The 136,698-nt window shown below is 32.0% G+C and overlaps 4 protein-coding genes, 1 long non-coding RNA gene and 1 pseudogene across 8 annotated transcripts; 3 read left to right on the plus strand and 3 right to left on the minus strand.

Annotated features, from left to right (window-relative positions):
• Positions 1–15,719: 15,719 nt before the first annotated feature.
• On the minus strand, positions 15,720–17,990 carry LOC126738785 (uncharacterized). The gene is made up of 3 exons (XR_007661446.1): positions 17,776–17,990; positions 17,154–17,225; positions 15,720–16,687 (listed from the first exon to the last, which is right to left on the minus strand). It is a non-coding gene; the product is annotated as an uncharacterized LOC126738785 (long non-coding RNA).
• An 8,193-nt stretch (positions 17,991–26,183) lies between these two features.
• LOC126738184 (arrestin domain-containing protein 3-like) lies at positions 26,184–54,730 on the minus strand. Of its 3 annotated transcripts, none has more exons than XM_050443403.1 (9): positions 54,574–54,730; positions 44,776–44,896; positions 44,557–44,709; positions 44,289–44,494; positions 28,099–28,281; positions 27,859–28,050; positions 27,506–27,794; positions 26,467–26,502; positions 26,184–26,398 (listed from the first exon to the last, which is right to left on the minus strand). In XM_050443403.1, the coding sequence occupies exons 2-9, from the start codon at positions 44,876–44,878 to the stop codon at positions 26,364–26,366; spliced, it is 1,197 nt and encodes a 398-aa protein (XP_050299360.1). In that variant the 5' UTR covers positions 44,879–44,896; positions 54,574–54,730; the 3' UTR covers positions 26,184–26,363. The 3 variants fall into 3 exon arrangements, with proteins under 3 accessions (XP_050299360.1, XP_050299353.1, XP_050299364.1); XM_050443396.1 differs by having other exon boundaries at positions 54,570–54,730; XM_050443407.1 differs by lacking the exon at positions 54,574–54,730 and adding an exon at positions 44,977–45,080.
• On the plus strand, positions 31,307–34,637 carry LOC126738177 (uncharacterized). The gene is made up of 8 exons (XM_050443383.1): positions 31,307–31,449; positions 31,504–31,865; positions 31,932–32,033; positions 32,094–32,414; positions 32,865–33,426; positions 33,495–33,635; positions 33,701–34,247; positions 34,305–34,637. Exons 1-8 carry the CDS (start codon positions 31,436–31,438, stop codon positions 34,476–34,478), a joined length of 2,223 nt encoding a protein of 740 aa, XP_050299340.1. The 5' UTR covers positions 31,307–31,435; the 3' UTR covers positions 34,479–34,637.
• Positions 54,731–66,740: 12,010 nt separating the features above from the next.
• On the plus strand, positions 66,741–78,044 carry LOC126742731 (odorant receptor 49b-like). The gene is made up of 6 exons (XM_050449517.1): positions 66,741–67,013; positions 71,886–72,376; positions 72,468–72,567; positions 77,285–77,386; positions 77,441–77,596; positions 77,653–78,044. Exons 1-6 carry the CDS (start codon positions 66,741–66,743, stop codon positions 77,707–77,709), a joined length of 1,179 nt encoding a protein of 392 aa, XP_050305474.1. The 3' UTR covers positions 77,710–78,044.
• On the plus strand, positions 73,442–77,501 carry LOC126742248 (uncharacterized; annotated as a pseudogene).
• A 5,329-nt stretch (positions 78,045–83,373) lies between the features above and the next one.
• On the minus strand, positions 83,374–127,365 carry LOC126738870 (lysophosphatidylcholine acyltransferase). Of its 2 annotated transcripts, none has more exons than XM_050444344.1 (10): positions 127,115–127,365; positions 113,247–113,392; positions 92,098–92,309; positions 91,736–92,003; positions 90,005–90,142; positions 89,748–89,873; positions 89,539–89,692; positions 89,387–89,485; positions 89,192–89,333; positions 83,374–84,183 (listed from the first exon to the last, which is right to left on the minus strand). In XM_050444344.1, exons 1-10 carry the CDS (start codon positions 127,226–127,228, stop codon positions 84,065–84,067), a joined length of 1,518 nt encoding a protein of 505 aa, XP_050300301.1. In that variant the 5' UTR covers positions 127,229–127,365; the 3' UTR covers positions 83,374–84,064. The 2 variants fall into 2 exon arrangements, with proteins under 2 accessions (XP_050300301.1, XP_050300293.1); XM_050444336.1 differs by lacking the exon at positions 92,098–92,309 and adding an exon at positions 112,054–112,271 and having other exon boundaries at positions 127,115–127,364.
• Positions 127,366–136,698: the final 9,333 nt, after the last annotated feature.

The raw sequence follows: 136,698 nt of genomic DNA on the forward strand, positions 1-136,698 counted from the left end.
GATATCGAACTTCGAAGTTTGGGTTTTTCATTTTTCGGGTATACCCCCCCGTTTGGATTTTTTTCAGAAAAATTTTTTTTTTCGAATTCGAACTAACTATACCAGCGAATTGTTCTCATCAAGTAGATTACGAAAATACCGGGTTATAAGGTAATCCGAGCAGAACTAAGAAATCGAGTATTTTTTCGACCTCGTTTTTGAGGCCAAAAATGGGCATCAAAAATGCCATATCTCGGCTATCGTAAAAACTACGACCTTGCGGATGGTCTCTTTGGATTCAAAACGACGAAACTAAGACAAAACCGTTGAAATTTTTCCGATAGCTCCCATAGAAGCCGAGATATCGGCCTTCAAAGTTTGGGTTTTTTCATTTTTCGGGTATAACCCCCCGTTTGGATTTTTTTCAGAAAAAATTTTTTTTGTCGAATTGGAACTAACTATACCACCGGATTGTTCTCATCAAGGAGATTACGAAAATACCGGGTTATAAGGGAATCCGAGCAGAACTAAGAAATCGAGTATTTTTTTGACCTCGTTTTTGAGGCCAAAAATGGGCATCAAAAATTCCATATCTCGGCTATCGTAAAAGCTACGACCTTGCGGATGGTCTCTTTGGATTCAAAACGACGAAACTAAGACAAAACCGTTGAAATTTTTCCGATAGCTCCCATAGAAGCCGAGATATCGGCCTTCAAAGTTTGGGTTTTTTCATTTTTCGGGTGTAACCCCCCGTTTGGATTTTTTTCAGAAAATTTTTTTTTTTCGAATTGGAACTACCTATACCAGCGGATTGTTCTCATCAAGGAGATTACGAAAGTACCGGGTTATAAGGAAATCCGAGCAGAACTAAGAAATCGAGTATTTTTTTGACCTCGTTTTTGAGGCCAAAAATGGGCATCAAAAATGCCATATCTCGGCTATCGTAAAAGCTACGACCTTGCGGATGGTCTCTTTGGATTCAAAACGACGAAACTAAGACAAAACCGTTAAAATTTTTCCGATAGCTTCCATAGAAGCCGAGATATCGGCCTTCAAAGTTTGGGTTTTTTCATTTTTCGGGTATAACCCCCCGTTTGGATTTTTTTCAGAAAAAATTTTTTTTTTCGAATTGGAACTAACTATACCAGCGGATTGTTCTCATCAAGGAGATTACGAAAATACCGGGTTATAAGGAAATTCGAGCAGAACTAAGAACTCGAGTATTTTTTCGACCTCGTTTTTGAGGCCAAAAATGGGCATCAAAAATGCCATATCTCGGCTATCGTAAAAGCTACGACCTTGCGGATGGTCTCTTTGGATTCAAAACGACTAAACTAAGACAAAACCGTTGAAATTTTTTCGATAGCTCCCATAGAAGCCGAGATATCGGCCTTCAAAGTTTGGGTTTTTTCATTTTTCGGGTATAACCCCCCGTTTGGATTTTTTTCAGAAAATTTTTTTTTTTTCGAATTGGAACTAACTATACCAGCGGATTGTTCTCATCAAGGAGATTACGAAAATACCGGGTTATAAGGGAATCCGAGCAGAACTAAGAAATCGAGTATTTTTTTGACCTCGTTTTTGAGGCCAAAAATGGGCATCAAAAATTCCATATCTCGGCTATCGTAAAAGCTACGACCTTGCGGATGGTCTCTTTGGATTCAAAACGACGAAACTAAGACAAAACCGTTGAAATTTTTCCGATAGCTCCCATAGAAGCCGAGATATCGGCCTTCAAAGTTTGGGTTTTTTCATTTTTCGGGTGTAACCCCCCGTTTGGATTTTTTTCAGAAAATTTTTTTTTTTTTCGAATTGGAACTACCTATACCAGCGGATTGTTCTCATCAAGGAGATTACGAAAGTACCGGGTTATAAGGAAATCCGAGCAGAACTAAGAAATCGAGTATTTTTTTGACCTCGTTTTTGAGGCCAAAAATGGGCATCAAAAATGCCATATCTCGGCTATCGTAAAAGCTACGACCTTGCGGATGGTCTCTTTGGATTCAAAACGACGAAACTAAGACAAAACCGTTAAAATTTTTCCGATAGCTTCCATAGAAGCCGAGATATCGGCCTTCAAAATTTGGGTTTTTTCATTTTTCGGGTATAACCCCCCGTTTGGATTTTTTTCAGAAAAATTTTTTTTTTTCGAATTGGAACTAACTATACCAGCGGATTGTTCTCATCAAGGAGATTACGAAAATACCGGGTTATAAGGAAATCCGAGCAGAACTAAGAAATCGAGTATTTTTTTGACCTCGTTTTTGAGGCCAAAAATGGGCATCAAAAATGCCATATCTCGGCTAAGTATTTTTTCGACCTCGTTTTTGAGGCCAAAAATGGGCATCTAAAATGCCATATCTCGGCTATCGTAAAAACTACGACCTTGCGGATGGTCTCTTTGGATTCAAAACGACGAAACTAAGACAAAACCGTTGAAATTTTCCCGATAGCTCCCATAGAAGCCGAGATATCGAACTTCGAAGTTTGGGTTTTTCATTTTTCGGGTATACCCCCCCGTTTGGATTTTTTTCAGAAAAATTTTTTTTTTCGAATTCGAACTAACTATACCAGCGGATTGTTCTCATCAAGTAGATTACGAAAATACCGGGTTATAAGGGAATCCGAGCAGAACTAAGAAATCGAATATTTTTTCGACCTCGTTTTTGACGCCAAAAATGGGCATCAAAAATGCCATATCTCGGCTATCGTAAAAGCTACGACCTTGCGGATGGTCTCTTTGGATTCAAAACGACGAAGCTAAGACAAAACCGTTAACATTTTTCCGATAGCTCCCATAGAAGCCGAGATATCGGCCTTCAAAGTTTGGGTTTTTTCATTTTTCGGGTATAACCCCCCGTTTGGATTTTTTTCAGAAAAATTTTTTTTTGTCGAATTGGAACTAACTATACCAGCGGATTGTTCTCATCAAGTAGATTACGAAAATACCAAGTTATAAGGGAATCCGAGCAGAACTAAGAAATCGAATATTTTTTCGACCTCGTTTTTGACGCCAAAAATGGGCATCAAAAATGCCATATCTCGGCTATCGTAAAAGCTACGACCTTGCGGATGGTCTCTTTGGATTCAAAACGACGAAGCTAAGACAAAACCGTTAAAATTTTTCCGATAGCTCCCATAGAAGCCGAGATATCGGCCTTCAAAGTTTGGGTTTTTTCATTTTTCGGGTATAACCCCCCGTTTGGATTTTTTTCAGAAAAATTTTTTTTTGTCGAATTGGAACTAACTATACCAGCGGATTGTTCTCATCAAGTAGATTACGAAAATACCGGGTTATAAGGGAATCCGAGCAGAACTAAGAAATCGAATATTTTTTCGACCTCGTTTTTGACGCCAAAAATGGGCATCAAAAATGCCATATCTCGGCTATCGTAAAAGCTACGACCTTGCGGATGGTCTCTTTGGATTCAAAACGACGAAACTAAGACAAAACCGTTGAAATTTTTCCGATAGCTCCCATAGAAGCCGAGATATCGGCCTTCAAAGTTTGGGTTTTTTCATTTTTCGGGTATAACCCCCCGTTTGGATTTTTTTGAGAAAAATTTTTTTTTGTCGAATTGGAACTAACTATACCAGCGGATTGTTCTCATCAAGTAGATTACGAAAATACCGGGTTATAAGGGAATCCGAGCAGAACTAAGAAATCGAATATTTTTTCGACCTCGTTTTTGACGCCAAAAATGGGCATCAAAAATGCCATATCTCGGCTATCGTAAAAGCTACGACCTTGCGGATGGTCTCTTTGGATTCAAAACGACGAAGCTAAGACAAAACCGTTAAAATTTTTCCGATAGCTCCCATAGAAGCCGAGATATCGGCCTTCAAAGTTTGGGTTTTTTCATTTTTCGGGTATAACCCCCCGTTTGGATTTTTTTCAGAAAAATTTTTTTTTGTCGAATTGGAACTAACTATACCAGCGGATTGTTCTCATCAAGTAGATTACGAAAATACCGGGTTATAAGGGAATCCGAGTAGAACTAAGAAATCCATATCTCGGCTAAGTATTTTTTCGACCTCGTTTTTGAGGCCAAAAATGGGCATCTAAAATGCCATATCTCGGCTATCGTAAAAACTACGACCTTGCGGATGGTCTCTTTGGATTCAAAACGACGAAACTAAGACAAAACCGTTGAAATTTTCCCGATAGCTCCCATAGAAGCCGAGATATCGAACTTCGAAGTTTGGGTTTTTCATTTTTCGGGTATACCCCCCCGTTTGGATTTTTTTCAGAAAAATTTTTTTTTTTCGAATTCGAACTAACTATACCAGCGGATTGTTCTCATCAAGTAGATTACGAAAATACCGGGTTATAAGGGAATCCGAGCAGAACTAAGAACTCGAGTATTTTTTCGACCTCGTTTTTGAGGCCAAAAATGGGCATCAAAAATGCCATATCTCGGCTAAGTATTTTTTCGACCTCGTTTTTGAGGCCAAAAATGGGCATCTAAAATGCCATATCTCGGCTATCGTAAAAACTACGACCTTGCAGATGGTCTCTTTGGATTCAAAACGACGAAACTAAGACAAAACCGTTGAAATTTTTCCGATAGCTCCCATAGAAGCCGAGATATCGGCCTTCAAAGTTTGGGTTTTTTCATTTTTCGGGTATAACCCCCCGTTTGGATTTTTTTCAGAAAATTTTTTTTTTGTCGAATTGGAACTAACTATACCAGCGGATTGTTCTCATCAAGTAGATTACGAAAATACCGGGTTATAAGGGAATCCGAGCAGAACTAAGAAATCGAGTATTTTTTCGACCTCGTTTTTGAGGCCAAAAATGGGCATCAAAAATTCCATATCTCGGCTATCGTAAAAGCTACGACCTTGCGGATGGTCTCTTTGGATTCAAAACGACGAAACTAAGACAAAACCGTTGAAATTTTTCCGATAGCTCCCATAGAAGCCGAGATATCGGCCTTCAAAGTTTGGGTTTTTTCATTTTTCGGGTGTAACCCCCCGTTTGGATTTTTTTCAGAAAATTTTTTTTTTTCGAATTGGAACTACCTATACCAGCGGATTGTTCTCATCAAGGAGATTACGAAAGTACCGGGTTATAAGGAAATCCGAGCAGAACTAAGAAATCGAGTATTTTTTTGACCTCGTTTTTGAGGCCAAAAATGGGCATCAAAAATGCCATATCTCGGCTATCGTAAAAGCTACGACCTTGCGGATGGTCTCTTTGGATTCAAAACGACGAAACTAAGACAAAACCGTTAAAATTTTTCCGATAGCTTCCATAGAAGCCGAGATATCGGCCTTCAAAGTTTGGGTTTTTTCATTTTTCGGGTATAACCCCCCGTTTGGATTTTTTTCAGAAAAAATTTTTTTTTTCGAATTGGAACTAACTATACCAGCGGATTGTTCTCATCAAGGAGATTACGAAAATACCGGGTTATAAGGAAATTCGAGCAGAACTAAGAACTCGAGTATTTTTTCGACCTCGTTTTTGAGGCCAAAAATGGGCATCAAAAATGCCATATCTCGGCTATCGTAAAAGCTACGACCTTGCGGATGGTCTCTTTGGATTCAAAACGACTAAACTAAGACAAAACCGTTGAAATTTTTTCGATAGCTCCCATAGAAGCCGAGATATCGGCCTTCAAAGTTTGGGTTTTTTCATTTTTCGGGTATAACCCCCCGTTTGGATTTTTTTCAGAAAATTTTTTTTTTTTCGAATTGGAACTAACTATACCAGCGGATTGTTCTCATCAAGGAGATTACGAAAATACCGGGTTATAAGGGAATCCGAGCAGAACTAAGAAATCGAGTATTTTTTTGACCTCGTTTTTGAGGCCAAAAATGGGCATCAAAAATTCCATATCTCGGCTATCGTAAAAGCTACGACCTTGCGGATGGTCTCTTTGGATTCAAAACGACGAAACTAAGACAAAACCGTTGAAATTTTTCCGATAGCTCCCATAGAAGCCGAGATATCGTCCTTCAAAGTTTGGGTTTTTTCATTTTTCGGGTGTAACCCCCCGTTTGGATTTTTTTCAGAAAATTTTTTTTTTTTTCGAATTGGAACTACCTATACCAGCGGATTGTTCTCATCAAGGAGATTACGAAAGTACCGGGTTATAAGGAAATCCGAGCAGAACTAAGAAATCGAGTATTTTTTTGACCTCGTTTTTGAGGCCAAAAATGGGCATCAAAAATGCCATATCTCGGCTATCGTAAAAGGTACGACCTTGCGGATGGTCTCTTTGGATTCAAAACGACGAAACTAAGACAAAACCGTTAAAATTTTTCCGATAGCTTCCATAGAAGCCGAGATATCGGCCTTCAAAATTTGGGTTTTTTCATTTTTCGGGTATAACCCCCCGTTTGGATTTTTTTCAGAAAAATTTTTTTTTTTCGAATTGGAACTAACTATACCAGCGGATTGTTCTCATCAAGGAGATTACGAAAATACCGGGTTATAAGGAAATCCGAGCAGAACTAAGAAATCGAGTATTTTTTTGACCTCGTTTTTGAGGCCAAAAATGGGCATCAAAAATGCCATATCTCGGCTAAGTATTTTTTCGACCTCGTTTTTGAGGCCAAAAATGGGCATCTAAAATGCCATATCTCGGCTATCGTAAAAACTACGACCTTGCGGATGGTCTCTTTGGATTCAAAACGACGAAACTAAGACAAAACCGTTGAAATTTTCCCGATAGCTCCCATAGAAGCCGAGATATCGAACTTCGAAGTTTGGGTTTTTCATTTTTCGGGTATACCCCCCCGTTTGGATTTTTTTCAGAAAAATTTTTTTTTTCGAATTCGAACTAACTATACCAGCGGATTGTTCTCATCAAGTAGATTACGAAAATACCGGGTTATAAGGGAATCCGAGCAGAACTAAGAAATCGAATATTTTTTCGACCTCGTTTTTGACGCCAAAAATGGGCATCAAAAATGCCATATCTCGGCTATCGTAAAAGCTACGACCTTGCGGATGGTCTCTTTGGATTCAAAACGACGAAGCTAAGACAAAACCGTTAACATTTTTCCGATAGCTCCCATAGAAGCCGAGATATCGGCCTTCAAAGTTTGGGTTTTTTCATTTTTCGGGTATAACCCCCCGTTTGGATTTTTTTCAGAAAAATTTTTTTTTGTCGAATTGGAACTAACTATACCAGCGGATTGTTCTCATCAAGTAGATTACGAAAATACCAAGTTATAAGGGAATCCGAGCAGAACTAAGAAATCGAATATTTTTTCGACCTCGTTTTTGACGCCAAAAATGGGCATCAAAAATGCCATATCTCGGCTATCGTAAAAGCTACGACCTTGCGGATGGTCTCTTTGGATTCAAAACGACGAAGCTAAGACAAAACCGTTAAAATTTTTCCGATAGCTCCCATAGAAGCCGAGATATCGGCCTTCAAAGTTTGGGTTTTTTCATTTTTCGGGTATAACCCCCCGTTTGGATTTTTTTCAGAAAAATTTTTTTTTGTCGAATTGGAACTAACTATACCAGCGGATTGTTCTCATCAAGTAGATTACGAAAATACCGGGTTATAAGGGAATCCGAGCAGAACTAAGAAATCGAATATTTTTTCGACCTCGTTTTTGACGCCAAAAATGGGCATCAAAAATGCCATATCTCGGCTATCGTAAAAGCTACGACCTTGCGGATGGTCTCTTTGGATTCAAAACGACGAAACTAAGACAAAACCGTTGAAATTTTTCCGATAGCTCCCATAGAAGCCGAGATATCGGCCTTCAAAGTTTGGGTTTTTTCATTTTTCGGGTATAACCCCCCGTTTGGATTTTTTTGAGAAAAATTTTTTTTTGTCGAATTGGAACTAACTATACCAGCGGATTGTTCTCATCAAGTAGATTACGAAAATACCGGGTTATAAGGGAATCCGAGCAGAACTAAGAAATCGAATATTTTTTCGACCTCGTTTTTGACGCCAAAAATGGGCATCAAAAATGCCATATCTCGGCTATCGTAAAAGCTACGACCTTGCGGATGGTCTCTTTGGATTCAAAACGACGAAGCTAAGACAAAACCGTTAAAATTTTTCCGATAGCTCCCATAGAAGCCGAGATATCGGCCTTCAAAGTTTGGGTTTTTTCATTTTTCGGGTATAACCCCCCGTTTGGATTTTTTTCAGAAAAATTTTTTTTTGTCGAATTGGAACTAACTATACCAGCGGATTGTTCTCATCAAGTAGATTACGAAAATACCGGGTTATAAGGGAATCCGAGTAGAACTAAGAAATCCATATCTCGGCTAAGTATTTTTTCGACCTCGTTTTTGAGGCCAAAAATGGGCATCTAAAATGCCATATCTCGGCTATCGTAAAAACTACGACCTTGCGGATGGTCTCTTTGGATTCAAAACGACGAAACTAAGACAAAACCGTTGAAATTTTCCCGATAGCTCCCATAGAAGCCGAGATATCGAACTTCGAAGTTTGGGTTTTTCATTTTTCGGGTATACCCCCCCGTTTGGATTTTTTTCAGAAAAATTTTTTTTTTTCGAATTCGAACTAACTATACCAGCGGATTGTTCTCATCAAGTAGATTACGAAAATACCGGGTTATAAGGGAATCCGAGCAGAACTAAGAACTCGAGTATTTTTTCGACCTCGTTTTTGAGGCCAAAAATGGGCATCAAAAATGCCATATCTCGGCTAAGTATTTTTTCGACCTCGTTTTTGAGGCCAAAAATGGGCATCTAAAATGCCATATCTCGGCTATCGTAAAAACTACGACCTTGCAGATGGTCTCTTTGGATTCAAAACGACGAAACTAAGACAAAACCGTTGAAATTTTTCCGATAGCTCCCATAGAAGCCGAGATATCGGCCTTCAAAGTTTGGGTTTTTTCATTTTTCGGGTATAACCCCCCGTTTGGATTTTTTTCAGAAAATTTTTTTTTTGTCGAATTGGAACTAACTATACCAGCGGATTGTTCTCATCAAGTAGATTACGAAAATACCGGGTTATAAGGGAATCCGAGCAGAACTAAGAAATCGAGTATTTTTTCGACCTCGTTTTTGAGGCCAAAAATGGGCATCTAAAATGCCATATCTCGGCTATCGTAAAAGCTACGACCTTGCGGATGGTCTCTTTGGATTCAAAACGACGAAACTAAGACAAAACCGTTAAAATTTTTCCGATAGCTCCCATAGAAGCCGAGATATCGGCCTTCAAAATTTCGGTTTTTTCATTTTTCGGGTATACCCCCCCGTTTGGATTTTTGTCAGAAAATTTTTTTTTTTCGAATTCGAACTAAACTATACCAGCGGATTGTTCTCATCAAGTAGATCACGAAAATACCGGGTTATAAGGGAATCTGAGCAGAACTAAGAAATCGAGTATTTTTTTGACCTCGTTTTTGAGGTCAAAAATGGGCATCAAAAATGCCATATCTCGGCTATCGTAAAAGGTACGACCTTGCGGATGGTCCCGTTGGATTCAGAACGACGAAACTAAGACAAAACCGTTAAAATTTTCCCAATAGCTCCCATAGAGGCCGAGATATCGGCCTTCAAAATTTGGGTTTTTTCATTTTTCGGGTATACCCCCCCGTTTGGATTTTTTTCAGAAAAATTTTTTTTTTTCGAATTTGAACTAACTATACCAGCGGATTGTGCTCATCAAGTAGATTACGAAAATACCGGGTTATAAGGGAATCCGAGCAGAACTAAGAAATCGAGTATTTTTTCGACCTCGTTTTTGAGGCCAAAAATGGGCATCAAAAATGCCATATCTTGGCTATCGTAAAAACTACGACCTTGCGGATGGTCTCTTTGGATTCAAAACGACGAAACTAAGACAAAACCGTTGAAATTTTCCCGATAGCTCCCATAGAAGCCGATATATCGGCCTTCAAAGTTTGGGTTTTTTCATTTTTCGGGTATACCCCCCCGTTTGGATTTTTTTCAGAAAAATTTTTTTTTTCGAATTTGAACTAACTATACCAGCCGATTGTTCTCATCAAGTAGATTACGAAAATACCGGGTTATAAGGGAATCCGAGCAGAACTAAGAAATCGAGTATTTTTTGGACCTCGTTTTTGAGGCCAAAAATTGGCATCCAAAACACATCTCGGCTATCGTAAAAGCTGCGATTCAGAATGACGAAACTAAGACAACATCGTTGGTTTTTCACCTAAAACCTAAGTGATTTAAACCCTTGATTTTAGTAATTTTGCTATTATTATTGATACTTTTTATTGGCCATTAGGTAATTCTTGGCTTTATGGGTAAAACGTATAAATAAAAAAAAGATAGGGTAAATTTTGAGCGGTTTTATATTGCAAAAAAAACTATTTTATTCGGTGAGGAACATTCAAAATTTTTTGCTTTTTATTTTTTTACATAAAAAATAAGAATAACATAATAGAATAGTTTAACCAATCGAATAATGTTTTATTAGGCATAGGTATGTGTCTACTAATAAACAAATAGACGCCAGTGGATAAACAATAATATTAAAGTCTAATTAACCATTCTGGGGGATTTAATCTTTAATAATGAAACCAAGGTTATGAAATTGTTTGGTGCCCTCATTATGACGTGTTGTAATCCTTCAGAGTCATGAAATTCTACATCTGTTTTTACAATTTTGGTATACTCTTTTCCACACCACCCTTGAGGTAGAGTTCACGGCGCGTTTTTTTTTAGGTGAATTTTTTTTTAGAAATTACTTTATTTTTTATTTTTGTAGCTACTAGTTCTTGATGCTTATATTTATTGTAATAAATGTTAAATGTGGCCATTGATCTGATAATAACTTGCTTGAGTTCGCGGCTTGGAATAATGAGTGATGCCCTTTCTTGCCCAGTGAAGCTCTTATTAAGGAGAAATAATTGTAAAGGCTCTGACAAATTTATATTAGTCTGGAAATTAAGTTTGCATTTTGAACACTTAAATTGTTCTATAACACGTCTTACTAAATATCCAGCATAATAATGATTTGCAGATTGTTCTAAACTAATTTTTGATGTTACAGTTTCTTCTATTTTGGCAACCTCCATTGATTCATTGGACATATCATCATTGGAATTATCCTCATCCATGTGTATGTTAGTCTCGTTAGGGTTAGAGGTGTCAATATTGGTGTTTTTAGACAAATTTGTGGTTCTTGTCAACTCCGTCAATAAAAGGTCTGTGCCTGTGTCTTCTTCGCAATTGGATAAAGTAGAGGGTGCTAATAAACCTGTTATACTTTTGATTCTAAAAAATAATCTAAAAGATTTAGCAGTTAGGTTTAAATTCCACCGTCCCCGTTGTCTAGCCATGGAAAATAAATTTTCTAAAAAGTCTTGATTTAGCCTATTCGTGAGTATAAACTGGATCTTATCCCGCTTTTCGCTATTAAAAAGTTGTTCAATTGCATTAATAGTCTGTACCATACCATCGAAACATGGAGGCCTTGTTTCAAAAATGCTGGACTTACCCTTTTTACGGCCCAATTTAGATAAAGAACCAAAAACAGATTTCCCTTGTTGTAAAATAAGGTTTACATATGTGCTATGCTTATTTAGGGTGCAACTGTAAGGATTCTTTGTAAAAGGGCGCTTGCTCTTCAATGCGTCAAATAAATTGTTCATTAACTCTACAAACTCCGCTGTTCTAGCAGTCAGGGAACATTTGTCAATTTCGTACGTTTTTCTAATTATGTTAAAAGCTATGCTTTTTTGTGATGGCAATTTAAAAGTCCCTGATAGCAAATTATTTCTTACGCTTTTAAAAAGATGTGGGGCATCAAACAAAGCAAACATTTTAGAATCATTAAAATGGAAATAGGGTTGTTCTTTCGTAACCTTCAATAATTTATATGCTGCCCTGTTCGGAGTACCTTGGTTACAGACTAACGCTTTTGGTATAAATCCTATTTCAGTTATGTTTTAAGAATATACAAAATTAAACGCTGTAGATTTTTGCCAGTTGTCGCTGAATGAGAGAAAATGTAGGCCAGGGGATACTTCCAAGATGAATATATACCTCGAATTGAAAAAACTAAAACAGGTGAAGCCTCTTTTGGCTGACGTCCCAAAGGACTTAAGTCTTCGAAACCTTCAACAACGTCAAGTTTGTTATTATATTCGAGGCATTTTTTAATTGACATTTTATCAAAAGCCACCAGACATTTTTTTTCTTTTCTATCCATGCAATCGCATTTTTTATATTGTCATCAACACCAGTCTTGAATGTATTTTGTCCAATCCATTTTTGAATGGTTGACGTAGATGGTAATATGACGCCTTTTTTTCTCAAAAATTTCTAACAAGATGGCGATTTATAGTACAGAGATATTGCCAACTGTTTTTCGGATTGAGAATATAGAGTGCGTCGTTTACCTCTTATTTGCATAACTACAAATGTTTTGGCAGTAACAGATAAAAATGATAAAAAAGGTAAAAAACTAAAAACTGTGAATTTTGACTGGCGTACTTTTTCTTGTGAACGTCTCAATTTTCGCCGCATATTATAAATTTCTCTCTTTTGACATGATATATTTTAAGCTTCAAGGTAATGGGAGAAGTTTTACTAGATGGAAGGTCGATATTTTCATCTATAAAATCAGATTCCGCATGTTCAAATATCGCATAAATAAAGCACGGAGTAGCGCAAGGACTATTTGATGTTATTGTCGGTCCATCATAATTCCTTGCGTTAGCATAAGTCTTTTTAGGAGTCAAAACGTGTAAAGTGACATCATTATTTAATTAAGACTTATAATGGACAGGGACCGCATTATCTTTTAACCTATGTTTTTTTAAAGTTTTAAAGTGATGGTCAGTAAAATGATTTGCGCAAATATGCTTGTTTTTTAACAAGTCTTCGGTTAGACCGACTAGTTGTGAATTTCCTAAAAAAAAATAGATCTAAACAAAGCAAGAAGTATGATCTTTCAAATAAAACTGCAAATAAAAAGTTTCTCTACATTACTTCAGATATTTTTTAACTGTTAGCAAAATTGATAAAATAAAGTATGTACCTACATATCGTTGCATTTAGAAGAATACCAGGTTACTTCATTTCTAAAATTCTTAAGAGTCATCACATAAAAAAAAAGTTCAAAATTTAAGTACCATAATATTTTTACAGGCTATTTTCGACACTTACTGCCACTTGTAACACGTAACACCTTCAGTAAAAGCTCGTCAAAAAAGAAAATTGTTGGTGTATCTTTTTTTGACATCTGCCAAGTACGTCAGAATTTTGTTTCAAATTTATTTAATTTTTTTTGAAAGAAAGAGTTTGATGTTTAGTTAATCAATTTATATTAGTTTTCTCTCTGACTAAACTTTTATTTAAAATTATTTGTAATAAACCACTTTAATTATTAAAAGGAAGGCAACCCTAAAATAAAGTTACCAATCAACCAAAAACTATGTTTTAAAAATATTAAAAATTATAAAAAATGCTTGTTTAAGGAGCAGTTTAATTAACCATTAGTTACATGGTACAGATTTATTTTTTATATTTACTTATCTGATTAATTTTTTTTTGGACCAACTTGTATAAAAAAAATTGTAAGATAAAATTTGTACCTAACCTATAATAAGAATAAAATACAAGGCTGTCCAATTTAAATATTTTTTTCTTTTTTTTTAATTTTTTACAATACTTTGTATATATCTAAAATTATGTGTAATAAAGACTATAAAAGAAATATGTCACCCCCTACATCTTTTACCTTTACATTTTTTTTACACGGTGACCAAAAATACGAATATTTCAAAAGCTGAAGATTTTTTAAAAAATCGTTAAGACACGTCAAATTAGTTATTGAAGAGTAGGGTCAATGAGCCAGTGGTCGGACAATTTTGAGAAAACTAAATTTAAATCATGAATAAAAAAATATTGATAGGTTTGATAGAACCAAAGTCTTTTGACATGAATAATTTGGTTATTTGGGATAAAGTTAAATATATCAGTTTTGTCCATAAATTTACTTAGTATTTTTGGTATTTACTTAAGTAAAAAAATGCTGTTTTGTTAGTAGTCGGACAGTCTTTGCCAATGGTCGGCCGGGTAGTTGCCACTAGTCGGACACCTTCTTATTGGCTGATTCTTTACAGTCCCGTATTATCAAAGGTTTACTAGAATTTAAGTGCAAATTTAATGTTGCAGTTTTAAAACCTACCTATTTTTGTTTGTTTTATTAATACAAAATTTAAATCATGGGTAATTATATAAAAGGCTGGCTATTAAATAAAATAAAAATATTTTATTGGGGTAAAAAAACAAAAATTTTCTCCACGTAGTATCAATCAAAACAACAAATAAAAAAAACTTGAGCAAAAAAAGCATTATAGGTATTCTTTGGTAACTAGTGTCTAAAATCAAGAAACTAAAAACTAAGTACTTTACTAACGTACGTGTTTTAGTCATCATCACACAGTGTACAGACAAAATCCAAGTTAGAGACTTCATCATAGGAGAGTCCTGACAACTTTGTGCACTCCTTCTTTTTCGCATTCTCTTTCTCCTCTTTGTCCTTTAATTTTCCTTCATAATACTCTCTCCAGGCTCCAGAAGAAATTGCGGAGGGTATTTTCTCCCGTTGACGTTTCTTATTTGTTTTGCTAATAGGTTGTGGATATGCAAGATGTTTTTCAAATGAAGAGCTGCTCCAGCTAGCCGAATTAGCCACTACAACTGAATTTAAAGTTTCATCTTTTTCAAAGGTGTGCAGTTTTCCTCTTTGTCATCCTGATTATTTTTTTTCTCCTCTGGACATTTGTCATTTATTGTGGATGAAGTGATTTTTTTTATACTGTTTTCTCAACCTGCGTTGTTTCGCTTAATAAGTTCTCCAGAACATTTTGCACGCACTTTTTATAATTTACTGTGTCTGGATTAAAATGGTACAAACCACATGCCTTAAAGCCCTGTTTCATATTATTTGACATATTAGGATTCTGAAGGGTTTTTTCAAATATGGGACAAAACTCAGTCTTTGTAACCACACGATTCTCATTTTCAGCCTGCCATTTTCTTACCTCTTCCCGCCAATAATCCTTTAAAGGCTTAAAAACCGCGACGTCCGCAGGCTGTAGTAAGTGCGTTGCATTTGGCGGCAAAGCATACAATATTATTCCATTTTCATGGCAAAATCTACTAAGTTCCACAGACATATGGGATTTATGCCCGTCTACTAAAAATAATACCGGTCTCTGAATCCCTTCGTTCTCTAACCATTTATTTAGGTCGTTAGCCACATACTCGAAAAATACCTCCGACCTCATCCACCCGCTATCTAATTTGCCGAGGACCCAATGAGGAGGCATACCGTTTACTATACTTTTTGGTGGTTTTACATATGGAAATATGAAAACATCTTGTCGGACTTGCATTGTCTTATTTATTTATTGTAACACGACGTTTCGGTTGGTAAGTATCTCCAACCGTTATCAAGTGTAAACTGTTACACAACTGTTACACCAGTTTACACTTGATAACGGTTGGAAACGTCGTGTTACAATAAATAAATAAGACAATGCAAGTCCGACAAGATGTTTTCACTGTACCATTGTCTACCACCTTCAAAAACAGATTGGATAACCGGTACGGACCCGGAACCAGCAACCTATTTAGAGGCTTTGAGAAAACCAAGATAAAGATGACCCAGGAGGAGGAACACATCAGCTTCCTGCGAGAGACAAGAGACGCCAATGTCATTCCTACTGGTCTACGTCTCAAAACCGCTATACCAGGTAGAAGATCAGAACGTATTCTTGAACGTGCTAGTATGGAGCTGCTGCGATCTCAACTTAGCTACCACCGTTGGAAGAAAGCAAAAATAGAAATCGAATGCATTCAGCGATTCGAAGAAACCAAAGAAGTTACATTGGAGGAAGACTATCAACCAATCTTTGACAAAATAGACTTCACTTGCCAAAAACTAAGAGACAGTTTACCCTTGATAACGGTTGGAGATACTTACCAACCGAAACGTCGTGTTACAACAAATAAATAAGACAATGCAAGTCCGACAAGATGTTTTCACTGTACCATTGTCTACCACCTTCAAAAACAGATATGGAAATATGACGAGTGGGGGACAAAGTCTACCATCGGCCGTAAAAGTAATTAATACCGTTAAATTTTCCTTGTTGCTTCCGGTTTTAACAATATTGAGATCACGTCCTCTTACGCCCAATACTTTCCCACTCTTTGGACACAGGCAGAACCCACTTTCATCGCCGTTCAGCATCCGACTTGGATCTTCCAAAATGTCTGCAGCGTTAGACTTAATTAAAAAAGATTTTAGATCTTGAAACCAAGATCTAATGTATTCTTCAGTTATTTGTGCTCTGTATTTTTCTAGGGATTCTGCATTTTTTAAAGCTAAACGCGAATGTCGCTTCATAAAGCCGGAGAACCAACTTTGTCCGGGTCGACCATTAGTGAACACTGTTTTTAATTTTTCTTCTTTTACAATTTTCTGAACTGTATCTAGTAATACTTGCTTCTTTATCAGAAAACCGCAACTGGCTAAGTTTTCAATCCATTCAACTAATTTTTCTTCAATTTCTTTTTTCAAAACTGGATCCGGCCCCATCGTTTTGCAAAGGTCGACAACTTTTCCTTTAATGCGGTCCTGGACCGTTGACTTGGGGACCCCGTACTGTCTACATGTTTCGCGCAATTTTCCCCCGTTTCTAACTGCATTGACCGCTTGTACTAGTGCGTCTTCATCGTATTGATGAAATTTTCCCTTTGGTTTCATGTCTGAAAACCAAAGAAAAACATAAAAAAAACGGCTTAAAGTCTTCAAAGAGACGTCGAAAAAAGAATAGTGTCCGACTTTTGAAACATATTAAATTTGATACTGACCAGTGGTCGGACAGATTTAATTCTCATTAATTCGCGTCTGTATTTTGTTTTTGCTGTCCGATCACTGAATACTATCTAAAACTTTTCCTTACAATATATATTAGAAATACAAGGAGCTTATTTATGTAGCAGTAAGCGAGAAAAAGACAAAAACAAAAAAGCTTCACTTTCCAGTGGTTGGAAACGCGTCCGACTACCGGAGTTATAACAAAATTATATATGAGTTTACCGGACACCTAAAATTAACCTTAAAATATTTAAAAAATGCGTTTTTCGTCATACATATGGCATATTTAGCCCATTTTTTATATACATGAAGCTAAAGAACCTCATAAGTTAGTTATTAAGTTTTTAAACCTACCTTAAAACTGCCTTATTTTTATCTTTCACGCACAAAAACTGGGGAGCACAAACTGGTGGTCACTTTAGCGCGCTTTAAATAAAATAATAAAATAATTAAAAAAATAATAATAATTCCTAATGATAAAAAATAAATTATATAGGAGATTAACCCTAAATAAAATATCTACAAAAAGCAACCATTTTTTTTTCACTAACCAGTAACCAACTACAATAACATTTGACTTATTGGGTCATTTGGACCAGGCGTAAACACTTTTTTTAATTAGTAAAAACCTTTTTTTTGAGAAAAAAATGTAAACGGCAATATAAAGACATACCTATGTATATTATAAGGGCCTTTCAAATAAAGTATGGCCTGATAAATTATATATATTAGTTCCAAATCAAGTAGTGTCCCCCCCCTCCAACCATTTACTTTAACACAGATTTAACCAGAGAATTCTCTGGTTAAATCTGTGACCATAATTATTGAACAGGTCCCTGGATTGCCTAATTAACATTTTCTAACCTCAAAAACAAATTACCATCAGTTAAAAAATTATCAATATTAGCCAATTTATAAAAGCAAAAAACGAAAACAAAAATCTGGGAAACTAATAAGTTTGTTTTGATGAACTTACCACAGTTAAAAACCCAATCGTGACAAATATTTGGTCTTTTAATGGGAAACTTAAACATTTTCAAACTGCATTTCCGCCTAAGATTGTTGCAATTTAAATAATAACATTTAACGCCACCCGTAAAACGCGTAAGACTAGACATTTTTGTTTTGTTTCTAAAATTAACAAGAATTAAAAAAGTAAACTACTCCCCTTAGGCCAATGTTTACGAAAAAAATTGCGGGCTTTATCACATGACAATATTATTATATGCAAGTCATGCCAAAAACAAAATAATCACACAAGACCGGTGAGCCGTCAAGCCGTAGCCGATCGAGAGTTCTAGCCGTGATACTGGTTTCGTGGCGTCAAAATTGAAGCCGAGATTTGGTGGCGCACGCCGTACAGTGGAACGACTAAGTGGAGATACCGCGGGACCTAATATTTTACATTTTACAAGATAATATATTTTTTTTATTATTACGTATTTTTAGGTATATGATAAATGTTTTAAATATTTTTTATTATTTATTTTATTGGAAAAATATACATAAACGGTGTTTCAAATTCGTCTACCCTCAAAATACGAAAATGGATAATTTACCCCAAAGTTGCACATTACTTACTTGTAAAAGAATATGTCATATAAAAAAATATATATTATATTTTATGTGGTTTTGAAGATTATTAAAAAAAAAACAAATTTTCAAAAACTTATTCTTGACACTTTTCCGGGTTATCTTGGTTGCTATGGGAAAGTTTTTGCATTGCTGTATTACTTTTTCGTAAAAATGTTAATGCCGAAAACAAAATTAGGTAGGTACCTACGCCAAATTTTTGTTGCTTATTTAAAAAATCGAAAATTTGAATGATTCCGAAGATAATCAAAAAAAAAAACAAAACAAAAAATTTAAAATCCATTTTAATTTTTTTTGAGCTTAAACAGGAATGCAGCAAAATGTAGGCATTATTCTAAATAAAATTAAGATTGTCAAATGTAAGTTAAAAATAAAATTGTTAATTAACCCACCTGATTTAAATACCGAATTTTTATTCTTTTTAAAACTCAAAGCGAGTATCAAAATAGTTTGGTAGTTTAAAATTTTAAATGCATAATCTTACTATAAACTACAATAATAACTGCAGTAAAATATTATTTCGAATCAACGCAAAATACGTGCCCCAGCGCGGAATTTTTGCCATCGCGATGCGGTCGTCGCCTCGCATGATTTCGGCTTCTGTTGTGAGGTATCGATGGAAGCGGGGATGAGTGTCCAGGCTAGAACTATCGATCGGCTACGGTCAAGCCCGCCCAACTCAATATGATCATAGAATAACCAGACAAATCAAGATCGACACGCTAGAAAAGAAATTTGGCACCTCAGCAGCTCGCATCGCGAGCGAAATTCCTTGGCCGCCCAACTACCGTCCCAGCTGATCGAGTTGGGTGTCCAAATAGGTGCCATTTACAATGCATTGAAGTATTTTTCTATTTGTCTGGGTATTCTATGGTATTTTTAAAAAATATATCAAATTATACGTGGCTGCAAAATTTTTAAATATATGATTAATATGTGATTTTTTTATATTAATTATAAAATCTATCTTACTCAAAAAGTTTTTGAATAAATGTGTTCAGTTTTCTTAAATTTTACAATAATTTTAATAAAGTAGTTCATTCTTCAGTCTATTTCAAATTTTCATTAAACTTTAAACTTTAACTCAATTTTGCTTGGCTCACTGTGTAGAAACAGTTAGTCAAAGTATTTCTATTCAAATGCATCCAAAGAATGTTTTGAGGCCTTATAAGAAGGTGCGCGTCCAACATACTGGGCCCGTTCGTTGAAACCCATTATCAGAAGAAGTAAATTCGCTAAACCGCATCGCTCACGCATCTAGTAGTTCTAGTACCACCCGATACAATCCCGTGTTTATGGGATAAACCGCATTTCGTACTGAAAAAAAGCTGGCCAGCTAACGCGAGTGAAAAACTGTAATCGAGAGAAAACCAGGTAAGGTCTCACAACCATTAATTGTCAAAAAACAATAAATACAGTCCACTTTTCTCAACAGTGAGCTTTCGATACAGTACTTTCTTAATAAAAATAAAAATCAAATAGACATTTTGGTCACTTCGACCCGATTACCATTTTTTTATTATTATATCTTTCTTAAATCGCAGTTATTTGTTGATCACAAATTATTTAAATAAAGTTCTGTAGCCTTCATTGTTACGGGTCGTTTAACGCTCAGGTTTTGCTGGAATTTGAACAAAATAGTTAAAAAACATAAATTGATAAAAACATAAACACCGCAAATATTTTTACCTGTTGAACATTTCTTGGTACTTGATGCATGGTCGTATTTTGATTTATATTTACAGGGTGACTCAAACATAAATTAATACTTAATTAATACTTAATATTAATACTACGAATTCACTATCGTCACTTTATTAAAGAGTAACGAGTGGTCATTTCTCTATATATTTCTTACTTGTAGTTACTTTAGTTTCTAAAGAATTTTTGTGCATTTGGTATTTTTTTATATACAGTCTAAACTATTTAAAATGCTTGATAAATTAAAAAAGGCCAAACTTCTTAGACAGAGTGAAGCGAACCGACTCTCGGACTTGCTTGATATCTCTAAAAGTGCAAAAAATGATAACTCTAATCATCTAGTTTTTAAGCTGCGTTATGGGTCTTTAGAGTCCATTAAATTAGAATTTTTTAAACAGCACAATATTGTGATTGGTTGCAGTTTAGATGATGAGGAATTTATTATACAGGATCACCTTAGAAGTTCATTTGAACGAGATTTTTGGTGCATTAAATCAACATATTTGGACTTATTCGGTGAGCAACTTGGCTCTGAACCTTCCTCCTCGTCTTCAGTTTCTCGTAATCAATCTCATGTAACTTAACCAAAAATTGAAATTCCCATCTTTTCCGGGAACCTCACACAATTTGCAACTTTTAAAGATATGTTTGATGCGCTGATACATAACAATGCCAGTTTGAGTAATATAGAGAAATTTAATTATCTTTTGAGTTTTTTGCGTGGCCAACCGTTTTTCCCTGTAGACTCTTGGGATTTCATTCTAGTTCAGATGTTACTTAAACGCATTCATGTTTCTGTGGCTACTAAATTTGAACTTCAGTACGATCTAAGTGTTACCCCTTCCTTTGCTCAACTCACTACTTATTTGCATAAGCACTGTGCGGCTCTTGATAATGTTTGTTCCACGCAAGTTCATGGAAAGGAGAAAAAACTTGCGAAGAGAGAGGAGCATTTTCCAATTCAAAAAGTTTCCCTTTTCAGCCATGATCAATCCAAATCAAGTCTTTGTAGTCGTTGCAAATCAAATCATAATATTTATCGATGTCCCAGCTTTCTAGCAAAAGGTCCACATGAGAGATATCAACTCGCAAAATCTGTAACAATGTGCATAAATTGCTTAAGCATAAATACTCATTCTGTTAAGGACTGTAAATCTACTCACACTTGTCATAAATGTAAACAGAAGCATCACACTTTGTTGCATTTCGAAAGAAACACTGGCTCTGGTAACAGCAATCATATTATCTCCACTCCCCCACTCTACTGCTTCTCCTATAGATAATGATGCGCAGTCATACTTGCCCGCTGATCTTTCAAATTCTTCGCCTTCAGTCGCAAGTAGTATTAATGATAATGCTTCAATTAATGTTTTACTATCCACAGCTCTGGTGGATACGTTAGACGGATCTGGAAACTTTCAAAAAGTTCGAATATTATTGGATTCGGGTTCTCAACTTCATTTTATTTCGCAAGATTGTGTTAGACGCCTTGGGCTTTCTCCTTATAATATGCCTTGCTCCGTTCAGGGTGTGGGAGAAACCCATGTACCTAATTGTTCAAAAAGTATTTTCACAAAAATTCGCCCTTGTAACAAACTTACCCCTATTGTTGATTTGGAAGCAGCAGTTCTTCCAAAAATTTGTGGTAGTTTACCTAAATCCCCTTTGCCTAAAGGAACATGGCCTCACTTGCGCAATGCTGTGCTGGCTGACCCTACTTATAACATCCCCGGTCCTATTGACATGCTAATAGGTGCTTCTTTGTTGCCTTATATTTTGGAGGAGGGTCGTCTTAATGGTCGGCTCAATGAGCGTGTCGCTATTAACACCATCTTCGGCATTATTTTGATGGATAAAGTGTCGTCAGGGTTTTTGCCTCATGCTTCACAGTCTCTCGTTTGCGTTAATACGTTTATTAATGATACAATGCAAAAGTTTTGGGAAGTTGAGGAGGTACCTCACGTCAAGACTTTATCTCCAGAGGATCCAAAATGCGAGGAAATCTTTGCTAATTCTACCTATCGCAAGAAAAATGGGAGATTCGTAGTTTCCTTGCCATTTCAAAGCCAGGACCCTGAGTTTACTAGCAGTAGAAAATTAGCTGTGCGAAACTTTTTATCGTTAGAGCGCAGACTCGAAAGGAATCCGAAGCTCTACTGTGATTATTCTGCCTTTATGCAGGAATACCTTACTCAAAATCACATGGAATTACTACCTTTAGGGGACATACCACAACGGTCATTTTATATTCCACATCATTGTGTGTTAAAAGATTCCAGTTCCACCACTAAACTTCGCGTAGTATTTAACGCTTCAGCAAAATCTCCCGGGGACATGTCGCTTAATGAGTGTCTTCTCCCTGAACCCAAATTACAAACTGATATTTTCGAGTTACTTCTTGGCTTCAGAATTCATCGTTTTATTTTCACAGCCGATGTTCGTCAAATGTTTAGGCAAATTTTAATAAACCCCGCACACGCCGATTATCAAAGAATCGTGTGGCGCTTCTCCAAAGATCAACCTATCGCTGATTATCGCCTTCTTACAGTTACTTATGGGCTAACTTGTGCACCTTATTTTGCCATTAGGTCGTTATTAGCTTTAGCAGAAGAGGAAAAGATTAATTTTCCTGAAGCTTCCCAAATTATTTTGAGGTCATCTTATGTTGACGACGTCAACGGTGGCTCAGAAACCATTGAGGGAGCGAAAAATCTTTAAAGGGATTTGATGTCTCTTCTGCAGCAAGGTGGTTTTGAACTTCGAAAATGGTGTAGTAATGATCCTCGTTTGTTAGCTGATTTTCAACCATCTTTTCTTTATAATGAAAGTCTTTCACTTAATTTCGATTCAGATAGCCCCTTGAAAGTTTTAGGTCTTTAGTGGAATCATTCTCTTGATGTTTTATAGTTTTCAGTTAGTTCAATTGATAAAGGATGCACAAAACGAATACTTTTGTCTAATTTAGCAAAGATTTTTGATCCTTTGGGATTAATTTCTCCCTTAACTTTTCTTGTTAAGCACTTAATTCAGCGGTTATGGTACTTACAGCTAGGTTGAGATGAAACGCCTCCAAACGAGATCGTTTTTTTGTTGGAATAAATATTATTCGGAGATATCTTCTATATCGGAATGTAAAATTCCTCGTTGTTTGTTCCCTCTCAGTTATAAGACCATAGAAATTCACGGGTTTTGCGATAGCTCCGCAAAGGGCTATTGCGCTGTAATTTACCTATGCTGTTTAACTCCTGATGGAGAAGTAGCCACTCACTTTGTATGTGCTAAGTCAAAAGTTGCACCGCTAAAAACTCTTTCGATTCCACGCTTAGAACTATGCGCAGCCGTGCTTTTGTCTCGTTTGCTGTCACATGTTTTCTAAAATGTATACCTCATCTTTCGCAATGCATAAGATTTTCGCCTGGAGTGACTCAACAATTGCTCTTTTGTGGATCACAGCGTCTCCACATCGTTGGAGTACTTTTCTTAGTAATAGGGTTTCCTTTATCCAAGAAAGGTTACCCGTTTCTTATTGGTATCATGTCTCCTCTAAAAACAATCCTGCGGATTTAGGTTCTAGAGGCTTGTTTCCGGTAGAGTTAAAAAATAGTTCGCTTTGGTGGGCAGGTCCGAGTTTTTTACTTAATTCAAACCGCAACTGGATCCCTTTTGTAAATGTTTCTTTAAATGTCGCTTCTTTCCCTGAAGAAAATAAAACCTGTTTATTGGTTCCAACTTCAGATGATTTTTTTGAAAGCCTCCTTTTGAAGTTTTCATCATTTGATAAATTAACGCGCATTGCAAACAGTCATTGAGTTTTGATCACAATTATCCTGCCCTTTTACCTGGTACTCACGAGTTTACAAAACTTGTAGTAACTTATTTTCATTTAAAATATTTTCATGCAGGTGTCCAAAGCGTTCAGTTTCTTATCATGCAACAATTCTGGATAGTATCTTCCAAATGGGTCATTCGTCAAATTATTTCAAAATGTGTACGCTGCTTTAGGTGTAAACCCCAGTCTATTCAGCCCCCAATGGATGATTTGCCTGCTGTGCGCGTCTCCCAAGTAAAGCCTTTTCTTCACACCGGAGTGGACTACGCCGGGCCTTTTAATGTAAGGATGTCACGCTACTGTGGCAGTCGCACCACTAAGGCTTACTTGTGTCTATTCGTTTGCTTTGCCACCAAGGCTTTACATCTTAAATTGGTCTCTAACCTCTCTACCGAGGCCTTTTTAGCTGCTTTACGTTAGGTTTATCGCTCGCCGTGGCCGTTGTCAGCACTTATATAGCGATTGCGGTACCAATTTTACTGGTGCGTCTAAACAATTGAATGGTTTTATGGTTAATTCTGCCTCGATTGAGGGCATATCATGGCACTTCAATCCACCTTCCGCTCCTCATGTTGGAGGGCTGTGGGAGGCGGGGGTAAAATCTGTTAAAATCCATTTATATCGCGTGATTGGTAATCAGTGTTTAACTTATGAAGAATTAAACACAGTTTTAATTCAAATTGAAGCCTTTTTGAATTCACGTCCTCTTACACCCTTTAGTAACGATCCAAACGACCTGACCGCCTTGACACCAGGGCATTTTTTAGTACTGGAGCCTCTGACTGCTCTCCCCGAAACTGATGTGACCTCGTTACCTGTAAATCGTTTAGATCGCTGGCAGATGCTCCAAAAAATGCATCAAGATTTCTGGCGCCGTTGGTCTAGTGAGTATTTGCACACGCTACATCAACGTGCCAAATGGCATAAGCCTATTGTTAACCTCTCTCCTGGAACTCTAGTGCTAATTCGCAATGACTTAGCACCGCCCCTGCAGTGGCAAATGGGTCGAGTTAGGGAGGTACATCCGGGTTCGGATGGAGTAGTCAGAGTCGCTACTGTTCAAACCAGTAATGGCACCTTAAAGCGACCTGTAGTCAAGCTATGTCCTTTGCCGCTTTTAAGCCACTGAAAAATGCAATGCATTTTTGGTGGGCGGTCTGTTCAGTTTTCTTAAATTTTACAATAATTTTAATCAAGTAGTTCATTCTTCATTCTATTTCAAATTTTCATTAAACTTTAAACTTTAACTCAATTTCGCTTGGCTCACTGTGTAGAAACAATTAGTCAAAGTATTTCTATTCAAATGCATCCAAATAATGTTTTGAGGCCTTATAAAAAGGTGCGCGTCCAACATACTGGGCCAGTTCGTTGAAACCCATTATCAGAAGAAGTAAATTCGCTAAACCGCATCGCTCACGCATCTAGTAGTTCTAGTACTACCCGATACAATCCCGTGTTTATGGGATAAACATAAACACGCATTTCGTACTGAGAAAAAGCTGGCCAGCTAACGCGAGTGAAAAACTGTAATCGAGAGAAAACCAGGTTAGGTCTCACAACCATTAATTGTCAAAAAACAATAAATACAGTCCACTTTTCTCAACAGTGAGCTTTCGATACAGTACTTTCTTAATAAAAATAAAAAATCAAATAGACAAAATGTTTAAAAGTCTATTTACTACTTAATATTATCCTAAACGTACTTACTCGAAAATCGTTTAGAATATTTTTAACGATTTATGTAGAAACTCATTTACAAAATTGAAGTATACATTATAATGTTATCGATGATTTTTTTTTTTAAATGGTTGTAATTTCTTATTTCCGAAGAGCATATCGACAAAATTTAAAAGATTTTAAAATTGTGTCGTTGAGTGTAAGTTTTTTATAGTTCATTTCTATAATCAGTTTTTCAAAATAATTAATTTTATTCAATGTATTTTTAATGGTATAAAATTGTTGCAATGTTTTTTTTTGTTTTTAATGTATTTTTTAGAGCCCTGAGGATCTCTTAGACCTCAAAACATCGACAAAATATATAATTGATCATCTGAAGTAGTTTTTTTGACCTATATGCAATAAACGCAAACATTAAGCAAACTACATTTCAAGTCATAAGTCTTGGCACACAGTTTTCTGCAACTTTTTTTGTGCTATAAATTTAGCCATTGTAAGTTCTAAAATTATCTTCCGCTATAAATATTTATTTTGCACTTATACTATAATTGAAAACTGACCTTGGCAATTATAAGGCATCAATATAAAAGCGAAAACAATTAGCATCTATATTAAAAGATAGACGAAACCGCTTATATAAAAATATATAAAAAATATCCGTGCGAAACAACTAAGCTAGTATCACCATTTATAAATATAAAGATACAAAATTCTGTATAACAGAGGCATCTTAGAAGGCCAACAAGTTTTGACATTAAAATATTTTAATTCCCGACAGCTTGGTTATAGCTGGGAGGCGCTGTAAAAGAGAAATACATAATTTAGTTAATAATTGGTATAAAATATCTTATCAATTAGCGTACTCACGTAATTCATTACTCAGTAGTTGGGCATATTCTGGACCTAAAACAAAAGAAAATTTATTTAAAAATTTATATTTGTCTGCAATTAATCCTTCATTTCCTTACATATTTTTTTAGTTACCGTTTTGACAAAAAAAAGAAACAAACGTGTTTAGTCTCACGGGTTTACTATGTTCTTAAGAACGTTATTCGCAATTTTGCCGAATCCTTTAGGAATCCGACTTTTAGACAGTAATAATTTGCTATTTTGTATGTCTTTTATGGCTCAAAACCTTGCAACTAATCGTAATCATATCCTAGTTTCATAATGTGTTTTAATTAACGAATCAGTTGACGAATAATGTCTCTTTAGCATTTATCCAACGTGACTGAATATGATTAGAAATTCTGACTTCACTAAGAAACGATGGAAATACTATATAAAATTAAGTTAAAACCAACTTTGGGAAAATCAACGTAATTTTCCGTTAAACAACCAACGTTAATTTGTTTTCATATTACTAGTTTTAAGTCGTTGACAATAATTTATTTTCTATTATCTGAGCCACATAGTCTGGACGTTTTTGTACTGGATATTTAGCATCTACCAATGTGTGTTTAGTTTTACCGATAATTATAAAATTTAATTAACATTTTTGAGGTAGGTTTTAACATGTGTATTAAGATTTTGTAATAACTTGTTAATTAATTAGAAACCTTATTTAATTTTTTTACATAAATTGGGATATAATAATATGCCATAAATAATAATGAATTATATTTTAATAAGTGTAAAATTAATTAAATAGTTGTGTATAATATTTAATATACATTTCATAATATTTAATTTCATTTTCTCATATAGCGCAAGGTAACCTGAAAACCAAAGAAAGAGAAAAGAAATCGTGATTCTATTCGTGATTTATTTATTTTTTCTTCCTTTCTTTTGTTATAGATTTCTGGTTCCCCAAAAAAAGCAATAAGCAGAAATCCGTATCGGCGAGTACCACCTCTACTTATTTTTTAATAGTACCTAATAATTAAGTAGTATGTGATTTTCTTACCTGAGGGCGCACTAGGTTCTCGGTTGCAGGGTGCTAAAGGTCCAGGCTGCTCTGGTGGATAGGCAGAGTCAGAGTAAGAAGGTAAACCGTATCCCTCCGCTGGCATAGGCATACCTATAACAGGTGCATTGACCATAGGCATGGGCATTGGAGGATAATCTGTCGCATTATTTATTGCATCATTTTCAAACGTTCTTTGAGGCGCGTCCGCTGGATGTAAAACATTGGTGATGCCCACCTCTGTTACTATTTCCAAGTCTTTGTGACAACCTGAGACAACGGCTTTTAACTAGGAAATTACACAAAAAAGTATGTTGACGAAAGGCGGTATAATTTGCTAAATATATTCTTACTTTTAACTCATAATAAACTTCAAACAACCTGCTTACTGAGAAATTAGGAACATCGACATTATCAGGAATGGTTACTATAAGAAAGCAAGTTTTATCTCCATGTGCTCCTACCCCAGATGTTTGTGTTTTATATATTGTATCACTTATCTCTTTGGAGTTCTGAGATGGACTTGTTGTTATAAATTTTATTTTCTAAAACAAAACTTCAATAAACAGTTACGTTCTAAATCGTTTAATTACTTGTTTTATCTTTAAAGAGATTTCTTCAATATTTTTATTTGACATGTTAGAACAGGATACTCTAATGCTTTTAGCTTTTCCTTGGGTAAATACTCTGTTATCAAACTCCAATTGAACTTCTATAGAACCTCCGCTGCAGCACCAACAACATATAGTATTTTCATCGGATAATGTTAGTGGACTCTAAAAAAAAAAAACAAGACGGTGTACTAATGCAAGTAATCTCAAAAATTATTTCCATAAATTACTTCTCTCTTACTTTACATAGTTATCAATTAACATTATTATTATTAAACAAATTTATACAAAGCAAATCTCGGAATGATTTTAATACATACAAACAATTTAGAAATGTTACTACGAGTGTAATAAGAGCTGAAAAAGAGGCATATTTAAATTTGAAATTTGCAAATTGTAATAATAAAAAACATTGGTGTGAATTAAAAAATATTGATCTTTCTAAAAAATCGAATGCTCAGTACCCTCTGCACTTACAAGACGTCGAAAAACTTAAGTGCTTTTCGCCAGCATAAATAATGGGAATAATAAAACTGATGATGAATTTGTCAATTTTTTTAAACAACTCAGAATTTGTCCTAATGAATTTGAATTTAATTTGATTAGCCAGGACGTGGCTGCTAAAGTTCTACAAAATATAAAAAGCAAAGCATTTGGTGTGGATAATTTAAATATATCTATTGTTTTGCTCTGTTTTCTCACGATAATTAATCCGCTTACCCACATTATAAATGTCTGCTTGGAAAAAAATATTTTCCTAAATTATGGAAGCAGGCTAACGTCATTCCTTTGCCCAAAATAAAAAACCTCACCGAATTTAATCATCTTCGTTCTGTAAGTATTTTTCCTGTTCTTCAAAAGTTATGGAACAACAAATTCTGAATTACTTAAATTTTAATAATTTGATACCAGAATATCAGTCTGGTTTTCGTAAAGTTTACAGCTGTGCTACTGCACGAACTCAGGTAACTGACGATATTTTGTATGATTGTATGCTCTGGATAATAACCCAGTTACCGTGTTGGTTCTTTTAGATTTTTCCAAGGCTTTTGATTTGGTAAATCACAACATTCTTTTAGCATTACTACATTATTTAGGCTTTTGCGAGTCGGCCGTTTCTTTAATATGTTCTTATCTGTCTGACCGGAAATAAAGGGTAACATTAAATGGCAAAAGCCCTGGATGTCATTATTGGCGTTCCCCAAGGTAGTATTCTTGGCCCATTGCTCTATACATTTTATCCATCACAGATTACAAAAATAATAAAATATTATAAACACCACAACTACGCTGATGATACTCAAATTTATTTTTCGTTTAAACACACTGATTGCTCAAGCCAATCAAAAAATTAATACTGATCTAAGCAACTTACTGACGGAAATTCAAAAGGTATATTTAAAAATTAACTTTGCTAAATCAAATTATTCTTTTCTGTAGCGATAGCCACATAGCTGTCCTTTTGAGTAATTTAAAAATTCAACTTAATAACGATGAAATTATTTTTAAAAACAGTGCCAAGATCCTGGTCTGGTAATCAATCATAAATTAACATTTAAAGAGCATATTACGCTCAAATTAAAAACTGGATATTCTGCTTTAAGATCTATTTTTCCCGGAGACACTTTTTAAGTGCCAACATTAAAAAAATGCTTTGCGATTCCCTTGTATTATCACCAACAAACCTCTGCGACACCATCTGTGGGTCCGGTCTTCATTATTATAATTCCTATAGAATACAGAAACTCCAAAATTCTTGCCTTAGGCTTATATTTGGCATCACAAGAAGAGAGCATGTATCTCATAAGCTGAAGGACGCAGCATGGTTAAATATGACGCATGCTGTATTTTATTTGTTTTTTTTTATAAGGTGTTTAAATGGGAAAATCCACCATATCTAGTTAGAAAGGTGAACTATCAAACAGATGTCGTACACAATTTAAATATAAGAAGAAAAAATTTATTAACTGTTTCCTCTCACAACAAAGAAATTTTTAAAAAGTAATTTTCGTATGTAATAGGTCACCTTGTAAATAATTTAAAATATTAGACTTTTCGATGTCCGAGAACGCATTTAAAGCAAAATTTAAGCAGCATTTGTTTAACGCTCCTTCTCAACTAAATAAAAATAACTATGAATATTATTATTAGTGCAAAGTATTAGTGCGAATTAATATAATAAAATTAAAAAAAGGTTTTTTTTAATATTATATACGAAGATGAAATTTAAAGCTGTTATTATAGTTTAACCTTCCCCTCTACTCTTTCTATCCCATTCCTTTTTTTAGGTATATGTTCCTATTTATTTTTTTTGCATACAATTTTTAAATTTTAAGGCGTCAACAGAATTTGGGGGAACTTCTTGAAAGTCACCCCTAAAAGTCTGAATATAATGGCCTATTGGTCACTCACTTCCATTATTACTATGTATGTAAAAAATTATATTGTTAAGGGTCACGAATAATATTCTTATTTTTCTTATTTACATTGAAATAACATAGTGCTGTTCACTGTCTGTGTACCTTTTTTTGTACTTTTTTTTTGGTTTTTGAGTGACCAATAAACGTTTTTATTATTATTATTATTATTATTATAATTATCAGAGCTCTAGTTAATATTTAAGTAATACTACTGGTAAATACTAGTAAATAATAGATGATTAGTTTTATTTAATTTAAGTTATTTGTTTAATGGTGCGACACTGTATAAAAGCTAAATTTAATTTATCATTCCTGCGTTACTCAATCCTTTATTGCATAATGCGAGAAACAAGGAAACGAGACAATATGTACTCTACTTTTGCGTCACGTGACCGGGCAGGCCAATCAAAGCTCTCCGCTTTAACCTGCGCGATCGCGACGAGTCGACGGGAGAATCGAAGAGAAAGCATACGTTAAAATACAAATATGCCCAGCCAATCAGAGAAATTGAGAGTGGAGCAGCCCTCTTGATCCTTTCGTGAAAGTTCGTACGTCAAATTTCGTTGCGATTAGCTACGGAAATTGAAAATCAACGGATTGGTTCTGTTTAACTTAACCTATATTGCAGATTTTATTTGCTTTGCTTGCTTCCTAATAATTGATTTAATTATCAACAATTATATCAACTTTGCGACTATTTGAGTGAAAATTCATAGTGTATAGTGTTGAGTGTTTACTCCATTATCTATAAAATCCATATTTGTGCTGGTTTTGGGCTCAAAAACAAACAATTTAGTGTTTGAGTTTCATTACCTTTCAATAAACTTGCCAGTGTTTCTTAGTGCATAATTTCCTTGCACCAATATTTGCACTTATCTGTTGCTGTCTGTTAGACAATTATGGCATCACTAAGGTAAGATACATATAATTTTTTTAGTTCTAATTTGAATAATTATTTATTTTGCAGTCAACAAAATGCAATCTGTGAAGTTTGTGATAAGGAATTTTCAAGCACATCTACCAGAAACAGGCATTGGAAAAAGTTTCACCCTGAATTTGTTGGGAAGGAACAAATAAAACACATTATATGTCCAATGTGTACTAATGATATCCAGACATTTTCATATTTTAACTGTTTAAACAAACATTTGCTTGATATTCACCATATAACTGTCAAAGAATCAATTTTAAATTTTAGGAATTTTGAAGATTTCACATCTTGGAGGGCACAAGATAATAGGGAAGTAGATTATGCTTGTCAGACCCGAAACAAGTTTAAGAATGGGGAAGAACACATATTTTACCATTGCAACAGGAGCGATATCAGAGGTTGTACAAAGTCTTAGTTATCATTATCAAACATACATAAGTATGTTTTGTTGTGTTTACTTTTAGGATTTAATAGCGCGTGCAAAGTGAGAAGTGAGAAGTCTGGGGGAAGCATTCGCATTCAAGGAACATGTCCCTCAAGGATTTTAGTAAAAGTTTTAACAAGCGGTAGTAATCTTTTATTATATTTTATATAGGTAGTTACATTCATTCATAATCATTCATCAGTTGCTGTGAAATTTGTGGAAACTCATGTAGGACATGCAGATGAGTTAAGATCAAAACGGTTGTCCAAGGCTAAAGAAAATATTGTAGTTGGGCCATTGACTGCAGGAGTGACAAATGAAAGGATAATTCAAGATGCTAGGAAAATTCAGAACAACACAATAGAAAGACTAAACCTACTAACAAGAGGAGACCTTGCATATTTGTTAAGGAAGTATAATATTGACAAAAAAAGAGATGCTGATGATATGGTAGCGACAGCTTTAAAAATTAATGAATGGAATAGCCAAGGAAAAAATTATGCGTTTTTATTTAAAAGAATAGGTATGTACATAAATGAATATACACTAATAAAAAATAAGCATGTTTTAAGAGTAAGTAAATATATCGTCCCCTTTACCACATACCGACGTAAGTGTAAAAAAGCCAAAAAAATTAAGTTAAGCCTTTATGTTATATAACTTTAGTGTACTTTTCATATGACAAACAGGCGTATCTCTATTTCTTGTACTTTTTTCGTAATAAATATCCAAGTTTTGTGACTATCAATGTCATATTATGTGCTTATGATTTACAAGAATATATAAGAAAACGACGTATCTGATATTTATAGGCAATTTAAAGAACAAAACAATGGCATGAACAATAAAAGATTCACGTTATTGATGTTGCATTTTTTAAATGAAATTTTATGTAATAAATATACAAGTATCTAGTTAACTTGTTCTATCTTTAATCGATCATCCTGTATGTACATTGAGCTTTCATTTTTAGGCGATAGTTATCCGGGATTGAATAATCATGATTTTGCTGTGGGATACATTAATGGAATAATGGAAAAAAAATTAAAGGACTTTAAAAGGATTATTTGCATAGATGGGACACACGGAACAAATAGAAGAAATCTAGATCTAACAATAATTCTCGTTAAGGATGAAAATAATATGGGCTTCCCAGTCGCATTTTTACTTTCAAACAGGTTAGACCAAGTAATCCAAGAAATCTTTTTTAGGGCTCTTCAACTAAGGCTGGGCGAGACTCTTCAGACCGACTATATAATGAGTGATGATGATCCCAAATATTATAATGCATGGATCAAGGTGATGAATTTAGCAGAAAAACCTAGAAGACTTCTTTGTTCATGGCACATTATCAAGAATTGGAACATCAAAGGAAGATCAAAATTGAAGAAGGCAGAAAACAGAATACATATGAAGAAGGAAATGAGGAACATTTTAAAGGAGACCAATGTTGCCACTTTTATGGTGTTAAAAGAAAACTATTTCAAGCATTTGGAAGAGGAGGGTGAACACGATTTCTTGAGATACTTGCAGACGTAAGTTAGCAGTATAAAAATACTGCCAACAAAAATTATGACTAAATAGTAATATTATTTGTTTGCAGCTTCTATTTTCAAACTGAAGAAAGGATGATGATGTGGGCCCATTGCCACAGAATAAATGTTGGTATAAATACAAATATGGCTATAGAAAGTTTAAACAAAGTACTAAAATACAATAAAATGGGAGGTCGACGCAATCTTAGGTATAAATAATTTGCTTAATTCAAAAAATTGAGATTGAAATTAAATACCAAACTTGTAAATGTAGAGTTGAAAAGTTGCTGGATTTGTTGGATGAACTTGTGGATGAGAGGATGTGGAAGAGGATAATTAATAGTGAAAGACCAAACTCAAATAGCTATCAGCATAAAATTGTAATAGAAGCCCATAAGAAAGCCGAAAAAATGAATGGTAAGGTAGAATTTTTAGAATTTGGAAAATTTAAAGTACAAAGTGTTTCGGTAAGTGGTAAGTTCTATGTTGTGTCTTGTCATGAACTATGTGATGAGCAATGTCGCACTGGATACTGTAAGACCTGTAAAATATGTTTTCATAAATACAGATGTGAGTGTCCAGAAAATTCTGTCAAAACAGTACTTTGTAAACATATACATGCTGTAGCCATTTTTGAGCAGAGGAGCGAGTTTGTTGTAGGGCCCCCAACTGTGAGTGAAGAGGAAGAGGATAATGTTTTGTATGTTAATCAACCCACAACTAGCCAAATCAATTATCAGGAGGATGTAAACCATTTTATTCAGGAGAGTTCAAGAATGAAAATCAATAGTTCTGCAATGGACTTTGAAGAAAATCGAGAAGTAGTTTGAGTAAAATATAAGTTACATTTTTATTACATCGTTTATACTTATTTTAAGATTGCATTGCAAGAAATTTGTAGCTATGGTAGAAGTTTAGATAAAAATGCATTTGCCAGATTTATGGCTGTAATCAACAAATTTAAAAATAAAGAGGTGGAGGAAGAAAATTCTCAGGGCATTGAAAAGAAAAGAAAAATTGAAAAACAAATGTACTATGCAAATAAAAAATAAGCTAGATTTCTTTGTGTATTTAATGGCTAGATAATATTTGAATTGTAGCTATTTTTTATGTTTGTATAGCTGTGAAGTTAACAAAAATAGGATGTGGTATTTTATATAGTATTTTGTGTTATAATCAGTATAATATAACTAAGTATATTTTTTGTAAGGTTTTGGTGTAGGTTTCAAATTGTAAAAACAAATTTTAAGACGTCATAATGGTTTAAATAACGGTGTTGGTTTCTGTATAACTATTTTTATATCTTTTATTTTAAGACTAAAATATTAGCTTATTTTGTATGTTAATATTCAACTAATCATTTTCTATTACATTTTGTTTGCTATGTTTTTAATATTTTTTAGGGTGCAGAAAAACTAATTGGATTAACTTGAAATTGACATGGAACGAGGAAGATCCTCTGTGAGTATATATTTATTAATAAAAATGTATACAGAGCAGTAATTTTTTTTTCATGTTACTACAAAAAAAAACTATTGAATGGAAGTTTGAATGGTTTGGGCTGTATATACATGACCAGCAGAGATGACAAATAAGCTAAAGAAGTGCGAGTCTACATACTATATACCAGATTAATACATTTAGCTTCTTTGTATTTAATTTTGAGGTTGTTCATATTAAAAATGCCATAAATTATTATATTTAAATAACAAATAAATTTATAGTTTTTTATTATTTGAAATAAACAAAGTTAAAATATAATTTCTACGTTTTTTTTTGTTTTCTGTTCTTATACTTTGATTTTTTAGTCATATTTACCCTTTATCCAGCTTTTCCAACCATATATATACTTTATATCAACCACTAAAGTGTAATGTATAGAATATGTATAGTGGTAGTGGACAATTTAAAATAATTAAAATAATATACTTTCAAATAACTATTGACAATTATTATATTACTAAGGTGCATATTAGAATTATGACATAGAGCTATGTAAAAATGCGAACTTTAAAATGTTCACCATATATTGTTAATAAATTTAATTGCCATTTATTTTTATTTTCCAACTTTCTTATTTATCCACTCATCCACCTATTAACCAATTAATTTATCAGCTCTACAAACCAATTCAATTTCGTATCACCACATTTTTAATATTTAACTAACAATTATAATTAAATAATTCATACATTGCGCTTACACGTATCGCTATACAAAATGATTAACAAATTTCGTCAATAAAAGAGATAATTTGCTATAAAAACCAAATTTGGCAAGTATTTATAAAATATTTTAAAAATAATAATTGATCACACCCTGTAAATATTTAAAAAAATCAATAATCCATTTACTAATAAAATATATATAAATAAAATATAGCTAAAATATCTTCTTATTAAATGTTTTTAATGCATATTGCACTTTTCTTCATCTAAAACATATACGCATCATAAAAACCTAATTAAATATAAATATGAATAGAAAAACTCTACACACATTGAAAATTTCCTATTTTGAATTTGGCGGTTCGCATACTACGCCCTCGCGGATGCCGAAGCGCTCTCATTGGCTAGGCATATTTGTATTTTAACGTATGCTCGTCGAGAAGAGGCTGTGAAGCAGTATTTTTTAGTTCGTTCAGTTTAAGAATATAACAAACAGTCAAACATGTAACTCAAACCATTAAAGGCAAACTGTAAAACTGAGTAGCCTTTTTTATTAAACCGATATTGGGAATATCTTACCAGCCAGGGGCAACACAAGAATCCCGAAAAATACATTGGTCCTTCGTAGACGGATATAACCAAGAAATAACGCCGGCATCCGCCATGTAAACCAGTGATCCAGTTGCAAACGGGAAACATGGCCGCCGTGAAAACCCGAAAATGCGAAGCATTGCATTGTGAAATATGTTGTAATAATTCATACAATTGAAGCTGACGAATTCAGAGCCAGGAAAAATAAGGTTAGTTCATTTTCCATCATCCCACTTATCATTAATGCAATATTCATGCCATTTGAACCACCTCTTTTAATTTATACATATTTGTTTTATTTTTATCCACTATTTAATAACAAATCTACCGAGTGAGGTATGTTACTAGTTTAGTGTTTAGGTATGTGTTATGTTATTTAATTCAAACAATATAAAGCATAGCTGCCTATAACCCGCCTTAGACAGGCCTTTAGTCTATCCAATTAACTGATTTACGCACTTAATTTAATACTTATATTTTTCTTCTTTGGTTTACTAGCCTTTACCTTTCTGATTAACCTCATTAAGCCTACCATAAATAATAAAAATGACAAACAAAAAGCAAAGAAGTAATGTCGATCTAAATGACTCATCCCAGGAGGGGTCTAAAGCTCAGGTAGAAGAATATAATATTCTTGTAGCTCAACGCGATGCACTAACAAATGAAATACGTAGATTTCAATCATTTTTAGAGAATAAATGTATAGATTTAGACAATCCTCGAGACAACCCTATATTAAAAATAGATTTGAGCACCCGTTTAACTAATATTGAGCCCATTCTTAGTGAATTTAAAATTATTCAGCTAAAAATTGAGCAATTGTGCTTGGCTAATGATTTCGAAGAATCAGATAGCCAAGAGCAAGAGCGTACTGAATTTGAAAATTTATTTTATGAAACTGTATCCAATGCCAAAGCAACTCTAGAAAGAATTGATAAACTTATTAATGCAAGTGTGCAGCCAGACTTAAGCTCAATCCCACATTTTCCCACCTTTCAATCAATATATCCATATGGTCCTCGTTTGCCCCCTATACCCCTACCTAAATTTAATGACTCTTAAGAACATGGACCAACTTTAAGGACACATTTCTCTCTTTAATAGATAAAAGTACACAAATTAACAATGTGGAAAAATTTTATTATTTACAATCTACCCTGCAGGTAGAGGCAGCTCAAATCATTAGCTCATTGGTAGCTACCAAGCATAGTTATGCTACAGCATGGTCTTTATTGCAAGAGAGATATGAAAATAAAAAGGCAATCATACATTCCCACATTAAAAGCATTTTTGAATTGCCTGTTATCAAAGACGAATCCCACATTCAGCTACGAAAATTCTTAGACCTATTTTAAACCCACTTTAAATCTTTACAAAACCTCGGGGAACCAGTAAAACAATGGTGCACGCCTGTTATATATCTGTCGAACTCAAAACTAGATTTTTCAACCCGAAAGGAATGGGAAACTTTCACTAAAGATATTGAAATGCCAACAATCCAGGATTTTTTAACATTCTTATCTCAGCGATGTTGCTTTTTAGAATCTTTGGATTTTAAACTAAATAATAAAAAGTTTCCTAGTAAGTTTGAAAAATCCTATGAACGTAAAACTTTAATAACCCAAAATGCTCTACGCTCATGTCCTAATGTAGTGTGTCCCATGTGTAAAGATACACATTTTATCTATTCATGCAGAAAGTTTTTAGAGTTGTCTGTATCAAGTAGGTTTTTTGAGGCAAGGAAAGCAAATCTATGCACAAACTGCTTGCGTCCAGGCCATAGACATGGAGAATGTCATTCAACAAACTGTTGTAGAAGATGTCAAGCGAGGCATCATACCCTATTATATAGAGAATCTAATCAGGATTCTAATTACGATTCTAATATCCACTCAACTGGTAAACCTCATCAATCCCAATCAAGATATATGCAACCTAACCTTTTACAGCCTAAACGAGAAACAAACTCAAATTATACAAGTACTCTCAATTCTGGACAGCCTATGATGCAAGGCAATAACGCCAATCATCAATCTCATGTAACTGCATCGAAGCATGCACCCTTTAGTCCTGGTAGCCAACAACAAAATACAATCAATCATAGTCTTATGTGTGAAACCCCAAATGCACCCCTCTCCCATAATTCGGGGTATTCAGATTTACCCAGTACAAGCCAAACAACCCAAAACCTGTGGTGTGCTAGCCAAAATCCCAACTCATTTGTTCTTCTTTCTACAGCATCCTTATGTATTTATGACAAAAACCACAAATCCATTATTTGCAAAGCCATTTTGGATAATGGTAGCCAATCAAACTTTATTAGTGAAAAATTATTCAAGCTATTAAATATACCATACCAATCTGTGAATATGTCAGTCTCTGGCATAGGCCCTGACGTCACAAACCTCACTAAACGAGTCCAGTTACAAATAAAGTCCATGATCAATAATTTTTCAGCTAAAATCCCAGCCTTGGTGATTAATAAAATCACAGAGCTTACACCTCAAATTCCCATTGATATTTCTAGCATAAAACTACCCGCTGACATCATTATTGCTGATTCAAGCTTTCACACCCCTTCGAAGGTTGATCTTCTGATAGGAGCTTGTTTATTTTATAATATACTTTGCTCTAGGCAAATAAAAACTGGCAATGGCAATCCCATTCTACAGGAGACCCAGCTTGGATGGGTAGTAAGCGGACCACTTTCTTTACTGGCAAATGTTTCCTATGCATCATCGTATAAAACCCATAGCCAATCATTGTTTTGCAACAATGACCTCCAAGGCTGTCTTGAAAAATTTTGGTTGACAGAAGAAACCACTCAGCAAGTACCCCAAGTCCTCTCTAAAGAAGAGCTCGAATGTGATGATCATTTTCAAGAAACCACTCATCAGGACTTAACAGGCCGCTTCATAGTGCAACTACCTACTAAACCCAATGTTTTTAATCTAGTCACCTGCAGCCTGCTTTAAAGGGATTCTATTCTCTGGAGCAGAAATTTGACAAGCACCCAGAAATTAAAAAATTATACATAGATTATATTAAAAAATATATCTCTTTGGGCCACATGTCTGAAATACATCCTAATCAATCAATTGATTTCAAGTATCCATGCTATTATCTTCCCCACCACTGTGTTGAAAAGGTTGATAGCACCACAACCCGTTTAAGAGTAGTCTTTGATGCCTCTTGCGTCTCAAGCACGGGCCTATCCCTGAACGACACCCTTAAAATAGGTCCTAATATTCAAAACGATTTGTTCTCCATCATTGTGAAATTCCGTAAACACAATTATGTTCTTATCGGTGACATCGCCAAGATGTATCGCCAGATTTTACTAGAGCCATGTCAACGCAACCTTCAGCGTATAATATGGCGGGACAACCCCAACGAAAATATTCGACATTTTACCTTAAATACTGTTACTTATGGTATGGCAAGTTCCTCCTATTTAGCTACTCGCTGTCTCAAGGAAATTTCTGATCGTTCTAAAAACAACTACCCCCATGAAAGTCAAGTGTTACGTACGGACTGCTACGTTGACGATATCGCGTCAGGAACTGATACCAAAGAAGAGCTTATCGTCCTTGGAAAGAATCTTGTTGCTCTTCTTAAGAAATTTGGATTCGACTTAAGAAAGTTTTGCTCAAATGACCCCAAAGTGTTATCAGAGTTAAACCCAGATGCATCTAATGACACACATTTTATTCTGAATGGTGAGCATAGTACAAAAACCCTTGGGATATCCTGGAATCCCAGACAAGATTTATTTATATACACTTCAACCATAAACTCCAATTCTAAACCAGTAACAAACAGAACCATTATTTCCTTAATTTCTCAAATCTTTGACCCGTTGGGCCTCTAAGGTCCCATGATAGTTCAAATAAAGCTGCTCTTACAAAAGCTATGGCTTCTCAAGGTCGATTGGGACGATCCTGTTCCCACAGATATTTTTCGAACTTGGAAAAATGTTACTTATCATCTATTTTTAGTAGACTACTTTCGAATTCCTCGACAAGTAACCATCAAAAATGCAATTTTCTTAGAGCTCCATGGATTTTGTGACTCCTCAATAAATGCCTTTGGAGCATATCTATGTACGTTCAATCGACCCGCTTGGCAACATTGCAGTCAACCTCTTATGTGCTAAAAGTCGAGTAGCTCCCCTAAAGGCTGCAACCTTGCCCCATCTCGAGCTTTGCGGAGCTCTAGTTTTATCACGATTGATGAAGAAGGCTCTAAATGCCCTAGATTGCAGCCCAGACAAAATAAATTTTTATGCCGACTCTACCATAGTTCTCTGTTGGATTTCTTTGGAACCTCGCCAGTTAAAAACTTATGTGTGCAATCAAGTTTCTGAGATCCAGCAACTTACCAATATAAACAGTTGGCACCACATATCTTCAACAGAAAATCCAGCAGACATAATATCTAGGGGCACCAATCCTCAAGATCTGAAATCTTGTTCCTTATGGTGGCATGGACCTTCATTTCTTTCGAAGCCTACAGAATTTTGGCCAAAGAATACCAATATTTTGAATTTTAAACGTAAACCACCCGATCCTGGCATCCTAGAATTGAACCCAAAGTCCATAATCCTTACTTCAGCTCATATAGAAAGAAATTCTTTGTTTGACAAATTTTCAGACTACAACAAGCTAGTCAACGTAACCGCCTATTGCCTTAGATTTGTTCAGAATATAAAATCACCCAAGACCATTCGTCAAATTAGACATTTAACGCCCACAGAGCGTCAGAATGCATTAAATACTCTAGTCTTTATGGCCCAAGTTGAATGTTTTTCTGACGACATTCGAAACCTTAAAGTTAAGGGAAATGTAAAACCTCAAAGTAAACTAAAATCCTTGAACCCATTTATAGATAGTCAAGGTATTCTGCGTGTCGTTGGACGATTAAAAAATTCTTCCCTCGATTACCAAACCAAACATCCTATGTTGTAACCACAATATCACTCTTTGACCCGTTTACTCATGAGCATAAAAGAAACTTTCACCCAGGAGTACAATCAACACTATCGTTTGTCAGGCAATCCTTTTGGCCTCTTCATGGAAAATCAGGCGTAAAATCTATTCTTCAAAAATGCGTAGTTTGCTATAAAGTAAATCCCAAGCTCTTAGCTACCCTCATGGGAGACTTACCTGAACACGGAGTTACCCCTTCTAAACCATTCCTCCACACCGGCGTAGATTATGGTGGATTTTTTCTTATGAAGGAACCGAAGTTAAGAAACCGCAGATTTATAAAAGCCTACTTATGCGTCTTTGTCTGTCTAGCTACCAAGGCTGTACACTTAGAGGTAGTCAGCGATCTAACCTCTCAAGGATTTATAGCTATGCTTAAACGGTTTGTGTCAAGACGAGGGTTGTGTAAACATTTGTACTCTGACAATGGAACGAATTTCGTTGGAGCACGGAGTGAATTACAAGAAATATTCAAATTTTATGATACTTCTGAGCTTCAGGCTTATTTTAAAAACAATATGATTAATTTTCACTTTAACCCTGCTAGATCACCACATTTTGGGGGTTTATGGGAGGGTGTAGTGAAATCATTCAAACACCATTTGCGGCGTATTTCATCTGAGGATAAGCGTTTAACCTATGAAGAGTTTTATACCTTTGTGGTTCAGGTAGAGGCAATATTGAATTCCCGTCCTATTCTGCCTCTCCGCAACGATCCTTTAGACCTTGAATCCTTAACTCCCGGGCATTTCCTTGTTGGACATGCGCTCAATATGGTTCCCGATGCTGACTTCAAGGAGACCCCAATGAATCGGCTTACCAGATATCAAATGCTCCAGTCTATGGTTCAACATTTCTGGCGGAGATGGTCAGAGCAGTACCTCCACACCCTCCTTGAGAGACACAAGTGGCGCTTCAAAAGTGAAAGTCCCAACCTTCTTGGCGCATTGGTTTTGCTCAAGGATGACAGCAACCCTCTTCCAAGTGGACCGCTGCTCGAATCACTGATGTTCACCCCGGAAAGGATGAAGTGGTGCGTGTGGTGAGGATTTCGAATGGAAACATTTTAAAACGAAGTATCGTTAAGGTATGGCCTCTTCCAATTTCCGATTAAAACCTTTGTCAGTGTTAGCTTAGTTTTCTTCTAACTGAACTTGTGAATCAAATAACTTTAAGTTTATATTTTAGTTTAATTTGTTAAATTTAACTTATACTTATTAATTTTTTTAATTACTTAATTTTAGAGCTTTAGCTTGTTGAAAGGTACTCCGGGTACTTTCAAGGGTCGCGGTATGATTAGTTTTATTTAATTTAAGTTATTTGTTTAATGGTGCGACACTGTATAAAAGCTAAATTTAATGTATCATTCTTGCGTTACTCGATCCTTTATTGCATAATGCGAGAAACAAGGAAACGAGACAATATGTACTCTACTTTTGCGTCACGTGACCGGGCAGGCCAATCGAAGCTCTCCGCTTTAACCTGCGCGATCGCGACGAGTCGACGGGAGAATCGAAGAGAAGAGGCTGTGAAGCAGTATTTTTTAGTTCGTTCAGTTTAAGAATATAACAAACAGTCAAACATGTAACTCAAACCATTAAAGGCAAACTGTAAAATTGAGTAGCCTTTTTTATTAAACCGATATTGGGAATATCTTAGCCCAGCCAGGGGCAACACAAGAATACCGAAAAATACAATAGATACGAGCCTTAGTTACAGTAACTACATGCAAATGAATATCGACCCAGCCTAAAAAAAATTATTGTCTAAAAACTCTATATCATACATTTTTATTTATAAAAACCATAAGACATTTAAATCTGCTGATATTGCGTCATTGTTAAGTTATTTAAAGATTTTAGATACCAGCAGTAGCAAAACAAAAGTTTTTTGGATTTGTCTGATACAGTGATTAAAATTAGGCCATTGATGACACCAATATTTTTATAAAAATTGTCATTTAAGCATTCAGAATATTTAAACATGTGTTTTCTGTGAGTCAGTTGAATTTGAAATTAATACATTTGTTAATTTAAAAGTTAGTTTTCATGGAGTTATATTTCAACTGCTTAAAAGTAATACAAATTCTTGCGAACTTTAAAAGTACTAAAATATTGCTACCTGGTAGAAATTAATTTACTATCTATTAATTCTGTTTATCTACACTGCTTTAAATAGGAGAAATAAAATTCGAAAAATCTGGAAGAAAACTAGGACCCTTCACGTCTGTAAGTATAGTAAATAATTTTTTTTAGTGATGACATATCTACCAAATTGGACCAGAGAACGTCCTTGGACGATCCAATATGTTTTTTTTGACCATTGATCGACCAATAACTATCGTTAATTCTTCCTTGATTTTTTATGTATTTTCTGCTGATCACTAGTCAACGTTGATTTTTGTTTATCTTATGTGCCAGGTAAGGAACTGAAGTACAGATCCCAAGGAACAATACAACAAGACATTTTAGGTGTTTAGTTTCCCTAATTAAGAAGACTTAACAGTAGTGCACTTGCAACCTACAGACCAATCAAAATCATAATTCTCAGCTCCTCAAGAAAGTTTTGCGAACTGCTTAAGAGGAATAAACATATACAGCATCTGAATTTGCAGTTATATGTGATCCACTACTTTTGTGTTTTCTCGGAATTATATAACAACTGCCTGGAAGTAATATAACTTGCTTCAATGTTACGCCTGGAATCACTATAATAAATATAACCATAATTTCAAATATGATAAAAAAATTACTTTAAATACCTTGGAAAAATTAAAATATTAATACTGGGTGGAAATTAATAATCGTATTAAAGTCTTTAAAAAACTGGAGATTGTTTTAATGCTCTGGGAAAAATGTAACTTAAAAAAGACCTGTGAAAAATTCCTTTCGTATGGCTAAAAATACTGCTAAACTGTTTATTTTGAATACATCCGTCAGTAGAGCTATGCCATTGTTTGTTATTTTTTTCCTAATTCTTTTCCTTTACTTTAATTTTAATTCCTTTAATTTTATTGTTTAATAACTATAACAATATTATTCTCTCTTCCCTAACCCAAGATTAGATCGTAAAGATTTTATTCACTAGATAGAGATATCAAAAAAAATATACTTACCAATAAAATTTGTGAAATATCATGAAATCTAATGAGAGAAATTACATTCACAATTTTCTTATCTTCTATATCAAATTTAAATGCTCGATCAACTATAAGCTTGAATGAATAAGTAATATCGCCATTTTTTCTATGAAAACTGCTAGGAAAACCATGTGGGATATAAAAACTAAATGGAAACACGTGTTCCCCACTGGGAAGTTCACCTAAAAATTCAATAAAAGTTTATAAAAGTTTATGACTATATGAGCTGATATTAAGAATTTACCCTGCTCCAGTAAGTTTATTTCTTGAAACAAAATTATATTGTCTCCAGTAAATTTGACAGGTCGAAATTCAGTTTTGCCACTTAAGCTATTATAACGAGCTTTAGTCTTACTATATTGTGTATGCTCTTTACATTTAAAACGAAGCTTAATTTCTAAAAAAAAAAACATTTAAGAAAATAGTTAAATACGCCTATCAAATAAAAAAGATAAGCACTTACTTCTAAATTGTTTTGGTGATCTAAACTGGCATACGGCTTGGCCCTCTATCATTTCTCCAGTAACGTAGGTAGCCTTATTAAACCGAATACTTACGGAAGACATTTTTCAGAACTTTGGAACCTTTAATAGAAAATTAAACAAAAATTAGCAATATAAATTTTGTTGTTTATTTTAGTAGAAGGCAAATAATTACTACGTACTTCTAACTTCTTACTCATTTAAATTTTTAGCATACTGATGACTATCTATATTGTCGACAGAAAAAAACAGATATATGTTTTTTTTTTTCTTTTTAATTTATCCCAGTCCCACTACTTTTAACCAAAAGGTTTAAAATTTAAATTTCTCTAGCTTATTATACCCGTTTATTATCTTGTAAACACAGCAAATTGGATTTATTATTTTAATTTACCGGAATTATTATTAGTCTAATTATTTTAATTAAGTAGGACATTATCATAAATTAAACAATTTATTTACATTCTAAAAATATGCTTAATATACTAAAAGGCCAATTAGTTCTCAAGTGTAGATAACGGTTCAGCTCATTAATAAATTTATTTGTTTAGGACTTGGAAACCGTACCGTTTTAGAAATAAGTCAGAATTTCTTAAATGGCCTGGTCACTGGATCTGGACAGGCTTATCCAACCACCGCACAGTGTTGCACCCAATGGACAAAAGTCCTAAATGCAAATATCGCGTTTTATACTTTCAAATACCTAAAATTCTCAAAAAATATCTCTTTTATCCAAAACTAACCAAAAATGTAGCCGACCATTGCTTGTTTACATTTTTTTCAATTCTTAAATTAAAATAAATGCTCTCGTCAGTGTTAAATTGCAGCTCAATACGCTAAGACTAAGAAAAATGTTGTAAGGTTAGTAGGTGAAAAATTGTAATAGCTAATAATGGACGGTATTAATAAAGGTACGTAGTTTAATCTATTCTAAATATTTTATAAGTTGCGTTTGTTTTTCTTAACTTATTTGGCCAAAAATAAAAAGATATGCAAACATTTTAATAAAAAAAGATTGTTTGAGCTTTGCAAAAAAAGTTATCGTATGTTATTCAAGATTTTTGGCTCATAAGTACTTGACCTATTACCCTTCATATCCTGGCATATGTTATCTGCAACGGACTAAGAAATATATTTTTTTAGCTGTCTCTTACGAGATATCAAGGACCCCTTTATTTGAAGAATGGTGTGCTTGCGAAAAACATGAAAGGATAGAAAAAAAGGACAAATTTATTAAAAATAAGATCATGCCTACCTATTGATATAGCCGAAAGCGCAGAAGACAAATTAAAAGAAAACAGTGTTTGTTTTTGTCGCCAAGTTAATAAAATGGTGGCATGACTGCTCCCGCTCACGAAAAAAATTTGAACGAGACCATGCAGTCTGGCTTAATGGCAATATAACTATTAGTTTCAATAAACGCCCTATATCTGATCAAGAGGAACCCTTTAGTTCAATGAGAAGACCCAAAAAGTCATTCGCAGAATTGTGTCAAAAGTTACTCCCAAGAAGAATTATGTTTTGCCTCCCAAAGAGCGACACGGTTTTTAGCTAGCGAGCAGGTTACAGCCAACTCTAAATGCTTAACAACCAAAAAAGCCATAGCATTATACTACGACCTTGATTTGACTGTCAGAAAGTACGGCATTTTACGATCCGTTGTAAACGCAATACATCCCGTCTTTTTCCCCAGCTATCGATCCCTACTTGCAACAAAAAATAAATATCTACCAGTTAACATTCTCGTGACAGAGATATCCGCTGAAGTTCAACTTCAGGAACTTTTGGAAAAACGGCAGTCAGTATATTAAACATTTCAAATTTAACTGAACGTAAAACTACTGACTTAAAACTTATTTGTAAATGGGGTTTCGACGGTAGTTCAGGGCATAGTCAATACAAGCAAAGATTTACATCCTCTCCTGATGCCACTGATGAGTATATATATTTTTAATAGCTATGGTTCACTTAACACTTATCGATAGTAGTAATAATATTATCTGGTTTAATTCTAAAACTTCCTCAACATTTTACTGTCGACCCATAAAATTTTCATTTATTACGGAGAGTGCTGGTATTATCCGCCAAGAGGAAAAAACACGTGGTTGAATCAATTAACTCTCCTAAATCATATGAAACTTTGGTGGGGGAGGCAAATTTTAAAATATCATTTAAGATGCTTTTTACAATGTTTGATGGTAGCGTCGCTAATATCTTACCTCAAACAAATTCATCTGCGAAATGCATCATTTGCGGAGCCACTCCGAAAGAAATGAACCTTAACTCAGTTTTTACAAAATCTCCAAAAGTTGAAAACTACCGTTTTGGTATTTCAACTTTGCACTGCTGGATTATATTTTTTGAGTTTTTGCTACATATAGCTTATCGATTGCCAATCAAATCCTGGCCAGTAAAAGGAGAGGAAAATAAAAAAATTGTCGAAAACACAAAATAAATCTATTCAAGAAAACTTTAAAAGTAAGCTGGGTCTTATTGTTGATAAGCCAAAGCCGGGATATGGTTCCACAAATGATGCTAATACGGCAAGAACATTTTTTCAGAATCCTCTGTTAAGTGCCGAAATAACGGGAATTAGTGAAGATCTAATAATTAAATTCCATATGATTATAAGAGTACTAGTTTCGGGATTTAAAATAAATATTGCAAAATTTAAAGCTTTACTTAATGAAACTCACTCACTTTATTTAAAACTATACAATTGGTACTATATGCCTACTTCGGTTCACAAACTTTTAGTGCATGGCTGCGATATAATCGATTTTTTTGATTTACCTATTGGACAACTATCGAAGGATGCCTTAGAAGTTAGACATAAGGATATCAGAAAAACTCGATTACATAACAGCCGGAAAACTTCTAGAACCGACACCAATAAAGACATATTAAGACATCTTTTAATGTTTTCTGACCTCGAGCTAGCATCTCTAAGGCAAATGAAGTCAATTAAAAAAAGGTCTGATTATTCAGATATCAAAGAATTTGTCCTCATTAACGAGTGTCTAAACGATTCTGGATTGTCCGATAAATAATTTCAAAATGGTAACTTTGAGCGACTTCAATGTAGAACACCTTTTTTTCCTACAAAAGATGGAACACCCATTTTTCTTTATTTAAAACCTAAGACTATCGAGGCAAAAGTGACCTAATAAATTACGAAAAGTGACACAGATATTTTACGTCAGTGGGTATAGTTAATAATGAATTTTAAAATATTTATTTAATTATGTGACATATATTTATTAAAAGCTAGATATGGTGTTTTAGGTCAAAATAAATATAGTTATAATTTGATTCGCCATTTATTACATTTTTTACGGATAAAATAGTTAAACTAAAACGAATAATTTAAAAATATATTATAATATATATGAGAAACAACTGCACACATCTTGGATGATATGTTCAATCTAATATTTAATTCCATGCTTCTGTAAGTTTTTTCTAAAAGTTCTGTACAACTTTTTATAACTCGCAGAGGCTTTCTATTAAAATTTTATTCGCACTTTGTGATGGCCACTTGAAAAACTTTTATTTTTTCACATGGTAACTGCTCTAAAAAGTAAAAGTTATCGGTATAGTTTCAATATAGCTCCAAGAATGTCTCTGCACCTAAAAAAATCAATCCGTCTACGTATAGGATGTAATGATCCCACACCATGCCGAAAAACATGTCCATAGTCCATACCATCACAGATCGTCCACCCTGTTATACAGTTATGTTTATGTACTTTTTATTTAAGTTCTGATCCTTAAGATAGCGTACATGCCTAATTCTCTGCTAAACGTTATCTTTTTACTAGTTGTTAGTTCCTTGGTAGTTCAAGTGATGAATCCATTGCAAATTTAAGGCGTGTTTTATAATGCCGTATATTGTTTTTTTAAAGGTCAGTGGACTCGTAGACCTTGTTCAGCTAACCGACATCTTATTGTTCTGTCTTATCGGCATATGCGATGGTATCATTTCGTCAAGCATCCGCAGAATTTTCATTGAAGATATGAATGAATCGCTTTGGCACAAATAACAATTTTTTTATCCAAGCGTATCTAGGGGCTCTCGAAACATTTATTTGGAAGCATATAGGGTTTTTTAATGCACTAAATTTTCTTAATATGTGACCTTCACGAATCTCCTCTTTATAATAATTACTGTATCCATTGCGTAGACCTGCTTTTTCTTTCGCCATATAGAAAATACTAATATCAAAGTTTACAAAATATACTATATAATATGTTTTATAAACTTTGCTTATATAAAAAAATATAATAAAAAAAGGCGTGCTAACGAACAACACGTAGGTAGTCTTCGTCGCTCTACAATTTTTGTAAAAAGTTAAGTTTAAAGTGAGTTTTTAGTACCAGATGTTGTGATCTAAGGGTAGCGGAAGGGCCTTTTTTTATATTTTGCTTCCTGTCTATTTACCTGCCGCCATCATGGTTCTTTCATCCAGTGACATTCGAGAGATCAAGTCTGTTATTATAGGAGTTTTTACCGATAAATTTCTAGAAGAAATAGCCGGTAAGGTTGCAAACATGGTCGAAAAAAAGTTTGAAGAGCAAATTCTTCTTCATACAAAGGAAATTGCTTCAGCAAAAACGGAAATCTCCGCCCTACAGAAAGAAGTAACTAGACTATTTAATGACAAAATGAATGCGAACATTCCAAATTCTGCCATAAAAAAATGCTATGAGATCGCACCAAAATTGCAAAGCAATAAGCCCCGAGAGTACTAGTGCAGTTTGCATCTGAAGCAGCCCGGGCATCAGTTCTCAAACAGCGAAAATTGTTGAAATCTACGGGTATCCAACCAAAAGAGGACCTAACAAAAGATCGATTGCGATTATTCGAAAATGCGGTTAAAGTGTTTTCTTACAGGAGTGCTTGGGTTTTGCATGGTAGTGTATATGTGAAGTGTAAGGATAATATAGTGCATCGAATTTCCACACAGCAAGATCTAGATGACATTGTTAAAACTCAAAACTAAAGGGTACTGTAAACTCCTTAAATATTGTTTTTTTTTGGATTGTTAATACATATTTTTTAGTTATTAAACTTAAGAGCATAGAAAAACTCGGATTTAAGAGTAATAGGTATATTACTTTTATTTATATGCTATTTTTTGTTTTGATTTTGCATTAGAAGATTTACATTTTTGTTATTTTTAAGGAATTTACTTGTGTAAAATGAAAATTGAACACCTGAATATTAGATCAGTGTTTACTAACTTTAATGATTTTAGAATTTTATTCGAGGCTCAAAACTTTCATATTTTTTTTCTCACCGAAACATGGTTATCTGAAAACGATAAATCTGATGCTTTTCAAATTCAGGGTTACAAGTTTATACGGTGTTTATACGGTTTCTTTTGATTCTAACCTAAGTAATGAACTTGAATATTTGTTTTTAAAGGTTACCTTAAAGTCGCTTAGTTTGCCAGTTGGGGCTATGTATAGACCTCATGATCAAAATATAAATAGTTTTATATCAGATTGTGATAATGTTTTTTCCTACTTATGTCCCATTTTTGATCAGGTCATATGTTTGGGAGATTTTAACTCAGATTTTTTTGACCTTGGCAATCCCATTGCTTCCTGTTTGCAGTCTTATAACTTGAGTCAAGTAATTAGTGAGCCAACTAGGACTACGCAATATACTAGCAGACTTCTGGATCCTATATTTTTAACCTGTCCTGATCGGGTAATTTCATCTGGTATCCTAGATACAAACCATATTTCGGATCATAGCCTGACGTACTGTATTTTAAATATATCTATAACAAAAGTAAAACCTAGAATAATAAATATAAGAGACTATAAAAATTTTAACTTTGATAATTTTGAACAGGATTTAGAAGGGAAGGATTGGCATAGCTTTTTAAGGGAAAATGATGTTGATAGAAAGCTTAATATTTTGAACCAGCATATTCTCTCTACTTTAGATAAGATAAAGTCCTATGACCTACCTAAGGAATTATCTAATCCGCAAGAAATTAACAATTATTTTTGCAGTTTTTTGCAAACAGTGTCACCTGACTGTGAAAATCAAATTAAATTTTTTTAATAGCAATTTTTATAATTTAAATAATTGTTTAAAAATAGAATTTGCTACAATTAAGCAGATAAGTCATATTATTAATATGGAATTACACTCTAATGCATATGGTGTAGATGGCATATCGGCAAGAATGCTAAAATATTGTAGCCCATTTGTTGATAAATATATTACTCACCTCATAAACTACTATCTAGAAAAGCAATATTTTCCTCGTCTTTGGCGTACTGCAATCGGTAGACCTATTCCAAAGACATCCAACCCTAAGGACTTTTCCGACCTTAGAATAGTCAGTATTTTGCCAACGTTTTCAAAAGTTTTTGAAAAATTTGTTTATAAAGAAATATACCAATATATATGTGAAAAAAATATAATTCCAAACTATCAGTGTGGGTTTAGAAAAAACTATTCAACGGCGACTGCCTTAGCTACAGTAATCAGTGATATAATTGAGGCCTATGATAAAGGTGATAACGTCATTTTAGCTCTTTTAGACTTTTCAAAAGCGTTTGACACCATTGATCATAAATTATTAATAGCTAAATTAAAATATTACGGCTTTCATTATTCGCTGATTAATTTAATATCTTCCTACTTAAAAGACAGGTTTCAGTGTGTCTCGTGCAATGATAGGGTGTCTGATTCTATCTCCATTTTATCTGGTGTTCCTCAGGGTAGCGTGTTGGGTCCTTTACTGTTTTTGGTATATACTTCTAGTATTTTGCAGTCAATAAAACATTGTAAACGCCAAGCCTATGCTGACGATACACAACTTTATTTTAATTTTAATTCTGCTGATGTTTTATTGGCAAATACATTAATTAATAAAGATCTAAAAATTGTAAGTGAACTCTCAGCACAACATAATTTAAAATTGAGTGCCTCAAAATCTTTATTACTAATATTTGGCCCTAAAACGAGAATTGATTTTATTAGAGAGCATTTAGGTGTAAATATTAATGGTGTAGTAATTCCTGTTGCTAAAACTGCAAGGAATTTGGGTATGTGGATGGACACTGATATAAGATTTAAAATGCATGTTTCTAAGATTACACAAAAGGTCTACCTTTCGTTAAAACTTTTATATTTCAGCAGACATATCTTAAGCCAACAACTTCGAAAGAATCTATGTGAATCACTAGTGTTGTCAAATTTTAATTACTGCGATTTTATATATGGACCATGGATATCAACACAAAGTATTGAATCCAGAAAGTTCAAAATACTTGCGCTAGACTTATATTTGGCTTAAGAAAGTATGATCGTATTAGTGCTAAAATTGAGGAGTTGGGATGGTTAAGGATGGAAGATCGTAGAGCTCTTCATGTGGGTAACTTTCTTCACAAATTAATGACATACGCCAATGCTTTTTATCCATTAAAAGATAAATTTGTTTTAAGAACTTTCGTACATTCACGAGTCCTACGTATTTCAAGTTCATTTACTATTCCTCGTCATCGGACGGCCTTATTTAAACGAAGCTTTGTATATAACAGTATTAAATTATATAATAGGATTCCTGACAGGTTAAGATCTTTAACATATACCAAGTTTAAAAAAGCGTTTAAAGTTTTTATTATAAACCAGGAATTATGAAAGGTGAGTGCATCAGTTATTAAATTATTATTCTGTTAAATTTTTTATGTGTTACAATGATTATTATTATTGTTTAAAAATGATAATATTATCTTTTGTCTAAAACTTTTTTTTAAAATTATTTTGGGTACTTTTAGGTCATTACTTTAATTTTGCTAGCGAAACACAATGTTTTTTTGTTTTATCTCTTTTAAGTGTAAATCTTAATTTTCTTTTGTTAATAGTGTATTAGTAAATAAGCCATCTGTGTTGCTTCAGTGGTTAAGTATGAATAGCTGCTGCAGCTAGACTTCGCCACTGCTTGCACCTATACCATTAAAATATTAAATTAATGTTTTATACTACTTAGTTATATATTTTGTGGTATCTAATAAAAGACGATTTATTATTATTATTATTATTATTATTATTATTATTATTATATGCTCTATAAAATTAGTATTAGCAATTAATGTTTTTTAGGGATACTTTTATTATTAGGGAAACTGATTTTTTTTAGAAAATTGTTGGTAGGCTAATTCTCTTTAAAAATGTGAAAAAAAAGTATTTATGCGAAGTTAAATGACACGAAGAAGAAAATGCAATTTTAAAATTTCAGATGGCAGCTGCGTCCTTTGGGGGTCATTTTTAAAATTTGAAAATATTTTCCAACGATTCTGCATGACTGATTTACCCAAGACTTTGTCCTTGATAGATGCAATACTAGTCAGATGTTAAATTCTGTACTCAGCAAGGGACTTATTGAATTTAATAAGTTGCCAACTGAAATCAAAATCTGTGATAATATTAGCCAGTTAAGAAGGCTATTGAGAAAATTTATCAGTGTGAATGTCTTATTTTATTTTTATACATGTTAACATTTTATTCTTAGTTTTAGTTGTTTCATTTTATTTATACATTTTTCTTAGAACATTGAAAGGCCTTTCAATGTTCTAAGACATTTTTAAACAGTAATTTTTAGTTATTTTTAAGTTTTATTTATACATACTTTCTTTTACCATTTTATCCTTATTACCCTTGTTTGTGAAGTTGTTGTTTCGTATTTATATTTATTTCATTTTAGTTTTACAATTCTACTCGTACTTTGATTTATTTTAGTAATTTATTTTAGACTCGTGTTTTATTTATACTTTTTCTGTAAGTTTTATTTGTACATACTAAACATACTTTGTTTTATCATTCGTTTTACCTTTATTTATGTAATTGTAGTTTGTATGTGTATTTATTTTATTTTAGGCTTAAATTTTATTTATAAATTTTCTGTATGTGAGACTTCTTATGTTTTTTGTATATGTATGCCATTTTGTACAAGCACACACTTTTTTTCTCAATTTATTTGCATTTTTTTAATTTTTATTGATTTATATTTTTAAGTTTTTTTTTTATTTTTATTATATTATCTATATATTATGTATTACCTTTTGTAGCTCAAGCTAAATAAATACATTATTATTATAATTTTCTTTACGTCTAAATCATCCGACGAACGGATCCCGAAATATGGCAAGGAACAGACTTATAGGGTCACTCGGTACGTATAGGAAATCATGTATTTAGTCGTTGATAGTTAATATCAGTTGTTAATAAATAAATAAATAAAATAACTAATTTAATATACCAGAATATACATATAAAAATACCTATGTCCTCTATATTTTTAAAAATAAAGTAGGATCGATTTTTTATTAAACAGAATCATCAATCAAGTTAAAAGAATAAACTAAAAAATACAACTACAAAGAATAAGATAAATACTAGACATTTAAAATATGACAACTGTCGAAAAAAGTTTATAAAGTGTTTTACAAATTCCATCCAAATATGCTTTTAAAATTATGTGGTAAGTTATATAGAAGCAATCAAACTTCAGTAAGCCGTTTTGTCAAGTTACATAATCCTATATATCAGTTGGAAGTAATCACAAAAAATATATATAGCTTATTTAAATTTAATTATGCGTTTAATATATTAAAAATAATTCCTCCATAAATTAAACTTTTAATATTCTTCTATTTATAAAAATAAGTTGTCTCGATAATGTGTCGCAAATATCAGCTCTCCGAGTATTTTATTTTCTATAACCTATTCCATTTTGAAATGTTTACTTACCTACCTAAAGCATGACGTCAGTAAGTACGTTCACTAATTATCGACATAATATAAAACTAAGTACACTTATGAGATAGAAATCACAGTTATTGAGGTAGATCTGGGATGTACGCAAAAACGCCACTATCATAACGACCTTTAAATTCCAACTAAAATTGACCACTCCTTGATAACCTTGTTGACTGTCGTATCATTGGTTGAAAAAAAACTCTGCTTTCTGCTTTATTCGTTTCGTAATATTACGTGATCCTTTTCATTCAGTTCAGTTGGGCAAAATAACCAGCAGGAGTCATGCTATTTATATTATAAGTTACTTATTCAATATAGTTAAGTTTTCTAAATTATGAGTAGTAACTAAAGATCGCTATCATACTTGTAAGGGATGTTTATTAATGTGGGTGGCTCTTTTATTCTTTTATAATAATAATAGAAAAGTTAAGGAAGTAGCTTTAAGGTAATAAGGTTAAGAGGGACCATTCCAAAGGTTTGGCAAGAAAAAATTAAAATCCAGAAAAAATTTTTATAATAATGCGCAGGGTGAAGTTAAACTACTACTTTAAATAAAATCTGGTGCACTAAAAACGTGAAAATATAATTACAGTGGACGGATATAACAAACCCGTTTAAAGTGAACATTCGGTTATAGTAAACGCCTATTCAAATACCCAAAAAAACTACCATAAGAACAATGTAATTTTTTTCCGTTTATAGCGAACCCGGTTATAATGAACTCTCGGGTAAAGTGAACTAAATTTTATCAAGACCAAGAAAAATATTTCGCTTATAGTGAACTTTTCGGGGAATCCCACGGTAATTCCCCGAGAATTAAATTTAGCACGATCGCCGTTGTTTTGTTTTGTTTTCAGTGGCATTTCACTTCACGCGTTACTTAGAACTTCTACTGTGAGTTATTTATACGAGTCTTTTGCTGTTTTGTGCTGGGTGCTAAGTCTTGGATAGTCAAAATGGAGAAGTAAAAGCGTAAAGAATTTCAAAATTTCATTCAAAAAATGAAAAGTGGTGTTAAACAGAGTGATATTTGTCGTGAATTAAATTTGCCAAAATCAACCGTTTGCATAGTTTGGAGAAAGAGGGAAGAGATTTTATCAGCATATGGTAAAGTTAATGCAAAGTGTAAAAGACTTAGAAAATCGGCTCATGAAGGGGTTGATAGAGGACTTTTACAGTGGTTTACACAACAAAAAAAGGAAAACGTTCCATTAAGTGGTCCTACTCTTCAAGAAAAAGCTAGTGAAATGGGTAGTAAAATTGAAGGAAAAACTTTTGAATGTTCTAGAAGCTGGATTAAACGTTTTAAGAAGAGACACTGTATTACCGGAGGGAAAATTATTGGTGAGTCTGCATCAGTTGACATGGATGTTGTTAATAACTGGTTTACTACTGCTTGGCCCGATCTTCGTAAGAATTACAGCAGTAATGACATTTTTTAAGCTGACGAGACCGGACTTTTCTATAAACTAACCCTAGATAAAACTTTAAAATTTGTTGGAGAAACCTGTGCTGGCGGAAAACTTTCTAAAGTTAGAATAACAGTGCTAGTGCAATGTAGAAAGTTGCTTGTTATCGGTAAATCCGCCAATCCTAGATGTTTTAAAAACGCAATGTTGCCAGTTAAATACAGAGCAAACAGTAAGGCATCTAATTTGTTTACTGAAGAGTTGCTCCAGTGACATGCAGAGTTACAGAAGAACAAGAGGAAAATATTACTTTTAGTCGATAATTGTCCAGCACATCCCGAAGTTCTTCTAAATCAAATTAAATTGGTCTTTATGCCTCCTAATACCAGTTCAAAGCTGCAGCCTATGGATCAAGGAGTAATTCATTCATTGAAGAGTCATTACAGAAAAATAATGATAATAAAAATGTTACAGGCAATTGATAATGGACAAGATTTTTCAGTGAGTCTTTTAGATGCTGTATACTTCATACATCTAGCTTGGCAGGAAGTAAGTCCAAAAACCATTGCAAACTGTTTTAAGCATGCAGGATTTTTTGAGGTGGAAGATGAATTTCATTCAGACGATGACTTGCCCCTAAATGAATGGTTAAAAAAACATAGTAATCAAGAAAATACTGACATTCAAAGATCCGTTGAAGAGGAAATGAGAAAAAGGATAAATGACTTTGACTTGCAAAAATTCATTTCTATTGATGACCATGTTATTTCAACCGAATCTATAACAGAGGAGCAGATTATCCAGTCAGTTTCAAAAGGTACTATAAAACTAACTTTAGGATAAAACTAACCTTTTGTCTTTTATTTTTCTAGCAGTAAATGTAAAAGTCGGAAGTGATGATGACGAAAACGATCAGGAACCTAATAAGGATGTTGAAATAAATATTCCATCAATTAGAGAAATGACGGAAATACGCACTTTTTGGCAATCACGTGAAGTTCCAGAAGAAGTCTGGAATAGTTTTTCTACCCTAGAGGGATATATAAGTAATATAAGTTTTTCAAACAGACTTATAGGTACAAACCAAGATTTCTCAGTACATATACTAAGTAGTTACAGATACGTAGATTAGGACTTAGTAGCTATGTACATATTGTATGTGTTATAAAAACTGTATGTGCTGTTTATCCTTATAATAAAAGCCAGTTATAATCTCTATTTTATTTAATGATTAAAATACACATACATACATATTCTAAAATAAACGCCATGCTGTTTTTCTTTTAAAGTGAACTTCGGCTATAGTAAACCTATTTTGATGTATTTTTCAAGTTCATTATATTCGGAGTTGACTGTATTTTAATTATCAGGACACATTATGAGACTTTCTAAAAATTCTAACCTCTTTAAAAATTAACAATTAATTTAATTTTGCGCCCCCACGTTTTTATATTTAATTGTTAAATGTTTCAGAGGTCATATCTCAAAAATATTTCTAACTATACTTTCAATTTTTTGGTTCTTAGTTTTTCACTTAACTAGAATTACCACTACTCTTCTACTATAACATTAAATTCAGGATAAAAAGACCTTTTAAACGAGATATCACTTGATCTCTTAATTTAATTAAAGAATTGCATTTTTTAAACCCAATTCGAATAATATGCAGTATTCGTAAATCGCCAAGCTTGTCTATTAACGTGAAAACTTGGCAAGCTGTAAGAATTGGTCCAGACTCGCATATTTTGTTTGATTTAACTCGTAAGGTTCATGGGGAGTAAATTAAAACAATGACGTTCGCTAATCAGTTCTTTTACACAAGAAAACGGAAGATAAATTAGACGTGTTTTAAAGTGGTAGAAAGAAAATATTCGAACCGATAAAATGTTTTATATTTTTTGTTATTGTGTTTGGTGGGAAAATTAAATTAAGGGTGAAATTGTAAGTATTATCTTATATAAAAAAAATAATATTTATAATTGGACTAATTCCAATAAAGTAATAAAATCCAAAATTAGTTTTATTACAATAGTTAGATCCTACGCAAAATTCGAGAATAATCTCTTAAGATTTAATGGCTTTTGGGATATTTTAATTTTCATTATTTTAAATAATAAAGCTTTTAACTATTAAAAGTTAAATAAAATATTATACAACTTTTGTTATGCCAAGTCATTGCCTTTAATAATTCAAGTTAAAATAATAAATGTATGCAGGAAAAAAATGCAAATGTAATTTTTAAATAATTTTTTTTATATCTTTAAGGATATTAAATGATATTAGATATAAAAAAATGAGGTAATTAGACTTTTACGTGATAATTACCGGCGTAGCTGGTAGTGCCAAAACTGTCAAAATATTTTATTTGTGTATCATCCAAGTTAAAGGGACGTCTAAAAAACGGAAATTTTTTTGGAAAATTTTTACATAGAATGTTGAGTTTTGAACATTTTATTGATAAAAAACTGAGGAAGTAAAAAAATGCAAAATTTTACACCCGGCTTAACTAAGTATACTCTATTTGCGACTAGCCATCACGTTGACCATTATATATGCTATTAATTTAATTTTAAAGCCTTAAGTAACCAAATTCTGTAACTTAGAAGGATTCACATCACTTCGTCGTGTCATTATAGGTAAGGATTTGTTGTGGGACACATGGGACTATGTGGTTTGCCCACATGTGGAGTTGGGATCGCAAAAAGGGATTGGAACCTTGGGTTGGCGCTAAATAGTGGGTTAGGTAGTCGTTTGAGCCCTATTTAGGGACTGGGATAATAGTTAGGAAAAGAGGAATTATCGGCACAAACCGTGTTTGTGTCTATGTATACACAATTAGAGGTGTGCTTGTATATGCGTGTGTACATACAAAAAAAAACGATTAAAACACGAATTTTTTTTTAATTTTTTACATAAATGTGGTCATATTATTAATAAAAAAGTGAGGATTGTTGGAAAAAAATACAAAACTTTGGAAATTATGAAGATTTTTTTCATACTTTAAATGTGTAATTATTGCCGGCTTACATAAGGTTTTTTAGCTCTTGATTTTACTTAAAAAATATATATATTGAGGTAATTTTGAAGCTTTTTGGGAGCTAAAATTGTAAATTTATAGCATTTTTTGTACTGCTATAATGAGATATTTTGTAATTTACTCACCCGAAAAATAAAACAGACCTTATTGAGAAAAATGGAAATCGCTTCAGTATGTCCCCAGGAGTATTTTTTGGTTTTGTCTGGGACACTTTTTAATTGGATGGGTTGGCGTCGACTAAATGTTAGGTAATAAAAGCATAATATAGTTTGTTTTTACATCATTTTGTGAACAAAAACACATTTATAAAGTTTTAAAAAATATGCATTATTTATTTAAATTATTCGATATTTTATGTAATTTATTATATTTTTAAGTATGTATAATTTATGTATATTAAGTATAATTTTGAAGAAAAAACATAATTTAAGATATTTAATTATTAATAGGTAAATAATAACGATAAGGTTTAATGTAAATTACCTTATTAACTTATAGTCAAAACAATAAATATTTTTTATTAGTAAAACTATTATTTATTATATAAATTTTTATAAATAAACAAATACTTACCTATAATGAGACACAAGAGAAAATTCCAATAATCGTACTCGTACAGTAGCCGCTCCCAATAAATAATAAAATAATATTTTGTTGACGTGACATTTGACAGTCTTATTTTATTATTTATGAATTAATCCGTATTTACATATTTGATATTCCTAATTCGCCTGTAGAAATTTGTGTTTATGGCCTAAAGAAGTGATGTAAATTCTTCTAAGTTATAGAATTTGGTTAATTAAGACTTTAAATTTGAATTAATATATATATAATGATCAACGTGATGGTTAGTCGCTAATAGAGTGCAGTTAAGCGGGCTGAAATTGTGCATTATACGTAAGTAGAAAATCCTTTATAATTTTTAAAATTTGGAATTTTTTTACTTCATCCTTACTTTTTTATGAATAAAACGTTCAGACTCAATATTCTAAGTAAAAATTAAAAAAAAAATAGTTTTTTAGACGTCTCTTTAACTTTACCGGACCCGCACAAACAAGTTAGAGCCCAAGAACAGGAAAACATGGCTGACAAAATAAAAGATTTCTTGGCGAAAACTCCAGTTTCCCATGCAGAAACATAAACTTTAGAGAGTCAATGTTCTGAAGCGACCACTACTTCACCTGTTCCTGCTCTTGAACCATCTACAAGTACATCAACTCTCAGTGAAAACGTAGAATCGATCAAACCCACCGAGTCAACAATAGAAGCTACAAGTGAAGATGAAACCGAAGCCGTGACTGAAATGGACCCTGAGATGACAAATACTATTCCTCTAGCAGAGGATCCTGGTATGTGGCCTAGAACCATTAACAACGAGGAAGTCAGACGCTTCGTTGAGCGAAGAACCTCCTTTAATAGGACCCAATCAATTTCCTATAAATCAAGACAAAAGAAAATTTTCAAGTATGTACTTTGTCAGAAAACTAGAGAATAGTGAAACAACAGAGAGAATTTGGCTTAGTTATTCAGTTTTAAAAATTTTTTTATTTTGCTTTTATTGTAAGGTTTTCGGGAAAACTATCAATACTTTTTCTGATTCAAATCGTTTTTCTGATTGGCAACACTTATCGTTGGCTATAAAAAGACATCAAACATCAATTGTACATAATATTCATATGAATACATGGATGAGTTGAAAAAATGTTAAAATTATCTATTACTGTATATGATCATCATTTACGGGTTTTAGAAACCAAAAAAAATATTGGCATGATGTTCTGGAAAGAATTCTTGCAATCGTAAAATTTTTCTCCCGACAATGTCTAGCATTTCAGGGTCCTTCTAAAATACTTTTTCAACCTGATAACGAAAATGTTCTGAAGGCTGTCGAGATGATTTCCTCATTTGACCCTGTGATGAGAGACCATCTTAGTAGAGTGTAGAACTCCCAGGAAAATTCTTTAAAAAAATACTAATTATTTAAGCTATCAAATTCAAAATGAAATTGTAGAATTAATGAGTTCTAAAGTGAAAAATTATATTTTAAATATGGTACGCAATACCAAATATTATTCAATAATTAGGGACTGTACCCCAGATACAAGTCACACAGAACAAATAAGGCTTGTTTTGCGTTATGTGGTGTTAAATAAAGATTGTAAAAAAGTTCAGATACAAGAGAGTTTTTAAGCTTTCAATCATTCTGAAAGTTGTTTAATATTAATACTCAAATGACGTCTCGTATGTTTCATTTTAAAGCCTTCTTCTTACACGCTGATAATATCAACTATATTAATGTTCGTTAATAATTTTTTCAGTTGGCGTATACCTAATTAATTTTCGACGAAAGATTTAAAAAGATGTCGCATCCAAACGAAATAATTAATTTTTTCCTGTTATTGCACCCAAATCGCAAATGAAATACATTCTTTTTTACAATTTTTGTTTTACAGATAACACCTATTATAATTCATGTTATATTGGAAATTTCTTTTTTCGCATTCAAAAATACAACAACTTGTATACTTGTATATTTCAAAAATTTTTCCAAAACTTTGGTATTTTAAATGAATACTTTTAGTATGGTACCTACATCATTTTAAAATTCTTACATTTTTTATAATAGATCTTAAAAAAAAAATACAAGCAATTTAGAAGTTAAAATGTGTGGTAACAAACAGTACATTTAGTTCAAGCAAATTATTTATTTTTTTAAGTAAAGAATGTGTATCGTTATTTGCGAGAAAAAAGAGTGTCTTCAAATTTTTTGCAAAAATCTTTGCAGTCTTATAACTTTGTATGTGTATTTATTTCACTCATATTTTTTACGAAACCTACCTAATAGGTACAAAAAAACACTGCAATACCTTACATTTTTAGGCGTTTAAAAAGCAGACGATTTATTATTGTTAAAACTGTCAGTTTGACGTGTGCAATTTTTTAATTTTAGTTAAAACAGTGAGTTATTAAAATGATGTATACGCTAGCCGAAAGAATAGAAATAATTTTCCTTTATGGAGCTCAAGATCGGTGTGCTCGCAGAACCGCGAGAGCATTTAATGAAAGGTATCAAGATAAAAACGTGAGCCATAAATACGAATTGATACGAAAATTTGAAGAGACGGGATCGATTTGCAATAAGAAAAAATATGAAAATAGAGTTGTCGATGAAGCATGCCAAGTTGAAGTACTAGGACAATTTGCTATGGATCCAACTTTGTCTATACCAAAGGCCGCAAAACTAACAAATATTTCCACTGGTTCCGTACATAAAATTAAAAAAAAAAAGTTCTTTCCTTATAAAATTCATATTCTTCATGAACTCGGAGAAGATGATTTTGATAGGAGAATTCAGTTTTGTGAAGTGATGTGCCAGCGAATTGACGACGATCCCCATTTATTGAAAAACATTTGCTTCAGTGACGAATCGACCTTTTTTTTAAATGGCCTGGTGAACAGACATAACTGTAGATACTGGGATAATGAAAATCCGCATATTTTTCGGGAAGGTCATACTCAATATCCCCAAAAAATTAATGTTTGGGCAGGAATTTATGGGAATGAAATAATCGGGCAATTTTTTTTGGAAAAAAATTTGACTGGCGAAATTTATTTAAACCTTTTAGAAAATGCAATATACCCTTCCATCATCCAATCTATGGAAAATCAAGTAGATCAACATGGTGCTATATTATTGAATAAAAATAATATACATTTTCAGCAGGATGGAGCTCCCGCGCACTACACTTTGGTAGTTCGAGAGTGGCGCTTGATGAAAATTTTCGAGAAAAGTGGATTGGCAGACGTGGTGCAATCGAATGGCCTGCGCGGTCTCCGGACCTAACCCCACTAGACTTTTTTCTTTCAAACTCAAACTCAAAAATGCTTTATTGTCAATATAAACATAGAAGTTGTAGACAAAGCCAATAGACTGTACATTAAAGGAATAAAAACGAGAAACTAATTTAAAATAAAATAAAATTATATAAAACTTTGAAAAATACTTAAATGCTAATCATTAAAAAATTTACTTAAACTATAGTACGCTTTACCAGCAAGAAATATTTTCGTCCTTGTACGTAGGCTTTTTTCAGTCTTAAGTTGTCTTATTTCTAGTGGAAGTTTATTAAACAGCTTTCTACCTCCATATATGATAGAGCTACGGTTAAGTTCAAAATGAGGAATGGATAGCCTCAACAAATAATTTTGTCGCGTATTATAGTGGCTTCCTAAGTGAAGTTCCTGTTTATATTTTCTAAAAACTAAGCAAATTGTTTCCAAGATAAAGATACAACACAGGGTTAAAATATTATGACTAACAAAAAGCGGGCGACATGAGTCACGAGGCTTGGCCCGACATAGATATCTAATGGCTCTTTTCTGGAGTACAAGCACTGAACTAAAAAGTGAGTTTGAACATGAACCCCAAAAGCAAATTCCATATCGAAGGTGCGACTCGATAATCGCGAAGTATGCAGATCTGGCGATGGAGAAATTAAGACTGGTAGCAATAACCCTTACGGCGTAGCAGCCTGATGAGACTTTTCTATATACATTCACAATATGGTCTTCAAATTTAAGGAACTTGTCTATGGAAAGACCCAAAAACTTACTGAACGATGGCATGGTGATGGCTTCATTATTTAAACATATATCATTTGTATTACATTTAAAATTAAGGATATTTGTTTTGGAAACATTAAATGTCAAAAAATTTGCATCACACCAGTCTTTTATTTTTAACAAATCTGCACGTATATTGTCCTTCATTTGAAAAACATCAGAGTCGTGCCAGAGGATGGTGGTATCATCGGCAAACAATGTAAATTTGCCAGTTACCTACAGTTGTGGCAGATCGTTCATATAAATGAGAAAAAGTAAAGGACCAAGTACTGATCCTTGCGGAACACCGACATTTATATTAAGTTCCTTAGAGATACCACTATTAAATTTGACAGCCTGGACACGATTTGATAAGTAGGAACGAAACCACTCAAGGGCAGTTCCTCTGAAACCATAGAGCTCCAGTTTCATCAGCAGCACTCTGTGACTCACGCAGTCAAATGCCTTGGACAAGTCACAGAATACCGCTGCTGCAACTTCACCAACATTCAGTCGGTTGTAGAGGTGCTCTAAAAAGCTAAAGATAGCATCATTTGTGCTCACAGACTCACGAAAGCCAAACTGCTGAAGACTCAATAGGCCAAACCTATTTAAAAATAAAACCATCCTCACCTTAACAAGCCGTTCCACTATCTTGGCTAAAGTAGGCGATAACGCTATAGGTCTAAAGTTAGAAGGACAGTCGCGATCGCCACCCTTGTAAAGAGGAACAATCATTGCTCTTTTTAAGCACTCTGGGAAAACTCCAGACATAAATGAAAAGTCAATTGACTCGGCCAAGACTTGCAAAGCAACAAAAGGTAAAGCAGAAAATATTTTAAGAGAAAGCCCATCCCAACCTGATGAACTCTTATTCTTAATATTAACCATTAACTGTTTAAGCTCTTCTACACTTGTGGGGGCAAAAAAGAAATATTCGGCTACTACCACATTGCTGAGATAGCTCCTGGGATCTATTTTTTGTGAGAGATTGGCTGCAAGGTTACTAGCAATATCACAGTAGATGGAATTGAGGACATTGGAATCTAAGGTACTTGGAATAACCACGACATTATTTTTGCCCCTTAGCTCATTTAAAATCTTCCAAGACCCTTTTGCTCTGTTGGAGGAATTATTTATCCTCCTTTGAAAGTAGGTCCACTTAGCCATTTTGATTGAGTTTCTGTAAATTTTGCGGTATCTGTTATAATAATTTAAAAATGTTGCATTGTTTATAGCGTATTTTCTTATGTAAAAAAGAGAGCGCATATTTTTCTCAGATACTCGTAAACCCTTAGTATACCAAGGTTTTCTATTTCGTTTGTTAATATTGACAACAGGAAAAGCAGTGTTAAAATTGTTTAATACTATTTGATGAAAGCTATGCAGTGTGTTAACAGTAGTCAATACTTATTTCCAACTTGACATATTGCAAAGCAAGGAGAATTTGCGGAAATTAGCTCTAGTATAAAGTCTATCGCGTGCAAACTTATTCTCATTAGCTGCACTATTATGCTTTACTAATCCCACTATTGTCTCATGGTCAGACAAACCGGCATTGATTGTTGTACACTGATTTTCGTGTTGGTTAAAATTCGTACAGGAGTAATCTATCAGTGAGGAAGAAAATGCTGAAATCCGGGTTGGCTGATCCACGTGCATCTTAAAATTAAATGAGTTTAACAGATTAAAAAGCATTCGATTTGATCCATTAGATTTGTCTAAAAAATTTACATTAAGATCGCCAGTCAGAACCAACATCGCATTAACCAAAATTTCGTAAGAGGATCTCCAACTTTTCTAAAAACAAATCTAAATTACCAAATGGAGATCGATACAATCCTAAAATATACAAATTTAACTTACAGCTAAATACAATAGAAAACTCGCACACCTTTTTAATCAATAGATGATCAAATCTGTCAATAGTAATAAACACAAATTTAGTTAAAAAAGCTTTCTCTAACATAATAAGAGTACCACCATGTGTATATTTAAAAGCTACTTAAAAGGCAAAGTTTATAAAACCCCACCTGAGAGTATTGAGAATTTAAAAAATAGAATATTTCAAGAATGCAAAGAAATAGCGGGCAGATCCTTGTCAATGTTTGTAAGAAGTTTGAAAATAGGCTTTTTTATTGTCTTGCTAATAACGGCGCGCGTTTTGAACTTTTAATAAAATAAATTTGTTAAACTAATTAAATTTGTTTTTCTACCCTACCGATTTACACTTTAATTGCTTCTTGGTCAATCAATTTTATTTTTTTTTACAACCATTGATAGCATAATAAATGCCCTTTAAAATAATGTATCACACCATGGGGTAGCCATTTGACATACCAAAGTTTGGCGTAAATAAAATATTCATTATTTCTAGACATTTTCGCTAACTATTTGCTTACACATTTACCTAATTTTTTTTGGTACCGTTGAATAGAGAATTTTACTCATGTATCACACGATGGGGGTTCCCATTTGACATATTAAAGTGAGGTTAGCTGGAGGTGAGGAGGTGATTGACAGAACTTCAGTAAATGCATAATTAAACGACCCCCTGTATATCTAATTTGACGTGTTTTTTTTTTTTTTTTTTTTTTTTTTTTTTTTTTTTTTAAGAAAGTTATTAAGGGTGGATCGTTTTGAAATGAAAGCACTGTATACTGAATATAATAAAAGAAAAAGGGGATAAAATAGTTCCTTGGGGAATGTTTCTTGCTAACTTTTTAACAATTTACCAGATACTGAACTCTTCAAAATGGCAGTTTTGTAAAATTAATTACTGTTATTTAAAAAATTAAAATAATAAAAAATCTAGTTTTGTGGCATTTAATAGGAAATAAGAATAACTTTCATCAGAAGTCCCGTCCTCTGTAATTGTAGCCTAAGTTACTGCTATTATTCACCTCGTTTTTTTTTCAGAGATTATTAAAAAATATATTTATTCGTAGGAGGTGTGTCTAAAACAGCCCATTTTCATTAAAAATGCCCGCAATTTTTCTAATATATCCTCCCTCCATATAGACTATCTAGGGTATCTGTATATAGCGCATTAAATATTCATATCCATGAATTTGATATAAAAATGCTAGCAGCGATTTTTCTACGTATTAAAAAATGTCGAAGCACGAAGAGTTTATAAAGTTCATAAAATATTTTTTAATAATCGGCGGCCTTTGGCCGTTCGAATTTACCAAGAATCGGTTATATCAAAAAGTCTACAGATGTTATGCTAGAATACAGACTTATAGTTATGTCACTGTTATTTTATCTCTAATTATTAATTTATGTATTTTGATTGTGAAGCATAACCAAATGACCAGGCTATTTAGTAGCATAAATGTTCTCATAATCACTTTGGAAACATGTGTAAAAATTTTGATATTCCAGGTAAATATTATGTAGTTGTAATCAAATGTGGATGGTTACCACATACATATTTTTATTTCTTCATAGCTTTACTATGTTTTATATAATTTTATATTAACGATAATGGTAACAATTATAATCAGAGTTTGGCGATCAGTTTACCACTTGGTACCATAAAAATCTGAATGGCAGCATGGTTGAACTGCAGACTCGAGAAATTGACCGACTGAATTAGTAACTATATCTATTTCTAAGTATGTTAGCTTCTAATATAGAAGTAAAAGATAACGCATTTACAGATGAAGTCAAAATAGTCAAAGATAGAAAGAGGATTTTGATAAGAAAGCAAAAGATCTGAAAGAAAAAAATTCTGAATATGTGAGAATCTAAAGCATCTGATTATTATACAAGTCAAACAGAAAAAAACCTTGTCAAATCCTTTTTGCAAACTGTTGACTGCAAAAAGTTAAAATTTGCAACAAATAAAAATATAGCCATATTGCTTTCGAGAGCACCACTTTAGACTGTATAAATATTGGATCCAAATCAATTAAACGTCATAAATTAATTTTCAGTTTCATTTTTATGACCCAATATCTTCAGTATTGCGGAGGGTTGTTGGGTGGGGTCAGAAATAAAACAAAAACCTGTTTATTTAAATGTCGACGTTCGCCATTATAAAAAAGTACAAAGAAAATATTTACCAAAAATCAAGACACCGATGATCTGAGTGCAAGTTACTATAATTTAATTAATTTATTACCAAAAAGATAAAACTAAAACACAAAATTTTATTTTTGTCAAAGAGTGTATGTCCCAAATTTAGATCTCACAGTGTATTAAATAATTAAGTTTCTGATTTTGAACGTATGGGTACATACATCGTCCTTAATTACTAATTCTTAGCTTATCAACATAACATCGAATCATAAAAATTAAACTATTAATTCTATAGATAAATCAATATATATCAATAAATAAATAAACGCTAGGAAGAATAAAAACATTTGTTTCTTGGCTTATTGTTAATTCTAGTTTGCCCACAATAACACCTACCATGTTAAAAATAATTCTACGCTCCTATTATAAATGCGTTTTAAAGAAACCTAGACTTAGGTAAGAGGTGTAATTTATAAAAAAATAATTTAAATTTTTAATTAAAATTTTTTTTTTATAATTTTTTTTTTAACGGATTGTACCTGAATGTAATTTTAATTATGTGGTGGTTTTTATTTTATATCTGACCCCACCCAACAACCCTCCGCAATATTGTCATAAATTAAATCCTATTTATCATCTATGGCAACTAGGAAATGAAGAACTCTACTACATTTTTACGAAAGCCGAATTTCTCAGAAAATGCAATTTAATATAAGGTTGGTACTGTAGACCTGGACTTACGTATTGCTTAATTTGGTTAAAAAGGTTTTTATAGATGCAGATCTCAAAAGTCACAAAAAAGTTACAAAATAATGGACAATTTGTGCTTTCAACCACGTTCATTCTCTTTTTTTTATAAATCTTCTTGTCTTTTTTATGAATGAGCATATATATGTGGTTCAGTTCATGAATTTTAATATTTTGAGGCGCAGACTCTACAATAAGATCGGTAGATAATAGTAATGTGGAGATTTTAAAGACGTTTCCAAAATCGCAAATACGTTGTATACGTATAAAGACGAACTGAATCGATATCGCCTCTTATATTCAAGTTGATAAAACCGATTAAAAAAGTAAATTAAAAACAGTGCTCAAAACAGCGTTAAGATCTGGTAAGATTATTCCTCATTAAGTTTCTACTTTTGCTAATTCGATGAACTAATGGTAATGTCTGTTTAAAGGAAAACTTACATTTCAATCTACTAAATTAATAAAAAGACCAGTCGTGTGATAGTAAATTGTTAAGCTCATCAGGTCAAGGTGAAACAAGCATTAGTGAAAGCAATAATATTCAGATATACAAAATTAAATATTGTAAATATTTGTAACTTCAAATTAGATGTTGGTAATAATCTCAAATAATCTAGATGTACTGTTCTTTTGAAGATTTCAAAATCAAGTTTGATATTAAAGATCTGATTTAACAGGATAAGCAGGATTTCAGACCCAAGAGTTCGTTAATCATATTTATCCATTAATTGTAGGATATTAATATTGTGAATCACAATTGTAAGAAAAAGTTTCCAAACATCATATTTTTAACACCTAACTGTAAAATAATAAGATAATAAAGGGTGTTTTTTTAGAGGTTTGGATTTTAAGTTGTCAAAACTGTTTCTGGTGATTGTCAATTTGACAGTTGGTGGTGTATTCGTGGTCAGTACAGTTTGCCATTTCACAATGAATAGACTTACTCCAGAACAACGCTTTCAAATTGTGCAAATATATTTTGAAAATCATAGTTTAATTCACGAAACTTAACGTGCGCTGCGTCCATTTTACGGTCGACATAATCGGCCATCCGAGCCAGTTATTCGAAAAACCATGGATCGTTTTTGTACCACGCATACTCGAGTTGATAATACGCATCCACAAAGATGCCATACAGTGCGCACAGAAGAAGTTATTGCTGCTGTGGAGCATAGTGTTGAAGAGGACCCGAATGAGTCGATTCGCCGTCGTGCACAACAATTGGGGCTGTGCCCATCCACTTTGTGGAAGATTTTGCGGCAAGATCTTGGCTTGCAAGCTTACAAGATCCGACTTGTGCAAGTACTGAAACCGCGTGACCATTATACGCGCCGTATGTTCGGTGAATGGGCGGAAAACAGTATTCAGCTTGACCCATTTTTTCAATCCAAAATTTTGTCCAGCGATGAGGCTCATTTTTGGTTGAACGGCTTCGTCAATAAGCAAAATTGCCGAATTTGGAGTGGAGATCCAGAAGCTTTTGTTGAGACGCCCTTACATCCATTAAAAGTCACAGTTTGGTGCGCTTTATGATCAGGAGGAATCATTGGCCCATATCTCAATGGAGAACGTTATAAAGCCATGATTGCCGACTTTTTTGTTCCTCAGTTGAACCGACTTGATGTGGCAGAGCTTTGGTTTCAACAAGATGGTGCAACATACCACACAGCGCGTGACACTATCAATTTATTGCAGGAAACATTCCATGATCGCATAATTTCACGCAATGGACCTGTGAATTGGCCTCCACGATCGTGTGATCTCACACCCCTGGGTTACTTTCTTTGGGTATGTAAAGTCACATGTCTTCAAAGATAAACCACAGACGTTGGATCACTTGGAAGCAAACATTCGCCGCGTTATTGCCGAGATACGGCCCCAGATGCTTGAAAAAGTGGTCGAAAATTGGACTTCCCGATTACGCTACATTCGAACCAGCCGTGGCGCTCATATGCCCGAAATCATTTTTAAGCACTAATGGCATAACAATATCTCTTAAATAAAACCAATACCATGTCAATAATTTTTTTTTTATAGTTTTATTTCACTTCAAATTTGTATACTTCTCAAAAAAACACCCTTTATAATAATATGATATGTCCCTTTGTTACAGTTTGTTGATACCTTTCTTAACATATGACGTCATTTATAGATTTAAAAGCGAAATGTACTTTCTTGAGAGATGCTGTTATAAGAAGTACGTAAGTCCTGTAAAGAATTAGTACTGATATCAATAACTATAAGAAAAGCATTTCAACAAGGATAAATGTCTTCAATTCTGTAAGAAGAAAAGGAATTCTATAAGAAAGGAACTGTTTTACTCAGAGCTTTTGCGAACTCACTTGCAAATCACATGATAAACCATATATAAAAAGACCTTCACATGAATTAACAGAAATTATTACTGGTTACAATATATATGAACGTTAAATCTAAATATCGAATAGTAGCATCCAAAAGATAAAGAGGAAACATTCTCATTGATTGAAACTAAATTTCTGAACCAATGGGTTCGTGAAATATTTTACAACAAATTACAAGTTGTTATACTTGGATTACGTAATTATTCTTAGAAAATAGCGAGGAGGGAGTTGCTAAACTTTACTCAACTTCCAAATACATCCCAAAAAAATGTTTTTTTTTAAATAAATGAATGCTTGATCTACCTCATTCAAAATAGTGAAAAACCTAAGCGACAAATATCAAGTAAAAGGAGTTCTGCGTTAATGCAAGTATACAAGACAATACTGTAACTACCCAAGAAATGTAGTTTCTTTAACGTCATGCTTAATTCATTAACAAATTATTACTCCGAATCAACATCAAAGAGGAATCTAAATCAGCCAGAATAGTTCAACTAATAATCTCTTTTTACCATCGAATCCTTAAAGATTCGAATGAATGAGATGCTGACAAATGCCATGATCTGTATGATGATCCAGGTTATGGGATAAATATGTGCTGATTGAAATACCGCAGTCATATAAGATTGACTGCTTAAAAGGGTGTGAGTAAGCGTTTAAGAAAAAGAATGAACCATATGCTGATTTAAAAATTTTAACCAGAAGTTAATTTTTTGTCGCTATTGAGACTTTTACTCGTTACTTATTAGTACACGACTTTGACTCTTAGTAATGCTTAAGTCTGTAGAAAAAGTAATAAAATTTTACTAAAAATGTTTACGGACTACGTCAGCATAAAGTATTTTTTTACCAAAAGCTAGAAAATCCGAAAGAGAAAAATGCAATTTATACTTAATTGGTATTTTTTTTAAATAAACTACTATTAAGGAAAAATTCCTTATTCATATTAACAGCTTTAAAAAAAATTAATTGCTTAGTTATTCGACAATTATAGGGTTTACAGTAATATTTTTAAAATAGATAAGAAGTAAACTGAAATGAATTTAAAACTGATTTAAATACATTTTTTTACAAACCAAATCTTTGTTTAACTATTCATAGTTATTCCATGTTCTTTTAGGTTAAAAAAATACCAAATATGTGTTTAGACATATCAATAAACGAAGGCCTAATAAAAAACTCCAAAGATGAAGAAGTTGTTAAATGCTACTGGAAGCAAGTATCCTATTGTAGAAAAGTCAATTTTTGGCAATTTGTAGCCACTCTGTTAGCCTGCATATGCTTCACTTTGGTTCACTTTCTAGAAATGTTTGCTAGTCCAGACTTGTCACTATACAAGGACCAACCTTTTATGCATGATATGTGGTACCCTTTCGCAAGAGAAAAACATATGAACTTAGTAATATTTTTCAATCTGATTTTTGTTAATCAAGGAATTGTTTTTAATACAGCAACGCAGACTACGTTTATTTGCCTCATGATATATTCTAGTGCTAGGCTGAAAATATTGCAAATCCAACTAAGGAAATTTGATGAAGTCGCCAAGGATAATGGAGGAGATGTATTGGAAACCGTTAAGAATCTTATTGTTGAACACCAAGTACTAATCGGGTAATTTTTTTAATAGGGCATAAGAGCAAACAATAATATAAAATATACACCCTTGATATTTTCAAATATTTATGTTCCATATTACTTTAAGCTTCGTCAAGTCACTTAATGAGAAAACCAATTACGTAATGCTTCTAGAATTTGTACTGAATTCTATAAGTTTGGCATCAGGAACTATTCAGTTAGTAGTGGTAAGAAGTAAACTAAAATATTATAGAATTATCATCTCATCTATTTTTCGGCAATTAAATTTGAAAAAGACCTGAAGCATGTAAGATTTTTATCGATGTCGGTCTAGGGTTTGCCATGAAAGTCGGACACAAGAAACACAGCTCACAAATGAATAATATAAATACAAATACAAATCGTTTATTTGTCAAAATAAGAGAAAAAAAAAATACATTTTATGAAAAAAAAAGTATGACAAAAAGGACAGTTCATCGACTATAAAAAAAAACCGCTTCATATGCTCCTTATATTAAGGACAGCATATGTGAAATATATAGTCGTGTTACACAAATATCGTCTTAATATAAATCACTCGTCTTTTACGTCTTTATACGGGTGATTCTACCAATACTGAGTAATTTTACTTTTTTTCCATATAATCATTATTATCTAGATAAATATATTTATATTTTTCATAATATATTATAACCTACTTGCTTTTGTATTGCAGGATATTTTTATTTAAAAAAAAATTAAATCGAGTTTTTTTTGCTAAGAATGCTATTAAAATATCATTCCCGTGTGTGTCCCTAAGAGCTAATTTTATTTTCAATTAGACTTTATTCGTTTAATTACAATAAAATCTTACTGCTTTTCTTAAATACTTAAACGACTTACACTTCTTTAAAATAGAATGTATTATTATATCCATCAATATCTAAAACAAAACAAAAATTATATACGTTTTAAATTTGTCACGTATAGACATCATCATTCCCGTGTACATTTGTATATTCACGATTTAAACCTTAAACATATTTGCGCAAGTCCTTGAAACAAAACGTATATATTGCGGCGTTGGTCGGGGAGCCGGCAGTATCAAATTAGTTGCTCTAGTGATCACATCCCTTTTTTTTAAATTTTGAATTTTTCTTTTTGTGTTGTAACGTGTTGTGTCGTCATTACCATGGTAAGTAAATATAGGACAAAATCTGATATTTTAAAAAATAATTTGCATTAATAACAATGATTTATTTTGTTTAAATATATTTTTTATAATTATTTTAGCCTTTTTAAAACCTAAATCGATTTTTTCTAAAAAATACAATTAAAATATCATTCACGTGGCGTCATTCCCGTGTTATCTAAACGACACGGGAACGATAAGTTTGCCACGGGAATGATGAAAATAGAAAAAAGTACATAAAATAATATTTTAAATAGACCTCTTTTTTAATTAACTGTTTTTACTTACTTTCAGGCACGACAACGGAACCAAAATAAAAAATCACGCGAAGAAATATTACGAGAAAAAAGAGAACGAGAAAAAAAAGGACGCCGCAAAAGGATACGTGAAGATCCAGTAAAACAGGAAGAAAAAGAGAGGCAAAAATATATAAAGCAAAAGGAAAATAAGGTGAAAAAATCAATTAGTGAATTAACACCCAGACAAAAGCGACAGCAACGCAAGAAATGGAAAGAAAACTCAAAAAACTATCGTTTAAGAAAAAACAACCAACTAGAAGGACTTCTAGTTGGAGCCAGGATTCAAGAAAATACCCCCCGGTCTCCTCAGAAGATGAAAGTGACCCTGAATATTTAGAAAACAGACAAAAAGAGGTGGGACGAATACTTGCGAATAGGAACAAAGTGAAAAGTTATAGGGAAAACAAAAAGAAAGAAAAGATTATGCAACAACTCAAGACCAAGGCTGATACATATAAGAAAAAGTACTACAGATTATTAGAACAAACCAGAACAAGCAACACATCAAAACCAAGTGTGCAGGCTGGATCCCCAATGGCAAAAGTAAATGAACTACTAGATAATGTTGTAGAAACACCCACAATTGATAAGGTCAAGAAAAACCTTCTTTTTGGTGAAGTCATAAAGCAACAGCTAAAGGAATCATATTCGCAACTAAAATCTGATAAGGATAAGCAAATTATAAAGAAGGTTTTAAATGGTAATGTAATAAAAAAGTACAAACTTAAAACGCATTTATCGAATATTATTAGATATAGAAAGACACCTAATTTAGTTTCCTCTGCACTCAGGAAATTTGATCGAAAATGCAGTCAGAAAAAGAAACAGCTAACCGGTATAAGAAAACAAATTGAATTGTTTTTAGGATCTGATGATAATTGTAGAATGTGTCCGGGTAAGAGGGTTTTCGTAACAAAATATAAAGTATCAAAACAAAAACGCTTTCTTTCAAATACATTATAGAATTTGTTTAATAAATTTCTTCGTTTGTATCCAAAAAATAAAATTAGCTATGCATTCTTTTGTCGCGCTCGACCATTTTGGGTTAAGCAAATGAAGGTGGCAGACCGAGAACCGTGTAAATGTATTGCACATGCAAATATGGAACTCTTAATATCCAGTCTTCACAAAAATGATATAATCTTTGAAAAAGTACCCATGGACATTGTCAAAGATATTTGCTGTAATTATGCAAACGAAGATTGCCTTTTCCGTCCGTGCAACACTTGCAGTACTGAGATGCCACATTTTAAAAACTATGATCCGAATAGCTTAATTCAATACTTTCAATGGGTTAATTTAAAGCAAAATTACTTTGATAAAAGAGCCAAACAGGAAAAAACAGTTAAAAAAAATGCCAAACAACCACACAAATGCAAAGCTAAGGAGTTAATAGCCATCCTTCACAAAAAATTGCCATTATTTTTAGCTCATGAAGCTAGAATTACTCATCAATACAGAAGTATTTCTGAGCTTAAATCAAGCCTTACAGACACCGATATGTTACTGCACTGCGACTTTAGCGAAAACTACTGCCTGAAATATACAGAAGAAGTTCAATCTTTTCATTTTGGGGGAGCGAGACAGCAAGTTAGTCTTCATACAACAGTGGTTTACACAAAAGGAGAAACAAAAGCTGTTCTAAAGAGCTTCTGTACTGTTTCTGAAGATTTAGATCATGGCCCACCCGCTATTTGGGCGCATTTAAATCCAATTTTAAGTGATTACTGCAGTAAAGGTATAGAGTCTGTCCATTTTTTTAAGTGACAGTCCGGTCACACAGTACCGAAATAAAAAAATGTTTTCGTTTCTGGGAAGTCAGCTTTGCAAATATTACCCCCAAATAAAAATGGCAACTTGGAACTATCACGAGGCAGGACACGGAAAAGGTGCACCCGATGGGATTGGGGGAACTTGCAAAAGAAGTGCTGATAGGGCTGTTGCGCAGGGTCGAGATATCTCAACTTTTAATGAATTTGTTCAGGTATTGAAAGAGTTTTGTCCCGAAATAATATTCTATGTTATCTCCTCGCATGACATAAAGCACTTTTCTAATATAATAGATACAAGTTTGATCTTGCCTTTTAATGGAACCTTGAAAGTTCACCAGGTTGTAATAGGAAAGTCGAAAGTTTTTGTAGTCTGTCTTGTTTTAATTGCAAAGAGTTTTGCAAACACTATGAACTAGGAAACCTTTCTTATGGACAAGTAGCGTCATCATCAGAATCTGATACCGATTGCTTACAATCTTCAACAAAGTTGCCACTGCAAAACACTGCAATATAATGAAATATATAGCGACAGTGAGGAAGAAATTCCCTCAACTTCAAATAATGCTGAAATAAAACTGGGAACATTTGTGTTAGTATCCTTACAAAGTATGCAAAAGCAAAGGGCTTGTTACAGGTATGTGGCAATATGTCAATCAGATTTTGAAGATGAAGAAATAAAAGTGGCTTTTCTGAAATTATGTGATTTAGAAAATGGGGAGAAATTTTTAGGGAGAAGTTAAGTAACGAAAACGATACAAGTTATATAAATAAACAAGAAATAATTGAAGTTCTTCCTCAGCCTAAGCTAGTTCTATGTGGTCGCAAGACCTATTATAAATTTCCACATAGAGTTAATGTATTAGAAAGTACATAGTAAGTATTTGAAAAGTAAAGACTGATTTGTGGTTACTTGATCTCAAACTTGTTCTATTTTTTTTTTAGTTTTTGTTACTTTTTTATTACTTAGCGTATAACTTTTAGTTTAATAATGTGTTGTAATTTCTCATTCCCCTGTTGTATTCGTCATTCCTGTGGCAGTATAATTTATAAAAAACGCAAAAAACATGAAAAAACTCAAAATGTAAATGGTTCATTAATAGGAAACTTTTAAGTAAGCTCATAGCTAGCTTTATAATTTATTATTTTACTTAAATTTAAAAAAAAAACTTAAGTCCAAAATTCTCAGAGGAAATTACTCAGTATTGGTATAATCATCCATACACATATCGTCGTCGTCTTTATAATTCTAATTCGCGAGTAGTTCTCCGCGTCCGTCTTTTACTCAACATCTTAAGGGCACCAGTTGTAACAGCGTTATCGCGTTTAGTGAAATTATTGTAACTGTCGGCAAAATATTAAAAGCATTATAAATTAATTAAAATTACACCTACAGGCACATGACAATTTTCAGATTTTTTTATTCTCACTAATAATTCACTTTTTTTCAATTTGAAAACAGAAAGCCCTAGAGAGAGAAAGTTCTTAGTTAGAATTACTATTTGCTTAGGATGACATTATTCTTTTAAGGAAACAAGTCAAATATAAATCTTTTTTAAATCATTTTTATTTCTTAGCCTCATGAAAATATAAAAATTTGTTTTGATCTAGGAAATCTTTACATATAGAAGTAAGGCTCAGTTTACCATTTCAGAAATTTGAAATATAATACTATATAATCTGTGGATAAGAATCTGTTTTTCAGATAAATTCTATAACTGGTTTTCTGTCCGTTGGATCAATAATTCTATTGGTTGTAGTACAAATATTCATCTTAGCTTGGAGTGCTAATGAGATTACTGTTGAGGTAAAAGATTACAACTCATAGCAAAAACATATTTCGAGTTCGGAATCTTTTTAGGGTTTAGGTATTGCCGATGCCATTTGCGCGAGCAATTGGAATGATCAAAGCCCAAAAGTACAAAAATTATTCATAATAATGATACTAAGAGCACAGAAACCGTTAGGACTTACTGCCGGGCCATTTTTTCAAATGACCACTAAGACTGCTTTAATGGTAAAGGTTGTCTTAATCAGACTAAAAAATATTAAACATGTATTATTCACTTGCAGACTCTGAAGGTTGCTTATTCTTATATTTCCTTAATGATGCAAAACTATGAAAATTAGAACCTAAGTATATTCTATTCTATTGGATATTATGGTGATATGTTCCAATATACTAGTTATTCTAAGGGATGTTACTTATTTATGCTTATTATTGGCCTAATATTTTATATTCCTTAATGATAGTTATTTTGATTTCATATAATCAAATTCAAATAATAATATTTATCATTTAATGATCAGCGTCGGTTGTGCACAGTTTGATTACTCCCAAATTTGGTAAAGCGAACTGTGTTGAAAATGTGGACTTACATTTCGTGTACGCAAAATTCAGAATATTTACAGTTTAGTTATTTAGACTATGGAATATTACTAAAGAATATATGTATTTTGTTTCTTGGTTATTAAAGTTATACGAATGATTATGTGCATGTTTCTTGAATAAATTATATGTAACGCAAAGTCTTTTCATTGTCCAATGTTAAATAGTTTTTTCTGAAGAACCTAGTGTTTTTAAAGTCGACACTTCGTTATTATTGGAGCTGCGTGGTCGATTAAATAAGCAAACTAGTAGTATTTTTCTCGCTAATTAAGTAGTGAAAATGAAATAAAAATTGAACAATGCGATTTATGTTAAACAGTTTCATTTTTTAATGAGGCACTCAGTATGCAAAAATTCTTAACTGACAGCAAATTAAATTCGAAATAAAAGTTTTCATGTGATTTTTCACCTTAAAATCAAAAATTAAAAAGTAATTGATGATTTTTCAAAATCGTCAAGGTGGCGCCAAAGTTGTCATCTTGCCTTATCATTAAACAGGATAATAAGAAAAACATCCAATATGGAAAAAATATATCGTTTATTTAATTTTTGTAGACATTTCAAATTAAATGCTCAAAACTATGACTAAGCATTTTTAAACCCGTAAAAGCTTTTAGTGGCTCTGGCAATGATTCTGCCATCAACATTATTGATTGCATGAATTATGCTTAGCTAAAGATCTTCACAAGTATCATTCCGCCTCTTATACATACCTTTTAAATAGCCCCAAAAGAAAAGATCCATAGGCGTAATGACAGGTGATGTCAGGAGACATACTGATAGGGCCGTTAGTTGATAAAAAACGGTCACCAAAGATATTAATTAAATTAACATGACGACACATTATATTGATTTAAATCATCTATCAAGAAATTACGAAATGTGACAATCAATATTTCATCACATAGATATAACCCATCCCATATATCCATGCCGCATGAGTATGCTCGGAGTCTTCTTTACAGCAGTCTGGCATTCGATATGAATCGGGGTTTGAGAACTACAGGGAATATAAACTATTAGGGAATCGTCAGTTGGAGCCTGAAAAATGAGTCCGTACCATGACTTTAAAGGTCTCCTTCTCAATGATTGTAAAGCCGTCATCGGGAAGTTACAGCGACACCAATTTAGTACTAGGGTCTTTGGACAGTATTTTGCAAAGACGTGACGCGGAGGATATCAATATCCTTGCAGAACCTCCACCACTACTGTCTTTTAGAGTTCCTGAGTTTGTACAGCCATTAAGCTGCGTATAACATATTTTAGTCAGTGGCACTGGGGAGGTATGCTTGGAGCGCTCTACCCGCCAAAGAGACTGGCGCGCAGTGTCAGGGTGTTTTTGCGAGCTATTGTTTTACGAGGTACTTCTAACATTTGTGGGTCTCCGTCTAAGGGGACACCGCCCCCGTTGAGTAGCTGTAGGCCGCTTGAGCACAAGAAGTCAACCAGCGAGCGAGCCCTTGAGTTCTCATTTCCACATCCCCAAAGGTTGAGCAAAGTGATGCTAATTGAAATCACACCCTATTATAAGCGGAACACGCAAAGCTAACTACCTTGTTCAGAGACCTGTAAAAGAGACCTTTTATATTAAGGAAACGTTAATATTAAGCATATTAAGCCTTTTGTACATATTATTAGTAGACGCTTTTTGGCTAATTATTTATACTCAGACTAGGTTAAAGACATTATATTGATTTCTCAGACTAAGTTAAATAAACTCACCAGCAGGAGATGTTCGCCGCTTGTAGGGGGTGTGGATTATCGGATCTAAAAGGGCGATCATCAGCCTTGGATGGTTGGTATTTTGGCAGTGGTAGCTTCAGTTGCAGCGGCGGTTGAGGTCATAGGAACAACTGTAGTTGTTGCCGCCTTTGTGCCCTTAGCCGCTTTCTTACTTTCAATAAGAGAAATAGAAGCCTTCTTTATCTCTTGTTTGAGCCGATCTCTCATCGACCTCCACTACAAACCTAAGGATCTCAGCCTTTTCTTGCGCTCTCATACCCTCCATTGTGAACATGGGAGCCACGGATTTTAAAGGTCCAGAAGTGTTTGGGTGTCTTGGCCGGTTGTATGCCTAATGCGTGGGATGCGTGAAATGATCCACTGTCGTTAGCGTAACTCCCTCCCAGGGGAAAAGATTCTCAACCACTCCAGACTTTCCTTGTTTGCGGCCGTGATTAGGAGGTGATTCTCAATTAACTGGAGTCGGTGGAACTACATCGATTTAGCCCTACTGCTCGACGGAGTCTGCAGAATGACCTCGGTCACCGAGTTCACGAATTCAAGCAGTTGCTCGCTAGTGAAACTGACAGGTCAGACGAATCAGGTTGTTCTGCTTGACTTACTGCTAATTGCAGTTTTGCACTGTCCACCGATTGTGTATAGTTGATGCGAGGCCAAGACTAAGCACTCCATGGTCTCCTGGCCTCGTCAGCATGTTTTGTAGGAGTGGTCCTAGGTGTCCTAAGCCTCTTATTACGGTCGCCTTGTTTCTCCTTGGTGAAAGCTAAGGCCGGATAATCTTGAAGGTCGCTCAGTATTCCAGAGGGAAATTATCCACCCCTCACTACGTTGCCTACAAACGTTGGAATGAAGACACTAAGAAAGAGGAACAGCGAGCCGAGGGTGGCAGATAGAAAGTAGAATTAGGTGAAAGCAGAAGCACGTCCAAGAATAGCGGAAAAAATAGCGAAAAAAAGCGACGTCGAGTCTAGATCTACATGATTTAGTTTCAATAGTTACCATACCGTGTAGAATTCAGGCATGGCCTGCATACTTCTGATCATTGTCGAGAGTATCCTTCTGTAGTCTTGATAGTTTAACTATGGAGGTGCAAAGCCAATAAGGTCTCCGTGCAGGTCCATTAAATTAAATAGGTGTGCTGCGGTCCGTTCAGCCTTACTCCAATTAAAGCCCAGATACCCCCCCCCCCCTCCCACAACACAATATAAGAGTATTTTCTGCAAGAGTTGTCAACAATTCTAGAAATGCCCCCTTCTCGATGAAATCAAGCAGCTTCAAAATGTGTTTGGGTGTAGAGCCTTATATGTGAGCCAATACTTAGATCATAAGAGATGGGCAAACCTGAATCTTGTAAACTATGAAAAGCTGTTACGGTGTATATCGCCTTTTCGTTTTAAAGACAGCCTCAAGTTTTTGAAATTTTCAGCTGTTTCCATTATATAATGATGCCAAGACACATTACTTCTAACTTTCACACCTGACAATCCAACTGATGAAGACGCGGCAAAGTAAGCTCAGACACAATAAGGCTTGGGGAGGAAGCGAGAGCCTTCTTTGTAAATACAACAGCCTGGGTCTAAGCTGCACTAAACTTAATTAGATTGCAATCACCCACTCTAAAAATGTTGTTCGGTCGGCATTAATAGTTGTTATCTAGTCACGTCTATGGCACTGAGTGAAGGCTGAAGTCATCTTGTTAGGAGACTTGAGGGAAGACAATGTAGTCATTAACAAAGCTGTAAACTGGATTAGAAGTTAATATATTACAAAAAGGTGGTAAAGGACAAAATGCATCCGTAAGGAATACCACCGTTAATTTAAATTATTTGCGAAGTGTGTCTGTTACTAATAATCTAGATGGGTCGGTTTTTGAGGAAGCTTTAAAGCCAAGCAATGAGAGTTGATGGTAAACCATTAAAATTCAGTTTGTTTAGAAGTTTCTGAACTCTATCTGGGCTAACTCCGTCGAAATATGTATATCTCGAGGGAACTAAGTAAAAACCCTTAAGTCATAGGTTTCACTGACTCATGTATCAAAATATTCGAATGCAACCGTTAATCTAAAACTCTCACCTGCTGACTTGTAAACGTAAACAACAGAGAGTAAATTAGTAAGTAAAGTAACTTACCCTGGATATTTTGGGGATGGGAGTAGTAGGTCACGTACCGAAAAATACGCGCGTAAAACGGTGTCGACCGCTTGCGCATTTGTATTTAATATAAGGACAGATATGTATAGTTCAGGAATATACAAAAGGTGGGAAAAGGAAAAGATGTAAGACAAATTAGGTAAAGTTAAATAAGTTATTAGCAAAACGCGTATTTTTAAATGCATAATTATTAAATACAAGTAAAGAATTAAATTAAAGTTAAAGTATTACTAAGTATTGATTAAGAGAAAATTAAAGTTAATAATTATTGTTATTACTATAAGCATGTGATGACGAAACACTATCGCTATCGAATACCTTTAAATTGCACCGGATTCAACACATCTTTCGATAGCCTTAGTTCAAACATGCGTGACGTAGACCTGTGTTTTCGAAAACCATACTGACAGTCGCTAATGATGGTGGTAAACTCCAGGGTTATCTTGGCGATTATCGGAAATAAAGAATTTTGTCTAATGCCTACCAATCGTCTTGTTCTTAAGTATTTTACTTACACACCTTCTGAACCACTAGAAGATCCACCACAAGATCCTTATCATAGGGCCCTACATTGTGGTGTAACTTCGTGCTTGCTTTTAATTAGGTGATTGGCTACTAGAGGCCACCGAGTTGGAGACATATTTCCTCTCTATGGGTAGTCCCTCGCCGCTATTGTTGTAACAACCTTACTATTAAGTTCGGAAGATACATAGCGCTGCCACAGCCCCATGGTTTTTGAGTGATGTTAAGAGATATCTTGGTGTGCAAGCCTTTCCATTTCCTTAAGCGCCCTCTACCCTTCTCACAAGGTAGTAAAACCTTAATATTTTTGCACAAACTGTAGTTTTTTAAGATGCTTCTTTTATGTATCGAGCAGTAAGTCTCTTTATTTTCTTAAGCATAATACTGGTAAGATTTCTCTGCTGTGTATTGTATCGTGTGATTTCTCTGCTGTGTATGATACGCGTGACTCTTGTCGGTCAAAGAATATGGTTGTTATTCTGATGCAATAGGAAAGCCCGCAGAATGTTTTAATTTTAAATAAATACATACATAGATGTCAACTGCTTTAAAAACTAATAAAAATTTAATAATAACTTTAGACACTTAAGATTAAGTACCGACGGAGCAAGGTTTCTGTTAATTTTAAGTTATTAATATGTAATTAATCAAAAATTAAGAAAAAAGTAAATAAATAGACAAATGATTATTCTGATTTGATGCAATAGATTAAATAAATAAATTGCTTATCTAAAAAAAATTATGTTGGCTATATTATCTGAACTTTTACTCAACTTTTCAATCAGCATTTGTAGAACGTGTTTGTTTTCGTAGCTAAAGAGTATAGTTACTAAAAAGGTAAATTTTTATTGCATTTCTTTGTACCTTTTTATTTTGTTTTTATAGCAATAATCTTGTTATTAATCACTTTTTTCTAATAATATTTTTATATAACTAAGTCTATACTGTCAATAAATTAATTTTTTCCCACGTAAGAAAGCATGCAAAATATACTCTAAAAAATCTGTTTTATTTAATTAAAGCTACATCGTAATGCAATAAATCAACAATAATTCTATATTACATTGCATGTTATATATTAAAAAAATAAATTAACAGGCAGTATTTTTATATTAATGGAAATAAATAATAAGGTACTTTTAAAGTTAATAATACTTCTTTCTAGAGGAGCTCTATAATAACAAAAATTAACCAAAGACATCAAATGTGCCATTGTTTTAAAATCTTTATATAACTTAGTGTCAGAGTAGTTTTTAGTAAATGTGAAATTCCTAGCTTTTATTTAAAAGAGTGTTTAATATTCAGTAAATTTTACTACAAAACTGTAATATAAATTTACTGCATATATTAACACTTTAACATCTTACTATATTATATATATATATACAGTCCTATATGGTATGTGTTATAATATAATTGAGTACTTAATTACATCACAATCTTTTCTTCGATATAACCAACATTTTGACATCACTCCCTTTTGAAAATGGTGCATCATTGCTCTTCACGCTATCCTTAATTAAATAATATTAAAGTTTTAATTAAGCACGTTTGCCGCAGAAAATAATTACTTTAAAATAAATTTTAGTGAGATAAAAGTTTCCAAATAAAAAAATTAAAAGTGTTTGAATCTTCTGCCATGTGTTTCTATCCAAATTTACATATGGATAGTGAGTGAGGATCAGTCAATCTTCTTGTCGTGAGTCCTATAGATCTCCAAATTTTTCCAGTTAGGTTTTTCTTCTGAACCATTGTAGATGAGATGTGGGATGAATTTAGTCGCCCAGTTTAGAAAATCGTCTAAAAATATAGTTATAATATATAAAAAATATTTTATTAAGCATCTCCCACAGTTTAAAGTGGGCATGGAAATTTACAAAAGAAAAAATCGCAATCAAAGTAATCTACGAATTTATCCATTGTTAGAAAGACAGAAATTATTAGTTGAAAAATATATATAAAAAAATACCAATATTGCATTATTATATTTATGCTTGGTTTAATCTTATTACTAAAATTACCAATTTCGCCTTATAAAGGCTTCATACGACTTATATAATAAGTTAGGAGAAAGGGATTAAAGTAAAGTATAAAAAACGTATTTTAGATGAGTTGAATAAATTTAAAGAAATTGGAAATTGACATCATGATCATTCACACATATTGGCCGGTTTTAAGCTTGTTTTTTCCTAAATCTGTTAGAATATTAAGGTCTTATCTGCCGATGCAATTGAAAAATGATTTTAATGTTTTGTTTCTAACTCTGGTTTAAATTTTCATAACCATATAAAGTAAATCGTCCTAAAATAGGACCATAGGAGGAATTTTTTAGAAAAATTATAGGGCTTTTGTATTTTACATATATTGTCAGGATTTTGGTTTTTTAGATCTTCCAAGAATACATACGTTTTTTAAGATTACATTAACAACTTTTAAGAAAAAAAGAAGAGATTTAATAAAACTTTTGCTACAGTTCCTTCCTATGGACTTATATGTCATGATATTTTAGTATGACGATCATTTTATTATTCGAAAAGCCTCCTTAAAATACATCAAATAGAGGTAAATCTTGGTAATTTTGTATCCCAGGAATATACTACAAATTCTTCGTTTTTTGACACCCTAAAAAATAAAGGTAATAACATATAATTTTTTTGATAGCATGAGACTTACTCTAAAGCAAACTATTTTTAGTCAATTTTGCAAGGTTTGCATTAAACATTTTATGTGATACCACAGTATCTCTAAAAGATTTTAAATTATCGCATGCATTTTTATTATAATGACAAGTAGGTAAACGTAAAGCTTTTTTCTTTTTATTTATTTGCCACAAGGAAACTTACACTTTCTGAACATGATAATATGCATTTAATGTATAGACTTGCATCGTGTTATACTTTTAACGAAAAACGATTTCCGAATCACAGAATTCTTGATAGGAAAACTTTTGAAGGAGTTTATTATCGTGAGAGAGAAACTCGTAAGAAATTTATTAAAATTGATATAATTTCTTTAGTTAAGAAATAGACGCAGTGCGTAAATTTAGGAACGTTTATCATAACTAAACATAATTGTGAAAATCACATCAATCGCAGTAAAGATGCAGAAAAATATATTTTAAATGGTGTAAAGGCAAGTCCTTCTATAAATATGTGAAAATTAACAGTCGAGTTTGAATTCCCAAAATCTCCGATTCATCAATCTTAAAAAACAATTACATTCTCAGTATTTACAAAAAGGTAATGATTTTTCATAAATATATTCCAAATCTTAGTCCCGGGGGTTCTTAGGTCAAAGAAAACCACAAAATCGGAAAATCTCACTTTATTCATTCCAGTCGGGGGCCTCAATCTTAGCACCTTTTAATAAATAATAACCATAGATAATATTAATTGCAAGAAACAGGACAGTTGTAACCTTACCTTTTAATAATAAAAGCACTGACCCGGATTAAAACCTTTTAACGGAATCGCAGAGTCAAATACGCCACACTTCTTTACTAAATGGTGATAAATGCATTAATAATCATAGGAATAATAGAAAAATGTTATGCATTTCCACAAATAAAGTAAATATTTAAGACGACCGATATTCTAACAGAACAAACTATAGCAAAAGTAGAGGTCGTTCTGCTACACCAGACGTGAAAATAATGCAAACTTCGTTCAGGCAATTCTTTTTACCGATGAAGCTGGATTAAAAAAAATTGCATTATTAACTCTTGCAATTTCAACAATGAGACGAAAATCCACATAGGTGTATTGTGTTTCATCACGAACCTTAATTTTAGCCCATAAACGTTTGAGCCAGAATCATTGAACGTTTTGTTGGACCATTGGATAGGGCATCCAGCAGGTCAAATGGAGTACTTTATTTTGATTTGCCAAAAGCAATTTTCCAGAACGTTTAGATAAATTCCATCGGCTATATACAGGGTGTTCATTTGAAAACTTCCCAACACGGATTTATCGAAAATCACTGTTTAAAAATAAAACGCCGAAATACGTCAAAAGGTTTGTCAAGGGGGACAACTTTCTAACCTAAAATTACTTCACTCACTTTCACGATCTGCCTCCCAGGGTCATCCCCTTAAAAATTTTAAATGGCAAGGGATATCGAGTAATAGCTTGTTTAAAAGGTCTTTCGAAGTCTTTTATTTTGACGTTGCCCGTTACGGTTTGCCAAATCTACAATTCGTTTATAATTTTAAACGGAAACTACCAACATAAACAGCAATAGAAACCTGATTTTTTTTCCGCATTCTTTTCATCAACACAGATATCCTGGGCGAACTGTATTTATTGTTAAACCTGCTTAGTTATTTATAGTTGCTAAGGAAAATACAGAATTTATTTTTCTGACAGTCTTGGAATAGTGAAAATTTATTTGTTGAATTGAAGATTTTACTTCCAAAATGGTTTACACACTAGCCGAAAGAGTGGCAATTATTCTAATTTATGGTGCCCAAAATCAATGTGCTCGGCAAACTGCCGTCACGTTTAACGCCAGACATCCGGAGAAAATAACTTCGCATAGGTATGTGTTGGACCTTGTTACTAAGTTTACTGAAATTGGATCTGTTGCAAATAAAAAACGTGATCGTCGGCAAGTTTTGAAAGAAACCGCTCAAGTTGAAGTTTTGGGTCATTTTGGAATAACTCCTAATACTTCATTACGCAAAATTGTTGCTGCCACTTGCTGCCATTAGGCTCTGTTCACACAGTTACCAAACTTCATAAATTTCATCCATTCAAAATGAAAATATTGCAAGAGTTAACCGTAGACGACTTCGATAGGCGAGTTGAGTTTTGTGAAAAAATTACTGGAGCGATTAATGATAATACTATTCATGTAAAGAATATCTGCTTCAGCGATAAATGCACATTTTATCTAAATGGATTTGTTAATAAGCATAACTGTAGATATTGGAGCAATGAATGTTCTCATGCATTTATAGAAGGGCATACCCAGTACCCTGAAAAAATTAATGTATGTGCAGGCATTTTAGGAAATAAAGTGATTGAGCGATTATTTATTAACGGAATTTTAAATGGAGACATTTATTTGGATATGTTGGAAAATACCATCAATCCGCTTATCACTGAATCCATTGAAAACCAAATCCATGATGATGGAAACCCTATACTTGATGAGGCTGAAATATATTTCCAGCAAGACGGCGCTCCTCCTCACTATGTTCTTCCCGTTCGGTAATGGCTAGACAACGAGTTCCGAGACAACGAGTCTAGATAAATGGATAGGGCGAAAGGGGCCTATAGAATGGCCTGCTAGATCTCCTGATATAACGCCGTTAGACTTTTTTCTATGGGGTCATTTGAAATCTATTGTGTTTACTCCCCAACCTGAAAGTTTGGATGAACTTCGTCAACGCATCATCGACAGCTGCCATGATATCCCACAACATGTTTTTGAAAATGTCCGTCAAAAGGAATTTGAACATCGCCTTTATCATTGTTTGGCCAAAAACGGGTATTTTCATGTTTTTGTTTTCTATCTGAACAAATTAAGATAAACAAAGATTTTTCTGATTTTCTCGAAAACGAATCGACCGATTTAAAAAAATCAAACGTCAAAATAAAAGACTTCGAAAGACCTTTTAAACAACCTATTACTCGATACCCCTTGCCATTTAAAATTTTTAAGGGTATGACCCTGGGGGGCAATGGGTGAAAGGGAGTGAAGTAATTTTAGGTTAGAAAGTTGTCCTCCTTGACAAACCTTTTGACGTATTTCGGCGTTTTTCTTTTTAAACAGTGGTTTTCGATAAATCCGTGGTGGGAAGGTTTCAAATGAACACACTGTATGTATATGCGGTTCTCGCATGAAGCATCCTCCATTTTCGCTTATAAGTTATTTAAATAGAAATTTTGAAAATCATTAGGTAGGAAGAGACAAATCGGCCCCGGTCTTCCTGACCACCTGATGTATGCATTACAAAATTTGACACTACCAAAAATTAGAAGAAACCATTTTCACTGCAAAGAAATACCGACATATATTTAACAATTGTGGAGAGTCCAACTTTATTTTGTGCCAAGAATAAGGGAATTAATCTGTTTAGAATAAGGTCATGTTATATCTATATACAAACATAATTCTACGCAGGGGGTTAAAAACGTTAAAAATATATTAGGGGTAGTCCGTTGTTGCAAAGCAAAATTGTCCAGATATATCTTTAATATGTTTATTTGAAAGAGGCTTGTATACTGATCCTACTAAAATTTCATGAACAAAATTGTAAATATTCTGCTTGCAGAAACATGATTATCAAAGGGGCTGCAGGAAAAATGTTATAAAAGTTTCCTCTTTTTTTCTTAGTGCCCACATTTTCTAAAACACTTTGATATAGTATAAATTGATTAACGAAATCCGCTGAATCATTCATTATTCAAATGCAATTTCAATAGAACATTGATTCTGTTATTTTTCATCTTTATTTTGCAGTAATTTGGATACTTGTATCTTAACATTTAGGTTGTTTAGATTTTTTCAAAAATATTCCCTTAATGAATATCTTAAATTCATATCATGTTCATATAGTCATATATGTTCCGTTTCATAATTTACAACCAAAGGCCTTAAGTAGTTTCTGTAGCTCTGAAGAACACCTAGTATAGGCCGAAACGTCGGCATAAAGAAAAATTTAAAACGCTAGGAATTTTATTTGGCCCCATATTCAACTAAATCTAAAAAACTAATATTAATTAACTGCCTCACTAAAATAACATATTAAATGACTTTTGAAATTCTATTTAAAACAAATAACTTTAACTTTAATAAGCCTTACCTAAACGAACGAAACCGAGTTGTTTTCGATCAACTTGGTCAAAGATTTGCAGCCCGTACTCTTGACTGATACCCAACGTTTGAGAGACCGCTTTAATAAAGTTCTCTGCTGTTAGCTTACCATTCCTTTTAATATCATAAAGCTGTAAAATGTAAGAATTAAATAATAGAATTATTTATTTAGTACAATTCCTACCATAAATGCATAGACTAGAATTTCTTCTGTAGACTTGTCTTCTTCGGTGGCTAGTACTCCTAAGAGATAGTCTCGAAGATCAATAAGACCGGTGTTATTCTAAATTAAAACTAGTTATATAAAATAATCTAATTCATGTGAAATAATATTACTTTATCGTATATTTTGAATAGCTGCAAGGCTGCTTGTTCATTTGTTTGTAACCGCATTATTTCGACAAATTCAATAAATGTCACTTTGCTGCAATCTCTACAAGTGTAATTGTTTGCTCTCACTAAGGCTTCTTCTCGTTCTGTGCCTATTAACCTAAAAAAATATTCGATAAAAATAGTTTAGGAAAAAGTTTTAGTTCGGGTCTTACCCTAGTTTTCTTCGAAGTTTTCTAACTTCAACCAAGTGATTGGCAAATGGCAAATTCATTTCTTTGGCTTTTGTCATCATTTTGCAATCGCTGTATGAATAGTCAACTACTGGAACGCCTAAAGCTCTAAAATGAATAATTTGTATAGAAAATATATAATTAAAATTATGAATAATTTATATAGAAATTATATCATTTATATTTAATAATGTATATGAATAGATACATAGAAAAATTTAAGAGGAACAAATACTTACTTGGCCATAACAGCCCTCACATTATTGGCAAAAAGTTTGGGATTTCGTTTTTCTTCATCATTTGGGTAGTAAACTGGAAGAAACTCAACTTCACAGTGACTAGACGGCTGAGTAAGTGTCAACCATAATAGTTTTAGCCTACAATTTTGATGAATAAATTATACATTTCATATATAATAAACAGGGTACTATCTTACATATTTAGTAAAGTGACAGGCCATTTGGTTTAATAAATGAGAGGGGACACCTAAAGGTTTAGAAAAAGTTATGGACAAGGTAAATAAAGGAAGAGGCTTGCAGAAGAAAGGTTGGTTGTTTAGAAGTACAATGGTCGTTTTTGAAAAATGATATTGTTGAAAATACATTAGATAAAAGTTTCCAGAAGGCTCCAGTCTCAAACCCAAATTATTGAATCGACCATTCCATTTTCATGGAAGGGTGAGTCAGGACAAACGAGTGGGTATATGAAACAATTAGGTAAATGCAGCATTTACACAGGCTTTTGAACATTTTTTTGAGCATTTTGAACTTTTATTATACGAGTATGTAGGTATGTATATCAGAATTGCCTTTTACCCGATCCTGGTTTAAGCGGACTAATAGAGAATTGACCAAGACGTGGGAAAAATGGAAGGAGAGAAATTAATAAGTTATAGTATCTCATCAAGTTATACTTTAACTTAAAGAGACTATGGTTGGTATAACAAGGAAAATTAATCGCATATATCATTCAACTGCTAGATTAGAAAAAGAAAAGTTGGAATAGAAGGACTAATTCTAGTTAGGGCTAATTCTAAGGATTTTTTTAAAAATATTTAGATGTTAGGGAAAAATAGAAAAATATATAGTAAGAAAGACTTGAAGCTCTGCTATTCAGTGGAATCATTATAAGCTTTAAATAGATGTACAATGATTTCACTGGGTATTTAACACTGCAAAATTATATAGAGACAAAATTAAAAGTGGAGACTCGTAAGAAAGATGAAAAAAAAGGCTCCGGATGAAAGTAAATCGGGGAAGAACGACAGAGAAATTGCAGCAATACAAGCAATACAAGAAGCGAGTATGAAAAATATAAAGGCATGGGTTAATGTGTAAATTGATTATAAAGGAGTGGGCGGGGGAACCCTTGGTACTATAGGAAATGGTCTCTCTAATATGTTATCTAAACACTTAAAGATATTTTGAAATGCCTTTCCTTTTTAAAACTTTTCATGAACTAACAAAAATTCCAGAAAAAAAAACTACACTGTAAAATACTTCTATTTATTCCAATCTATTGTTTTTAATTAATTATAGAATCTAGAAACGGTTTTAAAAGACATAAAAAATTAAATTTGAAACATAAAAAATAGCTATAAACGGTCAACAGTTAAACCGTTGTATGATCATAGATGAATTAATATGATGACATGAATCCTTTTAAAATGAAATATCAATCATAACTATTTTGACTATGTTCTTCTCTGTTACAAATTTAAATATTATAATATTACTCTCACAATAAAATAGGTCATCAGTATCGATTTCATTTTATCACCCCAGTAAATTTATTTATAAATACAAAACCGTTAATCACTAAACAAGATTATATTTTAATATGATGTAGTCTAGCTAGGTTACTTGGCTTAAATATTCGTTTAAAAACAACAAGAAAAACCTTCCTTATCCAATATGTTAAAAATTAGAATAAGATTTATTTGATTCTTTTAAATTAAACTTTATACTCACGCACTAGGACCTTCCCACGTCCATGTAACAGTATCTAGCTTATTTGGATACCTAATGCAAACGGGCTGAATCGGTACACCTGGATAAAAAGCTCCATTTTTAAAGCTTATCAAGCAGGATCTGTTGGTGCAGGTTCCCTCTGGAAATATCAAAATCTGCGGCCAGTCTAGCTTTGAAGTTGACCTTTTGATAATTTCTTTTACGGTTTTCTGTCTGGACTCTGGATCATCTCTCCACACGTAAATGGGTTGCGTGTAATTTATGAGTTCTGAAAGAATTTGCTATTGTATAGTCAATAATAGCTTAAATAATTAAAAAAAAACCATTTCCGCCACCATAAAAAAAAACAAAGACCAACATACTTCCTATATGGAAACTAACACTTTCAGTACGGACTATAGTTGAGGGAAAGCCGATGACATACACAAGTCCGGCATCTAAAAATGTGGAATGGGGCGCAGCTACCATGATCGGTGCCTCATCACGTGACGCTTGCCTTCCTTTGATCTTAAAGTGCATGCCGCCTGCCATTAAGCTGCTTTGGCCCAGCAGTGAGATGATGTCTTTTAGTTTCCTGGGTTTTAATATAAATTATTAACCAAAAACAACGCCTTTTATTAAAACTTATTTATTCGAAAAAAAATCTTTTAAAAATCCTGGAACAAGGCTTGGTTGTTAATTTTGTTGATTATTGTTTAGTCGCAGTAATACGTCAAACAACACAAGGCCTCTCCAATAACACCTCAAAAATTGCTGTAGATATGGCAAAGTGGTGTGTAGACAGGTTTAATTATATTTAGGAAATCAGGTATTTCTACTGAGTCAGTGTACACAAGACTTCATAATCGATCAGTCCCTACATCTAATAAGGTTAAATTGGTAGTAGTATCTCTAATACCTATAAAACCATAAACACTATAATAAGCTGGAGAGATCATACTGTTGTTACACTCTTGTTGCATCAATCCTTCAATTTCTTTCTTGAAGTAACCAATACTTTTTTTCCTCTCTTGTTTAATTTTTTTACCTTTTTTTCTAATAAAATATGTTTTTTAAACAACTATTAAAAAAATTATACTGTACATTGTAGCTATATAATGTATTGTAATTATGTATAATATATTGCATTTTCTATTTTTTATTAAAGGATGAGCCAACACTGGGCTTGTTATGTTAACGGCTCAGTGCTATCAGTTACATAAAAAATTCGCGAGACTTGTCATTTCGGTTGGCTACATTTATACATTTAGAATGTATTTTTTTTATTATTTTTTAAACTACTTAGATTTGTCGACTGACTTTGAATATAATGAAGTTATATTGTTCTAGACTGGCAAGCTCTTGGTTATCTGTTTCAAAGAGTGAAAGATATTGTAAACAAGAATTGTTCTAAGGTCTACTATTTTGCTCATGTTTAAAGTATCATTAATCATGAAATAATCTTCTGGGGCTCTTTGAAATTCGCAAATAAGGTCTAGTAGCTCAAGAGCAAATAATTAGAGTCGTCAAGGTTAAATCTTGCACCGAAAACATCGGATAGATCATATTTCTTACAACTAGGTGTTCTAACTGGCCCTGCTTTATATTATTTACAATTAGTTATTTTAGCCTTTATGAAAACCTAAATATTGTTACCAGATATAGAGATAAGTTAATTATACAGAGGCACATCTTTTTCCAGAAAGGTCCTTGTTGCGACTGAGATTGAAGCCTTGCAGGTTGTAGCTTTGAGTGTCTACAGATCTCCATCAGGTAAATTGGACGTGTTCTTTCAGAGTCTTGATACAGTTCTAAATTTCTTATTCCATAGACACAAACGTACCTTTATTTATGGTGATTTTAATATAGATGTACTAGCGGATAACCTCACTTCAGCCGAGTTCACCCAACTTGTCAGCACATGACTGGTAAATGACGCAACTAGAATCTCAAAAACCACAAAAAGTAGTTGCCTTGATAACTGCATAACAAATTGTGCAATTAATTGTAAATGTACCCTATGGGACACTTATATGTCAGATCATATGGCTTTTACTAATACATATGAATCAATACATGAAAGTACTAAAAATACCCACACAACGGTCTTAGAGTTCAGACCGTATTGTGGAGAGAGATTTTCTCGCTGTATTACTTCATTACTAAACGTTGACTGGTTGTTGGTACTTGATAATTGTAATGTTGACAATTCTTTTTAAATATTTCTCAATGTTCTAATGTCTATTATAGACTTTCATATTCCCAAAAAAACTAACGCAATTCTCACCACAAATAAAGAAAAAAAATGGTTTAATAATGAACTGAAGAGATTGAGAGATAACTTAAACTTCTTTTCTACCTTAAATAAACATAACAGTACTCTAGATCTCTCAGAATGGCTAACAATTCGTATAAAGGAATATAAAACTAAAATAAAACAAGCGAGACACTCGTATTACACAAACAAAATAGGAAATAGTCATAACAAATCCAAAACCATCTGGAACATCATTAAATAAACAAAGAATAATGATCCTAGTAATTCCAAATGTAATGTAACTCCCGATGAGTTTAACAAATTCTTTGTGAATATAGCTGACTCAATTACAAATCACTGCAAAAATCTAATGACCCTGTACAATTTACAGCAAAATATGTACATAACAATTCAACAGTATTTCTCTCACCTGTTACCGAAATAGAGGTCATTGATCTTTTAAAAAGTTTAAGTGATAGTTGTGCTCAAGACATCTTTGGTTTGAGCAATAAAATATTGAAACAACTTGCAAATGGTTTGGCCCTACCACTATCTCTAATAATAAACAAATGTTTTTCATCTGGTACATTTCCACAAAAGCTTAAAATAAGTAACGTTGTTCCTATATTTAAAAAGGGTAATATGGATGATCCAGGAAATCATCGACCCATATCAATAATACCGATATGATCCAAGCCCATTGAGCTCTGTCTAAACCAACGTCTCATATCTTTTTTTGATAAATATAATTTACTTTCACCAGCGCAGTTTGGCTTTCGAAAAGGAAGATCCACTGCTGATGAACTCAGGGTAATGGTAGACTACCTGGTTGATGCATTTGAGGGGGGCAAGACAGTGGGTGCAATTTTCTGCGTGCAAGCGTTCGACTGTGTCTCGCATATTTTGTTGAGCAAGTTGGATTTTTATGGTATCCGGGGTATTTGCCTGGAACTTATCCAGTCCTACCTTTGTGAGCGTCAGCAGAAGGTGACTGGTGTAGGAAGAATTTCCTCTATACTTCCAATAACAACAGGGGTGCCTCAGGGATCAATCTTGGGTCCTCTTCTGTTTTTACTTTATGTAAATGAATTACTCGCCCACTTCTCAGAGGTGATATCTGTACAATATGCGGATGACACAACTCTTCTCAGTCGGCATTCAGATCTGATTTCCCTACAGAATGGAACTAGTGCAACTCTTTACAAGTTAAAAGTATGGTTTGCTGATAATAATCTATGCTTGAATCTAAATAAAACAGAGGTGGTTAATTTCTCTTTAAGGGAAAGACATCAGAGAATAGACGCGATCAAATTTCTGGGTGTTTATTTAGATAATAAATTATTATGGAAGAGCCATGTAATAGATCTGGCAATAAAACTTTCGTCGGTTCTTTTTCTGTTGCGCAGAATTGTTCAATTGGCGCCTTCAGTAGTATGTAGAACGGCGTATATTAGACTTTTTCAATCAAAGTTGTCATATGCACTGTTATTTTGGGGTAACTCGGCTGACTGGCAGAGAGCATTTAAATTGCAAAAATCGGCACTCAGAATTCTAGAACACAAAAAACCAATAGATAGTTGTAGACCTTTATTCAAAAATTTAAAAATCATGACAATGCCTGGCCTATACATTCACCAATGTCTGATGTTTTCTGGAACACACTCTTTTAGATTTAGCACAGTAAATAGTAGGCACTTATATGACACCAGACATGGGGGAAATTTCTTACTTCCACAACACCGGCTTAGTCTGACCCATAAGGGCTATATGACTAATGCCATAAAACTTTTTAATGCAATACCCGAAACCACAAAACAACTACATTTAAATAGATTTAAGCAAGCAACGAAAAACCTGATTTTGGAGATCTGTCCATACTCTTTGGACGAATTCTACAATAGGCTTTAACCTAGTCTATCAAAATTTATCGAATATTATACTTTCATACCTGTATAACAAATGTTTCATACATACTTGTGAGCATTTCTGATGCGAAATATTTTGTTTTATATTGTGAACAAAATATAAGTTTTTTTTTATTTGCTATGTTATGTAGGTAAAACTCTGATAGATTAATGTCTCCCTTTATGCATTGTATTATTGGCGTTTGACAGTCTATACTTTTTGACGATGCTAAGCTGTTGGATGTATATGAGCAAATAAAGAAGTATTATTATTATTATAATAATTATTATTATTATTATTATTATTATTATTATTACACAGCAATTAAAGCATTTCGTAAAGTTCCTAAAGAGATACAAATATGTTGATTCTATCAGTTTTTGGGCATAGTCGGAAATTTATATAATAGATAAAATCAACTTTCAAAATAATCCTAAAATTAATAAGAATAATTTTGTGTTTTTAAATAGTAATAGTAAAACATCCTTGATGATTTCTTTTTTTTATTGACATTGCTTCTGTTTGTATATCAGAATTAGTTGACAATAAAGAATTTGTATTCGTATTTATATATTCTGCATAATTATTTTCTGCATATTACGTTTTCCGAGATCCTTGAAGACACAAGTGCATAAAGGGTCTATGTAAATTTTTTTTTAATCTATTTTTTACGTTAAATAGGGTTGATTTAACCTCAAAATTTAAATTAAAGGATAATTTGACCTAAAAATGTTTTAGCAACAAATATATTAGGGTATAAAGGATTTATGTACCAAATAATATTCTATTACAAAAATGCATAAAGGATCTATGTGATCAATGTGGTACATAGATCTTTTATGCCTGATGCAAAATGTTTTGTGTTGACATTTCATGTTACATAGATCCCTGAAGTTAGGTTATGTTTTTGTTTATACCATCCTTTTTCATTTCCATTTCACATATTTTTCTTCCTACTGTGCGTATTGCTGTTGTGAATATAGTGAAATAAGTTGTGAACATATCGGCAAGAAGTAGACGTCTAGTCAACTTAGGTCAAAAACAGTTTGAAGGTATGTTAAATCCATATAATTTATCTTTGTTGGAAAAATATGTGTTTTATTCACAATTTGAGGTTACAATCTTACCGGTGGCCTTAAAAATGCCTAAAGGAATGTATTTATTGTTCAAATTATTTTAGAACAATCCGATAAGAATACACAACACACGGATTATTAAGTAGGAGCGAAACGAGGGAAACTGAAAATGTCCAAATTTTGATTTGCAAGAACAAGAAAATAAAGAGGGACGACAGACATGAGGTGATTATTGCAGATGGTATGTTTTTTTTTTAAAAATACTTACCTTAACACAAAAATACCTAACTTGGACGGTCGGCTTATTAGAAGCGAGTCCATTGTGGTTCGGAACCCACGTAAAACTGTAGGTCCATGAGGAAAAAAAATAGTTACCCCATTAAAAATAAAAAAGTTAATTTATTTCGTTAAAATTAAAAAAAAAACAAAACTAAAACATCAGAGCCTAGGTATGAGTGTTATTTTATATAATACCTATATCTGAAGTGATAATAAACTTAAAAAGCTTTATGTTTGTAGAAGTCGAAGAAGTTTTCCCAACACAAGATAAAACTCCACCTAGTATCAGGAACATTGAATATGAGAAACGTACACAGATTATATCTCCACCAGAAGTACAAGATATATTATTTAACGGTAAATATCTAATTTAAAATGCAATTTAGGTCATAGCATAAATTCAAAAATAGCTAAAAAATTTTAGATTCTCTCTCCGGAGATGAAGCATTTTCTACAGAAGATACTTCGGACGACTATAATCCCGACATTACCGAATCAAGTAAAAGTTTTGAAGTTTGAGGATGAAAATGAAAGTTACCCTAAAACCTTACTACATATTACAGCAGAAGATTCTGACAACTATCAAGAAAGGCAAGACAGTATTTTGGAGTCTAGGGTAAACAAAGCCAAGAGGCAGGTATTTGATTTGCCAGAAAAAAAATCAAGAATCAGAAAGCGTCGTCCTGAAACATGGAAAAAAAATAGGAATGCTTCGGCAAGACAGAGAGGCGAGACTTTATTAATTAACTTCATTTCATTAAAAAGTAAAAAAGAAATGCCAAGCAAAAGTCCCGAATTAGGATCTTTATGCAAAAAGCAAAATTGTAAAAAAAATTGTGAAAATCAATTTGACAAGGATGATCGGGAAAAAATATTTAAAAAAATTTACTCATTAGATTAAAATGCGAAAAACTCGCTACTTTTTAAATCTGTTTCGATTACGCCTGTTAATCGGTATAGACAAGATATTATAAAAGGAAAATCATATACATTTAGGTACACAATAACCTGCAACAAGCATACCAAAACCGTCTGTAAAACTGCCTTTGTCCTTTTCAATCAGATTTCATATAAAAAAGTACAACTTATTCAAAATCAGCTGAAATCAGGGACTACAGCACCATCACCAGATAAAAGGGGTCGTCATCATTTTAGACCAAATAAAATAGAAGAAGATGTGGTTGATGCTGTAAAAAACACATTCTCTCTTTTCCTGCAGAACAATCTCACTATTCACGAAACAAAAATGCCAATAAGATGTATTATTTGTCTCCGGTATTAAATATAACGAAAATGCATAAGCTGTATCAAGAATATGTTCAGGAAACTAATATGCATAAACGGTTTTTAGTTTCAAAAACAGGAGTGATACATGCAGTACCTGAGATGCCAATTTAGGAAATGAAATCCATACAGAAAATTTTAAATTTGTTTTTGAGCAGCAAAGATTCGATAGAAAGAGGGACCTTGAGAATAATGAACTCTGCTTTTTGACTATGGATTTACAGCAAACTATGCCTTTACCACGACTTACCACTTCCAAATCATTTTATTTAAGGCAGATATGGTTCTATAACTTTGGAATCCACACAATAACATCTGACGGTGATAAAACCAATTTTCTTAATTGGACCGGAGATATAGCAACAAAGGGCAGCCTTGAAGTTAGTAGTAGCTTGCACACATTTGTTCAACTTTTAACAAATAGAAACAAGGACATAAAACATCTTCTCATCTGGTCCGATTCTTGTGCTGGGCAGAACACAAATTTTAACCTAATATGCCTATACCAATATCTAATTTTTAAAGGATATGTCAAAGCTATAAACCATAAATTTCCAGAGGTGGAACACTCTTTCCTGTATTCGGATAGGGATTTTGGAATTACTGAAAAAAATTACGAAAAATTGAGAGAATATTCTCTGCAGACCAATACAGAGATAAAAGAAGCAAGTAAGAAAAACTCTGTTATTAATATGACCGATCATTTTAAAAATATTCCTGAGATAGAAAATAAATTGAACTTGTTTAACAGAAAAAAAAAAATTTTGTGGAGACAAAATAAATTTTAGACATGATATTAAATGGATACGCGTGGAAAGCTATGGCCAATACTATTACAAAACCTCATTGAACCCAAACACACCTTTCCTAAAAGTCGATATAATTAAAAATGCCAGGACAAATTTAGTAAATGAATATAAATTGGAAATAATATCAAACAAAAAAAATACCTTATGGGAAGAAAAAATAAAGAACCTAAAACAATAACTTTGCTTTATAGAAGAAACTTATCAACATTTCTATTCTCGTTTATGGGAAAATGAAGATAATGACGACAATAATGAAAAAGCAGAAGTCGAGCAGACAAGAAAAATTAAGAAAAGAAGAACTAATTAGGATTTATTAGCATTTATAAGCTTATTCTTGTAAATGATACAAATCAAATATTTGATTTGAATTTATTTGTCCAAGTTTTGTTATACCTTGTACCCTTTATGCAATTTGTATAATTTTTTTTTTAACTTAACTAGGGAATGAAGGATTCATGTACTTTTAGAACTTCATAGTTTCCTTTGATAATGTAATATGCATTATTTGTTAAGACTAGTTAGACACAATGTAGCCTTAGGGTCTAACTTTAAAAATTTTATATTTATAAGTTCATTAATTAAAGAGTTCTGATAAAAAAACTTTAAATTCAGTTTGCGCAAAAAGTTGTTTTTGTTGCATAAATCCTTTATGCACTTGTGTCTTCATTTATTTTCCAGAAAGTGAAAATTTTAATGTTAAAGCAATAATAGAGTCGACTATCAAAGAAGGAAACCTTATAGTCACCCAAGAAAGATCCGCTTTTTCCAAATTCTTTTATATTCAATTTTCATATCCCATTCTGCAATGTAACACTTATATTAGCATTTTTCTCAATCGCAATTGGCAATGTTGATGGGAAATAAATAATGAAAATCAAATAGCTTGCAATTTTTTTTGAAATGAAGTCGGAAGTAAATGAAAGTCGGATTTGAATGTATGATGGAAGAAAAATGTAACAAAGACAGGTTACGAAAATGTAAAAGTTAGTCAATACATAGTCAGTCAATATATAGGAAGCGTCCTATATTTGAACTTTAAATTTGACCAGAAAATTAGTAATTAATTTAATCGAAAATTACAAAGTAAGAGTGTTATTTACTATAGAGATGTCAATAGACATTATGGTAATGGTTTATGTTAGATGTTTTTAAAAAGCAAATCAAAAGGTCATAATATATGTTAGCATCAATTAGACAAAAAATATTAAATCAGTAGCACGCCCATTTAAATTATGCATAATTATTTTAGTGTTTTGGGCATTGACCATTTGAAATTTTTTAAATATTAGTTTACTTTAGATATTTTTTTTAAAAATTCTATTTTATGTATTCTAGTCAATTTCTTCTAGTTTTTAGAATCAACTAGTTTAAAAGTTTACCATTAAATTTTACTTTTATAACGTGACTTATTTTTAAATCACAGATGCATCGGGTATTAGTAAAATGTTGATATTTTTATTAAGATCCCAGTATTTTTAACTATGTTATATTTAACTGTTTAGATATTTTTGATAATTTTCCATAAATATAGCTACTTCTTTTTCTCCTGTGTATTTAGTCTTACTCTACTTGGACTATTCAAATATTTTTTATCCCAATAAAGAATAAAAATTTGTAAGTGCTTTTAAGTTATAAATAACTATTATTGCATATTTCATATCTAATATATGTATATACTTTTATGATCTACATTAAATGACTTTAATATCACGATTATTATATAAAGGGCGTTTGGTATAGATTACAGTAGAAATATGCTTTTTTACTATACAAAATGTAAATTATCTAATTGGTTATTTTTACATCTATATCTATCTTATTTTCCTATATAAATAAAGATTGTAGTTAATAAAACAAAACAACATTTGAAATATATTAATTTTAATTACTTAAATAGTAATAAGGTTTAATTTATATCTGTATTATATTTTTTTACCAAACGCGCTTACGCAAACTTAAAAAAATACATATTTTTTTTTTAAATTAAGACCGAAAAATTACCATAATATATGTTTTATTGAATAATAACAGTTCTTGCAATAACGACTAAGGAAGGTCCTTAGTTTTTACTACATTTAGGGCAGAAAAGCAAATTCTTGCTTTTCTGGTAATACAGTTAAAAAGAAATTAGACAATTATTTGTAGCTAAAGTGTAAGAGTTTATAAACCAGCTAAAGTAAAAAGTAAAAACATATGTTAATTCATTAATGTATAAGAAATATAAATGATATTATGAACAGTCGTGTGGTACTTGTTAACTCGTATGAAATGACAAACGTTAGGTTTATTGCAAATATATACATAATAATAATAATATAATAAGTATATTTTTTAGAACAAAAAGAAATAAATATGCCGAATTAAAAAATGTCAATACATATTTACATGAACGCTTTTCTATATTTACAGATTTAGTGCGTTGCGCCTAATTTTGCGAATAACATTGTAACATATTTAACCAAACTTTAGTAAAAATTTAAGTAAAAAACGTTGATTAAAAAAAACTTTCTAGATCAAGGTAATACATGAATTAATTAATTATGTGCTTAATTTTGATAAATTCAACATGAATCATAATTTTTTACTATCTTTCACATTCAGGTCATATAAAAAAGAATACGGCAAAGTAATCAAGGATATTATAATACCATCAATGGAAGTCATTTATTCATGCCGAAATTAAACCGTAATCACGATTCGATACATTTCAGAGACTATGGGAGAACATACACTAGAAGTTTTTGTTTAACAAGAAGTTGTTTTTTTTTTAAAGCGGTAAATCAAAACATTATGATGTTAAAAAAATCTCTTTTATTCTACAGTGTTTTGACCAGGTCACTATTTTCCTCAGGCTATAATTTAAGAGAAAACAGTTGAAATAATAGTCCTGAGAAAAATTATTACAATAATTAAATAAATTATACAAAGTGTTTGAGAAATAAACATTTTAAACAAAGTTAATGGTCATATAAACGTATATTTTCTTGATATAGAGAGTAGTAAAAAAACATCTTTTTTTTGAATTATTATTCGTGTATTTATAAAAACTAAATAATAACGTTTTAACGAATTTTGATAACAGCTAAGAATTATTGCGTTTTAAAAAATAAGAGTATTTTTTTAAAACTTGAAATCAATTGCAATAGCAACTTAAAAATAAGTTGATATTTACAGTAAAAAAGTTTTGATTAAACTTTTTAAATTTGTACATTTTTTTTAAGACATCGGGCATATTAAACATTCAACTCGCGCAGTCGACATATGCAGATGTGCAGGTCATTGGGTCAATCAGTCTAGTAAACGTGAGTTATAACTCCTTGGTATTGAAATAAACGTGGAAGCTTTTAATTCGACGTATAGGGACGTATCCGAGAGAGAACGAAACATTACAGACACCTAACGAGACTAGACGACAGGAAAGGAGTTATTTCTTCTTGAAGTAGGATAAAGCAGAAAGTACCCAATTTTACTCAATATACTCTCCTTTAGCCTAAATAGCTAAATGGAAAGTAGTTCAAAGTTGACTTTTTTAACTTTTATATTAAGTTTTGATTACTAAAATATTATTTGTGGACTTCCACTGTTAATTCCACTATTAAACTTATAGCTTGTACTTTAAATCTATTATATTTTTAAAGTTACAACTTAATACCTGTTACCTATAATCTTTAACAAATATTTATAGACAGAATTCTTTCATACAATAATAACACAACTAAATTAAACAGTTTGATTTTTAGTTTAGAATAATAAGAACAAAATCTTTTTACTACTGAGGCAGCTATTAATATTGCTGCAAATTCTTATGAGAATAATAAATTGACAGATAAGAGATGATGATAAAAAAAGAATGATAAAGTTTCAGGAAAATAAGTGTGATTTTCTTGAAATAGGTACGGATTCTCTTTCTCTATTGTTAGGAATAATTTAAATTAGGCCTTATAATATTATCTTTTATAAAATATTCCGATGACTAAAACAATTTTTGTAAAGAATCCGATATGGTAAGCCGCTCGAGTTAATAGAATGATAATAATTGCATATTCTACTTTTGGTATTATTTTAATGTTATTGTTATCGTATTACTATTGTTAACAACTTATGTTCATGTAGTGTATTTAGAGTGTAGTAAATATTGAGAACTTTCATTAAACATTGTGGTTTATTTTTAACACTCTCAATATTTTCCAATAATGTGCCAGTATCTTGTTAATATCTTTAACAATTATTTTGTTTTTTTTTTTTAATAAGAAATAATAAAATTAATCTTAATTTAAAATAAACTGCATACAAATTTCAAAACTTGTACCACTTTCTCTAACTAAGTTTTTAAACGATCGGCTTAAATTATCATTCTATAATGTTATTTCTTTATTGTAGCCTAGAGAAGATGACAACTTTACTGAAACGTTGTCTATGATAACAAAAGTTTTTCCTCATTATAGAAGGTTGTCCTTATCCTATTTCCAATTCTTCTAAAATAAATATATTTTTTAATTTCTTATAAATATTATATGTGCAGTTAAATATATATATATATAAATAATGATTTTTAATTTGCCCTTTGTTCATATATGCCTAGTATTCGTCAAATTTCATTTTTAGGAAATATTTTAACATGTATGTTTTTGTTTTATAATACATGTAAGGCAATTTGGAAGCCTGTCACTGAACTAGTTAGTTGGAAGTTGTCAAACATCTTTTTTTTTGCTATCCTATTTTCCGATAATGCCTTTACTATTGTACATAAAGTAAGGACGTAAATTGTAAAATAGATTTTAATTTCATATTTTAAGCTTACTAATCCCTATTGCTCTTAATAATAATTGATGAACTGAACAATACAGAACATTTTTAATGTAATTTCCACTCCCAAAAACCGTTAGTGTACCATCAGCCGAAATAAAAACCGCTTTCTCATTTTTGGCAACGACTTTCTATAACATCATTAACTCATCAAAACGGTACCAGAGCCTCGGGTACTGACGAGCATAATCGTTAATTGAAATTAAACGTTTTTTTAAAACAACAAATCAGTTTAAAAAAAACTAGCATAACTGTGATTAGTTGGTGACCCAGTAGATTAGAACTGCTAGATACATGTGTGAATTTAAAAAAAATATTTGCTTAGGTCAAGCGGAGACACTCAGGATACGCTTTCTATTTACCGAAGTTTTTTTACTGGGACTCAACACAAATTGATAGTTTTTTGCTATTGTTATTTCTCAAGGTGAAATTAAGTTTTTAATGTTGTGACAAGTGTTTTCTAGCGGGAATGTAAAAAATTATTGATATACAATGTATCAATAGATTGGCTTTCAAAGGAAATCAAAATATTTTTTAGACTCTGAAGCGTTTAGATGTTGACCTAAAAATGGGAACTGACACTTTTGAAACCCTTTGAATTCATGTAACAATATTTTATTTGATATCATTTGCATAAATCTAATAAATACGTTGTTTTGGGTTAAAGCAATACGTAACTTATATTAAAAACACATCTATCTTCCAAGTAGTTTCAGATTAATATAATTGCAACATTGCTCCAGCAATGCCAATGGATTTAATATTGCCTGGAAGTAACACGTGAAAAAACAAATTGATATTTCTCAGAAATTCATTTGTGTTTTAATCAATAGGGCAGATTACATAAATCAAGAAAATTTGAACCACGATTTAAAAGACTGATTTTTAAAGAAATTAATTACACTGAATGACATGTATTACTCTATTTTTAATAGATTTTGGGATATGGCGAAATAAATAATTGGGAAGTAGGTCGAAGAACTATTCTTCAAAAAAATAAAAATAAGAAAAAAGTATTCTGCTAAAAGAATTGTTTGTTACCATTTAAGCTTCATACTAAAGTAGGTTTCTTACTATCAACCACAAGGATAAATTCGTAGCGACTTAAGGTTGCGTAAGCTATATGAGATGTATGTTACTCCTATGGTTGGAACCTTTAGTGTGACACTCAAATTACGAGACAGTTTTACCACTAACCTTTATTTTTACTCTCGACACGTATTTCGCTAACGATGTTAGGATCTTCGGGAGAAGATTAAAACTGTCTTTCTCTTTTCTTCTCAGTTTTAATCTTCGCCTGCAGATACTAACATTGTTAGCAAAACTCGACTCAAGAGTAAAAAGAAGAGAAGAGTTTTAGTTAGTTGTTTTTTATGGTAAACACAAGCACAAGAGGAAAGTCCTATGTCACTCTTGGAGTGGTGATTGCGCGAAGATATTTGTAGGCATTTATCTTGAATCGCTGTAGGTTGTATGTGTCGGGAAATATGTGAGGTGGAAGCCCGTTTCACAAAGAAGATCTTCTCCAGATGAGTCCCGATACAGCGACGTCCTTGGGGTAGGTAGGTGGACTCGATGTTGATGAGCCGCAACTGTTAGACGCGTCCTTCTTGCCGGAACAGCCCTGGGTGAAATCAGGCCTTCCAGCTCAAAAGAGCACTTACCGTGATAATAACGGTAGAATAAACAGAGATCAGTCACCATTCTCCTGTGCTCCAGACTATCCAGACTCTTTGTCAGTTCTGGTTTGTCGATAAGACGAATAGCTCTCTTCTGTATAGAATCCAGCAGGTTTAAACTATGCTTGGGTGCAGAGCTCCAGACATGCGAGCAATACTCGAGGGAAGGGCGTATTTGAGCTTTATAAAGAGTCAGCAGCTGTTCTGGTGTATACAGTTTTTTCGTTTTGAAAAGCACTCCGAGTTTTTTGGAAGCCGCCCTGGCGACCTCGGCAACGTGGTCATGCCAGGACACACTGTTGGTGACCTCGACTCCTAGAAGATGTAAAGATGATTTCATTGGCAATGTTTTCCCTGCCATAACCAGCTCCGGGCCACCAAGGTTAGTCTTCATCGTAAATACTGTAGCCTGCGTTTTTTTAGCGTTAAAATTGATCAAATTGTTATCGCCCCACTCCAAGATTGTTCTAATATCGTTGTTGGTTGAAGCTACTTGTTGCTGCCTAAGATTCTGAGAACTTGCGGCTGTCGTTGGTTTGGCGGACTTAAATGTGGAAATAAGTGTGCTATCGTCCGCAAAGCTGTAGATTGGATTGACAGTGGTTCCTAGCAAATCGTTGATATATATCAAGAAAAGGGTGGGGGATAAATCGCATCCTTGAGGGACTCCAGCGTTAATATTAAATTTGTCGGAGAGGTATCCATCGACGGTTATTATGATAGTCCAGATGATTAGTCCAGATGATTCCAGATATCTTAACAGGTGTTGGTTGACTGCTTTCTCCATAATCTTCGATATTACTGGAACTAGTGCAATCAAGCGGTAATTGGAGGGCATCGTCTTCTTACCCTTTTTGGGTATAGCTTGCACTCGAGCAGTTTTCCAGCTTGTTGGAAATTGGCCCTGCTTATACGATGCCGTGAACAGTCTACATAAGGGAGGAGTCAATTCGTCTGCCCAACGTTTTAGTATTAGGGCTGGAATTCCATCGAGTCCAGAAGCTTTGTTGGTGTCTACGCTTTTAAGAATTTTATTTATAATTCGTTGGGGAAACGAAATTTCTCCCATCGATGAATTCACCCTTGGCAAATATGGCGGTGTTTTGCCTTGCGAGTGCAGAGTAGAATTGTTCGCGAAGAGTTTACCCAGTAAGTTGGCTTTTTCGCTTGCTGTTACCGCGATAGAACTATCATCTGCTGTTAGGGGTGGCAAGGCCGACTTAGCAAATCCTTGAGTAACGGCTTTCGATACCGGCCAGAAAGATCTTGTTCCATTTGGGCAGTTTAGCAGTTTGTTTTTGATCCTGTTGTTGTGACTCTCTTTGCATTCATTAATAATTCACTTGCAGCTATTTCTGGAGGCTAAAAAGTTCCTCCGATTTTCGATGGAAGGATGTTGACGCCATTTGCGATATGCTGTGTTTTTAGTGTTTACTGCCTTTTTGCAATTTAGGTTGAACCATTGCTTGTTGTTTGATCCGCATTTAGTAGAAAAAGGGATATTAGCTTCCATTCCTGCCAAGATCGTCTCTGTAATTTGGTTTGCACATTCTGAGATGTTATTGGTTCTAAAGCAGACATCTTTCCAAGGGAATGAGCGATAAAATTCCCGAAGATGGTTCCACTCTGCTGATTTATAGTGCCATACCTTCCGCGGCATCGGAGGATCCTGCGTTTTAACCTCCAACTGGCAAGAGACTGTTATCAATTTGTGGTCCGATGTTCCTAGGGGGGCATGTACTGATACAGTGTACGAGTCAGGGTCTGAAGCCAAGACCAGATCTAGGAGACTCGCAAACTCGCCGTCTCGATCGGGGATTCTTGTAGGTTCCTCCACAAGCTGCGTAAGCCCGCATATGGTGGCAAATAGCTCAGCTTATCGTCCTTCATCGTCGTTCTTGTTGCAGAAGCGCAGTGTGTAGTGGTAAAACTGTCTCGTTATTTGAGATGTATGTTGTTAAATCCAGTATAGCGAGTCGGCAACTTGTTTCTTTCTTTTTTTCTCGTCATCCACAACCTAAATATATTACCTGGTAATATTTGGAAACCCAAAATCGATGATACCAGAAGGTTGAACAATTATAGACTTAATAAATAGATATGAGCTACACTTACATGCAGCTGTAAGTTATCAATTGATTAAATAAAGAAAAAGGCAACTATTTTTAAGGCTCATTTTGCAATTTCATCCATCAATCAATTTCATTTAACAACTTCATTTCTTTCCATCAACAAAATTTACTACAAACATCAACTATAGACTTTTAATTTGGGAATTTATAGTCTAAGAGATAATGTAGATACGACGTGTATGTGATATGAAAGTAGAGCATTAAGAAGAGCATTTTTCATTTCGAAGATAGGCTTGTTCTAAAAACTGCCACCTTTAATAATACAATACAAGATGTCGTAACCATTTTCTCAAGTTTTAAGCCAATAGATTGTTCCACTCAATAGATATTTTTTTACATTTTTTTGTTATATTATATTTCCGTTAAAGAATCTCATAAATTGGGCTCCTCCTGACATGCCTGAGATATTACAGTTTCCTACTTCATGCAGGAACTCTAAGTAACTTGCTTATTCTTATAAGAATATTTGTGTGGCACATGCTCTGTTCCAGAAATTTTCAACATTCTATAGATCATATCTCGATAGGTTCTGGTTTCTGTGCATCTTCTTGATCTTTACAATAGATGCGCAGATTTCTCAATGCCAATGTTTTGTCCATAGAAAAGTTAATTTTTGTACCTAGTCAGTCATACTGTTTAGCCTCTTTAGACTTATGTTTTCTGCATCCAGATGTTCATTGGTCACATCAGTTTTGGCGAGACAACCATGTATCAGTCAGCAGTCTTGACATTGTGAGGATTTAACTATGTTAAAGGTTTTGCATGTTTTCAGCGAAAAGTATTGTTTCATCTGCATAAGGCAAATTGTTTGACGAGATGCTGATAAAATAATAAAATATGAGTTATCATATCAATTGACAAGGAGCTTTTAAATTGAGGATGATTTTAATTACATCAAAAAAGGAAAAACATAAATTGTATGTTACGGGAATGCAGGCATAATGAGGCGAATAGACCAAAATAGTAGTATCTAAAAAACCTTTAAATATTTTTCAAATAGATATTAATAGTTGTTGTAATACAAAAAACTAAGAATCTTGCTACCTTGCTTTGTTGTCGTGCTAATGGAATGGAAGAATGTAAATAATTTTGGACAAATCACTAAGAGGTAAATTGGCATACCAACGAACCTTTGTAGGTTACGGAGAATAAGTCTCTGAAAATACAATATCAACATACACGAAATAAAAACTACAAATTAGATTAAAATTTAAAGGAAAATCTGAAAAAGGACCTGACTACAAACTCTAAAACCGGAATTACTTGAACCAAATGGTCCCAAATTAAGAAGCTTAAATGCGACGCTTTCATAACTTAACTCAGGTATATTCAGGGAATACCATGTCATGATTTTTATCTTTAATAAGAAAGTAGAAATGTTTGTTTTTAGATCTATAGCTAAGTTTGAGTTGAAGAAAAAAATAAATCATAGCATAGACAAATTTTAAGTCTTTTAAGTGCTTCATTTGTATAAAATAGGATTTTATGTAAATACTTTTTAAAATATATTTACATTTCGATCTTCTTAATGGCTACTACATATCAAGGAGATATCAATTTCCATTTACTATCGAATATATTTTGTTAGATTTGATTGTTGCGAATCAATCAAAATATAATTCTAGATAGTTATGTATGAATTGGTGTATTTGTATACAATCTCTGCCGATTCTTCAAGATATTGTAGTTTATCTAAATTCAATGGTTTGCAGATTGGTCTACTTTTTAAGCTACCCCTTTATAATTTAGAAAAATATATTTTATGAATTTTATGAAGAGCTATAGTAATCAAAAACACCTATCAGCAAGTATTATACTTGGGTTAAGGTTTCTCTAATTTATAGAATATCTCAAAAGTCTTCTTTTTTAGTCTCTTAACTATCCATGCTAACTTTTACTTATATAGTAGCTTATGTATTTTTAGTGTCGATATTTTATTTATTTCTGTAAATATTGAAGTACTAAAGCTAAAAAAACAATTTGATTGTTCTTTCTTAGATTCTCCTTTTTCAGTTTAGTTATTTTCCATTTCCTTCTATCTGAAGAATCCAATAAGCAGATATATCCGTTAAAAAGCACCTTTTCACTTCCAGAATGAGGAACTAAAATAAGTGATCACTCAATTTTGCCGATTTCGATTAATCAACAAAAAGAACAAACTGTCGATATTATAAACCCCCAAAGAATTTTTGAAAACTATAACTGTGATCACCTACAAAAAGAGCTGCTTAGCATTAGCTGAAACAAAAAAATCTCCAACCTGCATTTGGCTGATTCCATTATTATTGATATTAAAACTATTTTAGATCGAATGTGCTGTGAGTTCAGAATTATTCAAAAACAAAGCTATGTGGATAAAAATTGGATAACTTCTGATATTAGAAAACTGATGCTGGAAATCTCATATAAAAGGGCTGTTCTGGATAAAAGTGAGGGTGCTTGGGACGAGTATCAAACGAAAAGAAATTACGTTGCACATAAAATTAGAGTAGAAAAAGAAAAATATTATAAAAAATGCATAGTTGACAATAGGAACAATCCTAAAGAACTCTGGAAAAACTTAAAAACGTTATTACTTAATAAAAAACAAATTATGCTCTAACATATTATTTTTGAAAGAAAAAAGTTTACCAAGAGGCAAATATTGCAAAAAGAAATTAACATTTCATAGAAAATCTGTTAAAATATAGTTAAAAATATTCCACAAGCAACAAATATAACTCATATTACAAGAGCCCCAGAACCAAATATTTATTTTTTACAATTTGAAAAAATAACAATGATTAAAATCAAAGGAATTTTAGAAAAACTAAAAAATGTGGGGAAAGGCGAAAGTGGCATATCCAAAAAAGTTCTATATGATGTATCTTATGCTGTTGGTAATTGTCTGGAAGATATAATTTGCACGTCTTTAAGCAATTGGGTTTTTTCTAAATCATGGAAACTGTCCTGTACCTAAAGTTCAAAACACAATATTTCACAATCAATATCGACCAATTAACACTGTGCCTGTATATGAGAAGCTTCTTAAGGTTTTTGTTACAAAGCAACTATTAAAGTTTTGTGCTCAATATTCAATATTAGTTCCTAATTAATCCGGTATCGCAAGAATTATTCATTTGAATCTGTGGTTATTAAAATATGTGATAATTTTATTAGAGCCTTAGGACTTTTCTTAGGACCGTGATAATTTGGTATTTGCGGTATTTTTGGATTTCAAGAGAGCTTTTGAAACTATTGATAGGAAAATTTTAATTAGAAAACTTAAACCATTAGGAATTAGGGGTAGTATTTTAAAGTGGTATCAAATATAGTCTAAAATGTTAAGTTTATGAATTGTTTGTCTGATGTGATAATAAACAATGTGCAATCTTTGGTGTACCACAGGAAATAGTGTTGGGGCCGTTACTTTTTCTATTATATCTTAATGATAAAGTGCTCAAAAAATGTAAAATTGTATTGTTTGCGGATGACACAATGATTTATATGATTAAAAAAATCTCCATCAGTTGTCAATAATTTTTAATAGCGAAGTTAACAACCTATTTGACTGGTTTTGTGATAATAATTTTTTTTATTTATTTTTTTATGAACAACATCTTGTACTTACCTACATTAAAAATAAGAAAATTAAGAATTTTTGAAGATGTATATAATTATGGTACTAGAAATCACACAGATTTAATACTGACAGAGAGATTTATCACAAATTAGTAACAAACACGCATTTTGCCAAAAGGCAATTATTAAATCAGCTAATAAAAAAAATTAAATGATTTTTAAGTTAATTTAAATAATTTTTGTTACTTACTTTAATCGTTTCAAATTTAAAACCAAAAATCACTAGGAAATAATTTGCTTTGCATAAATATTTACAAAGGAAAAGTTATTTAACATTCAGTTAGCTCGCTAATAAAAAGTGGTGACGGAAATGGAAAGTATAAACAATTAATATAATGATGGTTAGAACATGACATGCATGAATAAAAATTATAAAAGAAAACAAATATGGCAAAAAAGTTCTCCTTTTTTTGGCTTAAAAAATCTATGTGTTATCAAAGTTTGTTGCCATTTGTTTCCTCATAATTACGAAGAAAAAAGAATAGACCTACTCCCAAAGAAAGGTATAGAAGCCGTTTCTCCTCTGGCAACAATGGACGGCCCTCCCATGTAAACCATGGCAATGCTGTCCATAAAAGAGGAATGTGGCGCGAGTACCACCAATGGTGCTTCGTCCGACGACGACGGCCGTCCTATTACCTTCAGTTTTACCCCTCCAAGCGTGTATATGCAGAAAATTAGTTTGGCGATAAAAGGTTTTAGGACGGTCCTGTGAAGAAAAGTTAAAAGTAGACAGTGCCTACAGAAAATCCCCCTTTAGAAAAGAAAGTTAAATAAAAGGAGCGTGTCGGCTTGTTTTGAGATTGTCCGCTCGATCGATAGATAGCACGGAACGTAACTTTAGATATTTTGTTGCAGAACCATTTTTGTTTCATTCATTCTCCGATAGATAAGGTTCTCTGGATTTTTTAAGTTGGGTTTTTCCGGATTGGCTTTCTGTTCTGACTGCTATTGGCATCGCCAATTTGACGTCATAGTTCATACGTCATTTCGATTTCAATACATTCGCTGTAGACGTTTAATTAAGAAGCTAATAAACACTATAAAATTGTTATCCTCCTTAATATTTAGTGTCCAGCGCCTGTGAAATGAGATAAGTGCTCTTCACAAAAGAGGAATTAGCTACCTTATAAATCTATTTATAAATCCAATAATCTCGGCAATGATTTTGGCCCAGAATGTATTCTACCCACAATCGTTAGACCAAAACACTAATCAAAGCACTAAGAGAGGCTAGGTTGAACCAGGTGATTCATTACGGGTGTGACATGGATGTAGCCATATTTTCTAATTATAATTTTTTTGTAGTACTGAACAAAATTAATTTTATGTCTAAAAAGAAAATTGGTGTTTTTTCTAAATATTAAATAAAAATGCTTTTGAATTACACCTATGATACCTTAGGAAATAATTAAATAAAAAAAATTATTCACATATTTTGTTTTTATTGGATTAATAAAACTGCAGCGAGAACCGAAAGTGAATCAAGAAAACCCTTAATAAAATATATACATCGGTCAACTTAAAACAACTCGACACATTCTTTCCATTCCTTTTCATTTCTAAAGGGAGATGTTCTGTGACTGTGACTTCTTTTTTTACAAATTACGCTTAAAGAGGTGCTACAATTATACACGATTTTTGCCACAACCTTAATAACTGAAATGATATTTTTTCAACTTACTTTCTCCAACCGTCTAATGGCCTTTCATGAAGTTCCTGTTCGGTAACACCGAAAAGGCCTACAGTAGCCAACATCCATGCCGTCACCACGAAAAAGCAAATTAGACCAACACGTACAGGAACTAGGATGAGCGTGAAAATTGCAGTCTATAAGTTAAAAATTTGATTATATAATTTGCAAATGTCTTATAAATATTTAATAAAGTAAGATATTTAAGTGTAATTTTGGATCTAACGGCTATGTCAAGAAGGACTAACTCGATGACATTGGTAATTAAGAAATGAGAAGAACATTTTATAAACTGTTTCAACTAGGAAATAATTAATACATATTTTTTTAAATTACTTTTTAAGCTTCTCAGGTGAGTCTAGCTTTCGTGCTTTTTTATATTGTATAAATGTTGTTAATATTCTAAAATTTGTATTATTTTAGACTAATATCTTTTTACTTTGGTAATCCATAGTGCAGTGTGATCACATATTTTCTTTCTACAATTTGTAATTAAAATTTTATCAACTCGATGCAGTACTGTGATTATAATTTATGTATCTAGGATTCCTAAATTATGTTATCACAGAACACACAGCATTTTCAGAAGAATTCTATTTTATAGTTTAAACAAATTCTTTAGAATACAGAGAAAAACTAAAATCTAAATGTTTTAAAATTTTAATTTATTAATTTAAAATTATTTTTTAGAAAGTTTAATTATGTGGCATTAGAAAACGTCCACGCATGCATCATATCATCTTAAAAAAATAAACTGGCTTTAATAGGTAATGTATAATAGAAGATTACTAGGTTTGGCTTGTTTTGTCGTTTTACTCAAAATTCTTTTTATCTGTCCTATCCAGGAAAAGGATAATTCAGAAAATATTGATAAGGTTTTTCGTACTAGTTATATTGACTCCAACAACATATTACCAGATTTAGATTTTAGAACAGTTGCAATACCCAAAATAAAAGCGGTGTAAGGTGTTGAAAATAAAAATTTTATAGTTCGCTGATTTTAATCAAGCGTTTGATTTATTTAATCTAACTATTTTTAACTAACTGGGCTATTTCATCAGGTGATGTTATCAAATATAATTCTAATCTAAAAATGAAGAGTTTCCTTGACTGATGTTTATTGATAATATGTTCTCCTTATTGATTTCCAGTTGATAGATTGGACAGTGTAAGATCCTTTGCAGTGTGTGTTAATCAGGCTTTTGAGTATAGTAATAAGCATAACTTAAAATTAATCTTAATAAAGCATTAATGATGGTATTTAATATCATTAAATATAAATTATTATTATTATAAGTAGAAGGTCTCATAACAGGTATCTCTATTTTCAAGAGTGTGTGTGCACATCATTAAGCAGCCATTAGTCACCAAACTTCTTGGAGTGCATATGGATGATCAACAATCGTGATTGATGCACAATAATGTTGTGTTGAAGAATCTTAGCAACTATAATTCTATCTTTTGGAAAAATATAGAATTGTAGTAGTTAAAGTATCAAAAAAGGATGTGTTGATTGACATTTATTCTTTCATTCATACATATACAGTGAAACCTCTCTTGAGCGGACACTCATGGGACCTTCAAAAAGTGTTCGCTCAACGGAGGTGTCCGTCCAAGGGAAAAAGGCCACACAGAAGCAAAATTAAACAGCATGTAATTTTTTTAAACAAGTTTAATATTAATTATTTAATGACAATAAGTATATAATTAGGCTTACAAAATGATTATAATTATGCAAAAAAAAAACTTAAAAAACAAACCAAAACAAAAACTTATGAAATAACAAACCGAAAATAAACTAAACTAGTACATACATACAAAATATTTACATAAGAAATAATATGTAAATATTTTGGAACAATTGCTGAGTTGTAATCGTTAAGGTAACAGTTTTACAAACTTGAAATACTCTTATAAAAAATTTATTTAAAAACGGCTTTCTACACAGATCTTCATATTAACTATAACAGAGATTTATTATGTAAATTTAATACTTATTCCATTTAAATGTTTCCTACCAAGAAAGTAGTGAACTTGAACCTTGGCAAGTCAATACGAAATACTGCGTCAGGTGTGTTGCAATAATTGGAGAAAGTTATGCACATCCGTTACCTGATTATTATATATACCCGGAAAGTCGTTGCGGTAACTATTTTTCCGCTAGGTTGTTGAACTTTAAATATCGGTACTTATACATACAGCAATAGGAGCTATAAAAACTATATTTTCTTCGAGTATTTCATATTTACTGAAAATTAATGTTTACGAAATTTATTGCTATCAGTTATATGCAATAAATGAACAAATTATATTTCTTGAAGCTTCTCAAATTTTATGATAATTTGTATAACATGTTTGATGATTTTTGTTTCTATTTCATTCCATTCTCATAAGCTTCGCAATTTGACTGATTTTGACTGCATTTGCATTTTGACTGATAAAATTGCAAGATTGACTGATGCGTACATTTATTTTTGTGTACAATAATACCAAATTTAATATACCTAAAAATTAAATAGCTCTCTTTTCTTTTTCTAAGGTCAATATTTAACATTCTAAGTTTATAAAGCCGCTTTTGGCAGCTACCTATTTTAAGGTATACCTATTATCTCTAGATAAAGGTCGATCAAGGAAAAGCTAGGTTATAGTTTTTTTTAGTAGACTTTTTGACTATATTAGGTTAAATGAATCTTTTGCTAGAGCCTCCTGTAATTACAGTCATTTCAGTTGCAGTTATAGAAAAGTCCACCTATAAAAAAATAAAGAGACTTGTGAAAAATTAGCCTTAAGAAAATTACACTATATTAATGTATTTTTATATGCTTTCTTGTAATGTTTTTAGGTTATCAAGAATTCTAGTTCCAAAACTAGAAACAATCCTTCATTTAAAATCTTAAGTGATCATTAATGCAAGTAAAATGGTTTTAATTATACCCATAAAACTTAAATAACCACATAAATACATTACTACACGTGGAACTAAATTGTTTTTATTAATAGGAACAACACAATAATTATAGTGAAGTTTACGCGATTGGAAAGTCAGTTTCAAACAATTATAATTATATATACATCAAATGGCACCTGATAAACGAATGCTAAAAGATTTATATGTACCTACGTGAAAGGACACATAAAACTGGTCATTGTTTTTATCTGTGCCAAATTCCTTGATGCGATATTAAGATAGTTATTCTTATTGCGCATATAAATTAGTTACATATTATGATTAAGAAAAAAATGATTTTGAATCATTATTTAAAATAAAAATACACTTCAGTAACCTAATTTTAAATAATTACAATTAGGCATTTCGAAAATATTAACAGCCTATTTTAATATAATATATATTGTATAGGTACTATATAAAAAAACAAGAATTAGTTCATATTCTTCTTCTTCTTCAGCTTTGTCTTATTTTAAACATTTTCTTGTTTAATTTTATTCTTATTTGATTTAATCTTTGCCACGGCATTTTTGCCATTATTAGCCTAGGGTAGGCTAAAACCCGTTGTTACAGTTCTTGTCTTTCAGTACTTTTTCTTTGCTAATATTGTTGTGATAAATATATATCCTTTAATAATTTAACACATTCTTCATTATGTCTTTTACCCTTGATTTGATACTCCTGCCTCTAAATTTTTTATAGTCTCAAATGATAAAGACATTTTCATAATCAATTAAATATAATCATTAAGTTGTGATATCTCATGCAATTAATGCGATAATAACACTTATAAAATTTTTTAGGTCATTCTTGCAATTTGTCTACATCTTACGTCTATATCTCATATCCTCCATATTCATATACCTAGCAAACCATATACCTAGTGGCAAAAAAGTTGCGTATAATGCCTTAAATTATCTTTAAATATATGAAAAAGTGACCTAATAAAAATTGTACTACTTAAAACTTGCCATTTAAGACAAGATATTTACTCGACAGTAAATTAGGAGCTGTCAATTTTTAGTTCCTGATGAATTCGATAATACTTCATAAAAAACAACGTACTTTTAATTTTTTCGGAAATGAGAGGAATAATTAATTCATGCAGAGAAAATATTTACTGAACAACTTTCAATAAGGTCACTTATACTCGGTAATTAAAAAGATGAGCCTGATATGCGCTACTTTTTTGCCACTCTGTATACGGTACTCAGAGGGCATTTATGTTATTAAAAATGTAATCAAGATGTGTTAAAAAATCTCAAGATTATTACTGATAATATTTTAAAGAATAGCCAATGGCTTAATATCATTTTTTGCAAATTGCTTGCTTTTGGGCACGTTGACATAACAAGGGATAATTTTTTTATAGTTTTTTTTTATTGGTCAGATTGTAGTACTATTTTTCCTGAACATCATTACTATCGTTAATTTACTATAGTTAATTTATATGAAGTATATTTTTAAATAAATCTTTTTATAACAAATTTAAAAATTCATTTTCTTTCTAACGCTTATTTGTTAACATTCACACTGCAATCGTAGTTTGAATATCCTGTTTATGTTTCTATTATTAAAGAGCAAATATAATTACAAACAAATAGGCATGTTTTCACACATTATGTTTGCGTTTAGCCTCCTTTAGTGACCTTGTTCTACCCATGACACCACCTCAATTTTAAAGTTGATTTACATAAATGTCAATTACATTTCGTGTTCGTTTAATAATACGTTTTATTATTGAAAATAATTGACTTAACATAATTTTAAGTAAGGGTTTTATTTGCTATCTATTATTAAGGTGAAATTTTTTCTACAAGTTCACTCATACATGACAGTAACTAGCATGACCTGGTTTTAGACAATTTCATTATCCTTTAAAAACCCACTGAAATGGCACCTTCAGAAAACAAACAATAAATAGATATTTTCTAATTTGCTAAAACACTAAAACTATTTCAATTGGTTTTGTAACAATTTGCTCGCATGACTTACAGTTAATATAGCATCATTTTTACAAGCATCAACAATATTAACCATGTGAATATTTATAATATGCATGCTACACTTTTATGTATCTTATCAGAAAACGTATGCTAGCTAAACTGCAGCTCATAGGATATGAAGTTATGTAGATAAAATATTATTCATTGTACGATAAATAAAACATTCAAAATATCATTATAAACTTTTAAAATGTTTCGATTTTAATAGGGGATAAATATTGAGGAGGTATGTATAATCGTATATAAGGCAAGTGATCATGCCTGAGAAGTTAGCACGGGCAATTATCATTTATGCGATTTTAAAAATGGCAATGAGAAATGAGAATATGGAGAAAAAAGCTATATGGATATACTTATAGAAATTATATATAAGTATATTCATATAATATATAAAATATAAACTTCTAGTTTTATTTCGATGCATCGAGTTTCTGAAGTTATTTAGTATTGTCATAAATATTTAAATACTAATAGGGTTTAAACGATACTTTCACGTGATCAATACGAAGCATATCTCTTTATACATGTTTTTTATGCAATTCTTATGATTTATTCTCAGAATATAATGAACTGTAAATAGCTACTATAATTTTCTCGAAAAGTAGGTAATTTTCGATAATTTAGTTGCTTAATTATTCTTAGATAAAAAAAATTATATAGTAGCATTTATCATTGTTTAACAAGGCTTCTAAATTTTTATTAATATTTATAGTTTTAAGTTTATTTATAAATAATATCAGCAATTAAAATCTAATATCAATATGTATTCATATTATGTTAATAATCTTTTTGTGACGTGAGGCTCATATGTTAACTGCTCGTGCTTTGCAGGTACATATGTACACAAATATTACGTGTATTGTAGGAAAAAATCATACAATATTCTGCTTTAAAATAACTACATAAAAGTGATCAAATAATTTATGTATAAATTCAATAAAGTATATACTTTAATTATATATTATAAATAATAAAATAATCACACAAATTAATATTTTTAAAACATAAATGTAACCTATTGCGGTTCAAATGGTAAATGCCATAACGGAGTATTAAAATTGTTTATCTTGTTTTAAGTTTTTTTTCTTATATACTTTTAGGTTTTAAGAGTATTAATGTCTTTATTGAATCTTTTTTGATACTATGAATTAAATAAATATAGCTTTATAGATCTATTTTATTCGTTTCACGATCGCATTAAAAACTTATTTTGATGAAAAATTGTTTCTTTTTATTGGTTGATAGAAACCTTAAAATTTAATAAATAAAGTGAGACATCTTTCGAAATACAGATATAAAAGAGAAAATAATTTTAAAAAATCAATTATAATTTAAAATTCTAACTTTAGAAAGCAAATCATTTTTTCTTCTAATTTTAAAGTAATTATATCCTGATTTTAAAATAATTATAAAATTAATAGTTTAAAACACTATTGTTATAAAAGGGTAATATTTAATCCTTTGTATATATTAATTTAACTACGTAGTTTTAAAAGACCTTATTTATGGAACTGAAAAAAAATTGCCTTTTTCAAATAATAATAAAATAATAATTAAATTAATATTCTCTAATAAAAGAAGGAAAGTAATTAGTTTCAATAACGAATAAAATAATTTCATTAAAAAAAAAAACAAGTAAAATGTTTTATGAAAAATTTGGTTATATTCTTAATAAAAAAATTAACATTTATTTAAATGATTATGACCTAATTTGATTAAAGAAAATTTGATACCAAAATTTCAAAAGTTTCCTATGATACGAGAGCAGCAAAGTAGAAATAAAGTAAAAAACATTTAATATTGACAGATAATTTATTCGAATTTTAACCAGTAGCGATTATTTATATGTATATCGATGCATTAGCGATCGTGTCAATAGAATACATAAACATAACTCGAGAAGACTTCAAGACCAGCGATACTAGTGACCTAGAAATTAAAAGATCCTCAATGCTAAATTTGTATATGCAAATTAAGAGCAAAAGTTGAACATGTTTCTAATCACAGCAACAATATTTGTAGGATCGTTAGTTTGGTAAAGCAGGAAATTACCAACTACATTTTTTTTAAATTAATTATCAAACTTTTAGGTAAATAAAGTTAATTACATTTTAACATTATTAGAATGGTTAACTCTTTAACTACATATTTTTATATACAGAACCACTAAGATTAAATTTCCTCTCTTTTGCCTTGTGCCAATCACAAGATTTAGGGGGAATGACCACTACATAACGAGCATATTATTGCTGCCACTGTGCTTTTATTCTATTTTAATAATGTTGTAGTCTTTTATCCTTAAATAATTAAAAATCAGAGCAAAATTGATATGTTTTATTTTATTATGGATCGCTTTACTGCTAGAGGTATTAGAAAGGAATGATATTCTTTTTCGTTATCATACATCTCAAGTTTCATATGTCCCTCATCGTTCCGAAAATAAAACTTTATACACACTGGGTATTTAACCTTCTCCAAAGCTAACCATATACTTTTTAAGCATTTTGGGTATGAATGGTATGGCACCGTACCATTTCTTGTGGGTTAGAATACTTGGCTTGCTCTTTAGCAAAGGACTTATCTTGTATAGTAATGGCTGCTGGCCTGATGAGGGTAATTAGAAAGCTTCTTTAGGCTTTATTGTATTGTTTATTTGTTGAAAACTCTTTGATTCCTCTTTAAATGTTTTGTTCCATCTACTTGTTTTCTTTAAAATAATAAGAAATATTTCAACCATATGTTACAATTTTTCGAAGGTTTGTCATCTGTGGTCTAAGGTGCTATTTACTTATATGAATCTTTCAATTAAAATATCTATATATTCCAACCACACTAAAAAGAAACAATTAAATAAAAGAAGAGAAAGAATATTCCTTTGTATGATCGATGATAGTTAAACGATAGTTTTCTGTTGAATTTTCAGTGTTTAGACTATATGATAAACTGGATCACCAGAATATTAAATTAAAACGTCAAGAAAACAAAATTTTTTTTTCCAACATCTTAAACTTGATTGCAATTTTAAAATTTGTTCTTGGAGTTGCTATATCTGAAAAATGAATGAGTATATAATAAAGCAAGGAAATAATACCAATCTGCGACTACTATTATTTTCATGTCTTGGCTTTAAAGAACCAGTTTATTTTCTGTCAGAAATATAAAATTACTAATTTTCCGAATATGTACTTGCTTTATAATGCGGCCTTCATTTTTCAATGTAAGGGGTGTAATCACGTCTAGAAGATAAAGCGTAATAATTTTTTACATTTTAAAATATGCATGATTTTTTTCCTTATATCAATAATAAAAATAAAGCTACACGAACAAAGATTTTTTACATAATTCATGTAGTCTAAAAAGTTTTAATAGCCTAATTACATTTTTGCAAAAAAATCCATCTGCTTCCATGTAACAATTATCAGAAATATGAAATAAAATTCACTGGCACCTTGAAAGATAATAAAACCATTAACCCTCTTATTACGAAATAAAATTATAAGTAAAAAGTTGATTTGTGATAGAGCTCTACTTATTCACTCTACACACAGCTCTACTTATATTCAAGAATACAAAAGTTCTCACATATTGAAAGATTTAATATTTATGATTCAAAGTTAACTCAAGAAAGTATTATGAAATATGCAGACAACAGTAGTTTCTAGACTACTTTACAGCAAAAGTTAGAAGTTGATTTTCATTCGACGATTCAACAATTTCGTTATGTATTAAGTCACTATTTAAACAAATATAGTCAAGATACGTGCTATGCTCAATTAATAAAAATGAGAAGAAAATAGACTTATTCACGTTTTTAGAAGAAATATACTTTTTAACTTTTAAGGATATATTTAACTGATTCTAATAATTCTTTTATATACCCACGAGCAAAGGTTTTTTTTATTAGTCTCTGGGCTCCTTTCTTATGTTTAATATTCTACATAACTTTTTTTTATGAAAATATTGAAAAATCCATTCACTGAAAAAAAAACATAACTTGACGTTTCGACAACTAGATCTCCTACTCTTTTATTTAAACCCTTTTAATTCGAGAAAAATGTATAAAATTGAAAGTTTTTCAAATTAGCATAGTTATTAGAGAGTATTTAAATTGTGCGTATTTCGTTAAAAGAAAAAAATCTAATTCTCTAAATACACTTCGATGTTATAAGGATTTTTTTAATTCATATTTCTTTAGTAATTCTGGATTAGTTTGCCCTATTACCATGTTTATTTGACGTTAAAACTTGAGCATGAAATATGTAGTTCACATTTATTTAAAAAAAAAATATTATTATTTCAACAAATTCCATTGTCTTTAAAGTTTTTATAAGATTGCAAAAACTAAGCAATTCTAATTATAGTTTATAACAATAATATTATAATTTATCTAAAACAATGTAAAGACAATAAAACGGCACAGGCCCCTCTGTTTCTTCTCAGGGGTCCATTTACACAAGTAATTTTAGATACAATTTTTTTGCTATTTTTAGATTCATGGCATTGAGTAGGTATTGCTATTTTTAATGAAAAGAGTAGACAGTAGTTTTAAGACTCTTCTTTGCAACGTATTAAAGAAAGAGTTGCTTCGATTTTACTAAAAATTGTATTTTTGTTCTTCCATTATTAAAGTGATTTAAAATTATTATAAAAATTATTTCAATTTGAGATATTTTTATAAATTTTTGCTATTTTTATTAATTTTCTTCATTTTGTTACGTCTGGTTTGAATCAATAATGAATAAATATGAGAAAAGAATATTTAATTTTTTTTACCGTATTCATTTATATTTTATTTGCTTTAAAAATCCTTTTATTGGTATCTATGCGTGACCATTTTTACTTCGAAAATAACAAAAAATTACATAGAGAACGCCGAAAGTATTTGAGAGCAATCAGTACTGTTTTAAATATTTTTGCTTACATTGTAACCTTTAGTATAAGATATTGATTAAATTTAAATGTCACTAGTTTACTCTAATCAATTTAGAGTAAAAAAATCTCAAAAGGTTCTATTTTTCCTCTAGGATCAACTTACCCAAACTATTTCCAAATTCTATGTATTTTTACTTCCAACTATTTACCATTATTTTTAGAACATCCCTATATTTTGTTCTGTATCGTGTATATTTTTTAATTAAAGAATCATATGATAGTAAAAAAAATATATATAAACTGTAATACTTGATAATAGAATTTTAAATAAAAACTCAATTTTGAGAGTTATATCACCTAAGGAACTTGATTTCGAAATAAATAAAGTTTTATATTTTCAACTAAATTTTTTTTAACATTAAAACTTTTAAATGTTCTTTAATTACTTCAAATGAGCAAGCAAGCAAAGTGAGGAGGTCTTGTTAAAAATATATGTCGTTACTAGATAATTATGTCAGCTCTTGTGGATCAGGGAATAAAATAACTACAGTAGGGATAAGTTCAAACTATAGAAAGTCCAAATAGTGCTGTTGTTGTGTACGCACCCGGTCTTCAAAACCAACAATCATGCGTATTTATTTCAATTCGTTCTTTTCCAGATAAAGGCATTTTATTAAAAAATGATGCGTGAAATGACAACTAACATGACAACTATACTCACAAAATAATAAGGTCGAAAATAATAAGGTCTACTTATTTTCATAGTTTCTACTTGAGGCATTCAGTATAGAAATTTTTTATTTAAAAAAACGCGCAAGTGACAATATTAATTGATGTGTTCAAAAAATAAAAGAAGAAAAAATATCTGAATTTTAAATGAAGTTGTTTCTTTTATCGTGAATGTAATATATACACATAAAAATGATCTAAGGAATACTTAGAAAAATAGGTTTTTCGCCTTATAAATTTTTATAATTATATTTATATTCTCATACGGAATAGATACTACCTTTATAATTAAGATACCAATGAAGTAAAATAAATATTTGGGTACAAAAAATCATGCCAGAACAGCGTTTTTTGCTACTTGCACATTTTGTCGAAATAACGCAGATTATAATTTTTAAATTCTAACGCAATATCGCATTTTCTGTGGTTCCAACCGAACAATTGTGATTTAGTTTTTATTCAATAAAAATGGAAAGACGACATTTAACTCGAGAGGAAATGCTAAGAGCAGTCGCAATGCTTGAGGCAGGAACAAGTCAAAGAGACGTTGCAAGAGCTTTGGATACATCTCCCAGTGTAATTAACCGTTTGTGGACAAGATATAGGGAGACAAATGATGTTCGAGAACGGCATCAAGGCCCGTCGCGAGTTACCACATCTGCCCAAGACCGTTTTATAACTTTGCAAGCTCAAAGAAATCCCACGGTAACAGCCTCTGTTTTGGTTCAGCAGCTCTCACGAGTGCATAACGTCGAGGTTTCAGGTCAAACTATTAGAAACTGTTTGCATGAGAGAGGACTTCATGCTAAAAGACCCCTAAGGGTTCCTCGGTTAACTTTAGGAAATCGAGGTGCAAGATTAACGTGGTGCCAAGAACATGTTAATTGGAATCAAGAAAGATGAGCCACAGTTCTTTTTACGAATGAGTCGATTTTCATTTTATCCTGAGGAAGGAAATGAAAGTCGTTTGCGTCATGTCCGGGAAGTAGTAAGGCAACGTGGTGGATCACTAATGTTTTGGGGTGGCATTAGACTTGACGGAAAAACGAACCTCATTTTTGTGGAAAATACAATGACTGGAATAAGTTATAGGGATAATATACTACTGCCTGTAATTGTTCCATATTTACGCGAACTGGGCCCAAATTCGTTGTTGCAACAAGATAATGCCCCACCACATCGAGCACAGCTTATACGAATCGCTATTGAGGAAAATCAAATCAATCTTCTACCCTGGCCCTCTACCTCACCGGACCTTACTCCGATTTGACTTTTTTCAAAGCGCTCTGGAGCTTCGTCTTGCTGTGACACATGTTTGGGAGGAGTTGCCCCAAGAATTAATTAATAATTTAATTTTAAGTATGCCTAGGCGATGCCAAAGTCTTATTAATAATAGAGGTGGACCATCTGGCTACTAGTTTAATTTCTATTTGGTAAATTTTTATTTTTATAATTTTTTTTAATAAACGGTAATAAATGGGATTTTGTTCTTTATTTTTATTTGAGCCCTAAATTATGAGTAAATTATAATCTACAAAAAAAAGTTAATAATTATATTGTTATTTTATTCGAATAATGTAAAAAAATTGCAATAATTAACTTTTTTCCAATATTCTCAAAAATATTAACATATTTGTATGTGTTCCCTAGACCATTTTGATGTTGTATATATATAGTTATCCATATAGAAAGGTTAATTTTTTTTTCTATAATCAAAAATTTTAGCTCTATCACGTTTGAAAGCTTATATTAACCAGATTATTTACTGTTTATAACCTAAATAGGATAAAATAAAAAATAATGCACTTATATACAGCGATTCTAAGCGGAAATAGTAAAATTGCCAAAATACTTTATTTGTAACTCTCTCAAATACACTGGCGTATTGCCAAATTTTCTTATTTAAAGTTTTCCTATAATCCACTACGTTTTCCCATAAAATCATCCAATATCATTGAAAAAAAAAACATTTTCGCACTAATAGGTAAAAAGTAATTTAACGTTTACTTGACATTTAATTTATAATTTGTAAAATTTTTTTTTATGTTTTTTTACGCACTAGCGAAAATCAATTTGATACTTTTGATTTTTTTAGTGTTTTCTTCAGTAATAGCAGAATTTTTGTATATTAGGCGTGAATAAAATCCCCTTTTTTATTCATGGTAATTTTCCATTTTTGAAAAAAGAATCATATTACACACTTGTTACATAAATAACTCTTTTATAATAAAAAATCTTATATAATATTTGTTAAATATTTTAAATTCATAATTTATTACATCACTTTTTTGCGTATTTTGTGGTTTTAAACAACCTTTACTAAGTAGAATCGTTTCTCCAGAAGAGAAATGGTTTATTTATAAATTAAGTTTTAATTAATTTAAAAATAATTTTAAATATTTTTCTATGAAGTTTACGTTTTTATTGTACGTAGTATGCCTAATACTGCATTATTTTATTTGATTATTATATTCGTTATTTTAAAAACATATTATTTCTTCTACTTTAAATTTTATTTCAAATAATATTGAAAGAATAGATCTAAAACACACATTTTATTATTTTATTATATTTTTAATAAATTTATTTAAGTAAGTAAATTTATATAGTCATTTATTTACAATTTTTTCATTAATATAAACTAATTTAATAATAATAATGCTTAGAGAGGCTCAGTTTCTTTCCTCAATCCATTTGCTAAACCACTATTTTAATTTTTTTTTAATATTTTTAGTTATGACTTAATAATAAATTTGTATACTCTAGCCAAATGTTTTTACGTTCCTGGGATATCCTAATTCATTTTGTGCAATAAAACTATAAGTTCTTTTTATGAATTTTTTGAATTATTTTTTTAATTTTAGAATTAATCCAGGAATTAATTAATAAGCAAAAATTGTATTAGTTATTATTTCTGGATTAGATCAAATATTACGGAATGAAAACTGAAATACTTTAAATTATTTAACGCAAAAGTTCGTTAGGTTTTTTCTTTACCCATTTACAAATAATAATATTTGCTAGTTTACAATTTATTTTTACTTAAGTTATATATTATAAGAGAAAATGTAGGTTTACAATGACAAATTTTTAACTAGATCAAAATAAAAAAAAGTTAGTAATTTCTTTAGGTCATTTTAAATATTCATTTCGTCAGATTCGAGCTTTAAATTCTTAAAGAGCATTGATCTTTTTAAAGGTCTCTCGAGATGAATAACGTATAAGAGCATTTATCCATTAGTTTCCAAAACTCATAAAATCCGGCTCAAAAGAACTTTTTTTATTCAAAAAGAACGCGTTTATACCTTAATTTTTTCATAAGTTCCATGCAACTCCAATTTATGCACAAAAGGATTGATGAGGGGCTCGGTATCGTCGCACTCGATTTGCGAAATACCCGCGGCGAATTTGGCACTCATGATTGTTTTTCTGGTCGCCGAAAAATTCAAAAAACGCACATTATTTTCGGATATTCGGTCGCGGAATCGGCTTTTCGACAGTGAAAATATCGTTTGAATGAACGAACGTCTGTACTATCCGCAAGTCAATCAGCGCCAAAGAAAACGGTTAATGTATTACACCTAGTGTTGCAACGTTGTCAGCTTTTTTGTCTCAAATACAAGGAATACATTTAAGAGATATCACTGTGTTTGTCAGTATCTAATTACTTTTGTAATTAAATATAATTAGACTTACATTAACACATACAAACAAAGATTTAATTCAATATGTCCCCATTTTTTAATAAAAATATTGTAATTATAAGTACTTAGTGACCCTAGTGTATGGATTATTTGTTTTTATAATTGCTTATTACTTCTACAGGATGTACTCATTTGTTTTTGAAATTTGGTTCTTTTTTTTCCAAATCGATATTTTGCTAATAATTTTTTCTTGTTTTTATTTTCGGGCAGTAGGGACGATACGTTTGAAATAAATTAAACCTTAGTCCGCTATAAAACAATTTTTTCTTTTTGCTTTTAAATTTATAATCATTTTTTTTTATCAGCTAATTAAATCTACCATATATTATTAAGCATATTTAAGTAGAAAACTATTATCTGCACAAGGGGGAAAATAGCTTTTCTTACCTATTTTATTTTGTTCTGTGCTGTTTCTTAAATTATTATTGCTTTGCAACCAGAAGCACACAAAGCATTATGAGACCACTGACAATTGCTCATATTAACATTAGATCTTTGCATGCCCACTTTAATGAACTTAGGCAGTTAATTTTAGATTCAAATTATGATATTATTGGATTAACTGAGACCTGGCTTAAAAATTCTTTTGTAAGTAAGTCTTTTGAAATTCCTGGATATAGGCTTTTAAGGTATGATAGGGATGGTCGGGGCGGAGGTATCGGCGCTTATGTAAGCAGTGAATTTATTTTTTCGTTAATTAATTCTCCACTTGCAATAGAGCAGCTTTGGTTTAAACTATCGATTGAAGCAAAAAATATTGTTATAGGGGTTGTGTATAGGCCACCAACTTTTTCATGCATAGAGTTTCTAAATAATCTTATTCCAGTACATGATAATATTTATTGTGTTGGGGATTTTAATATAAATCTACTTAACTATAAATATTCGGATGTGATTAAAATTAATGAGTTATTTAATGTATTGGGTTTGACTCAACGCCTAACATCTTCCTCTGCTACATTAATTCACCATGCCTTGACAACAAACAAAGATTCTGTAGTAGCTAGTGGAACAATGTCCTGTGATGGAAGTGATCATGAACTTATTTATATAAGGACTGTGTTTTATTCAACTAAAAATACACCTATTTTTAAGACAACACGCTGTTTCAAAAGTATAAATCTGCGACAGTTTGACTCGGATCTTCGGTCTATACCCTGGAACAATATATATCATTTAACAGATGTTGATTAAAAAATTTCTTTTATAACAGACAACATAGTTGCGTTGCTTAATTTACATGCACCACCTATAAAATTTCGCATTACCAAGCCGTACGCTCCATGGTTGACTGACGCTGTAATGGCTATGCTGCAGGATAGAGATAAAATGCTAGCAAAGTACAAAAAGAATAAAAGTATTGATGACTGGAATAGTTATAAACTCTACTATAAGAAATATGACCACTCTTGCAATACGTAATGAAACAAAATCATATTTCAACTTACAATTAACTGCTACAAAAGATGTTTAGTCTTCAATCAAATTACTTAACCTAAAAAATAAACAAAATAGAAATAATATTCCTAAAAATCTTGTAAATGTTGAAAAAATTAATCAGTTTTTTATCAACTCTGTTCCAAAAATTAATTTAAATAAAAATACTCTAAATTATTATAAAAGTGTTAAAAATTACTTATTTCAAACGAGTTTTAGGTTTTTGGCCGTGTCGGAGTATGATATTGTAAAGGTTATTAATAACATTAAAACTACTGCCACGGGCATTGATGAAATTAATATACTTACCATCCGACTATGCCTGCCTTTTTATGGACCTTATATTGTCCATGTCATAAACGTCTGTCTCGAAAATTCTGTTTTTCCCTCAATGTGGAAAAAAGCAAAAGTAAGCCCTTTACCCAAGACGTTAAATCCTCTTACATTAAGCGATCTGAGGCCAATAAGCATTCTTCCAACGCTATCAAAAATATTAGAAAAAATAATGGAAATGCAGCTTCAGAAATATGTTAAAGACAACTCAACTTTACCAGTGACACAATCAGGGCTTAGATCAAACCACAACTGTTGTACGGCATTGGCCTCTATAACTGATGATATTTTATCAGCATTTGATTCCAATAAACTAATATTACTGGTAATGCTTGACTATAGCAAGGCTTTTGATACTCTCAACCATGATCTTTTAATAAATATTTTGTCATTTGTAGGTTTAGGGGAGAGGGCATGCGCGTTGATTGCTAATTATCTTAGAGATAGGTATTAAGTTGTTTCTTATAATGGCGTAGATTCTGGTTTTTTAGAGATTTCTTCTGGCGTGCCTCAGGGCTCCATCCTTGGGCCAATCCTTTTTTCAATCTATGTATCAAACATGGCAAAAATATTCATATCATCTAAGCAGCACTATTATGCTGATAATACTCAAATATATCTCTCATTTTAACCAGGTGAAAGTTCCCAAGCAGTGGCTGCCATTAATTATGACCTTGCCAGCATTTACGAGTTTTCTAAAAATCATTGCTTACTATTAAATTCTATGAAATCAGCATTTATGCTGTTTGGGGGCAAGGGTAGCCGTAAGAGTTTTTTACAGTATTATAGGGACCTAATTCATATCAATAACGAGCCTATAAAACACGTCGAGCACTGCAAGAGCTTGGGTTTGATTCTGGATAGTGACCTGCGATTCACGCAGCACGTAAATTCATGTATTCAAAAAGGATTTTTAAACCTTAAAAATATTTATACACATCGTTACGTTTTAAATAGAAAAACAAAAATTCTACTGTGTGATTCGCTGGTCCAATCACAGCTTAATCATTGCGATGCAGTGTATGGTCCATGCTTGAGAACTGCTGAAGAGAGTAGAATTCAGAAACTCCAAAATGCGTGCCTTAGATTAATATATGGCATAAGAAAGCGCAACCCCATAAAACACAAGCTTAAGGAAACCAGGTGGTTGACTATGCACAACAGAAGGATTTATCACGCATCTTCAATGTTTTTTAAAATAATTAATTTAAGATCTCCACCTTACTTATATAATAAAATAAAATTTCGCACAGATGTTCACAATATTAATACCTGGTATAAAGGAAGGCTAACACCTCCACTTCCCTCAACTGAAACTTATAAAAGATCATTTTCTTATCAACTTTCAAAAATTATAAATAGCTGCCAAACTAATACCGAAAACATTTTTAGCTTATATTCTTTAAAAAAATACATTTTTAAGAAATTACTGCAGGAACAAAAAAGTGAATAAGATAATTTAGTGGTTGTTTCGTTTCTTTTTTTTTTGTAGTTTCTTTTCTCTATTTCGATGATGATAACAAAAACAATTAATGCAATAGACTATATATTATGATATACATACATATAACAGTCTGTATCTTTTGCTTTGTGATGTGTTTTGTTTGTGGGGTTGAATTTGTTTCTTTTTCCTTGTGTAGGCATATATGCTGTCACATTTTCTTTTTTTGCTGGTTGATGTACTCTTTATAATTTATAGCGTTTATATTATTCCTATTTTGAAACTTAGTATAGTATAGATAATAAGGTTAGATGGAAGAAGGCATTTAGATATCTGAATCTTTGTGCGCTGAATCTCGCCTTTAAACTATTAACCTTGTAATTATTGTATTTTTTTTCCTAAATAAAAAGACCTTTATTATTATTATTAATATTATTATTATATAAAATTTAGTGATGGCTTAAGAGACTGCAAATGTAAATTTATAACCTTGAGGCTTGTAAAATATATGGGGAATTATAAAATTCCCCATTTGTACCCAAAATCATCTTATTTCTTTGCCATTTGTCTTTGTAATAATCTGAGAGGTGTATTTAAAAAAAATTAATTATCTTTTTGTATGTCAAAATTTTGACGTTTTTTTAATTTGCAGTACTCCGTAACCATTTTTGATTGGCCAACGTTAATTTAGTAATATACGTATACTTTATTAGCAACGTCATCACTCATAACGATGAGTTTATATACGAAGAATACATCATAGTCGCATAAAAAATACAATATATCAAAACTTAAATCAATGATTTTGAAGTAAAAAAACAATTAAAACACGCAACTAGAATCTCGAGTTAAGTAATGCATTAACCAAGTAATTGGTAGGCTTTGAATTATTTGGTTTGCTTAATTGCTATATGATCTTGCAAGAATAGTAGCTTAAATTTATCCCTTAAAGATGAAAACTGTTTTATTTAAATACATTTTACATTAAAACGTTTCGCACTTGTGATTAGATTGACTCTACTTAAAACTTAATTCAATAAAGCGCCCAAATGAAAAAATTAAGTTTATGATGGCAGCCAAAAGAAGAAATGTCTTCTTTCAATGTATTTGTATATATGATGCTAGCGTGGAAAAAAATATTCAAAAAAATACTGCATGCAATAAAGTTGGGTTATGAAGTTAAACTGCTGAAGTTAAAGCCATAAAAGCAGCTTCTTTAAGCCTCGTATTATTATTAAAACTAATATTTTATATTTCATTGTTATAATAAAAATCCTTATAATATACCAAGTTTTATCTAAAATAATTAACTCATAATTGTTTTATATGATGTATCGTGGAAAGGATAGAATCTTCTATTATCGAAAAGATTTTATCCAAATTTATGCAGTCATCATCAGAGATATATAACAAGTCTCTTTGGCGATACAATGCAGAAACTAATCCCAAAAAACACCTGAAAATGATGCGGTCTACTAAGTTCCAGATTAAGTCTCATTACAACTTTTATTATTATTTTTATAATTTTTTTTTACTGAATTTATAATTCTTAATAAAATTCAGTTTTAAATATTGCAAAAAGGTTTTAATATACCCTGTTTAAATTACTGCAATTTTTTTCTTTTCTACTAAAAATATATAATCATATAAATTCTTTGGAGGTAAACAAACTTATATAAAGATTATCATCTACAGGGTTGAATCATATTGGCTTGAATCCATCCCACTTACGATGGATTTAAGCCAATATCTTAGTTGATTATTGAGCGATCTTTTTCATTTTTTGTAGGAGGTTCTATGGCCATAAGGCCCACATTTTCACACATTTTAATGGCGGCTTGATATTTTTCGATTCAAGAGTAAACTAGCTTTAGGACTTTATTTATTTCAAATCTGTTAATTTAAATTGATCCTAAATCCTCATAAATAAATTCTGATTAGTCAAGATACTAAGTTCCAATTTTAATAAATATTGATAAGCAAGCAAAATAAGACATTATCATTTTTATAATTATTTTTTTAAGTACATACTATCGACATCACTGGATAAAAAAAACTAAAACTCAAGATCTTCGACCAAACCACCATATATTTTTAATGCAATTTTCATAAATTTTCTTAAACAAATTTTTCTTAATTCTAGAAATTTGTTCATATGCGTGTCTTATTCGAATTTTCAGTTCTTCTAATGTTCGTGGAAGACCCATCCATATAAACTTTACTTTTGATAGCACTTCACAGAAAGAAATCCAGGGGTATGATGTCTAGAACCTCAGGAGGCTTTTCATCATTGAGCCATCTTTTTACAGGTGGTCTTCTTACATTATGGATCTCAGCGCCATCTATCTGAATAACAGATCATGCAACCAAAATCATAAACAGCATCCCAAAATTATTTTTGCAAGAAAACTAAAAATCTCGTGTTCAAGGTCTGATATATTAAGTAATTAATATATCACGGATTGATATATTAATTACCCAGTGAGGATTCTCATTATTCCAATATGTAATATTCTGAGATGATACCTACTATTCCATTGGTAAAAAATGGTGCTTCAACAGTAAATAAAATTTTGCCAATTACTGTGGTATTTATAAAATTTAACCTGCATGATTAGGCAGTAATTCATGCAAAAATCTTGGTTTAAACGGTTTAATTTTAATTTTTTACAAACATCTTAAAGCTGTATTTTTTCGCCTACCGATTCTTATGCGGCCTCTCAGCAGTTTTGCTCATCATCTCTTACTGATCTCATTATTTCTACTTTTTCTGCGAAACCTATACGCATATTAAATCTTCACACTGCATACATTTTATTAATTGTTAATCGCAATAGTCCTTTTGTAGAAGGGCCTATAAAAAGTTAAGTTTAACCTGGCGAAGAACATTAGAAGAATTGAAAACTAAGAAAGCTATCTGAATACTTAAATCGATTATTATGTTGATATAAACCAGAAGTTAATGCAATCCAGTGGTGTCGTAGATATATATTTAAAAAAAAAATAAATAATAATAATAAACATGTCTTATTTTAATGACACACCCTGTAGTTTAAGTTTTGTTCTTGGATAAAAAGGATTTAATATAATCTAACAGATTTTAAATAAATAGTGTCCTAGTTAAGTATTAATAAATAATAATAAGTATTAATAAATAGTTGTCCTAGGTGAAGTTAGTTTACTATTGACTCAAAGAATATCAAACCCCGTTAAAACGTACATTTATGATATATCGCAATATGGGTCTTTATACCTGATCATGTCTGATCTGTCAGTATACCTGACACCTCCTATCTAAAATAAAAACGATCGCTCAATGAACAATCAAGATATTGGCTTGTATCCATCTTAAGTGGGACATCCTCTATAATTATTTTAAGAAATTTAGAATATAGAATTTTGAGCTTGCTGCAAATATTTTAATAATATGGTAATATAAGTATAATAGATTTTATCTGACCTATTATGACACTCAAGCGTTTCAAGAACTAAGAATTTTAATTTAGAATATTTAGAACATCCATCGATTAAGTACAATATCCTGTAATGTCAGAGGATATAAACTAAATAAAATATCATCAAAATAAACATTACTCGAATCTTAATTAGTCTTCGAGTATTTTCTATTGTTGTCAAATATTTATTCTATTCCATTTACTTTTTAACACTTTTTTTAAAATAAATATTTATTCGCCAAAATCTAATAATTTTAATTTAAACAAAGATTGAAAATATCTCTCATTTATATTGTTAATAGTTACGATATGTCGAAAATGTTTCAGTAATCATTTTTACCAAATTATTTTAAAATCTTATTTCTAAAACAATATTCGAGTTTAAAAATTTTAAAAGCGCTTCTCATATTAAATTTTTTGTTTCTTCTGCAGGGAGCTAATTCAAATTTTAAAATATAATGAATTTATATGTTTCTTAAACTGTACTAATGGACGACAAATAAAAGAAAATTAATCAATTTGACAATAATCAGTTTGGTATATCTGATGATTACATTATCATGTGATAAAACAAAAATATTTAATTAAAACATTCTTGGAAGATCCAATGGGTCTACTGAGTATTTAGAACTTGATGAAACATCGTAAGATTACCCAAAAATCCTTTAATGTTACGTTAATTATATAATTTTGATTATCTTATTAGATTTTTCTGTGTTTTTTTTTAATTTTTAAGGAAAAAATAAATGAACAAAAAAATTAAAAATATACAAGTTTATCTCAAAATATTGAAAATTTCCGACATAACGACAACGTCGCGTGAAAGGCCTGGCGAAAGCCAAGCCTTTGCAGTCAATAATTTCACTTTTGCGCTGGTAAGGTATGTATATCACGTACGTTATCCGCTAACGGGACCTACTGCAAGGCCCCCTAATAGTCAAATAATAGAATAGACAGAATAGTGCGTCTGTGGAGATTTTGCATTCAAAACGATAACGATATTGCTATTTTTTAGTGACTGGGAATGGCTTGGATTATAATCAGCAGACATCTATACTTTAAGAGTGGATATATTAGGTTTATGCAGTTGCGTTTGCAGAAGAAATATTAACGAACTGATATTATAAATCATTAGAACAAATTTATGGAAGAGCCCGGAAAATGTTTCAATTTTAAATCTTATACCTAGATTTATTAACTTTTTTAAAATACATGTCATGAATGGAATACTCTTTACATCTTCTGCGAAATGCAGCAAAATGTTTCAACCAGTTCTTGATAAGAGTTCATTAGGTAAACGTTAGTAACGACCAGGTTAACATATAACTTAAAATTAATTATAATTCTGACATATATAAGGTAAAAAGAAAACCTATACATCCTAAAGGTAAAAGGCGCAAAGTGCAGTAATAAATACGGCAAAAAGAGTGTAAAAGCGGAGAAGAGAACATCGAGAATCAAGTAAAAAAAGTACATAAAATAAAAATTATAATTACATAATAACTTCAATTATAACGATCTTTTTTAAAGCATATGTAATATAAATACATCAACATGCTCAAAATAAATAAATTTAAATTATCTCTTTTGCTCCTCCAGAAGACCCGATTTAATAAAGCCCTTAAAACGGTTAGGCGAGTGGAAGACTATTCTACATAGCTATTGTAAAATAGCTAGAAGATTTTTAAAAATTGTATGCTATTGAATATTAACTATCTGCATTTCTGGTAAAGTGAGTATGGTCACGAGTATTAAATAGATTTAGAGTGACATAATATAAAAGAATTGTGATAAACGATATATCCATAGTCGAAAATTAATGATAAACAAGTAAATTGCATAGATAATATTTATTTTTCGGTGGCAAATATTCTTTTAAGTAGTTTATTTTTCTAAAACGCATGTAGGGGGGATGGGGCAAGTGAGACACCTTAAGGCTCTGCGGCGTATAACTTACTAAGTTTTAGAAATAAAAAACTTTCATCGTTTGTAACACGAGTTAAATAACCTTAAAAATAAACTAAACATTAACTCTTTGGAAAAATATCAAACTTAAAAGAAAAAAAGAAAAATGACTCTCTTGCCCCAAGTTATAGAGGTAAGTGAGTCACCCACATGGGGCAAGTAAGTCAGAATGCTAATTGATCAACGACAATTGTCACAAACATAATTATTAGTACCTGGCTCATTATCGGAACAATCCTCATGTAACCAGGCACCACATTGCATGCAGATTATCCATTCTTCATAACAAATGTCTTCGTAGGTCTCACGATAGTAAATGCATAATGTGTTTTTCTCTTCGTCCGGCATTGTTTTTATGTTGTGTTTCTCTTCTGCTCTTGACGTGGCACTTTGCTTCTTTTGCTTAGAAATTTCTTCTTTTACTTTTTTTTCTATTACTAGTACTTGTCCCTGCTTTGTCGTCTAGTTTCTTTTTTACTTGCTTAGTTTTCACTGTTTTAATTTTTCTTCCAATTGATCTTTGTAAGGAGAACTGGTTATTATTTTAGATCCTT

The sequence above is a fragment of the Anthonomus grandis genome, chromosome 1 (genome assembly GCF_022605725.1).
Source record: "Anthonomus grandis grandis chromosome 1, icAntGran1.3, whole genome shotgun sequence".
NCBI classification, from domain to species: Eukaryota; Metazoa; Arthropoda; class Insecta; order Coleoptera; family Curculionidae; genus Anthonomus; species Anthonomus grandis.

Coding starts and splice junctions, on each gene's coding strand:
- LOC126738184 (XM_050443403.1), bottom strand. CDS start 44,878: ATGTCTTCCGTAAGTATTCGGTTTAATAAGGCTACCTACGTTACTGGA. Junction 44,710..44,775: donor ATCACCAAAACAATTTAGAA/GTAAGTGCTTAT, acceptor TTTTTTTTTTAG/AAATTAAGCTTCGTTTTAAA. Junction 26,399..26,466: donor ACTACTGAGTAATGAATTAC/GTGAGTACGCTA, acceptor TCTCTTTTACAG/CGCCTCCCAGCTATAACCAA.
- LOC126738177 (XM_050443383.1), top strand. Junction 32,415..32,864: donor GTTTTTATTTAAAAGAATAG/GTATGTACATAA, acceptor TTTCATTTTTAG/GCGATAGTTATCCGGGATTG. Junction 33,636..33,700: donor GGAGGTCGACGCAATCTTAG/GTATAAATAATT, acceptor TTGTAAATGTAG/AGTTGAAAAGTTGCTGGATT.
- LOC126738870 (XM_050444336.1), bottom strand. CDS start 127,228: ATGAGTGCCAAATTCGCCGCGGGTATTTCGCAAATCGAGTGCGACGAT. Junction 89,693..89,747: donor AAACTTCGAAGAAAACTAGG/GTAAGACCCGAA, acceptor ATATTTTTTTAG/GTTAATAGGCACAGAACGAG. Junction 89,486..89,538: donor TATTCAAAATATACGATAAA/GTAATATTATTT, acceptor GTTTTAATTTAG/AATAACACCGGTCTTATTGA.
- LOC126742731 (XM_050449517.1), top strand. CDS start 66,741: ATGTCGAAGCACGAAGAGTTTATAAAGTTCATAAAATATTTTTTAATA. Junction 77,387..77,440: donor CTAATGAGATTACTGTTGAG/GTAAAAGATTAC, acceptor GAATCTTTTTAG/GGTTTAGGTATTGCCGATGC. Junction 77,597..77,652: donor CCACTAAGACTGCTTTAATG/GTAAAGGTTGTC, acceptor ATTCACTTGCAG/ACTCTGAAGGTTGCTTATTC.